The sequence below is a fragment of the Mangifera indica genome, chromosome 9 (assembly GCF_011075055.1).
Source record: "Mangifera indica cultivar Alphonso chromosome 9, CATAS_Mindica_2.1, whole genome shotgun sequence".
Classification (NCBI taxonomy): Eukaryota; Viridiplantae; Streptophyta; class Magnoliopsida; order Sapindales; family Anacardiaceae; genus Mangifera; species Mangifera indica.
Window position 1 is genome coordinate 17,404,490 of NC_058145.1, and position 119,459 is coordinate 17,523,948.

Here is a 119,459-nt window from a genome sequence, read left to right on the forward strand (position 1 = left end):
TTCTTTTTGTATATAAAACATTGATTATATTTTTCAAAACTTTGAAAAATATATTTCTAAATTATCTAGAAAAAGGTTTTTTTTTTTTTTAAATCTTTATACTAGTTTTATTTATATGGAGTAAGAAATTACCAAATAAAATTAAAAACTATTTCAATTGCTAAATCAGATTCACTAAATGATGAATTGGATGAATAGTATCTAGCCATGATCTAATTATCATATAAATCAATCTAATTATTATATTGACATTACATTATTAAATTTATTTTAAAATTTTAATTACATCAATTTAAAGAATTCGAGCGTGATTGAGTTTAAAGGCATTAAATTATATAATAATAAAAATATTTTTGCTTTTTTTTCCTTATATTAATTTTATATCTACACTTTCTTCTATAAACAGAAACCCCCTAAATTATTTAATAATTTGAAAAATATATTTATAAATTATTTATTGTTTTGGAAGGAGAGTTCATTTATCTTTTTACAAGTTTTATATAGAAATAAAAATCTCAAATGTATATAAAAAAAAGTAAAAAAATCCAGCTGAAATGGAAACAAATTAAAACAGAAACAAAAAAAAAATTAATCCCCATTAAAAAAGGTAATTTAAATTTTAAAGTGTGCACGATGGCCACGCGAAACGAAAAGCGCGTGGAGTCAGCATGTGCTCATCTACTTTTGTTTTGTCACCAAGCAAAGATAACAAACAACTCACGTGTACGTCCTCCTCAAATCTCGACCATCCACTTTGACCATACTTACTGTGCATTATAAAATCCAAAAATATTTTCGTAAATATAATCCTAATAAATAAAAATAGAAAAATTTCATAAAAAATATTTCCAAAAAAATAATAAAATTTAACTAAAATATCTATAATACGCTTTTAATGGATATTATAAATACAAATCCACGGTTCCACCTTCTACAGTGCGGCATACCGACGCCCCAGAAGCAGTATAACACTCGCCACTTACCGAACCAAAACCCGAAGCTAAATTCGAGCCTGAGGCCTGGTACTAGTACTTTATAGATATTATATTTATTTTATAATTCTAAAAAAAAAAAAAAAACCCGGCTGAAATATATATATATATATATATATATATATATATATATATGTATATATATATATTGTGTGTGTATATATGCCTTTCATGACAGTGTATATCGTTCCCTTTATCTTCGGTTCTTGTCTGAAAATCTCATTTTGTTCACTTCAGAGGGAAACCAAAACCATTATTGGTATTTTATTTTTTATTTATTATTTTTTTGGTTTTTTTAATGTATTTTAATTAGTTTTCTCATTGAACAAAAACAAGAACTCTAATGTAATACGGTTTTTAATTGTTGTTCTTTTTTATTTTTGATCAAAAGGCCATTAAAACGACACGCCTATGTTAAGTGGTGGTAGTTTGTGCTCTTGCTCTTGAACAGAGACCGTAAAATTCTGTGTCTTCGGATCACACTCTGACCACTTTGTTGCTCGTGTGCTTGCTTTGGTGGAGCTTCTGTTTTTCTGGTAAATTTCAAGTCTTGAGCTTGTTCTTGAGGTTAATTACCTTGAAATGAGTGGTGGGAGTGTTAATTGTGCGTGCTTTGTTTTCAATTCTGCTTAAATTAAGCTTTTGAGGTTTTTGTGAGGTGGGTTTGTTTTTTTGTTCTAAAGTTGAGGTCTTGATGGGTGGGTGAGTTAAATTTTGGTGCTTGTTTTAGGGTTTTGAACGTAAGGATTTGAGCTTGGTTTAGTGTGGAAATGTTTGTTATTTATGCACTGAATTGTTGGTTTGATGGGTTTCTTCTTTTTCTTTTTCTTCTTCTCTTTCTCTTTTTTTTAATTGCTTCTTTTGTTCTCTTAAGCTTTGTAGCTCAGATGAGTGTTGGATGACCTCTTTTGTTTCTTTGTTTTTTTTCATTTTTTTGTTTGGCGGATAATTTTGTCTCATATTGTGACAGGTTTTATTTTTGTTATGTGGGTATACCTTGAACTTTTGATTTTTTTTTTCTTCAGATATTTTGGAAGTGTTGATTAATTTTGCATTGACTTGGTAGGTTGTGATAAGTGATTAAAGAAAAATGAAATTTCTGAACTTGTAAATTTCTTGTTTCAGATGCTGCTGCCTAAATTTTTACAATGCATTACATTTCTATTTTGAAGAAACCAACTTTAATTTGGCATTTCATTTTATGTTAAAATGCACAATATTTTGAATGAATTCCTGTTGGTTGCGAACCATACTTCAGGCATTTGCTATTTTCTGCATGTTTCTATGCTTCTACTTTTGTATGACATCTTGTGTTTGTTAAGTTATATGAAAAATTTACATACTTATTGTAGCATTTTTAAGACACTGTTTATAGTCTTGTTCATCATTAAACCATTCTTGTGTGGGATGATATCTTGAGGAGTGGTACACTGAAGTAAACCTATGTATTTAAAAATAAATAAATTTGGCATATAAAGCTCTTTCTAGAGTTATGGGAAGGCAGTGGTTTGACCCCATTTGATCTTATACATGAATAGACCTGCTTTCCAAAAAACAAGTAGCCAAAATAACATTAGCGGGTGGTTATTTAATGCCTGGTGAAGAAGTTGAAGACGGGATCCACAATTTATTCGAACTAGATAACTCTTCCCAGGGACAGCACCTTTCCTACGCTGTCAATGCAAGTAGGTCAGTGCTTAATGATAATCTGTGGGTTGGAAAACAAAGGCATAGTGTGACGCCTCTGAACTTCAATCTGAAGAATCACGGAGTACAAAATTTAGGTATCAAGGATTTTCACTTCATATTCTATTTTACATTTCTATATGTATGCTCTGTCGGCCTACTGATAATTGCTCAGGATTTTGTGCTAGTGAAGAGTGGGAATGTTCTCTCTTCTTTGTGAAAAATGGGCAGAGAATTACCTGTGTTTATCATGAAACAGTATTTGTTCACTGTATTTTGAAAGAAACTTTTCAGGCTTTTGAAACTAATAGGAGACTTATACTCTTTGTGTTATGATATTTACAGACTCTGTGAGAGGATGCAGTGGCAAGTCAGTAAGTGTTCCGTATAAGCCAGATTATACAAAATTGACCTCAATACCTGAGAATAACCGAAATCACTCCAGAAACTACCTGTTGGATACAAATGAATCCTTTCTTGGAAATCAGGGTTTCCAGATAGTGCAGAATCAACCAGTTTGAATGATCAGCATAATTTAATATTGAGAGGCTTGTCTATCCTTAAATCACAACAAGAATATGAGTCTGGGACTGACAGTCCCACCCTGACTGCAAATTCTGATAGGTCAGAGATCACTGAAGTTTCCACTGATTTTAACGTTCTTAGAGGGCAACAAAAACTTGGAAGGGAATATCAACCAGGAACTGTACATCCTGTTCCAATGCAGCAACCTGGTTTTGGTGACATGCAGTTGTTGCAGCAGCACATGCTGTTCAAGCAATTGCAAGAACTTCAAAGGCAGCCACAACTTCAGCAGTTAGGAGATGTACAACAACAGAATCCATTAACCCAGCTCCAGCAATTTCTAAACAGGTTGCTGGGGGTCAGTTCTCACCACTTAATGGAACACCAATTAATGATGCATCTCAAATGTTTATCAACCGGGTACAGAGTGGTGTATCCTCTGTTATGCAAGGAGTAGTTAATAGGCCCATGCTTTCAACTGAGCAAGGCCAATCTCTGTGTTCAATGGGCCTTGTCTCTCAGCCAGTTGAGGGATCTTTATATGGTGCTCCTGTTGCTACCGTGAAGGGCAATATGGGTCAATATTCTCACGCCCATGGAATACCTCAAGCACAGAAGAACATGGTGCAGTCATCAGGTTTCAGTAACTCTTTTTTGAGAGATCGGTTTACTGTTTCTCCAGACCAGGCTTCCATGCCTCAAGGGGCTTTCATGTCTAGCCAGGGGTTTTCAGGGAAAAACATCTTTGGACAAGTTCCCAATTCAGGTTCAAATACTGGAATTTTGTCAGGAAACCTCCAGGAAGCTAATTCACCACAGACAAATTCATCAATGGAAGAACTTAATGGGAGGCAAGAGCAAACTGCTTGGTCTGCAATGCAGCAAAAAGCAACGCAAAATGGTCCTAATCAGGGTTTGGTACCCCTAGACCCAATGGAAGAGAAGATATTGTTCAATATGGATGAAGATATATGGGATGCTTCTTTTGGAAGGCGCAGTAACATGGGTACTACTAGTTTTGGCAATATGACGGAGAACCTAGATTTATCAAATTCATTCCCATCACTTCAGAGTGGGAGCTGGAGTGCTCTTATGCAGTCTGCAGTGGCAGAAGCTTCAAGCAGTGATACTGGGATGCAGGAGTGGAGTGGCTTGACTTTCCAGAATACAGAACAGTCAACTGATAATCAGCTTTTGAATTTAATGAAAAGTGACAACCAACAGACAGGTTGGGTTGATAACAACTTGCCCACTGCCTCTTTTACTTCAAAACCATTGAATATGTTTAATGATTCCAATATGAACTCTAGCTTCCCTGGGTTTCGGCATCAAGGCTTCCAATTTTCAGGTGAACAGAGAGAGGGCTTGTGCCATAATGGTGAATCCATGGAGAAGTCTCCTAAGGTCACCGGCGAATGGGTGGACTATAATCCTCAACAGAAGCCATCTATTGAGGATAGTCAACAGGTCCAATCATTTATGCAGTTGAATAATGCATGGGCTGGCCAAATTAATGAGCGCTCAGAAGGTGACATGCAGCAACAGGGAATGGCTTCACATGTCAACTTATCTGCTTTACCAAATACTGTCAAGTCCCATCAGACGACCAGTCAATACATCTTGCAGAATAATCAATCTGATTACGTGCGACATGCTGATATCTCTATTGTCAAAAGGGGAAAAGAGAGCATGGGAAAGGGCCCTCAACAAACAAGCAATGGCCCCCATGCCTATAGTAACTCCTACAATGGAGAAGTTGAGACTTATGAGAAGCAGAAGAGCTACCACCCAAGGGAGAATTCTAATGGTGGCTACCACTCCAAAGGAATGAGTGGTAGTGAGCAAGGACATGCGTCACAATTTCAGTTTCTTGGTAATGTTTCCAGCAACACCATGGTCTTGGAGCAGGTAATGTTTCTCTAGTCTCTAGTGGACAGATCTGTTAACTGTTTTCTTTTGGAGTATTGACTAGTAATTTAACTTGTATGTATTTACAGGCACACTTAGCTCATGTGCAAGGGAAATCAAGAGCATCAGAGGAGGTGCCTTCTGAAGGTGACCTTAGATCAGTCATCTCTGACTGTTCAAATATTGTTGCTCAGGCAAGGTAGTCAATTATTAAATTATGACAAATTGAAACATAACATCTGCTGTTAGTAATTGTTAAGCCTACTGTCTGTCATCTCACGTTTTGTGTGAAAACCTTTGCTGTTTAGATCAATCATTGGTTAAAAATTACTAGGCCTTAGCATTATTGTTTTCTTGTTTGTCAGCAGAACTTGTTAAATGAGCTTTTCAGTGTTTGTAGATGATACTGTTCATATGTAACATTTATTTAACCATTTTTTAACTATGTAAACTTTCTTGTAATATTTGGTAGACTTAACCATGAGAGGCAAAATATGCTTGAGCTTCTGAACAAGGTTGACCAATCAAGAGAAGATGGCACTAAAACACATTTTGGTTCTGCTGATGGCAATCCAATGAACAGGGTGCCTGAAACTGAAGTGCATACATCTGGTGCTCAACTGTATAATCCATCCTCTACTTCTCAGGGTTTTGGTTTGAGGTTGGGCCGTCCTTCTCAAAGGCTGCCAAACTCAAGCCATCTCCTTTCTGCTCATGGTTCATCTCAGGCCATAAGTTACCTAAAATCAAGCCAAGCCGATTCTGAGTTAAAAGAGAAAAGCCAGACCTGGGTAGCTTCCTCATCTTCCTTTCAGACGTTTCCTCCTACTCATGATTTGTCACAAAGGGCAAATTGGGAGGATAAAGCTAGTGCTGCAGGACAATCACAAACCTCCTCATATTTGAATATGCAAGGAAACTCTAATGCAGCATATGCACCCAGTCCTTCATATATGAGAAATCAGCCTCAGATGCAATTTATGTCTAGTGCAGCTGTATCATCCCAGGCTTCACAAGCAACAGTGGCAAACACCACTAGCAGACACCAACTTCTTAATCGTGCTGCCTCGCATGATACCCCTCAACAGATTTTCACCAATCTCTTGGGCCAGCAATTTCCAGTTCTGGAAGCTGTGCCTGTATCTCAGCCATCAGTTATGACTGGCATGCCTCAGCAGGGCAAGGGTTCAGCAAGGCCGCACAATTTATGGACAAATGTAACAATTCAGAGACAACCTCCTTCTCCTTCCTCCAGGGATCCATCAAATAATAGCATGATTAACTCCCCAAAAGGAGGATATGGATCACCTGAATTTGGCGCATCTGAGCAGCTGATATCATCTGAAAGAGATGATACTTTGCAGCCAGCTGGCTCACTGTATGGGCTGAAGCAGCCTTCACCAAAGCATGTCTCTGACACAAATGCTCTTCTGTCTGGCTCTCAATTGGCTCGTGCTTACCAGCAGGCTTTGAACACAGAAAAGAAGGAAGACAGTCAGGCCCTTACTGCTTCTGAAGGAAATTTGCTATCTGTTGGTCAGTCTTTGGAATCATCCCCCCAAATTCATCAAAACTATTCCCAAATGGGTAAAGTGCAGGCAGTGAAAAACATAAAGAATGAGCCAAGTAGTATGGTGGGACAATATGAACATAATTCGAAATTTGGAAATATTGTGGATAGCGGACAGAGTGGAGGGGTACAACCAAATTCCTTTCTGTCTAGAGATACCAATATGATGAGCCTGCAAGATCGACCTTATACTGAGATATCAAAGCTTGGTCAAACTGATTCTCAGAATCAACCTGGAAGTAATATGGCATCTAATCTTTCTGAACGTGGCCAGGTCAATCTGCGAATGGTGCCCTCATGGTTTAATAAATATGGAACTTTGCAGAATGGGCAGATACCTCAGTATGATGCCAGATTTGCGAAAATGGCTGCAGGGCAGCTCTCCCTTGAAAAGCTTCCCCAGAATTTGCACATGCAAGCCTCTCTGCAGCAAGTAGATACAACTGATGCTAGTCAAGGTGGTACTTTAATGCCAAGTGCACTTACCACCTTGGTAGGAACGGAACACTCCTTGGGTCCTTCTGTGTTGCCTTCAGACATCACCAATCAAAGTATGGCTATTACAAGGTCAAAGAAGCGCAAAATAGTGACACCTGAGGTTCTTCCATGGCACAAAGAAGTGACAAAAGGTTTTCAGTGGCTTCAAAATATGAGGTATCTTCAATTTAATTGAAGTTTTACCATTTAGTCTTCAGCTGTATATGATGGATAAATAGGAAAGAAATTTTTAAGATTTGAAGTATATTTGTTTTGCAGCATGGCAGAGGAACAGTGGGCGCTAGCCACAAATCGGTTGATTGAGAAGGTGTGTCTCTAGCATAGAGCAGCCTACCAACAAAATTATTGTTCAATACTTTGCCCTAGATATTTGAGAAAGGGATTCTAATTTGTCTTTTCTACTGGCAGGTGCAAGATGAGGTTGATATTCTTGAAGATGTGCCGCCAGTGTTTCGATCAAAGAGAAGGCTTGTCTTGACAACACAGCTTATGCAACAATTGCTTTCTCCTGCTCCAGAATCCATTCTCTCCGCAGATCTGACTTCACACTATGATAGTGCAATATATTCTGTTTCAAGATTAGTCCTTGGGGATGCATGCAGCCTCACCCACTATCCAAGAAATGACTTGCTTGAGTTCATGGACAACTGTAGCATGTGAGTGTGGCTTTCCTGGAGCTGTTTTATCTTAAGATTTGATTCTTATGTAATAGGAAGATAATGTACATTGTGGAGAATAGAATTCTATCACTTAATCTCGTATATTTTATGTAGAGACAAATATCTTGTTTCATAGATAAACTTTATGAAAATGATTTCTACTTGGGATTAGGTTATGGTTTCACTTAAGAAAAATTTTGACTTTCTGAAAACTAATTCATCTCCTAAAAGTTTGCTCAGGAATTCTGCAAAGCTTGATACATCTGAGGGAACTTGTGAGCAGCAATTTTCAGAAGTTGTTGAAAAGTTAACTGCTAGAGCGAAGAAGATTGAAAATGAATTCCAAAGGTATGAAACAAATTTTGGATTTCGTTAAAAGATTTAATTATTATTATTATTTTTTTGTTAGTCTTCATTGTTGCTCTACATTTTTTATTCTCAACCAAAAAGGAAAAAACAATAAAATATTAAATTGATTGTGAAATTATTATCAATTGTCTAGTGTTTTTGTGATGACCAGAATTATGACTCTTTATTATCTTCAATTGTATATCAATTTGTGTGGCTATGATCAAGTAAACGATCACATGATGTAGACTTGCATAAATCTGTTTTGTTTTTCTATGGATAAATATTTATATTTGCGTGTGATAAAATACGCATCCAAATGATCTTTCTGCCTGCTCTCCCTTTCCCTAAAAGATATTTAAGTAATTAGTTGGTGAAAATCTTACTAAGGATGTTACAAAACCTTTGTCATACCTGTGCTATACTGACAGATGCAATAAGTCAATGAAGTATTTACCCGATGATGTTCACTAAATTTATCCACTTGATGATGATGCAGAGTGGAAAAGACAGCATCTATGGTGGACATAGCAGTGGAATGTCAGGAGTTGGAGAGGTTTGCTGTCATCAACCGTTTTGCCAAGCTTCATATAGGAGGACAAGCTGATATCTCTGGCACTTCATTATCTTCTGTCACGCCAAAACCATTTCTCCAGAGATATGTCACTGCTCTTCCAATGCCCAGAAAACTTCCTGAAGGCTTACAATGTGTTTCGCTGTGATTATCAATTGCTTGATCTCCTTATATCAGCATTCCGTATCCTCATCCACACATCTATGATCTCTCGCACTAACCTACATATATACTGGCATCCAAGAAAGAAGAGGAATGCAAGATGGAAACTAGATGGGTCAACTGTATTAGTGAGGCACTCAATCATTTTGATTGAGGCCAATTGTGATCATTTTTGGGAAAGTATATATTCTTTCTTGTATATTTTCATGAATTTTCAAGGAGAACAGGAGTTTTGTGGTATCTTTTGTCAAATGAAGAGGGTCATTAGCATGGATGTGTTATTAGCTCTTTTAATTTGTTACATAAAATAGTAAAAAATTTAGCTCAAGTAATTAATGGCTATTTTTCATGGACCTTTGACTACCTTGCTTTCTACCTTTTCTTCTTTTTGTGCAAACTCCTTTTCAGGTTTGAGCCATATAAAACTGGAAACAGGAGAAATGACTTCTTGCAGAATAATGAAAGGTACATCTTTATTGTAAATTTTATGGTGGGAAATGTTCAACAGGAGATTCCACTGAGAGAACTACAGATTCTAAATGCTTCTCTGACTGAGCATTTACATTAAAAAGGTCTGTTTCTCCTCTCACGTGCATTTGTCATTGTCTTGACTTGGATTTTATTGGGGGATGCAAAAGATATCTTTGAAAAGGATGTGGAAGCTTCTATTTATTGACAGAAAATCAATTTTTGTCTGAAAAGTACGAGGGGATTGCGACATTGATTCTGTCACCCCTCATTGTCACAAAAAGTGTAACGGGTATTTATTATTACATTGCGATTGAGTACAGGACAAGAGAACACACGTCATACCAAACCAAACCTGTTTCTGTTCTATGCTGTGCCCACTCTTGTCAGTATCAGTATCAGTATTTGTTCCATTATGATTGAGAAAGTGATGTCAGAGCCAAAAGAAAGCTGAAAAATCCCTGAGAGGGGAATAAAGAAAGAAACAAAATCAGTCAATTTATTATAAATAAATAAAATATTTTGTGTGGTTGGTTTGGCTATCTACAGGAGGTATCTCACTGGTGGGGTGTGTTTGTTTTCATTATCTAGAGTTCCCCGAGAAATGTTTATACAAATTCCACCTGACAAACTTTAACTTTCTTGTTTAATTCCAGCATCTTTCTCACGTGGCGTTGCACTTTATTGGGTTTTGCTCACAAAAAATGGGTCCAAAAGATCTTGAAAATCCACCTGGTTGTTCCCGAAGAGCAAGGCAGCCTAGCTGTAGCTGGTGTTTGACTTTGATATTATTTTCTGGCTGTGTGGTCCTATGATGACTACAATTTTTGTTGCCATGTAGCAATAAGAAGACTCTCCATGTTCCCAAAAGCTGTACAGGAGAGATTATTACCTGTTTTGAATTGGATTAAAATTGAAACCAAATCAGGGAAAAGGGACATTCTTCCATTAGAGGAGGAAAAATACAAGTGAAATTTATAGCCATACATACTTGCATTGTCCATTGTGTCTTGTTGAATTTCATAAACACATGAGACAAGACGCAGTCTCTATAAATATCCGTCACACTTTTAATTTTAAGTTTTACAACACAAACATATCATAACAACTTAGCAGTTTACGAATTATTTAACCAACATTTCTCGACATGGGGTTTGTTTAAGGGGTGTTGTATAAATTGCTTGAAAAATGGAGGAAACTAGAATGGGAAATGCTCATGTTCTAGTTACTCCTTAGCCTGCACAAGGCCTTGTAATTCCTCTGGGAGCTTTCACAATGTCTAGCCAAGCATGGCTTCAGAGTTCCATCTGTGAACCCACAATATAATCACAAGCTTGACAAGAATGCTTTGTCAACGAAGGAAGAAATGTGGAGTCAAATTAGATTCATCTTGTTTCTCTGCCTGATGGGTTAGATTCATTGAAGTAGAGGAATAAGCTTGGAAAGATTTCTGAGGCAATATTGAGAGTAATGCCAACGAACGTAGAGACGCTTACTGAGAAGATTCATGGGTCAGCTGATATTAAAATCAGTTGTGTAGTTGCAGATGGGAATCAAGAGTGCTGCTTTCTGTCCTGCCGCAGCAGCACTTTTGGTCTTGAGTTTGACAATAGCAAAGCTCTTGAGTTTGAGCACTTATGGTGTTAACGGCTTAAGCCCAAACTGCTTTTGGGCTTGGAGGTGCTGTCGCCAACACTTCCGTTGCTCTCCGAGGAGCAGAGTCACTGTCCATTGACCGAACGGCAGAACGTCAATGCAGTGTCTTATAGACAAAATGGTTGCCAATTCCAGCATTACCAACCAGACTTTGTATGGGCCTGCATTGGCAGCAAGAATACACAGAAGAACTTCGTTTGATTAACAAGTCTCTGAAATTAACAGATTGGCTGTTTTGCAACACAACTTAGGAAATTGAGGTTGCCGCATTTACCTGGGCTCCGGAGATGCTGCATATGGGCCCCCTTCTGGCGAGTACCCAGCTTGGGGACTCTGCAGCTTCTGGCCTGAAGATTCCAGTTGTTTAAAATGGCTGGACCAACAACCTCCAAAATCAGTGATATACATTGCATTTGGTAGCATGACAGTTTTTGATCCAATTCAATTTCAGGAATTTGCAATGGGGCCTGAAATCTGCGACAGGTTATTCCTGTGGGCTGTGAGGCCTGATATTATAGAAAAAATGAATGATGCCTTGACAAAATCATTTCAGGAAAGAGTTGCCATTACCAAGCTCTGAAAGTTGCTGAAGGTATGTTCGGCTAGCCAATTATTACTAATGCAATACGATTTAATACAACTTTTATATACAAGCCTTAGCTTACAAATACTTGACACTTACTCGCAAGTTGTATTTCCACAAGTTGTGTCTCTAGTCCATAGGTTGTACTTAGTAGTTCGATTAGAGTAACAAATGAACAGAATCCTAAGCGTTGAATATACTTAAATGTATTTGAATAACCTTTCATACAATTCGAATCACCTCCAATTTCTTGAAATTTCACCTTTTAAAATTTGCACTTCCTAAATTTAGGTGACTCTTTACAAAATTTGGGTCATATAATGATATAGTCAAATACGAAATAAGATTTATCTTTGTGAATAAAGAGTATGCTCACCATCACAAGTGGATCGGTGAAGTCTAGGCAATGAGAGATGGTCTAGTGAATCATATTCATCTTGTTTCAATTCAAGTGATTTTGTCACTATTTGATAAATAAGGTAGAGAGTTATATTCAACTTGTCTCCTGATTTTCGCCCCCCAAAAAAAAGTCCAAGAGTTCATTGAAAATCAATTCATCAATAGTGATTAAGCTATGGTAGCTAGGTATATCATACTAAGATAGTCAAGTATCATGTACAAAGAGAGAAAAGATACTTTAGAATATTGAAAAATTGTTGAAGGTTTCGGAATCTTAACTTTCTCGACATAGAAATCATGTTGTTATATGGTAAACTCAAAACCGCGGTGTAATTCCAAAGAAGCAATTAGTTACATAAGTATCAACTCATACCTTGACATGCGGATAGATATCCCCCACTTAGAGAATACAGTTTATCAATTGGCATTCTTTCTGAATCACAAAGTCATAATAGAAAATAATAACTTCTTACATCATCAAGACTTTATTGTAAGAAATGAGAGGAAAAAACTAAATAGCGAAACAACTTCATATAACTAACATCTTATACTTTTAATAAGCACCATCTTGAGTTAGGTGAGAAGACTCATAGAAACTGAGCTACTCTCCATATGTTAGATGACTATCCTAGGGTTACTAATAATACAACTATGAATTCTCTCCGCATTTAACTTATTCTGCATTGTATTAAATAATATGATTAGTTAACCGATTCTCACGCTTGCTAACATAGTATATCTTGTATAAACTCAATCGGTATTAGATTATTTTCTGCACAAAGAATCTGACATAAACTAGCCTCTAATGTCAACAAGACAAAATACTTCTCTCCACACAAAAACCAACATAAGAGTTAAGTGAAGCTTCCTTTTCGGTTAAAATATTCAAGGTCTCTATCAGAGAATAGTGTCTTCATATAGGCAACTTGTCAGGAGCAGGTAAGGTTACTATAGTTTCAACTTGAAGCCTCTCAAAAAACTAAGATGCTGTTAGCAAATTGAACTACAAAACAAAGAAAAAAGAAATTCCTAGATTTTCATTGGAACACAATGGTCCGCTAGGCATATTTTCTGTATTTTATTGCTTCTGTAATGTTCTTCCCTGACCTCCCTATAAACTTGGCAATGTCTCAAGAACATAATGTGCATAGCAAAGAGAGATTCAAATGGGGAATCCACATGTTTTGGTCATACCTTATCCAGTTCAAGGCCATATAATTCCTTTAATGGAATTTGCACAATCCTTAGCCAAACATGGCATCAGAATCACATTTGTAAACACTGAGTACACTCATAAGCAAGTCATGGAAGCACTGGAAAAGAAGGAAGGTGTCAGGAATCAAGTTCATCTTGTTTCAATCAGAGATGGACTTGAATCTCCGGAGGACAGGAATCAATTAGAGAAGCATGTTGAATCAGTCCTCCGGTTCATGCCAAAGAAAGTCCTGGAGCTCATGGAGCAAATTGACTCATCATGGAGTGAAAAGATCACTTGTGTTGTTGCGGATCAGAACTTTGGATGGGCCATGGAAATTGCAGCAGAGAAGGGCATAAAGCGAGCTTTCTTCTGTTCTACTGCAGCCACACACATGGCCTTAAGATTTAGCATAGAAAAGTTGATCGAAGAAGGAATAATTGATAATGATGGTAAGATCATCCATTACCTCACTCCTGGAAAACTAGGCAACTTTACAAAATATGTGCAAACATTGATAGCTATGAATGAGCTGCACATATAACATCCAAGTCAATAACCCGGTTCGAACACAGTTTTGCTTTTGCCTGTACAACCAAAATGCAGTTATATTTTGTCTTATCATCCAATGATGTAAGATATCCATACATAATCTCTCATGTGTTTTGTTAATGTGAGATTTGACGATCAAATAATTTGCTTAAAAATTAGAAGAGTTCATAGTGATGATTTATATTTTCTGTCAACATCTAGCTTAATGATAATTATAATCAGTCAAACTCAAAATCATAGAGCTTAAGTTAGAAAGTAGTTAGAGTTGGAAAATCTTATTCCTAGATTTGTTCCTCCATTCTACCAGATTTCTATATATAGATATCCATGTTTGTGTTTTCTCCTACAAGTTACTAAAATCAACAAGAATTAGAATCTAGTTTGAAGAACGAGTATTTCAGCAGCAGAATAGACATTCTAGTGCTGTAAAGGGGTGTTTCACCTGAATCTCTTGTTTTGAGGAGTCTGTTAAACGACTAGGGGAACTGTCTCTTTCCTGGTTTGAATCACCATGACTTGGAGTTCTGAAGCTGACTTTCCATTGAATGGCACAACAAATCCTTTGTAGACGTAAATTTGTTATGACTAGGGTTTTGGAATTCTGCACTTGATAGTCAATAAAGCTTTCAATCTCTTGTGTTCTCTTTATAATTAAAGCTTTATATTAGTGATTTTTACCTCCTCGGTTTTTCCACTGTGTTGTGGTATGTTGCTTTCGTTATTTGATTCCATGTAACACTATAAAAATCCTTTTGAATAAATTATACCAAAACTTGGTTGTTCATGCCATGCGTACTGTTGATTGAAACTTTGTTTGCAGGAACTCCAAAGAAGAAACAGATGTATCAATTTTCACCAAGCATGCCTGCCATGAACACAGCACACTTTGGATGGGCCTGCATTGGTGACAAGAAAGTACAGAAATTGTTTTTTGAAAATGTGATTAGAAACAAGAGAGCAATAAACTTATCAGATTGGGTCCTTTGCAATTCAACTTATGACCTTGAGCCTGGAGCCTTTAACTTCGATCCAAAATTCATACCAATAGGCCCACTTTTGGCAAGCAACCAATGTGGCATCTCCGCAGGAAGCTTCAGGCAAGAAGACTTGACTTGTTTGAAATGGCTTGATCAACAACAACCCAAATCAGTCATATATGTTGCGTTTGGCGGCACAACTGTTTTCGATCGAACCCAGTTCCAGGAATTGGCCATGGGGCTTGAGCTCTCCAACAGACCATTCCTCTGGGTTGTGCCTCCTGATTGTACAGATGACATGAATGTTGCCTATCCAGAAGGATTTCAACAGAGGATCTCCACTCATGGGTACATAGTCAGTTGGGCACCTCAACAAAAGGTGCTGGCACATCCTTCCGTTGCTTGTTTTGTAAGCCATTGTGGCTGGAACTCCACCATGGAAGGCTTGAGCAATGGCATCCCTTCCTTGTGTTGGCCTATATACGGAGACCAGATGCACAATGAGAATTACATCTGCAATGTTTGGAAGATTGGCCTGGGGCTCAACAGAGATGAAAATGGGATAATTACAAGGGAAGAAATAAAAAATAAGGTGGAGGAACTGCTGAACAAGGACATGTATAAGGCAAATGCCTTAGGATTCAAGGAAAAGATGATGAATAGCATCAAAGAGGGTGGAGGTTCCTACAATAATTTTAGGCATTTTGTTGATTGGCTCAAGTCATAAGTCACAAATTGTTTAAACTTCAATATGATTGTAACTTTGAGTCACTTCCTTTCTATCAATAAGAGCTCCAAAGACCATCTGCTTGTGAGGTGTCTTGTGAAGTAAACAATTAGTGCTTATGTTTGAAGTAAGATTTTTGACATCAATGCAACCCTTAGTTGAGAGGGTTGGTAGCACCATTGTAAGTGTTGCTTCAATCTATACATAGCAGGCCACTTGAAGCTTTTGGACTTCATTAGTTTTAAACAATGAATTTGTATTGAACCAAGACTATAGACTCGAATTCAAAATCACTTAAAAAATACACTAACAAACATCATAAATTAATAAAAATTACATTTCTTAGAAAAGCAGGAAACAAATAGTTAAATCATACATATTATGACATTAACCTTGGCCAAAGCAGCAAGTGATTTGAATCACATTATTAATACAAATAGTTAATTGCCCTCTTCAATCTTCATGAAGCCATGCAACCAATTCCATACCTAGTATTGGGAAACACAAGAAACAGGCCACAGCAAACAATCCCCACCATCAATGGAAAACTCTCCATAACTTGATCCATCTCCTTCTCATGTCCCGGAAACAGACACCTCGTAACTCTACGATCCGAAAACGCTATGGCCACAAACACCATCACCGACATCACCGCATGAACAAAATCATTCAACCCCAATTTGAATCTCTCCTCTTTCGGAACTTCAACTTCCAGGCCGGGCTTGAACACCGCCAGCCCCTTCGGTGTCACGAATCCATAGTATACTTTCCCGTTCGGGCCCCGGAAACTGTCGGTGAAGTGAAAGAAGAAGCAAGAAAGAGCGCAGAGGCCGAGAAGGACGTGAAGCATGAGAGTGCTGACCGGAGAACAGTCACCGTTGCTGTAAACTGAAGGGAGGACCATTTCAAAGGTTAAAAGGGTGCCTGTGGGGAGAAAGTTTACGAGCATGGAGGTTTTGGAAATGGTTTTTTGCACTCCTTTCGCCACTGCTCGTCTCTTATTTCCATATACAGGGAGAGTGGTCGGATTGTTATTGGATTTCGGAGTGGAGCCTTCTGGTGGGGTTGCTGTATAGACTTTGATCCCGGGTGCTTCTTCAGATTGCTCCATTTTTTTTTTTTCAACAGATAAGAGAGAGAGTTTAGAAATTGTGAAGAATATTTAAAGGGTTTGCCTGCGAGTTTGAATTTGAAAGAAAGAGAAGTTATTGATGGTTAAGAAACGGTAACTCACGAACAGTTGTAGAAATATAAATTAGATGGATGGACAAATTTCGACTTGGCATTCCAGGGAAGGAAACATTTCATAAAATCAAAGGATGTCATAATCAGGCGGCCGGATCTATATAAACCATGGCTTTCATATCGGACCCAGATGTTGACTCGATGAAGGGCCGATCAGAGTCAACTGGAGATTGGATGGTTAACCAATGGATAGACAAATGAACTCTTCTGGGGTGATTTTGTCTCTTTGTATTGCTCATAGGTTAAACCGATAACCCCTTTTCAGCAGCGCCTCCGTATGTATAAAGTAGTATAAATCAAAAGATGATGCATACCAAAACACATTAATTCTCACAACTGGGTACATTCACAAAAGATTTGCCTTTGAAATTTAACGCAAATAAGAAAAAAATTACAACCCAACTTTACTTATAGTAATGTAAGGTTCACATTTTTTTTCTTCATGTCATTTTCTTATCTTGACCATATTAAAGGAGCTACCACTTTAAACACTTGACTTGAACCCTTATCCCTTCCTTTATCTTATCTAATATTACACTATATTTTTTTAACAAAGGTTCATATACACTTTTTGAGTATATAAAATGAGTATTATCATATGATTGAGTCTTATTTTATTTTTAATTTAAAATTATTTAATTATATAATAATAAGTGTACATATTTCGTGTACTCAAGATATATAAGCATATTTTTATTGATATTTTTTAATTTATTCATTTAATTATAGATAGATGAATCTTTGAAATATCTTAAAGAGATTTTGATAGTTTGGTTAGGAGTATAATCTGCATTAATTTGTAAATAATTATCCAAAATTTTGATGTTAAACCTGATTTAAATCCTGACATACTACCCTATGCATGCCTTGTACTCTTCTCTTTCTCCTTAATTACTACCAATTTGCTCATCTGTATCTATACTCAATAGTTCATCTTTCCTTCTCGTTGTTCAGCATTTTTCAACAGAGCAAACAAATCTTGGAATTCCAATCCCTCAAGCAACTTTCCAACAACTTCCTTCTAACAATTTCTCCAAGCTCAACTTGCTAATTAATTAATTGAAATGTGTGTGTGAATTTGACCTTTTATTTAATGGCATCTTGCCCCATCAAGAAATTCAGTACCAGGACCGTTGAAATCAGTAATTGGTTTATATATGTATATGCTTTTGTCTAATCTCCTCAGTTTTAGATAAGATCCAAGTAAGCAAATCAACTTATATAATTGTTAAAAGATGATCGAAAGGCAAGCTTTAGATTTTTGTATAATAACTCCACCAAGACAGATTTACTAATATTAATATAAATTGTTGTGCGATGAGACTTTCCCTAAATTGCACTAAAGCGAAAAACAATATTTTTGTTTTCCAAAATTTCTTCGGAAAACTTAATAGTAAAAAACAAAAGTCAAATCAAAGAAAACTACTAAGAACTAGCTTTTAGTTCGCACATCATGACTAACAGCAAACACAGTATAAATTCTAAGCTAAGTGAAAGTCATAATTCGTGTCCACGACTTTCCAACCACTAAATTGTCTATGTCATTAGCATAAGAATTTTCCAATTTTGGCACTTTCCTGGCGGTTTCAGTATTCATCACTACAAATCCAAGTTTATGGAGATACAATTTTTCGGTCTTGGAAAATATGGCTTTATTATCATCCTGTTGGCTTTTCATTGAATCGTTTATCATTCCGGATGGATTTGTGAAGTGGGTTTTTTTGAGCTTCTATATCCATCCAATTTTTCTGTTTTTTTGCCAAATTTTTCTCTGGCTAAAGTTCCTGAACAGATGGATTACAGTTGTGTTTTTTAATCCTTTCAGAATGATCATCAGGTTTCTCAGAGATTTTACACTCATCTTTGTCTTCGGGAATTCGAGATCAACGAGTGGTACTAACTATGTTGAAGTTATGGAAGAGGCTACAGAAATCTGTAACCAAAACCAAGTTATGCAAGCTTATTGCGAGGTGAAATTATGCAGAGTTGAGAAAATTGAGCTTGTAGAGCAGGAGGATGATTTTCAGGAATTTCCTGTTCTTGATCATGAAGAAGAGAGTGTGGAAGAGCCAAGCTCTTCCAGCAATAATTCACCTGCCAGAAGCTCAGACTTGAATCATCAGTATCCACAATCAGTAACTCAGGGAGATGAAGATCAGGATTCTGCAGATGCATTCTATAAGAAGTACACCGAAAGAATGCGATGGTTCGACATACTGAATTATGACAGAACATGTGGAATAAGTATGGATTATAAAGTAAAAGTCAATGTTCATATCTATTACACTAATTTGATCAAGTTCTTGCTGATTTTCATCTTTCTTTGTTATTTTCCAGGTGCAGTCCTGAACAGGCAGGTGGGAGCTCCTAGTCCTATTGAGAGCAACATTAATTCTGATCAGGATTTCGCAATCCCGAGCATTTCCTGGGCCAAAATGACTAAAAAGAGACTGTTAAAAAGCTTGGAGAGTGACTTTGAAATGGTGTATGTTGCTCAATCATGTTTGTCCTGGGAGGCCCTCCATTATCAATACACAAAGGTCAAGTCTCTTGCAGACTCCACCTCTCAGAATAATGGTGTATTTCCTGGAAATCTTCATGGAGAGTTTCAGAAATTTCAAGTACTCTTGGAGAGGTTCCTGGAGGATGAAAGTTGTGGAGGCAAGAGAATATGGAATTATGTCAGAGGAAGATTTGGCCTTAATAGCCTTCTCCAAGTTCCTCAGATTTCTGGTAATTAGTTATTAATCTTTTTCATTGGAAACATATAGTATAAATATACTGTGAAAGGTCAAGCTGAGGATAAGATATTGAATGTTAATTAGTGGATATATTTATTCTGAAAAAAACCCATTTGATTTTGCCTCCTGGGTCAGGACAGAAAATTTCTTTTTCAAGAAATTTTATATTGGAATTCTTCCAAATAGCCTGTTGGATCAAAACGACTCGTTTTGGGCTGTTTTGATTCAATAGGTTCTAAAAAAAATAAGTTGGGTCAGGTACCCAGCCACGCATCCGAAACTAAATTTGGAATAGATTCAAGATCAACTCCAATTTTTGTTGAGTGTAAAATCTGACTTGAAACTGGAATTTATTAGGGATAGGTCGGTTTTAAGTAGAAACCAAAACCAAAAGTTGGGTATCTGGTGGTTTAATTCCGATTCGGATATTTTGCTCTCCCTACCAGTAGAAATTACTTTTGTATAAATGTTATTTTATTTGTCATTTTCAAGAAGCTGAGTCTCACCTTCATGTTATTTTAATTTGGTCCAACAAGGTTTCATGGAAGAGATAAGGGAAGACAGGAAGAGAGAAACAGTGAGTGTAAATGAAGTTTTGAAGGCCATAGAGAGAGGCATACAAGCTTTTAGTGTATTTGTAACGGCAGACAATTTTAACAAGAAGCCTTGGTGGAAGCTCAGAACTTCATTGATATGGACTTATCCACCTGTAGAAGATGCCAAAGATTTACCGCTCCTGCGTGGTCTTATTCAAAAACTTCGAAAGGTAAAACCAATGAGTATTAATTTGTGTACAAAAAATGATGTGTAATTGTTATTTGATTTGTTTCTTTTATAGAAAGAATTATGCTTGAAAGATTTACAAGCAAAACAAAGGTGTTGGTTGAAAAAAGTTGTGAACCCCTTGGAAGAATCTCAAAGAAAAGAGACGTTATTTACAATGATAGAAATGAAGCTTATATCAAGAGTGATTCAGATGTCTACGGTGTCCAATTCCCAACTCAAATGGTGCCAAGAAAAACTAGACAACATTGAATTCAAAGCAGGAAAAGTCTCCAGGGCATCTACAGCTCCATCGTTATTTCCGCCTTCTTGAATCTCTCCTGAAAATGAAACCCATTTGGCACAAAGGGAAGACTTGTAATATAACTTTGTGTACATTTAATTAGTTGAAGCACATATTGTATGGTTTTTATTAGAATGGATGTGATATCAGAGTAACACTATAATATTAGGGATGATGTTATTTTATTAATAATAACTTTAGCAATATGGTAATGTTGCCCAAGGATTCAGGTACAAAATCTCAAATTTAAGTCAAAAGACCTAGATTTAACTTACACTTCTACTAATAGATATGAGTTCATACAGTGGTACCTTCTGATGTATTGAATTATGAGGCTCTGAGGGTAAGTTGCTCCCTGCTAGGCCAATTTTCCCAAGGTCAAGTAGAGTTTCTCATCATCAAAACAAAAAGTGAGATTTTTTTTTTTTTTAATTTTTTGCAAAGTTATCAAAATGTTTTATAATATCTAATCAAGTTTGCTTCGTTGCTTTTTGGAAACAACAATCTCATCCTTAAGGGCAAGGAGTGGATTCAAATTGAATCTATCCCAAATAAACACTACTTTGAATTCAATTTAAATTTGAAACAATGTGTTTGAGTTCAAGTTTAAACTCAAGTTACCTCAAATAGTGAATAGTGAATAGTGAATAGTGATATTGGATAAAATGATAAACTATTAAAAAAAAAATTGTCAAAGAAAAGATTAAAGAAAAAAAGAAAGAGTCATCAAAGAAGGACTCCAACAAAGAATAACTAGTGAACCCTTAAACTTGCAAAGAGTTGGAGATTCAATTCGAGTTTGACATGTACAAGCAAAAATAGGGGCAATTGATACTAGAGATTACAGTATGATATTTAGAAATATTTGGAGCAAAAATGGACACTAACCAAAATTAAAAGGCCAAAGGACTATTTCCCACCCAAGGTTTAGTAAACTGATAAATTTTCACTAGTTAACTTTAAAAAACTCAAATATCTATCGATTTATTAAAATTCACTGTTAGGATTGGGGGTAAAAATGTCATTTAAAATATATATTAAAAACTAAAAATTTATCACATTTTCCCTCAATGTTTAAAAACTAACAATTTTCCTCTAACCCAAGGCTTAAAAAGTAACTGAATCTCCTATAAGGTTTTTTTTCTCTTCTTTGATGACCATCTCTAACAGTCGGTTTTCTTAGACTCTTTTTCTCTAACCAAAGCATACTAATCTTTGACAAAATTTGTCTTCATCCGATGAAAATGCATGTTGTTGTCTGATCTCCAATAGAAGAGGAAGATATAGTGAAGGTCAATTGTCAGCCAGGATCGAGATAGTCACTAAAGAAGGGAAAAAAAAAACTCTATGAGGGATTCAGTCACTTTTCAAACTTTGGGTTAAAAAAATTATTAATTTTTAAAACTTGAGAGAAAATATGATTAATTTTTAGTTTTTTAAATAGTTTTACGAAATAATTTTTTACCTCTAACTCTATCAGTAAATTTTAACAGATAAGGAAGTATTTGAGTTTTTTAAAATTAATGGAGGGGAATCTGTCACTTCACTAAACCTTGGGTGGAAAATAGTGCTTTGGCCAAATAAAAACGACCATATCCCGAACTACGAGAGTGGAGCTATCTACAGGTGGCCTGATAAACACCAGCTTGAAACTTCTGTTTTTGTACTCAAAATTTCAAATTCAATTTCAACTTAAGAAATAATTTCAACTTAAGAAATCTCTCTATGATTTATTTTTCGTTAAGACCTATCACAACACGCTTTCTGTCCATGGTTTATCTTATCTTTTCAACACTACTGCTAGACTGGAACCTCCAATCATTGATCACTCACTTGTGTCTTCTTCAAATCTCTTAATTTCCTCAATTGGGTTTCTTAATCTTCTAGTTTCCTCAACTGGGTCGATCCCATTTTTCACTAGAATCGCTTCTACATCTTGAAAAATATTAGTCAAGTCATATCGAACACTTCTATGGCCTCTGTTGTGTCTCTTCCTTTCGTTATAGAAACAGGAGCAGAAAGTTCTGTGCTTGTTCAAAGTAAAAGGCAACATCGACCCAGTTCTGTTTTTGCCTCATTTAGGCAGAGAAAGCCCCCAGTTTTCGGGGTATTTAATAACTCAATATGCCGTTTTTCATTGTGTTTTGATAAAAGAGGACATTTATCGAGGATTAAGCATGTGAAAGCAATGGGAAGAGACTCTATGGGAGGTGAAGGTGGTAATGATTCTGAGGATGCACTTGAGGCCGCCATTGAAAAAAGCAAGAAGATTCTGTCTAGTCAAAGACACATTCTTCAACAGGTCTTTTTTTTAATAGTTGTTTGTTGAGTGATTGATTTGTATAGAAATTTATGTCTGTATTTTCTTTTTTTATCTATTTATTTATTTATTTTGTTGACTGTAAGTTTTCACTTTTTTGAGTTCTGGGATTGCATTCATTCATCTCAGAAATGGACATATTTGTACTTTGATTTGCAAATGATGTAGGAAATCAAAACTTCATGCTGTAAAATTTCTGTGGATGCTTAATTATTAGTTGCATAATTGCTACTCTAACATGAGTGCTAAACTGTTTTCATATTAAATTGTTCATCGCGCATGATTTCTTTGTCTTTGCTGTCAGAGAATCAAATTTTGACCTCGTCCTGACATGTTTAGTATCTGTTTAGTGAGAATATATACATATATAAATGCTGTAGTTATTGTGTCTTTCTCAGATTGCTGAAAGAAGGAAATTGATATCATCCATAAAAGGTACCGTTGCTGATCAAGAAGAAGGCAAAGTTTCTAGCGAACAAAGGGAGAACTCTTTTCCGGATTTGGATCTTACTTCAACCAGTGATAGCAATGTAATTGAAGAACAAAATGTTAGCCTTCTTCCAAGCAAATATGCTAACACAACTGCCAATGAGGTACCAGATTTTGCCTCTTCAGCTGCTACCAGAGGTTTTGACGTGGGTGGGAAGGCATCTTTGTCTCCTAAAGACACTTCCTTTAATATAGATTCCCCCAATCAGTTGGAAGACACTAGTACAGGGTCCACCAGGTCTGATGACCTGCCATCTTTTCTTGCACATACCTCTGAAACCTCTGGTCAGAAGAAGGAAGAATTCCTCTCTTCAGTTGTTACCAGAGGTTCTGATGTAGGTGGGAAGGTGTCTGGAAAAAGTTTGTCTCATAAAGAGGCATCCCTTAATATAGATTCCCCCAAACAATTGAAAGGCACTGATACACGGTGGTCCAATGAACAGCCAGCTTTTCTTGCTCATTCCTATGAAACTTCTAGTCAGAAGGATGAAGAGTATGAAGATCTGAAGGTTCCAAGTTTACAAGGGCTTACCAGTGAGACAAATGATCATGTCACTAAAGATGTGAAATCTCCTTCATTGGCTGGAGAAAAAGCCATGCCTGACAAGTTGAAGGACACTAAGTCAGGGGTAGCTCAGTCTGGTGAACTGCCATCTTTTCTTCAGCTTAGCCCGGAAACTTCCCTTTCAATGGATGAAGAGCATAGAGATTCAAGGGGTTCAAGTACACAAGCCAGTGAGGCCACTGATTCTGCCATTGAAGATGCAAAACCCCCTCCATTGGCTGGAGCAAATGTAATGAACATTATATTGGTAGCTACAGAATGTGCTCCATGGTCTAAGACAGGTGTATTACCTTTTACATCAGAAGGAATTATCGTTTACATGAAATTTTTTTTATGTGTCTTTGTCCAAGTATTTTTTCAACGAAGAAAAAAAATGACAGAAAATTGTAGGAATTATCTTATTCCAGTCAAATAGTCTGCAACTCTTGAATATATATGTTATTAATTTCTCTACCACAGCCACTTGGTAAATGTGGAGGGAAGCAAGGTAAATGGTTGATGCTACCCTTCTAAACAAAGTTGTAGAGTTATTTATATGCTTGTGTAAGGAAATATGTATTTCCTTTTATTTGGTAAAAGAAACAAAATTATTATTTTTGGAACTCTCTTATTTAAGAGAAGTTATTGGATTGATGTCATAGCCTTGAAGTTGATGATAACTGAATTTTCCATAACCATAAAGCTGAAATATAAATCATTTCCAGTTTCAAGTTTTTGCTAGTGAATAAGTGCTTTAGTGACTGGAACTCTGCAATGGATTGATCTCTTGGCTGTTTTGGATATCCAGGCATTTATTGTTGATGCTAATGCCTCACATGTTGGGTATCATACAGTATGTATCAAGTTTAGTGAAAGATAGCTCTAGCTTGCTGCACTACAAAGTGTTTGATGTATCTTTTTCTTTTGTTATTAATGAGGTTAAACTAGTTATTCTTTCATATTTTCAAACATTCAAAGACAAGATAATGATCTCTGCCTGTGTTTGCATGTTGACCAGTGCATTCATTCAGCTTAGGTCTGCTTATACATGATCGAGTTTATAGCATCATGTATGTTTTCCAAAGACTGATATATGGAGTGTTCTGATAGGTGGGCTTGGAGATGTTGTTGGGGCTTTACCGAAGGCATTGGCCCGGCGTGGACACAGGGTCATGGTAATGTTATACTTATTTTAATGTGATCAAATTAATATTAAAGTTATACAACAAGTGTGAGAGATTTTTCTGACATGTTTTCTTTGTTACATAAAGAAAACAAATTAACTAGAAAAATTTTGGAAATTGTAGAGTTGCGATTATGCTGTACTTACATTTAAGATGTCTGTAATGCATCTAGTCGATCTGGCTGTGTGCATTAATATTTTGTTCTATTTTTAGTCAACTCAGTACATCTAAGTGTTGCTATATTTTCTCTAATCAACATGAAAATATAGATATTTAAGGATTTTCTGGCAGCTCGTATTGGCTTTGTAATTTATATGAATTGCTAAGGCTGCTAATAATTCATGAATTTTGTTTGTCTTTGCTGTGCCTCTTTTTGACTTTGGATTAAGAATGAACAAAGTTGCATTTTTTCTTGCTTTTTCACTTCATCTTGTCTCCTTTTTTCTTAGGTTGTGGCTCCACGTTATGGCAACTATGCTGAAGGTCAAGATTCTGGAGTCCGAAAAAGGTATAAGGTGGATGGCCAGGTAGGCAATTGATTCAGATTGAACTCTTTTACTTAATTGCTATCTGACACTGATCATGGTAACTTAATTCCACAGCAATTGCTTGACAATGTGATATATTATAGGATATGGAAGTAGCATATTACCAGGCCTATATTGAGGGTGTGGATTTTGTTTTCATCGACGGTCCTTTGTTTCGCCACAAAGAGAATGATATCTATGGAGGAAAGCGGGAGGTAAGATATCTCTCTTACAGAATTACTCTACCCTACTAAAGTAGGTTGAACAATTCCTTACTGATGAATAATCACTCTCAATTTGGGTTTTGATTGGGCTACCATGTGGAAATTTATTGGGATAGATCAACTATTGTGGGATAAATTTGGGCATCTTATCAAAGAGGCTAGAATTCAGTCTCATCAAAGAATAACTGCAAATCTTAACCTAATGCTTCCTTTTCTAAAAGCCATCGCTCTCCTGTTGAATCTCAATTAGAGTGAGCTGTCTATACCTGTCTCCTTTCTTGCCGTTGTAGATGAGTACTCTTTTGTCTACTTGTTATCCTCATGGTTAACTTAGATTAGTTGATGTTATTAGAATGTCAGTGCTTTCCTTCTGTTATAATCTGCAAGCATTTTGACTCTTTCACATCTTTAGTTTTATGGTGCAGGATATTCTAAAATGCATGGTATTGCTTTGCAAGGCAGCTGTTGAGGTACAATTCTAGACCATGCCTTAAAAGTATGATTTGAAAATTTGAATGAATGCCCATCAAGTTGAGTTAACCTTTGAAACTTTTATTTTGGTAAATATTTGGGATACCTTGAAGAACATTTTCCATAACAAATGTTAAAATCAGATGTGCTGTCTAAAGCAATACATCAAGGGCAGTGGCTATTATGTTGGCCATGTTCTTTAATGCAAATTGCATCTGGAAGGGGATTGAGGGAAAATCATTGGAATCCAATTATTGTAGGTTTATAATAAGTCATCAAAAATTTGAATGAACGGCCAATTGTTGTTGGGTGATAAGACTTTCCTCTTGGTGACAATGCTGGAGATACCTGCTATGGTTCTGACTCTTCTTAGGAACTTGTAAAAGACATACAGAAATCATTTCATGTGGTCCACTTGCTAGAACTGTTTCTATATAAACTAATTGCTATGTTGGTTTGTTTGAGGCCATTAACATTGGTTACAAAAAAAAAAATGAAGTGTTGTACAAAGTACTGAGGAAAAGTATGATTATCCCAAGTTTTTCCTGTTGTTATTTTATAATAGCTTACCCCCTGTATGATAATTACCACATCACTCTCATGAACTAGAATTGTGTTAGACAAACTTGTGGTCTTTAGCTATCAGCACAGTTTGAGGCAACTTTCTTTTTCTTTTTCCGCTTCCTCTCTCCTATGTTTCTGTTTGAATAATAATATTTGCTCATCATCTTATGTGCTCGAGTTTTGAATAAAGAGACTGATGATCTTTAGGTACCTTGGTATGTTCCATGCGGTGGTGTCTGCTATGGGGATGGAAATTTGGTTTTTATTGCAAATGATTGGCATACTGCACTGCTTCCTGTGTATTTGAAGGCATACTATCGAGACAATGGTTTAATGATGTATACAAGATCCGTGCTTGTTATTCATAACATAGCTCACCAGGTATTTTCTCTATACAATTTTAATTCATTTTTTAGTTTTATATTGACTACCATTCTTTACTGCCGACACATTATTGGTTGAAAATTTGACTGTTATGTTTGAAATTTAGTATAACTCGAGGGCACGATGCCTCTGCATACAGATATCCTTCATTGCTGCTATGTTGCATTTACAAAGTGAATTCATTCCTCTAGACTGGGAAGTTGCTCATTGTTTTTCCAGAAGCAATAATTGATCTAAAGATCATCATCAGTTGTGGCTTTTGAGTTGATTATGATTACAATATCTGCTTGTTAATTTCTAGTATTCTAAGTCCAAATTTTCAGTAGTCCTTTCAACAAAAAGATATTTATTATGATCCTCTAGTACCCTGATTCACTTGTGGTTAGTGTTAACAAATATGTTTTATCCAGGGTCGGGGGCCTGTGACAGATTTTTCCTATACAGATCTTCCAGGACATTACTTGGACCTTTTTAAACTGTATGACCCCGTTGGCGGTGAGCACTTCAATATCTTTGCAGCTGGTTTAAAGACCGCAGATCGTGTGGTTGCTGTTAGTCATGGATATGCTTGGGAGGTTAAAACTGTTGAAGGTGGTTGGGGTTTGCACAATATCATGAACGAGGTAGACTGGAAATTGAGTGGCATAGTGAATGGGATTGATACAAAAGATTGGAACCCAAGGTACGACGTCCACCTTAGGTCAGATGGTTACACTAACTACTCAATGGAGACGCTGCAAACTGGCAAGCTGCAGTGCAAGGCAGCCTTACAGAAAGAGCTTGGTTTACCTGTACGTGAGGATGTCCCACTAATAGGTTTCGTTGGGAGGCTTGATCACCAAAAGGGTGTTGATCTTATAGCTGGGGCAATTCCATGGATGATGGAGCAGAATGTGCAACTAGTCATGTTGGGTACTGGCAGAGAAGACTTAGAACAGATGCTGAGGAACTTTGAAAACCAGCACAAAGACAAAGTCAAGGGATGGGTTGGTTTTTCTGTGAAGACAGCTCACAGGATAACTGCAGGTTCAGACATCTTGTTAATGCCATCTAGATTTGAGCCTTGTGGATTGAACCAGCTCTATGCTATGAGTTATGGGACGATTCCAGTTGTTCATTCTGTAGGAGGATTGAGAGACACTGTGCTGCCTTTTGATCCATTCAATGAATCAGGGCTCGGTTGGACATTTGATAGTGCTGATGCAAGTAAGCTGATACACGCGTTAGGAAACTGTTTCTGCACTTATCGAGACTACAAAGAGAGTTGGGAAGGACTCCAGAGAAGAGGGATGATGCAGGATCTTAGTTGGGACAATGCTGCCCGGAAGTATGAGGAGGTCCTCGTCGCTGCCAAATACCAATGGTGAGGCATCAGAGTTTGAGGCGTCAGAGTAATCTGACAAAATTTTGAGCCCCCCAACTTGAAGCCAGCAGTTCTTTAGTCTTTTAAGCTTTTCTAGTCAAGGAGGCCTAGTTATTCCGATACAAGCTCTGCAACCCTTTTTACCTTTCGAAACTTTTCAGTGTAATTAGCTTCATAACATGCAACAGTTTTTATCATTTCAGGTTGTGATATAAATTGTATGCAGTGTAAAATGCTGTTGACTAGTGACAGACTGCATGGCTGGACTGGAATGCAGCTTTGTTCATTCTCCTTTTTTTATCGCATGATGTTGTTGGAAGTTATTGTCTAGACTAAACATATACAAGAAGAGCAAAATCCAGGGATGGATTTGATCCAAACCTAGCCAAGTTTGGGGCTGGCTCGAGCTCAGATCGAAGGTCTATTGCTTGGTTCGAGCTCATTCAAACTCTTAAATCAAACAAGATATATAAGGCAAAGGACATCAATTTGGGTTACAGACTTACAGTACTGATTAAAAGCAGAGAAGTAAAATTCAAGATGAATATAACTCAATTAATATGAACATGCATGCTGCTCAACAATGTTCTTCAGATGATGATATATAACAACAAATGTATTAACAAGCTAAATCTAGTTTGAGAATGGCCATGGAGATTGCCTCTTAGACATTGGCAAAGCTTCATGCGACGGTGTTGTTACTGCATAACCAGCCACGCATTTCCAATGATTCAAAACATTATTAGTATTCCCAATATTTTCACTTCCAACCCTCCACAAGTGATTTTAATAACAATTACCCACATAATTGCCATCACAATTTTCTCCCCGAAGAAAAAAAAATCACTGTTACACCCCCCACGAAGCTTCATGCAACTGTGTTGTTACTGTATAACCAGCCATGGATTCACAAGGATTCAAAATATTATTAGTATTCCTAATTTTTTCAGTTCCATCCCCCAACAAGAGATCGTCATAACAATTACCCACATAATTGCCATCGCAATTTTCTCCTGGAAGGAAAAAAATCTCACTGTTACCCCCCCACAAGGCATCACTGCGACTGCAAAATTCACTTGGTGATGCTAAAACTTCTTGTTGACTCTCCAAATTACAGTCTCCATTGTTGTTATAAATTTGAATTGCCTTCCCCTTCTCCTTCTCCTTCATTCTCACTTGCTTAATCTGCTCTCTTGAGTCACGTAACTTCAACTCCAAGCAATTACACAGAGCCACCAGTTCCTTTTCTTGCAACATATTCAACTTCGTTTCCCACTTTAAAAACAAATTCTCAATGTCCTTCTTCTTCTTCTTCTTCTGGGGATTTCGCTTCTTGGATTTCTGGAGTTTTCGTTTCTTGCTGGCCAAGAAACCTAGGAGATTCAAATTGCACTTGGGGTTATTGAGTTTCTCCTTTGATCTGTCTCTGAATCGAGCTAATTTGTACTTGATGATCGTTTGATGAACCTGGGGTTTGTCTTCTGGCCATGTGGTGACCTCGCCGTCGTTCCCAAAGCACACCATGCAAACCATAACATCACTCAGTGTCTGCAGCTGCTGAGCTTTGTTCTTCAAAGTTGACTTTCGCCTGTTGAATTTTTGTGACGTTGAAGGAGCCATTGAAATCAATAATATTGAACAGGAATAAGAGAGAATTAAAGTGAGAAACATTGGCTTACCAACGTTGATTTATAGGAAAAATATTAATGGTTTTTCCTAATTTCTTTCTGTTTTCCTTATTTTGGAAATTAATCCTTCTGCCTTTTAGGAAAGCTCCTGTAATTATTCTTTTAATCTCTTTCAAATATTTCTGATTCCTTGATGATTACTAAAAAGCTGGCTTATTTATTAGATTTTTTTATCATTTTACAAAAATTATACCATTTTCCATTCTATTTCCATAGTTTTTTGCAGATTAAAATTGGTAACTCAATAAAATAATACATGTACATCAATTTTGAATATATAAATAGATACAGACTTGATTTAATATTATTTTATCATAAATTTAAACTCACAGAATCACATATCTATTTGTATATATAAAGTGGATACACATAATTTTATCAAATTCAATATACCCAACTGTGGATCCTGCAAACCACTTAGTTATGGTCACATTCTGAATTGCAATCTTCCAGGTGAAGTAACTGAGATGAAAAATTTAAGAAACAACCACAGCTAGTAATTCTTTTACTGATTTTATCAATCAGAAAAGATCATGGACATCAATAACAGATGCCCACAAATGTCACAAAGCAAAAATAGATGTGAAACCATCCCAGGGAACAAGAAAGAAATGTGGGTATATGCAAACACAACAAGACACCAACACGTATGAATATGATGAGGTGAATCACTAAAATACTGACTTGCGTGGAGCTCTACCCGTTCGAAAGTCTCCTTCCTTTCCCCATCAAATTACAGAAAGGAAAGTTGAATTAACTGTTGCCTACAAAGATAACGAAGAGCAAATTGGCATGCTTTACATGCATTTCTTAACACAGGAATCACCATGCCCTTATAACACACTTTGTTCCTTGAGGATCAAAGAGAGGCACTCAAATACTATGTGCATTGGTGTGTTTTGATTAATTAATTATTAATTTGCTGGAATTTCGTTGCCATGCTTTGTGCATGCTGACAGATACAAGACTAACATACTATGATTGAAAAGTGCAACATCCCGTAAAATTTAGTATAACTCAGGGGCACGATGCCTCTGAATACAGATATCCTTCATTGCTGCTATGTTGCATTTAAAAAGTGAATTCTTTCCGTTAGATTGAGAAGTTGTTGATTGTAATTCCAGAAGCAATAATTGATCAGTTGTGGCATTTGAGTTGATTATGATGACAGTATCTGCTTCTTAATTTCTAGTATTCTAAGTCCAAATTTTCAGTAGTCATTTCACCAAAAAGATTATATAATAATCCTCTGGTACCTGATTCACATGGATTTCAGATGGACTTTTCACTGGTTTGTATTAACAAATATGTTTTATCCAGGGTCGGGGGCCTGTGACAGATTTTTCCTATACAGATCTGCCAGGACATTACTTGGATCTTTATAAACTGTATGACCCCATTGGCGGTGAGCATTTCAAAATCTTTGCAGCTGGTTTAAAGACAGCAGATCGTGTAGTTGCTGTTAGTCATGGATATGCTTGGGAGGTTAAAACTGTTGAAGGTGGTTGGGTTTTGCACATATAATGAACAAGGTGGACGGAAAATTGAATGGCATAGTGAATGGGATTTATACAATAGATTGGAACCCAAGGTGCGACGTCCACCTTTGGTCAGATGGTTGCACTAGCTACTCAATGGAGACGCAGAAAACTGGCAAGCCGCAGTGCAAGGAAGCCTTACAGAAAGAGCTTGGTTTGCCTGTACGTGACGATGTCCCACTGATAGGTTTCGTTGGGAGGCTTGATCACCAAAAGGGTGTCGATCTAATAGCCAAGGCAATTCCATGGATGATGGAGCAGAATATGCAACTAGTCATGTTGGGTACTGGAAGAGCATACTTAGAACAGATGTTGAGGAACTTTGAAAACCAGCACAAAGACAAAGAAAGGGGATGGATTGGTTTTTCTATGAAGAATGCTCACAGGATAACTGCAGGTTCAGACATCTTGTTAATGCCATCTAGATTCGAGCCTTGTGGATTGAACCAGCTCTATGCTATGAGTTATGGGACGAATCCAGTTCATTCTGTAGGCGGATTGAGAGACACTGGGCTGCCTTTCGATCCATTCAATGAGTCAGGCCACGGTTGGACATTCGATAGTGCTGATGCAAGAAAGTTGTACACGCACTAGGAAACTGTTTTTGGACTTATCGAGACTACAAAGAGAGTTGGGAAGGACTCCAGAGAATAGAGATGACGCAGGATCTCAGTTGGGACAATGTTACCGGGAAGTATGAGGAGGTCCTTCTCGCCGCCAAATACCAATGGTGAGGCGTTGGAGTAGTCTGATAAAATTTTGAGCCCCCAACTTGAAGCCAGCAGCTTTTTCATTCTTTTTAAGCTTTTCGAGGCTAGTTAAGGAGGCCTAGTTATTTCAATACAAGCCCTGAGCCCTTTTACCTTTTGAAACTTGCAGTGTAATGAGCTTCATAACATGCAACAATTTTTTTCATTTCAGGTTGTGGTAAAAATTGCATGCAGTGTAAAATGCTATTGACTAGTGACAGACTGGATGGCTGGACTGGAATGAAGCTTTGTTCATTCTCCTTCTTTTAAAGCACAATGTTGTCAAAAGTTATTGTCTACGCTCAACATTTACAACAAGAGCAAAAGCTAGGGTGGATTTGATCCAAACTGAGACAACAAGATATATAAGGTGGAGGAGGACACTGATTTGGGTTACAGTACTGATTAAAAGCAGATGTAAAATTCAAGATGAATCAGGTCGACCAAGATCATTAACTATCTAATATGAACATGCATGCTGTTCCAGAGAATACGAACGCTAATTTGTGGTTGATGATGTCTTGATGAACCTGGGATTTGTCTCCTGGCCAGGTGGTGACCTCGCTGTCGTCCCCAAAACACACCATGCAAACCATAACATCGTTCAGTGTCTGCAGCTGCTGAGCTTTGTTCTTCAACTTTAATTTCCGGTTGTTGTAGTTTTTCGGCTTTGCAGAAGCCATTGAAATCAATAAGGAGTTCAGTGAGAAACATTGGCTTACCAATGTTAAATTATAGGAAAAATATTTATGGTTTTTCCTAATTTATTTTTGTTTTCCCTATTTTTGAAATTAATCCTTCTGATTTTTAGGAAAGTTATTATTAAACGAGAAAATTATACCATTTTCTATTCTATTTCCATAGCTTTTTGCAAATTGAAATTGTTGAGCCAATATATCCAACTGTGGATCCTGCAAGCCGCTTAATTATGGTCACATTCTGGATTGCAATCTTTCAGGTGAAGTAATTGAGATGAAATATTTAAGAAACAACCACAGCTAGTAATTCTTTTATTGATTTTACCAATCACCATAGATCATGGACATCAATAACAGACACCCACAAATGTCAAAAGAAAAAAACAAAAAGGATGTGAAACCATCCCAGGGAACAAGTGAAAAAATGTGGGTATATGCAAACACAACACGAATATGAAGGGAAGATTTACTGAAATACTTTGCGTGGAGCTCTAAGCGTTTGACAGTCTCCTTCCTTTCCCAATCAAATTGCAGAAAGGAAAGTTGAAAACAGCCCTGCGAAGCCCTTGGATAGGCAGCCTTCAACGGCACAAGGAGACTTGGAGGAACCAAATGGACTACTATGTTTAATTATTTCCATGCTGTCATCGCCAGCACTTTCTGGAGGATTACCTTCCTCGTCCAGAGGTCTCTGAGCAACCAACCTGCTTCTCTTGGGAGTTAACATGTGATTTAGGTCTGTCAAGTCAGGGAAGTGATCCTCTGATGAGTCCATTTCATCTTTTTGAAGGCCAGAAGACTTCCTCTTCAAACCAGGACAATTCTTCAAGCCTGTGGAAAGATAACAGCACTTTCTCTACTCTGATTTGTAGAAGGTTGAAATTCTGAATAATAAGACTCAGCTGAATTTTCTTAAATAATTTACATACCAGGAAGAGGGTCCTCATATGCATATGACTGGGACTCCGAAACACCACAGCTACAGAACAAGTTTGGACTTTCATTAGATCCCGATACTCTGCAAGATAAAGATGCTTCACATGTAATCTGATCACACCGGTAAGTGTTACAAAGGCAATGATGGTGATAGCCAACAGAGTTTAATACTAAAATTTCCTCACAAAGTCATCCACGGCCAGGATGATACATTTTCTACAACTTCATGAAATTACAGCAACTTCAAACTAGCTCAACCATGTAAGGAGAGATATCTAGGAATCTTTCAAGATTGAATTTACATCTAAATACGTTCCTACATTTGAATTAACTTTAGAAACTGCATTTGCATAAAATGATGACTCTCATTTCCACTTGCATTGTATTATGATTAAGAGATATTTGAAATACAATGGAAGAAATAAGAATAGAGTTTCTTAATTAAAGACTAAAATAAAATAAACAACAGCGACAGAAAAGGAATGTCCTGAGAACTCCACAAAATCTAACCTGTACATATGCTCCACAAAGTCATCTATTAGAACAGGCCAAGCACCTGCATAAAAGTACAAGTAATTGGCAAAATATAAGCATAACCTCAGAGAATGATAAGCAGCGGAGCTCCAGGTCACATGTATTTCACTCAGAAACACATTAGATTACATTAAAGCAAAAGTGTATGAAGACTGACATTAGTATTGATGTGACATTCAACATTTTCCAAGCCACCTCTGACATCAACTAAGAATACAAGAAGCTAATCATATTATACATTTAACATGCCAGGTTTTCCTGAAACTCATGGTATGGGTTATGATATACAAATAAAACATGAATTCATATTTGAGAAGGTAAATTCACCCACCAAGACCTACATAACATGGCTCAATTCACTGATATAAATGTGGAGAAATTAATACCTTCAGGATCATAACCTTCCAGATTTTCATGTACACAATGACTGAATGCTAAAACTTGCTGCCACGTATCCTCAGAAATGTTGTGTCGCTGATTTTTCTACAAGTAGTGCAGCAGGTTTGATGCTTTAAGCAATGCATAAATATTCTGAAGTTAAATCATTAAAGTTGAGGTAGTGGTGCGCTAACATCTAACTTATGCCCAACAAGTGAGAAAACTATTGTCTAGGGTATGGACTCGGAGAAACACACAAAATGACATGCAACACAGAAGCATATTTTCTATCAAAAAAACATATACAAGAACATTTTAAGCACTCAACCCAACAATACCTATAGAACAATAGATAAAGGAAACCCCAAGAACTACAAGTTTTACAAATAAGTATAACTGATTCATATAATAATATGTTTAATGGAACGATCAAATAAGGCAATTGAAGAATTATTCCAGTTGGGAAGCAAAGGATTTGAGCCTAACTCAAGAAGACAATCCAGTCACTTTTTGGCATGAAATTCATAACTGAATTACATAAACCAACAACTCTAATTCTAGTTGCCTTCTGCATTTTTAACTAAACCGATGAATCTACAATAATCTCGTTCTGAATTACATAAACCAACAACTCTAATTCTAGTCGCCTTCCGCATTTTTAACTAAGCCAATGAATCTACAATAATCTCAACCATAAAAAAAATTCATGACAAATATCAAGACTTATTTAGGTTAAATTAAGTGACATACCTCAACAAAGTCACACCATTGATTAAGCAAGCGAAACCTGCCAGCTAAAACTAACCTCCAGGCGGTAACTGCTCTACTTACAGCTGTAAATAAATGATCAACAAGAACCCACAACAAAATTCATTATAATTTTTTAACAGTAGCCCATATATCATAAATTCATATTCTATGGGGAAACTGCTAGAAACCATTATGTTATCACAAAATATAAGACAAAACTTACTGATATTCTTTTGACCGTTCTCACGGCACATGAAGAAAACAAAATCATAAAAACGTGTGAATTCAGAAAAATCTGCCTGCAAAAGAAGAATGCAAAAGTTAGAACCAGAATATGCCAATATAATTGAGGATACATGCAATATACACCATGAAAATAATTTAAGAATATTTTCACAAATGAGTAATACTATTTTATTTATATTATGACTAAGCAAAGGGTAATTGTAGATTCAGTTTAAGGGTCCAAGAGATGGAAAGTTACCATCAAGTTCAACTGTGACATGAGCTTGTAAAGCTCTTCAAAAACCGAAATCCTGTCATCGAAACACCATAAAAGATTACAAAAAGTTTAATGATGCAAAACTTGATAAAAAGTTAGCATATATTTGGAATTTGGATACAACAATCAATAAAGGATATCAATCCAATGTGTATATAACATGTCTAAATGGACAAGCAGAGAAATATGGAACAGAAGCAGGTCAGGACTACTGCATAACTTGACCATGTAGCAACTGGACTGTAGAAAATCAAGGTAATTAATTCCAGAAGTTGCAGGATGGCTGAGCATCTGTTGAGGCATCTTGACAAACCAAACCTCATTAGAGCCTTACAGTAATTCAACCAGGAATTCTTCAAACAGATTTAATAGGGAAGAAACGTGTGGGGCCAGAAAGTAACTATCAAAGCCAAACTACTAACTACAGAAAGTGCAAAGATCCAAGTCACTAATTCTGAATTTTAACATTCAAGCTATTTTTTCAAAATAGAGGAAAAAAGTATCCAATTCACTTTTTCATTCCCATGCTTCATACCATCCATAATGGTCATATTCTCAAGCAAAAACGGTCAAATTGCATTAGCATATTATATGTATACCCCGTATGTACAGCTGACTCAACCAAGTTCAAAAGTTCAGACAATGCCTCCCTCGAAAAATTAGCTTTTAGAAACTCTTCATCTTGTCTATAACCTTTGTCTCCATAAACATTCACAGTTTGGGATTTAATGTCTGCACGAAATTTTAACAATCAGCTAAATGAAAGCATTCTTTTCTTAAGCATGTGCATAACTACAAAACACTTGTTATTTCTTCTTCAATCTGTAAGTCAAATTCAATCATATAAAACAATCCTGCAATATTCTTCTTCCAAAGCAACCGTGAACCATCAATTTTGCTGGTTTTTGCAAAGCAACACAAGATAATTTAGAATAAGTCTCATGCATTCCATTGCTAGAACAAAGAACAGCAAGAATCCAAACCCTAAGCCACATCACTCATATGCCTATATATCAACCCCAAAATACAAATAAATTTACTACCATCCTATTAAATTTCAATAATTTCCTCATCAATACTAAATTCGTGCAATTACTAAACAACCCAATTGAGAAAACCACAAACCCATCAAAAGAATGGACCAATATCAAATCTTGACCATTAAAACATGCACAAAGACACACGAAATCATAATTAAAGCCAAATAACACAAATCATAAACAAGAATTAAAAAAAAATGAAAACCTTACTATAATTAACCAAAATAAAAACTAAAAATTAAGCACCCAAATGACATTCAGAAAACAGACGTACTAAAAAGTACCAAATCCAATGAACCAAACTAAAAAGAGTGAAAATTCATTAATTTACCACAATATCGTCGGTAAATCTCCAAGATATTGAACCCGCTACCGACCGAAATTGAATCCATGGATTCTAAAAAAGAGCTCCACCAAGAAAGGGTCACTTCAACTCTTTCTGTTAACCAACTTTATCATAAACAATTAATCGAACTTGAGATTTTTGTAATTTGTACTCACAAAGAGTTGAAATGAAATAGAGAGATCAAGGGACACAGCACTTCCGTGGTACTTTACTTGGGGCGAAACCGGTTTAATTGGACTGGATTTTTTTGGTATTTTTTATCTTTTAAATTTGGACTTTCAATCTACTTACCGTAATATCATTTTGTATGATTTTTTTTCAAAAATAAAATAATAAAAAAAATTTAATTAATATATTTTTATTTTAAAAAATATCACAAACATCATTAATATTTTAAATTCCTCGTATACATTCATATTATATCATTATTTTTCTTTAAAATAATATATCGATCTGTATTAATAACATGTATTATATAAAATATGTATTGTATTATATGATATATCTATTGTATTATATTAAATCGATACATCTTATTATACATATCATTTTTTTATCAATATCATATAACATTATATAATACATATTGTATATTATAAAATATTAATGACTATTATAAGAAAACAATTGTAAACTATTTGTGGTTAAGTAATACTTATGTATTAATGGATACTAGGAGGTTGATATGTTTGTGACTTTGAATTAAAAATAAAAAAATACAATTGCCTAGACAACAAGTAAGAGAACAAATTTTTTATTTAGCTAGTGATTATAGAATTAATCACTAAATTCAAAATTTTCATCTACTTAGTATAATTAATACATATTCAAAAAGATGATCTGACTTAAATAAAGATTTTTAACTTAAAAAATAAAATAATTTAAATAATACATTTACTTTTTGAAAATTTATATTTGTCAATACATTTACTTTTTTTTTAAAAAAACTCAAAATTTTAAAAACTTTAATTTGCATTACAATTTTGCATACCGACACTTTTGATGTTATTTGATATACAATAATTTTTATATGCTTACTATGAATCTGCACCCTTTGAGATCGATAAGCTTTTTGGATCTTATTAACCAAAGATATACGACTTTGCATTATAATTAGTCCAACACTAATCAAATCTTGTGGTTCTTCTTGTTGAGATTATGAAGTAAACCATTTACTAGAAAAGTACTTCCCTACAATGGCACTTTTCAACTTCATAAATTCAAATTAATAGCAATGAAAAAAATTATGTACACTACTGACCATAAGTATTAATTTGTTAATAACAATTATGTATAAATATATTAGATGAGTTTAAATTAAAAATAAAATAATATTTAATTATAGAATAAGACATTATCATTAATATATATTATTAATAATGTACATAGTTTTTACTCGTTACAATTTCATAATGTATTATAGCGTTATTTTAGCTCCTTCAAATTTGAGGTTAAACAGGAGAAATAACAATACTTGAATATATCAAACTATTACTTTTTTTTATTAAAGAGATTAGACATTTTTTTTTTTTAAATTGAAGAGAAAAAACTCTTAGATTTTCTTATTAGATAAATCAAATTTTTATATTTTCATATAGAATAGAACAAACTTTCACTATTTACCAATCGAAGATACCCAACAAATATAATAACGATAGTTTTGTTTTGAAGATACAATGATTAATTTGATACTTTTAAAAGAAAATAGTACAAATTTTAGTTCCTTAAATAAAATATAAATTTGGTTATTTCAATAAGAAAATTTGAAAATTTACCCACTTTAATACAAAAAAAAAAGAAAAAAAAAAAGGGATATTTGGTGCCGTAGATATTGTTATCCCTATATATAGACTTTGTAAGGGTCATGCCAAAGCCCACTTTTAAAGTCTGATTGTGCTAGGGCTTGGGGGGAAGGCCTGCAGGCCGCCCTGACATATCTCAGAAAATTTTTAAAATAAATTAAAATACATAGAAATTCAATTTTTGATAGATAGACCCATAAAAAAACCTAAGGAGGCACAGACTAAGGGCCTATGGGTTGTGCCGTGGCCTTAGTGTGTTGAGAAAAGTTGGCACGGCATGGCCAACCTGCCACCACTGAGAAATAAACGGAGGGCCTAAGTGGCATAATTATGGCTGATTCAATAACCCCAAATCAGTCTCTTTCTGTTTTTACTTAAAAAGGAAGCATGATGATGAAGATGGTCCATTGTCTTTGCAAATTTTGCGGCCACCACTAAGAGAGGCCATGAATTGAGAATATACATTATACACATTCATATATAAATACTAAGGTAAAGAGAATATCTTTCATATGTATGTCTCATGAAAATGTGAATCTATGCATACAACAGGAATATACTCTAATTACAAACAGCATCCCATTAAATCAGAAAAATTTATAAGCTAATCACTAACCACCATCCAAATCCAAAAAAACAGTGCAAATATTAAATCCAGCACGGTTTCAAGCATAATCCTAGATCGTAAATCTGCTCTAGTTTTGATTGAAATATGAGACAGTCAAAGTAAGATTAGGCATACAATTTTTTTTTGCCGATATGCTACAGTTTTTTTTATTCATCCTAAAATTATGGCTCACAGTGGATTAAGAAGAGGATCAGAAGGGTATATGTACTAACCTGAACATGAAGGATGTAGATGCAGAAAGCTGAATAGAAAGCATGTGAGTTAGATCTAGCATGTGTAGCAACATTTAATAAGTAAAGTGATGAACGTCAGAGTTGTTTTCCAAAAGCCAGTAACAAACAACAAATCTGCCCTCATTACCAGATTTAGTTTATAATATCTTCGTATATGAATGTACTTTAAAATGCTAGTGTGAGGAAAGAGGGCTGTAGATGATGCGAAAACCTCAACGTTTACAGAGAGAAGATTATTGCAACAGGTTATGGGAATCACTCAAATAAATCAGTTTTGCATTCTAACAACGAAGAATGATGTAGTAACAATCATTTAGCAGGAAAAATTAATTCTACAGCATCACATTAAAGCATATACATTGTAAACACTCATCATATCAGCAGTTCAGTTTTGTTTAACACTTGATTACATATTGTTCTCCATCATTCAATTAATAGGACTAACTTTATTCTCTTTCATTAACAGCATAAAGTCAAGAAACAACACTAATTTCAAGCAGTAAACAAGAGCTCCAAACTTTTCATGTCATACGATGACACTAAAGAGTGCCAAATTTTTTCATCAAAAAGATAATTATATATATAACTATTATACCATGCAAAAAGATAATTATATATATAAGCGCCAATTTTTTCATCACATAAATTCCACTGAAAAAGAATAGACAAAACTTCTCACTTTTCTCCTACTCCGGATTATTGTCTATGTATTTAACCTATTTTTACATGTACTTAACACCAATCAAGAAGATCAAGAATAAATTATGCAAAAAAGTTTAACCATATCCTATAAATGAATATGATGGACCAAAACTACAAACAATAAAACCAGAAATTCAGTATCCAATTCAAATCAGAAACTAAAAAGAAGTACATTATCATAAAATACCAGATAAAATAAATGCCAGGTAAAGATATTTATACTAACCAAGTGTACATAATCCCTTAGAACTTATTGCATGAGAGCTTATTTAACAACAGAGAAGCAAAAGCTACACCTCTCATCCTTATTACTACTCCTGTAGCATTGGATTACCCTCCCTATCCAATTCCAATTCCTTATATAATTCCTACTTCTTGATCTTTTTGTGCTTCTTCGATCCCGGAACCTCAAATCTCCCAACAGGACATCCACACCTAGCACGAAAAATAAGCACAGCTCTACCATTCGGTGGCGCCATCTTCTTAAGCTCGGCCTCTAATTCTCTATGATGATCGCGATGCAATTCAAACAACCATTTTTTAACACCACTGCCACCACCACTTTCCTTAACCAACTCCTCGGTCTCCAACTGAATATCAAATTCAGCAGCATTCCTCAAGCCCTTACAATTGGGGTTCCCGCATTTCCTTGTTGTACACAAAATTATAATCCAAACAACCATAGCAATACAACAAAAGCTAAGCCCTATTGATGCATAAATGATTGGGTTCCTAATCACCTCCTCTTTAACAAGATAAAACACGGGGACAAATATTTCGATTGATGTAAATATTACGACCTTAACATAAGGAAACAACAAGAAGCCACAGGCAGTCATAACAGCTAGCAAAATTACCAAATCAATGACAGCTGATCTAAACCTTGATCCTTCACAAGGAATTTTTGAACAATTTGGCGAACTGGGTATCTTTTTTTGCCCTGATTTTGGATTAAAATCACTTGAATTCACACAATTCGCCATCTTTAAGATTTGGTCAATGGAGTTGCAGACCGAGATTGAGTTCTGCATATAGACCATCGCAAGTCAAGATCCTGTTTTAATCAAAACCCAATACAATCCCCCAGAATAAAGAACAACCCAGTTGATTAAATCCCGAAAACATATAAAAATCAATTCAAATCGGATTATCACAAACGGTATCAATCTGGGCCACAAACGGATCAAGAAAATTCAAACTAAATCAAAATAAAAACTTTTTAGGCTAATATTAGGCGCCAGCTTCAGAGAAGATGAATAAACAGTAACGACAACGAAAGCACCTTTAAACATATAACTTATAAGAGAGAGTCAAATAATACACGCCAAGAAATGAAGAAGACGCTTGAGTTGCACTGCATGTAGAATTTTGTATGGGCTGATTCATGGGCTTTTGGTTATGTTGATGATGTAATCATTTGATTTGAAAATGATTTGGTGGTGGATCTTTTCTATGGGCTTTATAGGCCCACAAGTTCTTTCATGTTAGGATATATTTATTGGACCTAAGGCCCAATTGTAACGTCGATTAAAGATAATTAAAAGTTTGTCAACCATTAATAATAATAATTAATAATTAAAATAATAATAATGTTCCATCACAAGTGACAAGTCACAACCTTTTCGAGTGTGCAAAAGTCCAAAAAGGAAAATATTTAAATATTGAAAAAGAAAAAAGTGGCTTTTTACACGTGTCAGTGTTTCATCACCCTTGATTAAAATATAGATTTTTATTTGATTACGTGTTAATCTCTAATCATTTCATTTAATGCAGCCAATGAGAATTCTACAAGCGTACATACCAACTTTTTGTTGGGCCACGTGTTGACACCAGAGCGAATATCCATCTACAGAGGAAAAAACTCAGCCACTAGAAGCAGATTCTCGGGTTTAGCGGGGAGATGCTTAACACGTGTACTTAAAGGGACACGCGGGACAACGCCATTGGTTTTCGGTTTAAGATTAGGGTTGTTGGCTCTTTTTCACTTTACTTTTTGGTGGTGGGGCCAACCTAGAATTTTCTATGACGTGGAAGCTGCGTGGGCTCCACCTCACGTGTTACCCTTGACATTAGATGCTGATGTGGACATCAAGTTGGCTCAATTTTACTTTATCGTAATGAAATCGGTATCTCCGCCGTGGAAATGTGAACCCTAAAAAAACTCGGCAAAGCATCGGCAAAATGGGTGACAATTTTTTTTTCTATATTAATTCGTAAAAAATGTTTATTTTTTTCAAAATGATGACAAAAAAGAAAATGATTGAAATGAAAAATTAGATATAATGTAGCTCCATCTCCATGCATGTGATTTTTTTTCTTTATGATACAATTTTTTTAATTTTAGTATTTAAATTGATTTTTTTAAATATAATATAATAGAGATCTATATATATGATAAATAGAGTTACATTTGATTCGAGCTATTTAAACACTAAGTCGAGTTTAAATCAATGATTAAATTATTTTCATAAATAAAATAATGTTTAAATCGATTAAAAACATTATATTTTGAGTTAAATCGGTTAAAATATAAAGTTAAATTATTTTTAAATTGAATTCAAATCCCGATTAATTGATTTCAAACTAGTTTTTTCATATTTGAATATATCCTAAATTGGATTTTGTTCGTGCTCACCTCGAAGCAAATATAATCATAGTGATAGGTGGATTATTTACTTGTATAATTTATAAGATATGTTTCTAATACACATTATGGATGATAAATAATTTAAACTAAATCACCAATAATTTAACTATATAACCAATAATTATTTGATCCTTTTAATGACGACAAAATCTAATTGTAATTGTTAAAACGACGCTATCATCGAACGAACACACCTATTGTATTGCCCTTATCCCTTATACCAAATCAATTTAAAAAGAAACATGTATTTATGGACTAAAATTGACATACAAATTGCAAATTGGACTTTTGGAAAAGAGTCATTTTAACAACATCCATAGATAGAGATATAAAAAATTGACAAGAGAAGAAGAGTCAAGCAATGGGCCAATTCTGATTTTCCAAAAAAAAAAAGGAACAAAAATAAAGTCACAAATAGATAAAATTAAGTTTGAAGTGTTATAATAAAAATTGAAAAATAATTATTAGAGATGACAACATGATCTTAAATGTCAAGTCTCCACCCTACCTTGCATTATACAAGAAGAGAATTTTCCGACATTAACAGAAACAAAAATAAAAACAATCTTCATAAAAAAAAAATGAAAATAAAATAAATTTTAATGTTTATTAATTGATAATAAACTAAATTCTAATGGCTTATTGATAACAAAATACAATAAAATTATATGTACCTTATTTGAATATACAAATAAGTATACACTTATATATTATTATGTGATTGAACGATTATGAATTAAAAATAAAGTAATATTTAATTATGTAATGACATAATAAGTGTGTACTTATTATATATTCGAAATAAATACACATAATATTATTCAATAAAATATTAAATTTAAAAGAGTTTGTTTACGATTAATTCAAGATCGATAAGTTAAAAATTGAATTCGATTTGAAAATAATTTAACTTTGTATTCAAATTAAGTTGACTTGAACTTAAATATTCGTATCGATTTGAATTAATTAGTTTATGAAAACAGATTTAATCCTTGAACTTGAACTCGACTTATTAGATCTAAACTATAATTCGAATTAAGGTTGAATCCACCTTTAAATATAAGTCTTATTATTATTTTTTTTTGTAATCTACACATGATTGAAGTGTATGCTTTGTATAATAAACAATATTATATATATTTAATTTTAAATATTTAATTAAATTATATAATAATATATTATTTTAATATTTAATTAAATCCTCAAAACAAAGTTATCTGATTTGTTGTGGTGTAATATAAGGCAAAGTGTAGATATTCCTGCTAACGATTTACCAACACTAAAAGATTTTTTAAATTAAAAAATTGTGGAGGGACAAGAGCAAAAAAAAGGCTGGCGATGAATTGAGTGATTATTCCAGGCGAGGAGTTGAATTGAAAATTGGAAAAGAAAAGTAAAATTAAAAAAAAATATGACGTGGAAACGAAGAAAAGAAAGGGAAGAGAATCAAAAAGAGGAAAGAAGAGAAAGATATCTTTTAAGGCCACAAAGGAAACTTGTGGCTGAGAACGCTTGAAAAGCGATGACGTGTCAGTCACGTGACCAACAACACCCCAACACAAAAACAAATCATAAAAACACAACACACCACAATGCAACGCAATACAACATACCGTGTCTCAGATCTCTTCGTCTCTCTTCTGCTTTCTTACAGCAACAACCAACAAACAAAGCAATAAAATCACTTTCTCTTCTTCCAACACTATCCAAAACTCACCGTTTTATCTGTTTTCGTTTTTGGTTTTTGTTTTTCCTTTTTTTTGGGGTTTTAGTTTATCTTCTGGGGAGAAAGAGAATGGTGGAGCCGAAAGACCAGGGGATCAAGCTCTTTGGGAGGACGATTCCTCTGCCTGAGGTGTCCTCGGCTGCTCCTGCCGGTGGTTCTTTTGACGAGAGTATCGAACGGGATCCGTCCTGTTCGGTGGGTTCTTCGCTGGAGGAGGATAAGAACAGAGATTATATGGAAGAAGAAGAAAGAGTGTGTGAAAAGGTACGAGATTTGAACTGTGAAATTTTCGGTTTTGAAAGTGACCCTTTGTTGGTGAGGTGAAAATAGGAAGTGGGCCGGTCTTCTTTTGGTTTGGTTTTTTGAGTTGGACTGAAATTAGAGATTTACTTGTTTTGGTTTGGGTGTTTTTTGGTTCGTTTAGGTTATAATTCAAGTTAGGAACTTGCTAATTTTCTGCTCTATCATGGTTGATTTTGGCCATTTGATATTTTTTCTGCTTTTACTTTTCTGGTTTGTAGGGCAAATAATTTAATTTTTCATCAGAAAGTTTGGTAATTTCTGACTGATTGCTTTCTTTATTTTTGGCTCAATGATTAAATGCAAGACATGGAATTTTCTTAGTCCATAAGTTCTATTGAGTGGTAGCTGATGAGAATTTGGTGTTATAGCTACTTTATATTTGGTTTGAGTGTTAGTTATTGATAAGATGATCAGTATTTTATAGATCCTCACTGAAATTTCCATCTGATTTATTGCTATTTCATCCTCTTCGCGTCCTATCCGATTTCTATTATATGCTTTTAGCTAAGCTGTTAGTGCTCTGACATCATTTTGAAATTTGTCATGGGGACTGCTTGTTAACTCCAAAGAGTTGATGTAAGCCTTTTCTTGGGATGAATTAGAATGACAACACGGTTTCCTGGTTTCAATATTGTATGTCAGTTTTTTTGTACGCGTTAGAGGTTTGGGTTGAACTAATCCACTCTCTGCCACATGAAAGTTGTAAGCCCAATGGAGTCAGTCCAAAAATTTCTGATATTTGTTGTTTTGATTTTGATGGTTATTGTGACCATGGAAGTTCTAATAATTTCAGGATCTACCGGGGGAAAAGCCTACTGAGACTAAACAGGAGGATGGATCCCCGCCAGTGTATTCTGAAGAGTCTTCAAATCCAGATGCAACTGCGGAGATGATTGAGAACCATAAAACACCATCTGATGAGAAGGAGAACACTACTTCAGAAACTTCAAAGATAGAAGAAGACCATAGTGAGCCTAGTACTTCACAAGAGAAGACTTTGAAGAAACCTGACAAGATTGTTCCATGCCCACGTTGTAATAGTATGGACACTAAGTTCTGCTACTACAACAATTACAATGTTAATCAACCACGACACTTCTGCAAGAACTGCCAGAGATACTGGACAGCAGGTGGGACAATGAGAAATGTACCTGTAGGTGCTGGACGTAGAAAGAGCAAGAACTCAGCTACACACTACCGTCACATAACTGTGTCTGAAGCACTGCAAAATGGTCGAACTGATGTTCCTAATGGAGTCCACCATCCTGCATTAAAAACTAATGGTACTGTACTCACCTTTGGCTCAGACACACCTCTTTGTGAATCAATGGCTTCTGTTTTAAACATTGCTGATAAAACAATGAGAAATTGCTCTCAAAATGGCTTTCATAAACCGGAGGAGTCACAAATTCAACTTACTTATGGAAGTGGAGAGAATGGAGATGCTCATTCGAATGGATCTTCAATGACAGTTTCAAATTCAAAGGATGAGGCAAGCAAAATTGCACCACAAGAGGCGGCTATGCTGAATGGTCAAGGCTTCCCACCTCAAGTGCTATGTTATCCTGTGCCTCCATGGCCTTACCCATGGACTTCAGCTCAGTGGACCTCTCCAGCTCCCCCGCCTGCATTCTGTCCTCCAGGTTTTCCAATGCCATTCTACCCTGCAGCAGCTTACTGGGGTACCATACCTGGTCCTTGTTGGATTCCTCAACCATCTTCTCCCAAAACTCCCAGTTCAGGTCCTAACTCTCCAACTTTGGGGAAGCATTCAAGGGATGAGAACATGGTAAAACAAAGCAACTCTGGAGAAGAGGAACCACATAAAGAAAATAATGCTGAGAAATGTCTTTGGATTCCAAAAACATTGAGGATTGATGATCCGGGAGAAGCTGCAAAGAGCTCTATTTGGAGAACGCTGGGGATTAAGAATGATAAGACTGATTCCATTGGTGGGGGAGGACTCTTTAAGGCATTCCAACCAAAGGGCAAAGGAAAGAATCATGTAGCAGAAACCTCTCTGGTCTTAAAAGCCAATCCAGCTGCATTATCTAGGTCACTAAATTTCCAAGAGCTCTCATAATTAGGTAGGTGATCAACTTGTAATTGTTTGAAGTGGTGCAAGCATCTTGGTGGTGTTTAACTGATCCCTACAAATCCACTCAAATTTACACACAACTGAGGTCATACACATTCACTATCCTCTTATAAAAAATCAACTGTCAAAGCAATTGCACGGAGAGGAACACTGTTATGTATTCTCTCAACCTGTCATATCTCCAATAGAAAATGAGAGCTTAGCTGAAGTGGCAACTGATTTTTCTCTTGTTTCTGTTTGATGGCAGTACAACCGGATGCTTTTTGTTTCCCAGTAGATGGTTTGTGAGTTTATGTACATATTTATATATGAACTAGTGAGAGCTAGATCAGCGTGAGTTTGTGTACCATAAATCCCAGGTGTACTCAAATAAATTTGGGAATGAAAATTAACTTCTTATTGATATTTCAGTCTTCTGAAAGAATTTTAACTCCATCATATCAAGTTTCCTGATGTGTTACCCAGCAGCTGTAACAAAATTGAATCTTTCTGCAGAATATGCATATCAGAAGCTTGGATTGAAGATTGTTCTTTGTCCATGTATATAAAAGGAAAAAAAAATTCAAGCGAGCAATTAAATCGGGTTCAATGAAGCCAAAACAGTGAATATTGGGGCAACTGAAGGTGGAGAGAAGAGGATATGGTAAGTGCCAGTTGACAAGACCAAAAAAAAAAAATTATCAGACCCTACACGTTGTAGATAGACATGAATTCTCATCACAAAAGGCCAAGTGCCTTTCTTTTGCACCCCATACAGCAAAACAACTAGCACCAAAAGGTGAAAAGCTGATCATAAAAGGTTATACTTTTCATCTTTTTTGGCTTTCTTTTCTTGGTTTTTCCTTTTTGTTTTCCTTTATGTTTTCCTCTAACCAAGCAATATTTAATGAAAGCAAAACCGATCATATCAGGAGGAATATAGCATAACCACATACTATAATGCCTTGAATTTTCCGTACAGAAGTTGTAAACTTCTATGTAATGTAGAACTGTATAAATCAAATATATAATAAAATTCTGGTAGATAAATACATAGATAATGTGATATGTGGACTCTCAAAAATGGTCTAGATATTTTGTGATATTGTTGATGAATGTTTGGTGGGCATTTTTGTGAGCCATGAGCTGGTTAGGGGACCCAAAGGCCAAAGCATGTGATGCTATTAACTCTCTTTGCTTGGACTGCTCACTGGCTTACCCTACTCTCCTGGTGTCATTTTGCTCTTCATGGAAGGGCAAACTCTTTTTCTTTCTTTCCTTCTTTTTTCATCATATTTGGGGCCAAATAAACCCACACAAGAATGCTATGCTTTTTGATATAGGATTAAAGTCTCACACCTTGTAGTAAGAATCCTAACATGCCATCATATTCCATAATCTTAGATTGATTGTACTTTAACTCCTTGTTAATCTCAAGTGAACACTACAGTGCTTACTTTATCTCCAACACTGACGTAATTGCAATTGAAAAATATAATGATGATTCCGACATTAAATTATACAAATTTTAAAGAAACACACTCTAAAAGTTAATTATTGATATTAAATAGTTTAAAATAATATAAATTTCATACTAAAAACCATATTTTTTTATATAGTATCTACGTCTATTACCTTACACTTGAATTCTCACACAATTTTAGTCCTACGATTTAAATATCGAGTCAATTTTGTTCAAGGTAGGCCCTATTAAATTTCAGCCACTAAAATTGATCTCCCAATAAATTTTTGATTATGACATTCATCATGTGTACTTGTTAGTTCAAGTCTTTACTTTGCAAGGGAAAGGTGATTCCATCATAAATTGAAAACAGAATTTAATCAGTAAGCTCCCAAGTAATAGGAGGAGACCAAGACTCTCACTGCATGCCTGTTGAAAACTGTTGGGGTCAAAAAAAATCCGTAAACTAAACCAAATTGATATCTTAACTGAAAATTTGATCGAAAAACAAGGTATCAAAAAATCTAGTTTGGTTACCAATTAAAATATTGGTCAAACCGGTGTTTTTGTTTCGATTACCAGTTTAACTGTATTTGTAAATTGGTTAAACGAGTGAGTATCATGGACCGGGCTTAGAGTAATTGGGCCTAAGAATCCACAAAGCCTTTTCCATGTTTTTCATGATCACATCCTTGCTTTACAAAAATGAAAATTATTTTAGGTTTCCAAGAAATTTCTCCATTGTGATGAATCACACACTTTGATCATCTTCCACCATGACTTTGCACTGACCAAAATCTTCCACAATATGACTCTATCCCTCCCTCCCTCAATGACGTATTCATCATTATGTCATTTTTAATTTAAAATTGAATTTAGTTTACATCAATTACTTCAAACTTTTCCACTAATAATGCAAAATATTACGGGGAAAATGACTAAAAATGAGTATTTTTCACTGTAATTTCCTTTGGAGTGTCACTCATTTTATCTGAAGTCTTCAGATTTGGATTAAATATTGACTTGATCAAAGCATCAATACAAACTCATTTTCCAGGTTTAATTTAAATAAAAATTAGAATAATATATAATTAAACAAAATTTATTTTTTGGTAATATAATTGTTGGGACTGGCCAAAATTTTATAAAACAATATAATGGTTGACATAAGCATGCCACTGTGTTGAGCCTGATCGAACCAATTCAACCAAATGGTTTCGTCCAGGTTTTAAAACATGCATTTTACCAACTTCCCTTCATTCACGTCCGAAATTGAGACAACGTGTGGGAAAAGAAATAAAGAATGCAAAGATTTCCAAGCACTAAAAATTCCACCCTGCTTGTCCAAAGTTTCCGAGCATTTACAGAAGTAAACATAAGAAATTATAACAAATATGCCACAATTGACTCTTGGCTGAAGGCTTTAAGTCAGATTCGAAAAACGGCAGCCCTCAACCTTATTTCCAAGAAATTTCAATAGTTTTTTTTTTTTTAAACTCCAATTGTAGGGATTCTTACATGTAGGCCCTGATGTGTAGATCCATTTGGTTCACTAAAATAAGAAAGTAACAATTTGGTCCATATAAAATCAGAAAATATTTACTTTTGGTCCCTTGGATAAGGATTGCAGTGTTGAATTCTATCCGTATCAAACTTAAGTAAGAGTTGTTTGAGATTAACTTGAATCCAAAAGATATTGTTTAAGATCAATTCGAGATTAACTAATTAAAGCTTAAACTTGCCTCGTAAATTATTTCTTTAACTTTATATTAGATTTGAATCAAACTCAAATTCGAATGTTCAAATTAACTTAATTTTGGTTCATTTTCAATTTTTAACTTGAACTCGATTTGTTCAATATGAGTTTGAATAAACTGGAATGAATATAATATAATGGATAAACAAGATTACTAAATGAAACAAACATATTTGATTTGTTGTTTAAAAAATAAATCATATTTTTATATTCATCTCATTTAATTTTGTTTTAACTAATACTTTCAGAGTCAAACCAAACATAGACTTGACAAGAGAAAGTGGTCTGATCTAACTGATAATCCAAATGGTAAATAATTTATAAAGATACTAAAAAAATTTAAGAGAATTTTATAATTAATCATTAAATATATAATCACTCTTACTAAAACAGAGATTTAAGACTTTTTTTACTTTTTATTTTAGAGGGTCACAATGATACTTGAACAAAATATTAGGACCTAAAAGAAATCATGCCTCATCTCGTAAAGGTCAACTTAAGGATAGCGTGAAAGGCAGAAGCGGCAGACTCTTGGAAAATCCAAGAAAGAGGCAGGCCAGCCTGAAACACCTTTTTTAACCATTGAGCCACCTAATACGCAGCACCACAGAAACTTCCAACCTGGCCGTTTCTTTCTTGTACTTTCCAGGTTTTTTTTCCGTAGACTCATGGCAATTTCCTCTCACCAAACAATACTCCGTATAAATATTTATAGCCTTTCCCTCTCTTTCCTCCACAATCAAATCAATGTGAAATATTCCTCTAGCTCTAGCAATCTGTTGATGGAATTGAACCATTTATAATATCTTATTCCAATGGAGAAATCATCATCATCATCTTCAGCTGACAAAAATACCCACCAGTCTTTCTTTTCCTTTGTCTTTGTTCCTTGCGTTATTGTTTCATTATTTGAAAGATTTTTCACTTTGGTCCACGGGGTCCATAATTTATTGTCAGGATTCTTGTTTTCTTTGTTCAAGCTTCATTCTTGCCATGCAGAAACTTGCAACGATCTCAAGAGCCGAGATTCTGCCGATTCCCGTAGTTATTGCTTCCAGGAGAAGCAAGATGACGGTGAAGGTGATGATGATGGAAGCCTGTTAAGAGAAGAAGTTGAGATGGTGATGAAAAACCTGACACTTTTTTGCGGCCCTGGAGGGGAGGAGCTGCCAGGAAAAATGGGTTCCAGGGAGTTTTCCGGCTTGTTTGAGGAGAAGGAACCGAGCTTCGAGGAAGTTAAGGAGGCGTTTGATGTTTATGATCAAAACAAAGATGGGTTCATTGATGAGAGGGAATTGCAGAGAGTTTTTCGATTGTTGGGAATGAAAGAAGGATTTGAGCTGGAAAATTGCAGAAAAATGATTGGAAAATTTGATGAAAATGGAGATGGAATGATTGATTTCAAAGAATTTGTAAAGTTTATGGAGAAAAGCTTTGTTGAATTGTAATTTTTTTTGCTCAGAAATTAATTACAATCAAAACTTGGCATTAAAAAATTCCGTGTTTTGAGTTTTCAGCTTTTTCCTGGTCAAGTTTTTGGTCCATAATTTTTTACCATATCATTCGAGAATTTTGAGAAAATAGTATTTGGGTTGCTTTGTCAATCTCTTACATTTTTCCAAAGTAAAATTAATTATATTTTAATCAGGATATCATTCGACTTGAGATTGTGTCTAAATAAAATCCTATTTCGAATTAATTCGAATAAAAAAGATTTAATTCAAAATGAATAAATTTTTGCTTGATTTCAGTGAAAATAATTTAATTTTGGATTTAATCTAATTGACTAAAACTCAAATATTGAACTCAATTCAAACTTTTCAGTAGTTTGGATCAATAGTATTGGATGTTGCTATGATACTTCATGATTAAACGAACTCTCGCAAGCAAAGACAAATTTTTATATGTTAACAAGACATTTTTGATTGAGTTTGACTGTCACTCCGTATTAAACTGACTACAACTACTATGATCATGGTATATTATCAATGAGTTTCAAACCTATGCTCTTGTACTTGAATACCTCTACCATTGCTGTTCAAGTTGGCTAAACACTTGTGCAAAGTGCTAATGACATATTGTTAGTATACCTATAAAATCATAGGATAGCTGGATTTAGAGGTATAGATGGGTCGGGCCGGGTTGGCTCAGGCTCGGCCCATCGGGCTAACGGGCCGGGCCTAAAGCCCAAACAGTGATGGGTTTTCGGGCTGGGTTGGCCCATTAATATATGAAGGCCCAAGGCCCGGCCCATATATAAATGGGCCTTAAATGGGCCGGGCAGGGCCGGGTTTTGAATATTTTTTAAAATTTTTAAACAAATTATTTTTCAAATTATAAAACATAAATAAATATATATTATAATAATATTCAAATAGATTGAATTCATTTAATACTTAATCTATTTGTAATATTTTGTAATGATAAAATTAAAATAAAATTATAAACACAAAGAATTATTATTTACGAATTTAGATATATTTTGAAAGATAATTAATAAGAAAAAATGAGATTGAAAATATAATAAAATAATTGAGATTAGAGATTTGTAAATGGAAGTGAAAATGAAGAAAAATTAAATAGGTTTATATAAAAAAAATAAATTAATTAAAAAATTAAAAAAAAATAAAGGCCAAAGCTTCTGCTACAAGGCAGAAGCTAGCAGCACAAGGCAGAAAATCTGCCAATTAAAATTAAAAAAAATATATAAAAACAGTACCAGGCCGGGGCCGGGCTAACCCACGGGCTTAATATCAAAGCCCGAGGCCCGGCCCAGTAGACCCATGGGCCTAGCCCGACATGCTACAGTACCAGACCGGGTTTTCTCGTGCCGTGCTTTTTTTTCGTGCTTCGTGCCGTGCCTCCGTTCAATCCGGCCCAATTGATGTGTCTAGCTGGATTCAGAGAGATAATGTAATCTCTGTTCTTGATTCTGAGTATAATAACCACTTAAGAGTGTAGGCAGACTTAAGAAGGTAAAGGAGTCGTTAGATAAATTAAGTTTTGAGTGATGTAAAAGTACTCAATAACACTCAATTTCCTGAAAAACTGTAGTGAACCCAACATCTGTTTAATATAAGTTATCGATAAGTTCCATTTCAATCTCTTTCTTTACATGTGCTTTTATATTTTTTAACATCTTGGTTCTTTTAGGAATGATTGATAATTCATATTCTTTCTTGGAAAATTATAGAGGGGTTGAATGACAATACAACAATGTGCAAGAAAGCTGGGGCTTCCATTGATGAATCTTGTGAGATTAAATGGAACTCCCATTTAAAATAAACTATATTTGGGGGAAAAGCTGCTTCGTACATCATCTGGCTACTGGTGTATCATAAATGATGGAGCAGATATGCCTGCCATTGTCATGGGGTTCTCTGGGCACGTTGATTCATTTAGTTTTCCTTAACAGTGCACTAATCTATTGACTAAAAATCCTGTTCCTTTTTGGCTAATGTACGCTTTTTGAAACAGATTTAATTTGAGTAGGAAGCCTTTCCTTCTTGAAGTTGGGTTCTGGTGATTAGAAGGTTTACTGGGGGGAGGTACTGTTGTTGACAATGGGGCTATTTTTGTCACCTTAATATGCGACAAGGATGCTGTTCCTGGTGTGCAACCATGTCCCCGTTCCGTGATGTCTTGGAGGGACTAGTGATTTTCAACCATGTGAGAATGGTAAAAGATTCTTTTTTCTTTCTTTCTTTTTTTAATTTACTTGTAATCTGATAGAAGATTTTCATTCAACGTACGAATCTTCATCTGTTATTAAAATTTTATGTGTTTCATGCTTGAAAAATGACACTTTGATACCCAAACTTATTTGGACAATTAAGTATTTACTTAATTTGTTCTTAAAATTTGAAGGAAAAGATGAATAAATCCTATCCTATGTGAAATGTTATTCTTTCTCCCTGCAAAATCTGGAAGTGCAAGAAGCAGATTTGGAAACATGTATGCTAGTCTGCAGATCATATACTCTGTTGTCGTATCCATATTCCTGGGTACTCTTTATTAAGAATTGTTGCTGTGGTCCAATCACAAAAGTGCTTTAGTTTTAGGCCAAAGGACTTATTCCCACCCTGCAATTTTTAAAAACTCGAACTTAAGTACAACTAAATTTTCGTTAAAAATTTCAGTTAAGGTTAGGGGTAAAACTGTTATTTAGTAAAAAATTAAAATTTCATCACATTTTTCTCTCTCATTTTTAAAAACTTATATTTTCCCCTAACCCAAAGTTTAAAAAGTGACAAAAACCCCCCTAGGGTTTGTTCCTCTTCCTCCGACGCTTACTTCTCCTTCCTCGGTTGTCGACCGTTCTCCCGTCCCCCCTCATCTCTCCTCTGGTTTCTTAGACCGAAGGCTGAGGAAGGAGAAATTAGCGTTAAAGGATGAGAAATAAACCCTAAGGGTTTGTTGTCATTTTTCAGACCTTGGGTTGGGGGAAAAATGTAAGTTTTTAAATATGGGGGAGGAAAATGTGACAAAACTTTAATTTTTTTGATAAATGATGGTTTTATCCATAACCTTAATTGAAATTTTTAACCAAAATTTGGTTGTGGATAGGTGTTTGGGTTTTTGAAAGTTAGAGGGTGGAAGTGGGGGATTTCACTATACCTTGGGTGGGAATAAGTCCTTTGGCCTTAGTTTTAATGCATTGTCATTTCCTTTCTAGGTTTGCAGGCCTCGTTTAGTTTTGCCTTAGAGCAGATTGTTTTGCAAAATTCTAGACAAAATCTACTCTGCATTAAATAGTAGTAATTTTCTTTTAATACTTTGTGGTTAAAAGATTCTGCCTTCTTTATAATTTGTCCAAATATGCTTTTATATTACGTCTTTGGTGATCACAAGTTTTGTGGAGATGCTCAGTCTATACCAAAAAATGATGGATACACAGCACCTCTTTTCTGTGGGATTATAAAGTGGGGAACATGGCTTACCTGATAAAACCTGCCAGGGCTCCCGACTACAGATTTGGTAAATTTCTTGTTTGCAATATTTTTGTGAGTTCACCTAAATTGCCTGCAATATCATGAAACCCCGAACATACTGCTTCAATTAGTTGGTTACTGCCTTGAAGAAGTTTTTAATCCTGCTTTATTGCTGATCTGATGGCTTGAAATGGTCAGAACTAAGTGAAAAAACCTTTGACATGTGACCCTTAAAATACTGCTCCACTTTTCTGTGCATATCTATATGTTGGTATGCTTGTTTTGTGAAGTGCATTAGTTTTGCTCACTGTGTGATGGGGTGTATTGCAATAATAGGAAATTGTATTTGCTTTCTTTTCACTATCCTTTAATTTGGATGGAAAATGAACTGTTTTAAGTGTGGATAATGTTATATGTACTTATAATGAGTATCAATTTAGATACTAGTTATGGTGTATTATTATGTGTTACTTTATTTATAATTTTAAATCACTCAATCAAACATTGACATAACATTATTGATATTTGTTATAAGTGTTTATAGTATATTGATCAAACATTGATTAGTTATCAACTCTCTACTTCCCAACTGCACTGCAGCCACTGAAGGATTACATGTCTAGATCACTTTTCATCGAGAAAACTATTCAGGCAATCGGAACCCATTTCTCAGTGCAACCAGTAAACTCGGAAGCATTCGGTACATCTTCCAAAGCAAACTACTTGTTCATTCCACCAGACTTCTCACCAAGGAAGAACTTGAGGTAGCTTGTGAAACTCAGCCAGAGAACATCTGTGTAAATGTCCATGAATGAAAGGAAGAAATTTTTAGTTGGGATTGAACCAGGATGTCTTCACACTTGATTTGTCATTGTTCTGAGATAATTGTATTTGCTTAATTCTTGATATCTACTTAGTTGTGCCATTGAATGGAAAAATGATTTTTAATATTCATTGAGAAAAGATGTAAAATTTTCAACGTACCAAATACAATTTTATTTACATTTTTCTAGGTTTAAATACAAGTTCAGCCTCAACATAGATTGACTCAAGTTCTGGTTAAATAAATAATAAGATGATTAGAATTCACCAACTTGGAATGGAGGGAAGCTCAAACTTGGCTCGAAGTGGAGTTTAAAGCTTGTAGATCAGCTTATATCTATAGCTTGAATTTTTCACTTGAGTTTATAGGAAAACTATTGAAAAAAATGACACCATTTTAATTGTTATAAAATAACATCGTTTTATAATAGTTAAAATAACGTTATCTTATCAATCAAACAATTTGACTTGATTTAAACTATGAGTCAAGTTTGAATTGATTTAAATTGTTTAATTAATTTGTAAGTTAGACCAAACCAAACATACTTTAGTTTGAGTTCGACTTAATCTTAATTATATCTACAACCTTGGATTGAGACTCAAACTTGAGCCATACAAGCCCATTTGGTGTTTGAGCTCAGGTCTACCCCTACATATTTCCTGGATTCTTCCTGAGTGGGAATTTTCGGGAAACTGTGGGGGGCCAAACAATAAGTTAGCTTTTAGCCTCAAAACAAACAGAAAAGCACAAAAAGTATGAGGCCGGCCAAGATAGAAATAGAAACAGAGTCCTCGTGACAGAAGAAAGAGGATGTGAAAAATCCAAGTAAATCTGTGTGCGCACGTGAGTTGCAGAAAATTTGAGCTCATGGTGAAGTGAAGAAAAGTAGTTGGTCACAAGTAAAATCTTTAGCCTGAAATTCTGCAGGTCCATGAGAGAACTGAGAAGTATGTTTTGAATAGTCCCTTTATTTTGTCACTCACACAAGTAACACTCTCTCTCTCTCTCTCTCTCTCTCTTCTTCCTCTTCTCCATAAACACACACATTCTTTACCTTCTTTCCCACTTGGGAGATCACCTGAAATCTCAGATTAAGAGTCCAATCATGTTATATATTTAGATTGGAAAAAATCTGCATTTTGACTCAAAAAAAAATTCTAAACAAAGTTTGAAATAGATTTAAGATTGACAAACTAAGACTTAAAAATAATTTTATTTTGGATTCAATTTGAGTCTATATAAACTGCAATGTCCACATAGGCTTTAACACAACTTGTTTGACTTATTCAAACTGGATTTCAATAATTCAAATTGAATCAAGCCCTATGTCGGGATGGATTTGATTAGAGTTGACTCAAATTGAATTCATGACTTGACTCAATTTGAGATAAACTCATTTATTCATTTGCTAGTGTTTATCTTTTTAATAATATTGTTCATTCTATTGATAACCCTCTGATAATAATGCGCATTAAATTTAGTAATCTCAAACTCGTGCTAAACATTATGGTTTCGATCCAAGCTTAAGACTATTCTAAACCCTACTCAGATTGTATTAAATATACCCCTAGCCCTAGGGACAGCATAGTTGCAAAGAGCATTCTTATAACTGCATCGAAAATGAATAGAATTAATGTAGTGTTAGGAAATTATAGCTAGAAACATAAAGGATTTAGAAGATAGAATTATTATGAGGTGTTAAATGTATAGAGTGGGTAAGCAAGCAAACAAGTTCATTGATTCAAATTTGGAAAATATATTCTGTGAGAACATTAAATATGCTGATCCCTTAAGAAAAGCTGTTTTGCTGACTTGACATGATGAGTGATGATATAGTGTTTGCACCTCAATATTTGGTTCAAATCCCTGCTCGTGAAAAATTGTGCTCTTCATGAAGCGGCTCCAATGCCAAGAAAATCTATAAATGGTGGTGAAATGTTAGTCTCAAAATGGCTGGTTGCTGTGGTATCTGCAAGTGACAGTGATGAAGATGATGGCTCAGTGATTGAGACTGGAGATGCCGCCGATGCCGATGCCATAGTCTCTGAGAAAGCTGCAGAATGGTGCTGGTAGTTTGATTGTTGCATTGGAAAATTATTGTCTACGGTATAAGGCTTGAAAATATTGAAGCTTGAGCTGTCTTGTTCCAGGCCTAAACTCATGTAATCTCCATTGTAACCTGCAAAAAAAAAAATAAAAAAATGAAGTGATATTAAGAGAGGAAAAAAAAAGTGTTGCACTGAGAAAACCAGACATGGCAGATAAGCCAATGAAAGGAAGCACAAAAACCCAGATGAGAATCAACAAATTAAGTAACAAAAAGGTAAAGAATGACAAGAGGAAAAGACAAACCAAAAGGAGGTTTCTGATTTCCACAAGCTGCAAAATTAGGTCTTTGATTTTGATCATCATGAAGAGGGAGAAAGTTAAAGTTATTGCAGCTGCTTGTAGATCCAAGAAACAAATCTCCACCACCAGCAGCAATGGGAGGTGCAAATGAGTCGAGACTTTTTGCTGGATTTATGAAGCTGACATTGCTCATATTTTGAGCACAGTTTTGGTCAGTATTATGAACAGCAGCTTGGCTCAGTTTTCTCCTCCTATAAGCGCTGGATTGTTCTCTAAACTTCCTCGCCATTACAACATGCCAGTGATTTTTAACTGCATTATCAGTTCTACCAGGGAAAAGCCTCGAAATCATAGCCCATTTGTTGCCATAAACTCTATGAGCCGCCATTAGTCTCTCTTCCTCATCTTCACTGAAAGCTCTTTTGTCGATCTTCGGATCCAACTGATTAAACCACCTCAATCTGCAACTTTTACCTTAAAAAGAAACACATAACATTAATCTCAAGTGAAAAAGGTTTAACCTTTTATAGAGAAAAGCCAAGAAATCTAATCACCAGATCTCCCTTGCAACTTCTTAGCTATAAGGTTCCAGTTTTGAGGACCATAAAATGCAACAAGCTCCTTGAGTTTAGTGTCCTCTGCAGGTCTCCAATGCCCTCTGGAACTACTCTTTGACTGCCCACCACTATGCATTTCTTTCACAACATGATGATCCTCACTCAAGTTATAAGTGTTTTCTTCAAACCCATCAGAATCTTCTAGGTTACTAAGACTATTTTTCTCAGAATTTGTAGTAGTTGGAGCAGCATGGAGAGAACCCATGTGGGAAAACACCTCCATTGATGAGTTATTGAGGCAAGTAGTAGTAGTGGAATAAATATCGGAGCTGGCTGTCATTTTCTTAGTGACAGATGTAGCTGTTGTGGAACTGTTGCAAACTCATGTTCTAAAAGCCATAAATGGTAAAAGCAGGTGGCAGAAAAAAGCGATAAGAGAGAGAGAAAGAGTTAAAAGTGGTTAATTAGACGGCAGAAAAAACGTGGTTGGCTTTGTTGTAACAGAAATCCACACGGCCACTCATCATCATCTTCTTTGTTTAAGGACCTGAGCTGAGAGTTCTGAGTTCCTGACTACACTTCGACTCACCATCACCTGGATTTTGACTGTTTCTGTGGACTCATCTCTTTCACTTGTCACACACGCTACATCCTTTGTGTGATCAAGAAACAAAATCAATCCGAATGGAAACAAAGAAACTTAGGTTAGCTCCATTAAAATCAAATTTTTTATTTATTTGATATAGTATTATAAATTTGATAATTAAATCTAAAGCTTTTTTTATTCAACTAAAAAAAATAATTCCGGATTAAACCAAAAAAAGTGGCCTAACTTCTTCTACGAGTTTAAATTGGTAAACAATATATTTAATCTAGATAATTTTGTTATCAAATGAATTATGATTCACTCTGAATTTCTTATCTTTTTAACTAAACTGTTGTTAGGATTTATATGATAACAAACTCGTTCAATTAACTGATTTTTTTTTATTTTTCACTTATAAGATATATGATAGAGAAGTAATACTACATGTAATAATAGTAATAAATTTATATGATAAATAATTTGATTATTTATTTTAATATATATTTTAAAATTATTTAATTATATGATGATATATTAATTTATTTATACTCATTAATAAATATCTATTATTTATACGTAAAATATTATTGCTAGGGGGAATTGATCCAAGTGGAGCTAAATTTGGATCAGTTTTAGCTCAAATTAATGTCCAACTTAAGCTTGATTGAGTTAATATACAATGTCAATAGAGGATTGATGATAAGATAAACATGTCGATAAAGGGTAAACAATATCACTAATAAAATAACTAATGTTATTGAATAAATAAATAAATTAGTTTAAATCAAACTATCAAATTACAACGTTAATTTGAGATTAACTTATTTGAGTTAAATTATGTGAGATCGTACTCACCCTCAATTATTGCAAGTTAAAATCACTCTGCAAAACCTGGACGAGTGAAGTGTGCGGTTTACACTCCAAGACTATGGAGTACAACCGGTGTCCCTTTTTTTTCTGCCTTTTCGACATTGAATGTTTGTTTTTTTCAATGATAAACTTTTATTAGGGTTGAATCACCCCTTTGCGTTCTTCTCTTCTTGCATTTCTCTGGGCAAGCAGTGTCATTCATGAAGAGTATGTCCAAGAGATTCAAACAAAAGAAAACTCTCGATAGAACACTCAAACTCTCTCTCTTTAAATATGATGGGGTGTCTCACTATCAATTCACAAAAAAGGCTAACTGTTTGCCTGAGTCCAAGCCTTGGTCCCCTGCAAAAAGCTCACCATTCACACATCAATAAACAAGGACTTAAATTCAAAATAAAATTTTATCAAATGTTTTCTTATTTTTTAATACTAAATGACAAATAATACCATGTGGCTTTCCCGGAGGTCTTATATACCGTAGTGTTTTATGTATGACTGATCGAATATTAATGAATATAAATAAATTGATGTGTCAATTAAATAATTTGAAAATAAAGATGATATGTCAATTTATTTATATTCGTTAATACTTACTGTTTATATAAATAACATTATTTTTTTTATATATAAAGTAAAGGGAGAAGGACTATTTCCCATCCAACTTTTGATGTGTTTTCAAAATACCACCCACAGCAGATGAAAATCCACTTTTTCCACCTATGAGCAAACTGCCGTCCAATTTTTCAGTTAGGGACAGGGGTAAAATCATCATTTACTATTTAAAACCTTAAAACTTTAAAATTTTACCGTTTTCCCCCTCCAGGTTTTAAAAAATAATGACTAACCCATCTTTAAAGTTTGAAAAGTTTACATTTTACCTCTGGGGTTTGCTTTCTTCTCCGGCCACCACCGACGGCCGACGCATTCGATCGATCTCCCATCTCTGACTACAAAGGATGATGAAGGACGACCCTTCGTCGCCTAGATCTGGATGACGAAGCGTCATCCAAATCTGGAAGAACAGACGAAGGATGATGCTTCGTCGTCGTGTTTGGACGACTCGATGAGCAACGAAGGACGGCGAAGCGTCGTCCTTCGTCGTCTGGGTGGAGCGACAAAGAGAGACCTCTTCGTCGCACGGTGGTGCGACGAAGAGATCTCCGTCTCTTCGTCGCACTGTGCGATGAGGAGATGAAGATCTTTTCATTGCACCACCACCGTCGCACTAGGAGAAGGAGGAGGCCGGTGACGACGCCAGAGATGACGTCGGGAGATGAAGTTGAAGAATGGGAGTGAAATGCTAGTTTTGAAAGTTATGAGGGGCAGTTGTATTTTGAAAAATATGGAAACCCTAGGTTTGGGGGTGAAAATGTTAGTTTTCAAAGTTTAAAAACTTTAGGTAAGGTGAAAATGTTAGTTTCTAAAACCTAAGGGGGGTGAATGGTAAGACCCTCACATCAATATTGGGAGATTAAATTAAAGGGTATTTTTGTCATTTTATCTAATAAGGGTAAAATGGACATTTCACCCTTATACAAACAGAAATCATCCATATTAACTGCTCATGAGTGGAAAAAGTGGATTTTCATCTGCTATGGGTAGCACTTTAAGAACACATCAAAAGTTGGGGGTGAAATAGTCCTTCTCCCTAAAGTAAATTACATTTTTCAAGCCAAGGTTTGTGTTAAAAACACTTTTTCACCTCTAGATGAAACAATGAATACTTTTCTATTCAAAATCAAATTCTATTAAAAAAATTAAATGTGTATGGGTAAAACTATATAACTATCCATAAAATTAAAAAAAAACTAAGGTTTTTATGACCCAAATGTATTAAATATGATAATTTAACTTGAACTCTTTGTCAAATCATTTCTAAAGAGCTTAAAAACTTATAAATAAATCTTTGTAATTCTTTCGATACTCTAGCTGCTAGCATCATTCCTTTACCACTACCATGATCTTATCGTTATCAACCTTCACTATTGTCATCGTTGTGATATCAGTGGTTATTGACGATAACATTTACTCAAGTTTTCAATCGAGTAAAGGCTATAAGATTTAAGGAGAGTAAATTGTAAAGACTAATAATTTTGGATGGATTAAAGCCAAAGTGATCTAGAACAAGATTAGCATGAGTTTTGCTAAAATACGGAATAACCAGTTTGAGTTCAAGTTAGGCGGACTTGAATGGTGAATAGTGATACTGGGAAAAAGAAGAAGAAAAGTTGTTAAAGAAGAAAGAGAAAAGTGGCTAAATAAAAAGAGTTGTAGTGCGATGACACAAGTGAACTCTCAAACTCAAACTGAATTATCAAATTAGAGTTTCAACTCATCTTTAGATTGCTCAAGCTAAACATGAATTTAAAACTTGAATTGGTTGGATTTGAATCCCTCCTAACAAGTGTTGGATAACTTGAAATTTCCAATATTCAATGCAATTATTTGTTTCAATTAGTTTGTTCAGTATCTATTGTTTGAAATCTCAATATCACTGACACATGCTATTTTTATTATTATTATTGTAATTATTATTATTATTATTTTTGTAACGAGGAATCTCACCTGAACCATTACATTAGATTGAAACCAACCACATCGAATAGGACAAACTTTAGGTCTTGAATCAGGTAAATCAAAAATTTGATATTGATATATCGTCAGAGAAAACTTGAACTTACACTCTTTTATATATGAAATGTCCTTTTTTGCTATTCAAATTAACCTTTGGAAGTTACATATACCTCTCTCTTGTTTCCGTCCAAGGCGTCTATCATATTAATTACAGTGCATGGCTTTTAAATAAGCAGCTACTGTGAGTTACAGCCAGGCCAGATTACTGCAGGGTAAGGGAATGAAAAACTAATCAGAAGGGAACGATAAATATATACAAGCTTACTTTCAAACTTGCATGGTAAGTCTAGTTTCACTTCAGGGTCAAATATCATTGCAACTCTGGAAAACTGAGGTTAAACAGTACTCTAGAGAGTGTGAAATTAACCCAAAAAAAATTGTAAAGAGAAAGCATATCAAAATAGGGTCACCAAACAATCGTGACGGTCCTCATTCAAGAGAATAATATCCATATTTTTACATTATGATTGTTATTCATAAGAAAAATCAAACTAAAATTCTAATTTTTAAATGAATTTACAAACTTGGGGACTCCATATATATCAGCATATCATATTATAGACGAATTGGTCATTAATTCCAACATTAGCTTAATTGGAATTACGGGGAGAAATTTTAGAAGATAGATTGTTGTTAGTTTCCTGTAAAAGTCAGGATTAAATCATATATCTATATTTCTGTTTTAGGTTGTGGCTTAATTATTCACACTTGCAGATTTGCCTCTTTGTTTGTAGCAATGTAAATCTTGCCAAGTAAATATATGTCATAAAATACTCAAAATAATGATAACAAAGCCCGAGGCCAGGCCTTAAAGTTTTGGGCTTACATTAGAGTGCGTCTCTTCAATTATCAGTAGAATGAATCTCTACGCTCAACCCAAAAACAAAAAAGAAGCTCATATGAGAGCACGAGGCTTAAAAATTAGTAACTTCTGTCTTATTTTACGTCGTTAACAAATGTATGTTCTAAGGTTCAGTTTGTGAAGATAAACATATGTCCATTTGAATCTAAGTTCATGGTAAAAGAATTGTGCGGCGGATCCGAGCCAAGTGTGAACAAGTTTTAGCTCAAACTTGCTTCGAATTCAAAAAGTTATACTCAATTAAGTTGGCCATGATGTTTGTTTAGGGTGGATACGAATTGAGTTAAGTTTCAACATTCTTAAATTGAGTTTAGCTTGAATGAAAAATGGGGTGGCTCAAGTTCAACTCAATCCCTAATTTGAAGCTTCGATCGGATTTATAACTCAAATTTGTAGTTTAAATAACTCGAACTTGTAGTTAATTGATAAAATGACATCATTTTACCCAATAATAAGAAAAATAATATTATTTTGATAAATTGTTTGATAAGATTCAAATCAAATCCAGAGTTAAGTTGAACCGAATCAAACCATCCGTTCAGCTCAAAAGTCAAACTGAGTCAAACTTCCCCTAACTCAAGTTTAACTTGGTTTAGAAACAAGTTGATCCTATCAACTTGAGTTTGATTCAGGTTCAACCTAAATGAATTTAATTTAAACTGAGTTGGCTTTTATGACAAAACTGATCCAATTTGAGTCTAGTCTTAAGATTAATGGAGAAGTTATCAAAAAATGAATCTACTGAAAATTTATTTGATTTAAGTTGAATTGATTCAAACTCAAATCGAGACTATCTATACTCTAATTTGATTCATTCAAACTAAATATTGAATTGGCTTAATTCAGACCTAACCTAACCGTAATTGTGCAACTACACTTTCCAACAGTTATGTCTGTGTGGCATCACGGCAATACATGGCCATTAATTAAAAAACTCGACTAAAGAAACAACTTCAAATAACTCATGCAATGCAAGATTGTAAGTTTCTAACAACAAAATGCTGATCAAATCAAATCTTGAAGGCCTAACAAGTAAAAAAATCTGAATCACTCATCAACAACAGCATACAACAGAAGAAGCATTTTCTAACTAGTAATGCATGGCAGTGCATCGCTCCATCTGTATCTATCAATCTCACACTCTTTCTTCTTGGGGGCATCTAAAATTAATGAAGATACATAAATATGTGGACCCATCAAAACTCGCATGTCGGTATATTGATTAGACACCTTAGATATTCCAATGTCCTCTAAGGTCGGGTTTGAATTAAACTGAACATAAATTATTTTAAATTTAAATTTATTTAAATTAATTAAAAATATTTTTTTAAATATTTATATAAAATAAAAAATATTACTGATAAAATAAATAATATTATTAATAAAATAAATAATATAACCAAAGAGGAAACTGAGTCAAACTCAAATAGAGTTATAGAGTTAAAGCTCTAATTTGAATTTGATTTGATTCGAATCAAATATCAAATTGAATTGAATTGATTTAGATTCAATCTTAATTAAAGTTAGATTTGAGTCAAGTCAAACTCAAATATGAGTTGACTTGAATTTAATTCGAATTTATTATGATTAATTAAAAAAAAATTTAATCTAAATTTAAATTAATCAAAATTATTATCAAAAAATTATTAATAAAATAAATAATAAGACTAGTGGAATCAATAACTATAACCTACAGGATGAATATTTCACTAGATGAAAATTTGTACTGAACTCAAATTAAAATATTTAACTGAAAACCTTAATTCGAATTTGTTTCACATCAAATTGAACTAACTTCGTTGGAATCCACCCCTGCCCCTAATGTCGCTTAGCGTACCAGCTGGCTCACACACACACAGAAAAAATTAATTTGAAGCAAGAAATTTGTCGGGCACGTTATAAATTTTCTCCATTACCATTAAGGCAGAAGGACCTACTTACCCTGCACTGGTGTTTTGAGAGTTGGGGTGGGGCTCAATGCCTGCAGAAGAAAGGGAAAGCTTGTTGACGGTGCAAGTTCAGCCACATGTGTATTTTCAGTTTTATTATCAAGTTAAGAGTTTGAAATGATTTTAAATCTTGCATCTTTGCTGCCCATGTGGTTAACAGTTTTGATTTGATGAATGAAATCTTGAGATAATGGCATTAATGTTAAGGGTGAATTCAATCTGAGCTTAAGTTTCGGTAAACTTTGGTTGAAATCAATTTCATATATTTAATTTGAACTTATATACAATATTATTAGAGGTTTGTTATCAAGATAAACAGTATTATTATAAGAGTTAATAATATTTATCGGAGAAATAAATAATATTATCAAATAGATAAATAAATCGTTATATAACTAAAACTTCAACTAAATATCAATTTGTTTAATTTGAATGATGAATTAAAACAAAACTAATTTGAATTGAATTTATCCTTAATCATTACCAATAATAACAACTTAGAAAATGACGTTTAAAATTAGGGTTATGTTACAATATCAAGGGTAATGTTATCCTTAATATTGACTATGATTCAATTGTTACAAAGACATGAATAGTTAAGTACCTCAACAATGATATAATAATATGAATTAACAATGAGTAAATTTATGTGTTAGTTGAAAAAAGAAATAGGGAAAATTTAAAATTTTACATTTAATGGTAAAAACTCAGATACAAACATGATGGTATTCAGCAGTTGCAATAGCTTATTACAGTGCTACCTTACCAAAGCACTCTTTTGATGAATTGGCAACAAAAGGGCAGTAAAAGCACTTACAGCTTCTCTCCCTAGGCCTGCCATGAACGGCAGAATCTCAGAATCATATTAGAACAACAAAGGGCCATTTCTGAATCAGTCTTTTGGCCCCATGCAAAAATATCTACGATCTGATGACTAATACCGATACTGCCCTCCTGTATATGTCTGGCCAAAGGACCAGCCAGCAGGGGCAACATTGTAAGACACCACACTGCGACCGTCACTGGTGGTTACAACAAAAGAGAGGCTTTGCCCATTAAGGTAGGAGTTGCTTTGCCAATTTTGGCCCCAATTTCTTGACATTGGCTGCCATCTTGTCTTTGAGCCTTTGATTGACACTGCATGCACATCACCAGCTCCTCCGACATTTGTTATAAGGACCAAGTTGAAATATGAATGACCATTTATAGTGAACCTAATCCCTCCGCTTCTCTTGCATCTCACCCTGCAAAAATTGCCAATCCATTCCCCAGAATTAGCCTTACTTGCTGTAATGTTGGGTATATATAGATATCCTATATGGTTAAATAGATTTTATGTTTAAATTACACAATATCTTAATAATAAATGAAGTTTTTGTTACCTTCTGTAGAGTACAGGAACAATACCAGCTTGATATTGAGCAATGTGTTGGAAGATGGGCTGAGAGAGATCAAAGTGGTGGTTTGGAGGGTCACACCAGCCACCAGGAGGGCAGAAGTTAGTAGCAGTGACAGTAATGGAGCCGGGAAGGCACCAATGAGGGTCATTAACACACATGAGCTGATAGCAAGCTCCGCAGCTTAAACCATTGTTGAACAGTGCAGTGCTGAGGGCTGCAGTGTTTGTTCCATAGCCTTGACTGTACAAATTCGCATATCCACAAGCTCCTCCTTCAAAAAACACCAAAAAAAGAAAAAAGTCAAAAATATGTTATATTATTACGGATTTACAGCTCTGGTAACTTCACATACCCATTGTCCCAGAAGCATCACCTCCTCCATAGAAAGTGGCATGAGCATTAATCCAACCACCGCCATAATAAGCCTGAACAGAAGAGACCATTGAGAGAAACCCCACCAGAAGAGTCCCCAGAAGAGCCATTTTTGTTTCCTTCCTGCACAAGAATTTGAGTACCCAGTTCAGCATTGTGCAAAATAGTAGTAAGTACCATAAATAATGACTACAAAGCATATAGTTTTCATGATTTTGAAAGCAGTTTTATGAAAGAAAGAGAAAATTGTTGCAGGAAAATGAACCTGGAAAGTAGTTGTTTGAGGAAATGAAGAAGAAGGGCAAGGTTGAGGAGAATTAATAGAGGTTAGTCAACATCAAACCTGACAATCTTTGTGGTGTTGGTGGCATGCAACTGTTAAGTGGTTTTGGAACTGTGTTTTTTACAGAAACAACGTGGTTTTAAGAGCTTTTACAAGCGGTTTAGGGCCACAAACCGCGTGATTCTGAAGTTGTCCGGTAGGAAAATGCCAGGAGAACAAGTCCATTCAAACAGTAACAACATTTTTTTTCATTATTCAAAGATTTACAGATGCAGAGTGAATACTCAGCCGAACTTCAACTTATTTGAATTAGTGTATAAAATCATCAGAAGTTTAACGACAGATTAAACAGTCTTGTTGATGAGATAATCAATATTATCAGATGGATAAAAAATACGGTTAGAGAGTTAAACATGTCAAACTTGATTTGAGCTACTGACTATAAATCCAACTCAAGTTTAGCTTGTTCAAGTGGAACAATTGATCGAATCCACCCTTAACTCTAAGTGTAGCAATTTTAGAATGAAGATATTTTGATGAATCAAAAGATGATGGAGAAGTGAGTTTGCAAAAGACCGTCTATGCAGTGTAGTGGTTTTGCTATTAAATGCTTTTAAATGAAGTGGACTTGATGGTGGGATATCACCACATGTATAATGTTCTTGTGTTTTGTGAGTTGCGTGATCAAGATTGTGCAACTGACCTGTCTCATTTATCATGCCATGGATGGTGAATGGTTGCCTGCAACGTGGCTTTCCTTTAATGGATAAATTGATTCATTTCTGAAACATGAATACATGGTTTACATGGAACTTCAATACAAGAAAAACTACGGGTAGAAACCAGAGAAATTTTCACTATAAATGATGAAAATACGAGACAGAAAAGAGATTGTTATGTTCTTTCTCTAGTTTTTACGGCACATTTACTCATGTACTCTAATATATATCACTTACTCGACATATATAATCGCAGGTGGCATATCTACAAGAAGTTTACACCTGTTCTGTTTATAGATCATACCCACTTTACCATAGATTACTGTTATTCCATCAATTATCTGTTGTATTTACTTGAGTGTAAAGTTTATGGGTCTAATTTTTCCACCAACATTATAAATCTCCTTAAAAATCCACTTTCACGAATCCCTATTCCTTGAATTTGTATAACCCTCCTTCAGAATTCGAGTCAAGTCAGCTCTAAATCTTTAATGATTGTATTATGATTCAAGTTACACAAAAATTAAGAATAAAATCATAAGAAGAAGCAAAAAGTTGATAAAGGGCAGTCAGAATCTAAGGCTTGCTGTACTTCTGGTATGAGGTGAGAAAGAAGAGACTATGATTGAAAACTCAAAATATGACCTCCTTCTTTACTTCATTTTGACAGATGATTTCCTGAGTACAAAGTTGATTTTGGGTTGTCTTTTGTCACTGTTAGTAAGGATTCACCGTTGATACAAGTCAGAATGAAAGTTAATTTTCCTTCGACACTGCATCAACTAAAGCAGCTTTTTGCATGGAAGCAAGTACATTTTTTGTCATGGAGAGAGGGTTTCACTTTCATGGCTAATGCAGACGATATATTACATATAGGGGTGTGCTCTAGCTCTAATAAGACATCTCCAATTAACTCAAACTTATTTGAGTTAGTTTATGTTCAGGTTAGACTTAATTCGAATCTAACTCTAAGTACATATACAAACAATAAATATTAATAAATACAAGCAAAATTGACGTGTCATCATATAATTAAGTACTTTATTATAATTCAAAATTATTTAATCAGATAATGACACATCAGTTTGTTTGAGTATATTATTATTTAATCGCTTGTACATGAAATATTATTGTTAAATTTAATATTGGAGATTAGTTAACATATAGAAGAGCTTGAATGCTCAAGATTAAGATCTCTTTCAGGATTTATAGTTTTCAAGGACCATCTAATTCAATTTTCTTTTCTGATATGAAACTGGCCATGGCCCCAAGACTTTTTGTACATACAGCGGATCAGATTTGAAAGGAAAAAGTCTAATTCAATTAACCAAGAGAAAATGGACCTGCAATGAAAAGTCTGGAATGCATAATTGCTGGAACTCCATAATCCATGGAAAGTTTGCCAGGAAAAAAAAAAGAGGCAAATCTTTTTCACTAGATTGGGTGGGCCTTTAACTTGTTTTCTCTGATAACTGACTTCACAGATTTCATTGATTTGAAAGAGCTAAGCCCTATAAACTATTAAAGTTTCAAGTACCCTTCAAACTTCAATTTGGGCTCTGAACCACCCGAGGCACTCACAAGTTGCTTGCAGTTTGGTGAATATCAAATTGGGTTTGATTTGGTTATTAAGCTAAATTCAAGTTAATTGTTATTCGGATTGGGCATAATACCCTTAAAAATTTAAAATTTTGCATTAGTAAAATTTTACTCCTTCATTTTGAATATATTTAATAAATATGGAAGTTATGAGTTTTAATTGTATCTTTTTAAACTAAGTCAAATTATCGAATTAAACTGAGCTCAAACCCAACATTTATCTGTTCTTCTAGTGCTTTGTGAAAGTAAAGCTTTTTTCAGGATACAGGGAATCAACTAACTTATGTTTGTAGAAATATTTAGAAGGGGCTGACTGACAAGAAATTTAGTGGCAAATTAGGATTCTGGTTGTGGACATATATGTGTTCATGCATGAGCTTGGATTGTCGAAAAATGTGGAGTAATCATCTCCGCTAAATATGTCAGCATTCAGGCTTCTTTTGGGGAAATGAGTGTGAACTTTCATGGTAATCAGAATGCAGCCATTTGGTTATCAACATCATGAAGCTCAAGGAAAGAGGAAGCTTCCTCCTTCAAATGGTTGTGATGTAAGTTTTACAGCCAGTTTCCTCCTGATGGTGATTTAAAAGGGATGAAGATATGTATTAGAATATGCCTTACACCATTGCTAATACTCCTAGTAGAGTTAGTTCAATCCTATCTAGATTTTATCTCATAATTGAACTGACTTTGACACTGTGAATGCTAGGCCTAATGTGTGAAATGGCCAATTTATCTTGTTAGTTGATGGCCAGAGGACTTATTCCCACCCAAGTTCTGATAAGTTTCCAAAATCACATCCAAGGGGTTCGAAAAACTCAAAATCTCTCTTGTAGGCCAATTGACATTAGAATTTTTTATTAGAAATAGGGTAAAATTGTTATTTTACTAATAACATTAAAAAATATTAAATTCATTATTTTCTTCCTAAATCTTAAAAACTAACAACTTTATCCTTGTCTAAAGTTTTATAACTTTGAAAAGTCACATTTTTCCCTCCAAATCTAGGGTTTCTAGTCTCCAGATCTCTTCTTGTGTACCGGTCAACTGTTTATGATAGAGAGGAAAGGTCGTCGGCATCGGAGATGATGATCGGAGGGATGAACGAAAAAACCTAAGGTTTGAAGAAAAAATGTGACTTCTTAAAGTTATAAAACTTAAGTAAGAGTAAAGTTATTAGTTTTTAAAACATAGGGAGGAAAATATAAATAATTTTATAATAAATTTTAAAATTCTAACAGCAATTGACCCATAGATAAAACTTTGGGTTATTCAAACCCTATAAGTATGATTTTGGGAATGCATCAAAACTTGGGTGGGAAATAGTCCTTTGGCCTTAGTTGATTTTTCTTTTTTCTAGTGAGTTTTCTTCTTCTTCGGCTTCTGCTGGAACTTTTTTTTTTTCTTCACCTCTAATAACCTTTTTTCTCCGAAGTTTTTCAGCTCTTCAATGGCCTCATCACCAATTTGAGTGAGCTTGAACTCAAATTAAACTTTATTAAATTCAAATTAAATCGAATCCACCTTATCTGAAAGTATGTACAAGGGTTGGTAAGTTACCAGTGCTATTTCATCTATAGCATTGTTACTTTCTTGTATCAAATTTTAATTTACCTCTAATACGGTTGATGATTATCTCTTAATCCCGATAATTAAAATTGATCAACAATTAACAAATGAGTATATTATTGAAGTAGCTGTCTCTGTCCAAAACCAGTATAAGTTGCTCTCGATCAGATTGTAGTCAATGGATATTTTCACCAGCAAGAAGCAGGTTGATGTTTACAGGCCAAAACTTTACTGGGAATAACAATTCCTGTAAAAATGGCAAGTACATTTCAGGATTGAAAGGAACCCACAGTCACATGAAATCACATGGCTTACAGAGAAAATTGACCCTCTCGACAAACATCTTTGGCCTACCGGGGAACTGAGTTATCAATTCAAAGGTTTGAGGGATACCGGTGTTGGGGAACAAGGCCTCCGAGAGATAAAATCCAATTGGGAATTTTCTTAATGTCTTTACATGACCAAAACAAATTCACGTCCTGGTGTTGGGGAACATGACCGAAACCAATTCATGTTAAAACAATGAATACTAATGGATATAAACAAACATGATGCACATGTTATCAAAAAAATAAAGCATAAATATCTGTATATGACTTTTTAAGTCCTCTGTCAATCCTGGGACAATAGAAACTACCAAGCCAGAGTATAACAAAGGTAAATGAAATTTCCGATGAAACAGTGAAATACATAGAGATAGAAAAATAAACACCGATGGAAGCACTTTACTAGGGCGATACTAGAGCAGTGAATGAGATTAAATTTTGAAACTAAAGATAATAGATCACCGATTCACTATCTAGTATTTGTGTATTGAATATTACTCTTATTAGGAAAATTAGCTACCATAGAAATTGTTACCATAAAAAAGGCCCTATGCGTGTCAAACTTATCAAATCTAGAGTTTTCAATACACTTTCAGACATTAGAACGATTAAGAGAAAATCTTTGAAAAATTATAGAAAACACCAATACCTTTTTATAAGTAAAACTATATATGCTAACAATAAATATTAATTTGTATAGTAATAATAATGTTTCGTAGTGTTATTTATAACTTAAAATCATTTAATTACATAATAAAATGTTATGGAGGATACACAAATTAATACTCATTATTTCATATATCTGCCATTGCTGAAATGCTTTAACAATCGAGGAATATGCAGTGTTGTTTCATTGGCTGAGGAACAATCACTTATAATGCCATTGATGGCCATAAAGCACACACAAATTCTTCATTTATTTTTCTCTCTCCCTTTCTATTAATTTGGTGGATAGGCAGTAGGATCAATTTTGAAGCAAGCCGACAAAAAGTTCTTGCAAAAAATTGCAATACAATCAGATGATCGTAAGATGGTTTGGAATCTAGATGCAGTCTTCTAATGGTGTCCCGAAGGAAATAACAAGAAAGAAGAAAATGATTTCCAATCATCAACATAAGATCAAATGAGAATTTTTTTTCCAGACTCAACAGCAACATAAAGAAATGCTGATAAAGGCACAAGTTTTAGGTGGAGGAAGAGATACGACATCATCGAACATAATGAGGGTGACCCGGTGTTGACACAACACCAGGATGTACATTAGGCTGAACACCTGCCTGAGTCATCGCCATACCAGGTTGTGACAGGGGTGAGGAACCAGGAGGTGTTGGTGCACCGGCAAAGGCAGGAACTGTTGGTGGGTGTGTTTGACCAGGATAAGCACCAGCAAACGATACATATTGTGCGCCCGCCTGTGCAGATGGATTCCATAATGGCACTTGTCCGCCAGGAACCTGAGGTTGCATGGCAGCTGTGGCAGCATACTCACTGCCAGGATACATGGACACGGCTTGAGGATTCTGCCATGCAGGTTGCGCAGCAGAGACAGCAGGGATCTGCTGTGCAGCAAGCAAAGTGGGGTCCTGGACAGTGTAATCTCTACTTTTATCACTGTAAGCCTACAAGTAGCAATTTGAAGAAGTCAATATGGTTTATTAGGCAAATCCCATGAACTATTTAATGTAATTAGAAATGACAGAACAAAAAAGAAACAAAGCAGAGGGGCAATCAAGTGTCAAGAAGCATACTTTTTAGGTGCCAATTGTTTTTTCGACCATGAATGAATCCACTTTTTCTTCTAGGGATGTCTATATTTTTTCCTCTTTTATTTTCTCATGAACATTAACTTAAAGCATATATTTATACCTTAACATTGAGATCAGTATGACGAGAGTATGATAGATGAAGCTTACAATAGCCACCATCATATATGCAATGTCCCTCTAAAGATTCTTTTGCAAGTGCAGCTGTCGTGACATCTGGAAATTAGAAATCTAACATTAGTACAGCCTAACAAAAGCCTCAAAACAGAAGGTAAGAACACAAAATAATACATAATATAGCATATTAATGCCTTGAAAGACTAAAATAAGAAAACCAAGTATCATAAATTGAAGAACATCCAAATGAAGATAAAAGATTGTCGGTTCCCAAAATAAATTCCAGTCTGTACAAAGAAAGTGTTCAACTATCAAATATGTTCGGGGACAGGCACGGACACAGAAAACATAAGCGAGATGATGGAAGCTGAATTAAGAGGAATGGTTGATAAATCCTGAACTTCAAGAAAAGGATATGATAACATTGCTCTCTTAGACAAATATGATGATTTGATTTAAATGAAGAGAGTTTTAAAAGCTCCAATATCCAAAATCCATAACACAGACTCCTGTACCTAACTTATTAGAGTAAGCAGCTGACAATGTCACACTAAGATTGAAATATCGCAACAGATCAGCAGTTACCTTTTACTGCATTGGACAAATTTTTTTCTTTGCTATTCAAATTCCTAATCTTTCTAATGAATCCACCAAGCTTAAAACTGCAAAGTATAACCTGACCCTAAAACTTGGTCGTTAGTGCCCCCGAGGATTTGAACACTTGACCTCTTAGTTAAAACCATGGTCCAATAGTCAATCCCATAAACTAATTATGTTCAATGAAATGTACCATAGACTACTTTAAGACTCTTAAAAGTAATGATTCAAACTAAGACTTCAGTCAGACATTACTTAGTCTAGGCTTAAGGCACTTGAAATCTTGTCCCCCACTAAAATCATATTTGCCCGAGCATTGACTTTCTGTTACCATAACTAAAAAGTCTACAAAAATACATCAGTTAAAAACATTTTCATTCTCCAATTTCTTGCATATAGGAGAAGTGAAGAAAAAAGTCAAAAGAGGAAAGAGGAAAAGAACACAAAGACGCGTTCACCTTTTAGGTTTAAACTATATATTAACATGCCAAAAATATGATCCAAATCCCAGAAAGATTCTTGAATGAAGAGTCAACAAAAAAATGAAGAAATTGTAGTGAAGTAGCAACTTACATGCTAGAATTATAAAATAAAGATGCTTCCAAGACATGAGGCTTGTGTTAAAAAAAGGAGTTAACATAGGTATAAGCAAGAAAATAACACTCAGGAAGGCAACTAACCAGGATATTGAACAAGAGCCTGCGTTCCGCCATTTTTCTCAAACATAGCAATTTTCTGGACAGTGCCAAATGCAGAAAATACCTGTAGCAGGTAAATAAACAACATTGTATAAGATAAAATCGAACTAATAAATCAGTAATACATGTGAATGAAACATATATACAATTACTCACTGTATGGAGGACATCTACTGTAACAGCATACTGCATATTCTCAATTGAAGCAAGAAGCACATTACTCTCAGGTTCTTTCTTCTTTCCATCAGGACCAACAATAGGCTGGAGATGACACTTGTCAGAACAATCATTACAACAGAATATGACAGATATAATATCAAAAAGGTACCTGCATAAGACCCTCAATTGCTGTAGGATTCACAGGAAGGTAGGGATTCGTATAGTCCCTGCAGTATTTATCAAACAAGATCAATCTCTATCATTCACGTATTATACATCACTGCTTATTCATGAGCTTCAGAAATTGTAATAGGAATAGAAATACAACCAAACAAAATCATAAAATGCAAAAATATGAATATGAATACAAACATAAAAAGTCCAGTCACTGTATAAACAAATTTGGTAAAATACATCCATGCAACATATATACACACATGAAAAGCCAGGTTGTCACTATGCATCCAGAAAATTTATGCAAGGTAGAGAAGATTCAACGGATTAATGACAAAGGCCTCATTTAATACAGTTCACAACAAATATACAAGTAACATACTGACAAAGAAGTTTGAAAAAACATTAAACTAATTTCAAAAGATTAAGGAAATTACTACTCTTACATGACAACAGATCTGTGATCCGTTTATCAAGCTTCACTAAGATACGAGAGAACAAAAACACACACATAAGTCAGAAAGACCTCAGATATGAAAAGCAGACAATAAAGAGTAGTGTAAAAGACTGAACATGATCACACTGAAGAATAACAAAACATCAGATTGTCAACCTCTTGGCTCCTCCATTACCTGCTCCGATGAGATTGAAACTTTATATTCAAATCAGTGTGCGCAGAATATGAAATACGCAAGTGGCAGGAGCCAACATGTTGTGGAAGCAGATACCTGAATTGAAAATCCATGACACAACTTAAATATCTTATTCCAACTAAGTAAATTTCAAAAGTGAATTTGGAAAAATTCTTTGGGGAGAGGCAGAGTCAGGGCATGCCTGGGAATACTTCTTCCATCCAATGCATTCCTTGCTGCAGATGCAGTTTCAGCATCAGTGAACTGAATCAATGCCTGCCAAGATATCCAAATTCGATAATGAAAACAAAAGATACATGAAAATTCAAAACTAACAAAATCCAATTCTGATTTCTCACCTGGAAACCAGCAGCCTTCTCAAAAGTGGCTATCTTGTGCACAAAACCAAAGGCAGAAAAAACCTGAAACAAGTTTCAGATAGATATTATCAGATGGTAAAAAAAATGAAAAGATAACAATGAATAGGCCACAAGGTACCACTCCAAACATTGATTCAGGAGAAGGAGAAAAATCCAAATGGATAAGATATAGGTGCAGAATGACACCTGTACATATATGCGTCAAGATAGACCTTAGAAAGGAGTATGAAGGGCATGATAAAATTTCCAAACTGTCTCCAACAAAAAAATCTAAATAAGAGACAGAACCATCTGTGATTCAATTGATCTTAATCAAAATTGATATAATTTAATTTAGGTGACAATTATGAGAAGGCAGAAAGATTATTTACTGATTAAAGGGGGAAAGCTATTAACACAAAGATTTCCTATCAAAATTGGGAATAATAAAATGCAAAATAAGAATGAAGAATACCAACTATGAAGGACATAAGATTTTTTATATAAGCAACATAACACTGCTCTCAAACGAGTCACATAATATTACACATCAGGCATCACTCCATCAGTCATCACATGTGACATGCCAAGTTTAATCACAGTATATTCAATCAGAGCAATGCCAACATTTCCAATGTTCCATATGAAGATGCATTAGAAAGATAAAAAGAACTGACAGACAGAGAAGGGAAAGTGGAACAATCGGTATGTATGATATCTTTCCTGCTGCAGTGCACAATATATTGTTAAGTGGGAAAAAACTAAGAATATAAGCATTGCATAGGATTGCACAAGATTTAAGCTTTGAAAGCTATTTCCAAGACCCCAACTTATGTTGTTGGTTCATGAAACATCTTGATAACCAAAAGTTAAAATTACAATAGAAAAAAGCATAAACTGCGTTACATTCCAGACAAAACACAAGAAACAAGCTACTTTCATGCTCTATAAGTCGTAGATAATGGAAACAATAAATGAACATGTGAATGTGATATTTTTGAGCCCAAATGGGATACTTTTAAACAAAAAACACTTACCAGGTGAATGACATCAATGCTCACGTCACCAGCTTCTACACCTTCGATAGTTACCAGTAGAACATTTCCAGGAACATCTCCTAGACTCTTGTTGTTGACAATTTCATGTCTATTAGAATACTGAATATACACAGTTTTACCTCGAATCTGTGCAGGTTCTGAAGAAGAAGCATAATACGATACCATTGAAATGGCTTGATTTAAGTCTGCCTGCAAAAATTCAATACTTCAATCAACTTATAGAAAAAAAAAAATTAATTGTAATTTGCCAACATTGACTACTCAAGAAATAGTAGTCATTTGATTAAGGCTTTGCTAAAACTAGATGTACTGGCACTAGTCCAATTTAATTTGCACTCTCATGCAAGTAGAACTCAACTCAACTAAGCATTGATCCCAAACCGTTGGTTCCACTACATAAATACCATAGCATCTCATATTGGGCACTAATTTCAACAAGTTGTTTAAAATTCAGATCACTTTATCACTACTTTTTCAACCAAAACATTTGTAATGGAGCACCAAATGTCAACATTGGATATGACTCAACCATCCCAGTCAACCTCATGGAGCACCGAATGTCTAAATCGGGTATGAGTCCACCATCTCAGCCAATTTCCCATTTACCCATAGTCAACCACCCCCACCTCTACATTCTCACTTTTATCTAGTCATTCTATTCACCTCATACTTCCAACTTATCTCCTCATTTCAATGACGTGCATTTTAGAAACTGGTCGTTCTTGACTGCCCTCGGTTTGAAGTTACAATCTTAAAATTGTCACCCCATAATGCAAGTATTATCAATAAATTGCATCAAAAACCAAACCATACAAAATTAATTAACTCAAACTAATTTTACTATAACAGAAAAAACCAATTCATCACATTCAAATTACATCGTAAATATCTAAATTTTCTTTTTTCCCAAGTAAAGCTAATAAAAAGAAATCAATCTTCAACGAATTTGAAACAAAGTAATCTAAGTACTTACGAATTCAACGAAGGCCTGGTTACGATTAGGGCCAACATTGATCTTGGTGTTAACGATCTTACCAAAGGGTTTACCTAGCTCGACAAGCTCCTCTTCCATACACTCCCAGGGGAGGTTACGGAGATGGAGGACCTTCGACGGAGTCTGAGTGTATCGGAACTGTGGCTGGCTGGAGGTTGACATCTAGATTTTAACGAGTTTTAGGGTTTGAACCACGTTTGGTTGCCTAGAAATTTCCTGGGGAGAATTTTTGTTTTCGGGAAGATGAGATAGTTTCTGTTGCGTGTGCTGTGAGGATTTTGTAGCAATTAGAAGATATATTTGTCGAAATTCCTATTTTGGGCTTTTAATGAAAGAATCTCTGGCACTAGTTGATGAGGGCATTATTGGTATTAAATGTCTATTTTATTTTTTATATTCATAAGTGCAAAATCCATTTTTATTAAAACTCGAATGAATTCGAATGTATAAAGAATATGTAACACATTCTATTTGATTAAATATAGTTCTAATGTTTATAATCTGTCACAAATTTAATAACCAATTATGCTGATCAAGATCCAGATCGTTTTTCAGATTAGGGTTATACTTAATCCAAGTTTGAAAATATTTATGTAGCATCTTTTTTATATTTTCAGTAAAAGAAGTTTTCTCTTCTGTAAGAGGGAAAAAGTAAAGTTAGGACAAAAACAATAAAAACATTAATATTCAAAACTTTTGGGGAATTATGTAATTATCAAGAATCAAACGGCCTGTGTTGCACGTGTAACAGGTTCCAATAAAAGAGCGGAAACCAAATGCAAGGCTAGGTCTAGGTCAAAATCAAAACCCTAGAAATCAAGCAAGCACAAAAACAAACACAACTCAGAAGCAAGAACAACTTTTTGCCCAAATCTTGCACTCTCTCTCTTCCATACATCGACTTCCATCGAGCTCGAAGTTGTTCTCTATCAATACGGTACCGTATCTGTTCTCGAACTGGGGTTTGAGTTGTCCTTTATCGTTCGGGATTCGGATCTAGTTAATGTGAATTATGGATTGACTTTGTTTTTATTTATTTTTGGAATTTTTATTTTCAATTCTAATTTTTATGTTAAATTTCGTCGAGGGGTTTTGTTTTCATATGTTTCATGAAGAATTTAGACGATGATTTTTGGGTAAGGTTATGATTTGATTGTATTTGTGATACGGGTGGGAAGTGTTAAAGAAAATAACGTACTCTTGGTTCTCTCTAATTTCTCTCTTCTTTCTTGATTGTGGATTTCTTCCTTCTGGTTTTGCCTTCTTTCTTCATCATCTCTTCTTCAATTAGTTCAGTCCACATCAATTTGGATGGTTCATTGTATTGGTTTTTTATTTGTTTTATGATTTATCAGATATATATTTGCTTAGCTAATGGCGGGTCAGAGGAATAATTATGGGAAGCGGTCACATTCGCATTCTGACCATCCAGACAATGGTTCTAATAAGAGGAGATATTCAGGCGATGATAGAGATCAATTCGTGATCGGTTCTGATGATACTGTGTACCGGTACTTGTGCCCGGTAAGAAAGATTGGGAGCATCATTGGAAGGGGTGGGGAGATTGTCAAGCAGTTAAGAGTAGACACTAAATCAAAGATCAGGATTGGGGAGACAGTTCCGGGGTCCGAGGAACGAGTGGTTACTATTTATAGTGCTAGTGAGGAGACTAATTCCCTTGAAGATGATGGCAAATTAGTATCTCCCGCCCAAGATGCGCTCTTCAAAGTGCATGACAAAGTTGTTGCGGATGAATTGAATGGTGATGAGGACTCAGAAGGAGGTCACCAAGTTACTGCTAAGCTTCTTGTTCCATCTGATCAGATTGGATGTGTTATTGGGAAAGGTGGACAGATAGTTCAGAATATCCGTAGTGAAACCGGTGCTCAGATTCGCATTCTTAAGGATGATCATTTGCCTACTTGTGCCTTGAGCTCAGATGAGCTTGTGCAGGTATTCTTAACAAAATATTATAGCTTTTCTTGTTCTGCTAGCATAACTGTATAACAGATGCCTGTGCTTTTTGTCCATGGTTTTTGAGACTTTTTTATATGATCTCATGCAACCGTGCAGAATATAATATTGCTTCTATTATTCAAAAAATATGAAAAGCATTATGTGGTTTCTGAGTAGCTTCTTTCTAGAAGCTATCTTATTATCTACCACTAGATAGTAATGGGAAAAGATAGGTCATGTTTTAATATTATTTTCCTGTTGATATTGTGTTAGTATTACTTCATGGCGTGGTAGAGTTGCTTGTGTTTCTGCCATCTATCGAGCTTTCATGTCTTGGATTTTGATCTGTATTCATGAAGTGGTTTTTATACACTATAACATTTTGGCCTCTGCTAATTAAAGTCTTTGACTACCTGTATCTATGTAGCAAATTTACTCATATCCACGAAAACAAATAAAAATGAAGGAGCTATCACTTTTTCCATACCTTCTTGGCTTAGGCTTCCAACTGATCTTACTTAATGCCTTTTCTGTTGGTGTACAGATATCTGGGGAAGCTGCAGTTGTGAAAAAAGCTCTTTACCAAATTGCTTCTCGCTTGCATGAAAATCCATCACGGACTCAACACTTTCTTGCTTCTGCTATTTCCAATGTGCATTCTTCTAGCACTTCACTTATGGGTTCAACTGCTGCTGGCCCAATTGTGGGAATAGCTCCATTGATGGGTCATTATGGAGGATATAAAGGTGACACCTCTGGTGACTGGTCACGCTCCTTATACTCTGCTCCAAGGGATGAGATGTCTTCAAAAGAATTTTCCCTTAGGTTGGTTTGCCCTACTGCTAATATTGGAGGTGTGATTGGCAAGGGTGGAGCCATAATCAATCAGATTAGACAGGAATCGGGGGCATCCATCAAAGTTGATAGTTCAGCAACTGAAGGAGATGATTGCTTAATATCTATTTCGTCTAAGGAGGTTGAATTTTAACATTTTTCTGTACTGTATTTAGAATTAATAAATGGGAAGGATCTTTCTGTGTATTGCTGATCATATTGTAATTTTACACCATTCCAGTATTTTGAGGACACATACTCTCCAAGCATAGAAGCAGTTGTGCGGCTGCAACCCAGATGCAGTGAGAAGATTGAGAGAGATTCTGGACTAATCTCATTCACTACCCGCCTATTAGTTCCAACCTCACGAATTGGCTGCCTTATTGGTAAAGGAGGAGCTATTATAACTGAGATGAGGAGACTGACTAAAGCTAACATTCGCATTCTTCCTAAAGATAGCCTTCCAAAAATAGCATCTGAAGATGATGAGATGGTGCAGGTAGATATTTAGGCCTTTTCTTATACATGTATTCTTATTTTTTTTTCTTTTTTATTTTTAGTTGCTCTGTATCTAATATTTAATGGTAACCATTCATTGCTAACTGTTGATCAGATATCTGGAGACCTTGATCTTGCCAAGGATGCTCTCATACAAGTAACTAAGCGGTTAAGAGCTAATCTTTTTGATAGGGAAGGTGCAGTTTCTGCATTTGTGCCAGTTCTGCCATATCTTCCTATGCCTGAAAATGGATCAGACAGCTTTAACTATGAAAGTAGAGAAAGCAAGAGGCATGTGCGTGGGCATCCTTATTCTGCTGGCTATAGCTCAAGTGATTTGGGGGCTACTGATAGATATGGAAGTTATGGTGGTTCACAGGTATTTTAGTGACTACTATGAATTTTACTTGCTCTGTCATTCATTTCAAATTTACTTCAGCACAAATATATATGTGTGTATGTGTATGCATGCATGCATGTATGTATGTATGTATTTAAAGTTTTGCTATGTTATATTAATCTCTTCCTGAATTAAATTTATATCTTTGCATACATTTGCCCTGCTATACGGGCTTTTTACATTTTCCTTGCTATGTAAAAAAAAAAACATTTTCTGCAAAACCCATTAATTATTTGCTGTATAATAATTTTATGAATTTATGTAGATTGGTGGTAGTGGCAGTTCTTATGGAGCTTATGGAAGTTATTCTTCGGAACGCAGTGGTGTTTCTGGGTAAGAATTACTTTTTTTTGGTCGTTCTTACTACTGCCCTATGTCTTGGGTATTTTTTATCAGTTAATTTTTTCTTATCCTGGAATGCAGTCTAGTTATGCTCTCTGGTTACAGATGGTGTAACTCCTTGAGTTGAGGACGAATTATAGGAGTTTTTCTTTGCATGCCTTGGATTTTGTCCTAGTGTCTCTAATTAGATTCCCTCATTTGTGCGCTTTAAGTTTCTAGTTTTTGTTTTGTTTTGTTTTGTATGGTTATTTTATCGTTTTGCTGCTTTATAACCTGAGAGTCCTTATTATTAGCTTCTGTTACCAGGTTATCCAGCCATACCACTGTTTCTCGGCGCAAAAGCTATTACTAGAATCCAGTGATGTCCATGCAGGTAGTTTGTGGTTTCACCTTTTACCCTCTTAATTGATATAACTAACAAAATCCTTTTGTCTAGGCCAGTCACTTACTAGTATATGACAGTTTGATATATACCTATCCAACTCCCTATATGTAGGATTCTGATGTTCTTGTTTTCCCACTGTTGCCTCTCCCTTCCCAATTGAACAGCTGAGATCCATGAAGCCTGAAGCCAGCCCACTGCCTCTTTTGATGAAGCCTGCCTAAATTGGAAGACCAGATGAACCAGGGTTGACATACTCATGGCCCACCCTCATGCATGTACTTAATACAGACTAAAAAAATGTGGAAGACTTTTTTGTTCTCTATTGAGATTTGCCATGTCCATGACACCAAATTCACTAAGCTCTACATACTGTGCTCCCAAGAACCTGTATATCTAGCATGCCTATATTGTGGCGTTATTTGCTTTTATCTTTCCCTAGTTGAAGTTTTTTTCTTAGTACAAAACTATGTTGCCTCCATCTTTTGCCGTTTATATTAAGTGTGTCAATTTTTGTTTACCTAGCTTTTGTCAGCTCCATTGTTCCATTTTTATGGTTGTTTTAATCTATATGAAATCAGTCCCTGGAATCTTAAACTAGTATGGCCAAGTTGTGAATTTTACATGGTTAATTTGGTTGCATTGATATTTTATGCTTTCTTTATTTCAATTCAACGGTAGGCATCGATACTTTGTCTTTACAATCTAGTGCTCCTTGGTTGTGAAGTAGAGCTGTCTACAATATTGCCCTTTCATTTCTAGCCTGCTGGAAAAAAGAGGAAAAAAACATGCATGACACAGCAGAGTGAATAATGGAGCCTTTATACTGATTTGTGCACAGCTTGGCTATATGACTCTTAATATTAGTGGAGTAGAGTGACTTTGGTTAGAAAACTAACAGAAGTGTGTTATGATCCCGTCTTTTCTGCCCAAATTGTCTGGATGTGGTATTTCTTTATGGTTTTTCAGATAATCTCATTTGTATTTTTAATTTTGCCTATCAGGTTATTCCCTTTCAATTTCAATTTTTTGCATATTCTTTTGTGCTTATTTTTTCAGCCTTTTTATCTGTTTAGTTAATTCATGTTCTCTGAAGTAATAATTGCTAGTTTATGCAGCTTACATATGCATTGTTGGAATCTGAAATTTAGGGTATGTTCAGTCATGCTTCCGATTTCTGGTTGTTCAGTTTTCTGTGGAATTTGTATCATATATGCATTGTTATGTTTTCAATTTGAGTTTTTAGAAAATAGGAAAATGATAACAGAAAGCAGTCACTGACTACCTTTTCTCTTCAATCTTTTCCATTTCTTTCTCATCTTCAACCTATAACAATATTCATCTAAAGTTGTAGATCTCTCAAACCAGAAAAAAACATTGTCATAATCCTTTCAGCTTCCAGAGAATTTCCGGTTCATTAAGATAACATTTGTTTTAAGGTTTACCAAACTTGAAATTCAATTAATTTCTCTCAGTTTTGTGGCTTATAATTAGAGCAGAGAATAAATACCTTTTGTTTTCAGTTTTTTCCTTTTTTACCAAAAATCTTCCTCGTGTAATATTACCAAAAATCTTCCTCATGTGTAATATGAGTACACAAGATTGTCTTCCCTTTCTTTCATCTTCAACCATAACCATCTCATCTTGATGTCCCAAAGAAGAAAAAATTCATTATGATCCTCCTATTTGTCTCTACTTTCGGTTACTTTGACAGACAAAGCAAACTCTCTTTTTCCTAGTTATTGTACAAATTCCAAGACTAATACTAAAAAAAGAGAATTCAAAAGCATAGTCATGGTTTCTTGGCAATTTCATATGGGTAAAGGTTTGAAGCTTGTCTTAGGAAAGAAATGTCTGCAGTTCTAGAGCCCTCATCTGAATGGTACGTTGCATGTTATTTTTTCATGGAATACTATCTACCAAACGGCACGTTGGCTTCTTCAATCATAAATGTTTTTCTGTGATTGAGAATGTTTCCAACTTTGGCTAATTTATTTCAATGTATCTCTCTCGGGTTTTGGCATATCATCTTGCAGGTAATTTAGTGATTGGAAGCAAATTCAATTGTTTCCCATTGTTCACCTACCTGATATTGTTTCTACCTTGTATCTCTATATGATTGTACAAAAATAGAAAGTGTATAAAAGATTGACTTCATATTAGCCATATTGTACTGAACTATGCATAATATGAGTGGATTGGAATGATGTATAGATGCAGATCAAGTTACCATCAACTTACCATCAACAACCTTATGCATGAAGGTTATCGGGTCCTGACTGGTCAAAGGGTTGATTTGGGTTATGTTGGTCTTATCAGTTTGACTGACGATCACATCGATAAACTGTTTAAAGTGACATTAGAATAACATTTAATTAAAACAAAATTATAATTTGATGATATGTAGTATATTTTTCTAGCCAATGGACTCGGATTGAGTCTCAACTTGACTAAGTTGAAAATAGAGGCTAAGCCCATCCATGCAATTGGAGGGATTTGGACAGCTGCACGATTCTGCAATCCTAAAGGTTGATGTACATTTAAACCTTGATGGATGGGTCTAATCCAGGTTTCAAATCAATAATTGTTTTCATAAAAATTCAAAGAGCATGGTTGCTGGTGAATTCCAGTAACCATGATATTATTTTGAAAAATCAATAATCCAGGTGTACTCTATTTTGAAAAATCATTCCAACTTCGTTGTCATTGCTTATGTGAATAAATTTGACCATAAAAGGTGACGGATCCTAAAGTCATTGAATATTATTTTAAATTATTTAATTATATGATGTTATTTTATTTTTTTTATTTAAATATATGTAATTTAATTACATGATATTATTTTATTTATGTATATAATTTTATTATTTATAAATTATCTTCTCTTATTCAAAATATAATAAAATTATTTATATAAATAACGTGTATAATTTTATTTATAAATAATAATATGTTTCGATGTAACTAAGTGTTGTTTTATCTTTTATTTAAAGTATCAAATCACATAATGATACGTTGTTGTTTATGTACAATAATAAAGTAAGATCTTATGGGTATAATTTAATATTTGAAACTTTTAAACATATATTGATATTGAGTAGTGTTATGTGTAAAAATAATATACATAATTTTGTATATAATAATAATATATTATTATACGGTTGGATAGTTTTAAATTAGAAATAAAAGAATATCTAATTATATAATAATATATTATTATTTGTATATATAATTTTATTAATTGATATTTTTCAGAAATTGAGTTATAAGCTCATGAGCTAACTTGGCTCACCACCACCAATAAGTCAAATTCAACTCAAGAGCCGAACCGCAAACTAGTCATGTGCAGCTCTACTCAATTTACACCCCTAGACAGACCCTCACGTCGTTTTATGATTAAATGGAGTAAATTTGATCCCACCTAACTCAACTCACTCAGGAGCAAAGACCCAAGAAGTAGTACTGCCAGAAACCAGTCAAAAAAACAGTTACAGAGACTTAAATGAGGCAGAAGCTTTTGGCATCCAACTTTAATTTGGTGACGAGTAGATCTTTAGGGTTAACGCATCAACTTAGACGATGGAGACTTGTCTGTCCATATTGCTTCTTAATATAAATCTTGGTTTCTGTACCCATGCAAAGTCACATCCTTCACCAATGAACCCCTCAAGCAACTCAACTTTCTTTCACTCATTGAATCACCCACAAAATTGACACTTCTATACCTGCCCTCTTTCAGCAAAACCCTGCACCATTTAATACTTGAATTCAATAGCTCTGAAAAAACTGAAAAAAAAAAAGACTTAAAAATTATTTATAAGCAACAACTACTGCTAGGGCTTCACTGCCATGTGGGTTTTCCATCCAATCTCCTTCTTGTTCTCTTCTTGTTTCCGCAGTTTTTGTTAGGTTCTTTCTTTGTTCATGCAACTGAAGAATGATGGGTTCTCCATTGGGAAATCAACTTCTTGATTATCTGCCACTTTTCTGATTTTTTTCATCATCTAAGGTCTTGCATGTGGGAATGAGGCTATGTGGTGCAGCCAAGGATGACTTGCCGATGAAACTTTCATTGTTACCCGTGGATATCGTATCCGCAAGTTTGATTAAAGAGGAGTTTTGATTTGCATAACATTATGTCATGCTTAAATTTGTGACACTAATTAAAACATAATGTGTGTCATCGGCGAGTCATTGTTGGCTATATGACTGTCTCATTCTTTCATGCTAGATTTACGATGATAAATTTGTTAACTTCTATGAGGGTTTCTGTCTTCAGGTCAGTTTCTTTTTGCCGAATCCTCCACAGACTTTCTGGAGGTTTGCATTTCTGTTCTTTTACTAGCTTAAACATGAACATGGCTTAGTTTATGTTGCTAGCTACTTTAATGGCGGTTCATTTTTCAGCTACTGAATCGGAGTTGCCATGTTAATTCTATCAGAATTACATTGTAGGGTCTGCATATGTAAGCTCCCTGCAGTTTGTGGTAATTATTTGCAGACTTGATTCTGGAAATTTTGAAGATTGGTTCTACCTCAGTTTCATGCATCAAGCACCGAAGAATCAAGAACATAATGGTCAGGAAAATTAGAACATAATATTATTCATTTCCCTCAAATCAAATGAAATACGTAGGCCCTGTTCTTAGGAAGAAAGTTTTGAAAGATTTCATAGCTATAAGGTTAAGATTTCATTAGGGGTAAATTTGATCCGAACTAAGCTAAGCTTAAAATCAATTTGAGTTTGAAATAATATTTCATATATTAACAATAAATACAAAAAAAAGGGTATAGAGAGTAATATGTTATTATATAATTAAATAATTTTAAATTTAAGATAAAATAAATAATAAAACTATGTGTACATACTTTAGGTATATAAATATATACACATTTATATGTGCCATTATATGATTGGGTGTTGATGACACATAAGTATGTATAAAATTATGTATGCAAAGTGAATATACATAGTATTATTCTAAAATAAAATCTAATCGCATATAATATATCTGGGTTTGTTCTCATATTTATACTCAAATTATTATAAAGTGAACTTTATAAATTAAAATCAAGCCGAACCCACAAAGAGTTAATGCCAAAACTCATCAATAATGTTTCTTTTTTAATCAAATCTTACGTCAACAAAATCTAGAAAAGATGTTGAGTATGTATGAATATTTTACATCATTTAAGGATAACAACATATAATTGATTAAATAGTATGTCAGCTAATACAATAATAATATTTTACAAGATTCATATTCTTATATTCTTAGTTTAGATTTTTTTCAGGCTTATCAGAACCTTTTTTTAATACATATACTACAAGTATACCCTTTGCTTATCTCTCTCATATAATACTCTATAAATTAGAAAATTGATAACATATCGATCCAGATAAAAAGATTTTTGTCTCCGGACGATAAGAGCTAAAATAGGGCAATTTGAAGCATTATCACCATAAAATACTATAGTACAAGAAAAAAATCCTATAATCTTGATATCATTATTTAATAAAACTATGTGCACTAAAAATTATTGTTAATTTTTGTTTCAATGATTTAGAGAATAAGTTCATGAATGTTTTAGTTCTTAATAGCGAGAGTTAAATTGGAGTATTCCTGGCTAATTGTGCATCTAAAGTATGATTAAGAGTCATTTAATTGCCTCTAATCAGGCAATATTTTCAAGTCAATCAAATTGGATTAATTACAAAATTCCAACAATTAATTGATAATTGGGTAGCGTAACTCTTTAATACTAATCAAATTCAAACATTATTATTTAGTATTATTAGTTTTCAGCCAATTGTTTTTCGTCACGTTGTTTCTCCCTGCGGTGGTATCGTGTCGGAACAGAGGAAGCAGGGCCCACTTGAAAGATTTTTAAGTTCGGTATTTTACTTTTCATCTCATTCAGTCACAACTCTCCACGTGGATTAGTTTGGTCGTGAATCCTTCGGCAGCAACGGCGGCACTGTCTATTCCTTCTTTTCGACTTACGTGGCGGAAATCGACCGCTGACTGAGTAATGGAATCCTGGCCATCGGATGAAGAAGGTTGCCGAGACGGTTTAAATTCTTCTAAAACAGTTGATGCTGCCACGCGTCCCTAATGACAATTTAATGTAATTTTTTATTTTGTGAATATGAAATGACTTATTTGGCATTTCTACAATTTTCCTACTAATTTTAATATGCCTTCACATTGATTTTTCCATATATTTGATCTCAATATATAAAGATAGATGCAAAATTTGCATTATTATTTTTCCTCTCTCAAACTTATTTCATAACAATAATACTTTATGTATTAACAAAATTGATACTAACGGGTACTAATCATATGTCATTATTTAATTTAATAATTTTAAATTATAAATAAAATAAACAATTAAATCACCTAATAATACTTGTTAATATGTATTTTGTTAATACATATACTATTACTCATTTTATAAAATTGAGTTCAACACTATAATCTTCACAAACCCTAAATCTTTGATAATTTTTTCATTCGAACATTTTATATAAAAATAGGAAAAAAGAAAAAGAAAAATTAGGTAAACTTTCGGACATTCTGTTTGATGCCAATTACAAAGACTTGGGTTGCCCACAAAATTGTGGCTAGGATTCTCACTAAATAGAATTTCCTAAAATTTTCTGTGGTCTTAATTGGTAAAAAAGAAACAATATTTTCATATGTTTGGCTCATTCAAGTTTAAAAACAGTGTACAAATTGTGACAACCACAATAAACCCAAACCTAAATTCTTTGAATGAGAACAATCCCATATGCATTCATGTATTTGTGCTTATTTTTTGGCATTGTTTGTTGTCCACTTGGAATCTTATCATCAAAATAGAATTAAAATTCAAAATTTTGGATTCTGGATTGTCATATTTGTCATTTTGTCAAAAAAACACTACAAAAAAACCTAACAAATGAGTTCGATTTTATATTTATATATATATATATATATATATAGATGTCCCTAGAAATAAATATTGTTTGGTTTCACCAACCCGAATTGATTATTTTTGCCCAATTAAATAGTAGTTAACTTTGGTTGACAACTTGACATGGAGAATTTTGAGTCTTCTTTCTGGAACTATATAATATCTCTTGTTCTCCGATTATTTCACATTTCGTAACATTCATTACTTGAATAATTTGTCTTTTATTATTATTTTCACATTTTGACATTAGTAGTGAACAAAATAGAGAATATTTATAATCAATATAACAAATAATTACACTTAAATCAAAATAAAACTGTAAATCTATCAAGTTGCACCCAAAATTTGGGTTATAAGTCAAAATCTATTCACTTTTTTTTTTTTTAACAATAAATGCATTTGCTAATAAATTATTGTCACTTTATAAACTTATTATAATTCTTAGAAGAAATCGTAAAATAGCTTTTCATAAACGAAGTTTAAATTCTTCCTTTCCTCCTACCTTCGCTCACTTATTAAAAGGCCAAGTGTGTGAGTATAGATAAAGTGGATGTCAATTCATCAATTAAAATGCTATTACTCAGGTCATTTTCTCCTTTAATAACTTCTTTGAATTGATATTGTCATTGTCATATGTTTTTCACATTTGATAACTATGTCCTGTTATTAGTCAAAATTTAATAACAATTAAATGAGGTTTAAACAGAGAGCTGAAAGCTTGAAACCACCCATCAAACAGTTTCTTTTTTTTGGTTTTACCTAAGTTGAATGATTCGATTACATTAAATAAGTAAAATCTTAAATTTGATGATCAATATTATAATTATTACATCATTAAATCAAAAGTTTTATTTTGATATCTTCCGAACAAATTTTAAACCCGTAAGCTTTTTGTTATTTGGATGCCCACTTTTGATACTAATGCTATGCCCAAGCCACCCACCAAAGTTGCCTATAAACCACGTTTCCTTTTCTCTCTCTCTGAAAACCAGTTTTTATTTTGGTTGCCGTAAAAACCAGTATTTAGGGAGCCTTGTTCCACATAACACACACTTTTTCCTCTTGACACAAAATAACATTTCTTCAGAGTTCTCACTTTCATCTAAACCTTTTCTTCTTCTCTTTGATATTTTTTTAACAACAACCAATTTGAGATATGGAAAGTTATGATGAACAGATGGAATTGCCTCCAGGGTTCAGATTTCATCCCACTGATGAAGAACTCATATCTCACTACTTGACACCAAAAGTTCTTGACACTTGTTTTATTGCAAGAGCCATTGGTGAGGCTGATTTAAACAAGTGCGAGCCTTGGGATTTGCCCAGTAAGTGAAAAATGTTTTTGTTTTGGAAATTATGTTTCTGTTTTTGTTGTTTCAACGTTTGTGTTTTGTGAATTGAAGGGAGGGCTAAAATGGGTGAAAAAGAATGGTATTTTTTCTGTGTAAAAGACAGAAAATACCCAACTGGATTGAGAACAAATAGAGCAACTAAAGCTGGTTATTGGAAAGCCACAGGCAAAGATAAAGAGATTTACAGAAACAAATCTCTTGTTGGAATGAAGAAAACTTTGGTTTTTTACAAAGGAAGAGCCCCAAAAGGTGAAAAAACCAACTGGGTTATGCATGAATTTAGATTAGAAGGAAAACATTCTGCTTATAATCTTCCCAAAATTGCCAAGGTAACAATAATTCCTGTGTTTAATTTTTTTTTTCCCTCAGTTTTTCTTCCCTTTTTTGTGCTTTATTTTGGCTTGCTTTTGGGCAGAACGAATGGGTGATTTCCAGGGTGCTTCAGAAGAGGCATGGAGGGAAGAAAATGAATATTCAAGGCATGGTGAAATTGGGTTCAATTTTTGGGAACAATTCATGTTCTTCTTCTGCGTTGCCTCTATTGATGGATTCTTCTCACGTGACCTGCTTCTCCGAGCCCATAGAGGAAGAGGAGGACCATAAGATTAAAACTTACAAGGAAGAAGAAGAAGACATGATGGATCCTTACAACACTTCACTTTTAGCTCCTTCTTCTTCCTCCAACCCACACTCCGATATCAACTTCCCAGTTTCAGGCTCGATTTCCGTTGCCCAAACGATGCCAAACTTTCCGAATTTGCAGCACCCGGATTCGATTTTCATGCAAGATCAGTCCATTCTGAAGATGTTGCTTGAAAATCATGAACCAAGCATGAAGACAACAGTTTCAAAAGCAAAGTTTTCTCAGGATTCAGTGGTGTCTAACCATGAAGTTGTTCAGAAATCGTTTCAGGATCATCATCATCCATCAAGTTCTGGTGGACCAGTAGACCTCGATTATCTCTGGAATTATTTAAACTAATCACGCTATCAGAACTCGGAGAGATTTAGAATCTTCTGTGATTATTTGTTGAAAAGTTGTGGTGTTGTGTATAATAGGAATAGTGAATCGAATGCATGTATACAAATTGTTGCTTTGAATCAAAGCATTGGACTATGAAAACATTATTGTGTGGTGTGAGTATAAATTTAAATAAAAACTTTAATGTGTCATTATGTGATTGTATAATTTTGTATTAGATATAAACAGAAATGGAGTTAGCTCAAACTCGAATCCATATTCAGTGAACTCGAGTTGGAGTTCCTGTTTAGGTCGAGTTTGAGGAATACTAATGATTTATCTCTCCAACGTTACTGTTAAAGGTGGATTCAATCCAAATCGAATTGAGGCTAAGGTAGATTCAAGGTTAGATTGACTCTATAATGTCTAGTTTTAGTTTAAATTTGTTTGAGTTGATATACAATATCATTGAAAAATTGCCAACGAGGTGAATAATATTATCGAAATGATGAACAATATTGTTAATGTGATAAATAATCAATAAAACTGAGTGCATAAATAACGATGTGTTATCATATAATTAGTGTTATTTTATCTTTAATTTTTAACTATTAACTCATATGATAACACGGTGTTATTTATGCATAAAATTATGTATATAACAATATTCACATATAATATCTCCAAATGGACAAACAAATTGATCTAAATGCAAGTTGTCAAAGCTAGAGCTCCAGATCGAGATAAACTTGTTTGAATTGAGTAATAGATGTGATTCAAGCCAACTTGGATAAGATCCACTTTATATTTTTGCTCATCTCTTTGATGTTAGTGTTTACTTATTTGGTATTATTGTTCATCCCAATGATGTTACTATTAGTTAGCTTAAGCTCAATGCTCCGAATTCAATCTAAGCTCAAATTGATTCTTGTTCAATTCAATTAGATTTGAATTGATCATTATTTTAAATAAAAAATAAAATATTATTCAATTATATAATAAGATATCAACATTTCTTTTTGCATCCTTAATCAATGATAAGATATACATCAACAGATAGATGGAATTCTCATGCCTTTGATCTCTTCTTGGCATTCAAGTTCTTGGATTGTGATGGCAACTAATATGAGTATTTTTGTGTTGGTGTTAGGCCTGCAAAAGAGCTTAGCCACTCACAAGTACCTCATAACTCTACTTCATTAAAGTCGAACTGAGTTGGAACCTAATATTGGTTAGCTCAGTGAATTTGTGAACTCATAATTTGGTTCGAATACAATATCTATAAGCTCATAAAAGTTTTAAATATTAAATTACACATGTCATTTGTTTAATTTTAAATACAAAAATAGTTTTAAATATATAAATGATAGGGTTAAAAAGTAAATTTTTTTATAAATTAAAGGATTAAAATATATATTCTTTTTAAATCGAGCTTTAATCATTTGTTTTTATTTTGATTTGAATCAACATTTTATCAATTTGATGAGTTTGAACTTAACATATATATATATATATATATATATATATATATATATATAATCGAATCAAAATTAAATCAAACATTACTCAATTCGACTCAACACATTTGCATCCCCCCTATGGCGTCACAACAATTATAAGAAAATAACATGCAAAGAACTCAAATTGATGTGATATTGACTTGTAAACATGCGTATTTGACTATATGCATAAAACGTTACTGATAGTTAGAGGAAGTAAAATTGTCCAAGGACTTTAACTACACCTCCTATTGGATAAGGAACATACTTCGATCTCATCTTTACTTTCTTCTCATTAAAAGTCCTCTTGTTTGGTTGCAGGACCAAAAGCTCTTTCGTTTAGAAAAAGGTAGATGGAGGCTCTCATGTCTTTCTTCTCTATCTATAGATATTTTTTCACGCAAAATTCAATGAAAATATTGTTGGATACGGTGATCCAAATTTAGGAAAAGGTATTGCAAGTGAAGGATGGGGGGTTTCAGTTGCAAATCAAAACAAGCGTTCCAAGTGAAAACGGGTGTCCCAGTAATAGGAACTGGTAGAGGAACAAATGTTCCAGTGATAGAAACGAGTGTTCTATGTAATCTCTAAATTTGGGTATTGTCAAACCATTAAATGAACGACCTCATTTCTGAATTGAATGAGTAAATAATATTGAACCGCAGTTCAACTTTTAGGTCAGGCCAATCCAACTATCATATTGATGTCAGCATAACTCAAGCTAATGTCATGGTGACCTCTTACTGATTTTGTGGGAACTTGAACCAACATTTGGAAAGCCTGTTCAGCTTATTTAAGAATTGGGTATGCCCCTTATACCTGAATTCGCTGAGGTTATATCGGCCCCCATCTATGGGCTTTCAGCCTGAATTTGTTCAGTTATGTATGTGAACTAAAAGCCCAATATATAATCTTGACTCATTATCCATACAAAAATTGAGTTCTATTTTGGGTTGAATTCAAATAAAACCCAATTTAAGATTAATTTAAATTCAAATTAATCATCTTTTTGTCGAGTTTAAATTTGAGCTTCAGAGATTTTTAGCTCTCCAACTAGACTTAAAACAAAATAACATTGTTACCCTTAAGTTTGGTTCAACGAACTCTAAAATATATAATTTTTATTCAAGTTACAGTCGAGCTAAAAAAATATTTAGAATTGACTTAGTTTGTATCTGCGCATACGAATAATTAAATTACAATATTAACGAGTCGTTATACTTGTGGATCCTGTAACATTATAGACGAATAAATATACTCAAAAAATCATCAAGCATTTACGGAATTTTAATAATAAGCACTTGTTTCCTTGGCTGAAAGAGAAGGATATAATTTTAACAGCTCTGGATAAATTAAAATCTTATGCAACTTCAGTGATGCATATACAATTTTTGGGTGCGTTTGGTTAGTGTATTCTTTTATTATTAAAAATGAATTTAAAAATTTATATAAAGATAGGTCCTCTGAAAGGTTATTGATAATAAATTTATTATTATATTTAATAAAATTAATATATATAAATAATTAATATATTTAATTTAGAGTAATAAAAATATATTAATATATTATTCTAACTATTATATGGAAGATTAATGGGTGTGAAATTATTTTTTATATTATTCTTATTTTAAATAAAAAATAGAAGCAATTTTGTTTTAAAAATTTAATAAATAAAGATAAAATAATAACAAAATTAAAATTATTTTAATAATTAAAGTAAAAGGAAGAATTAAATTATGTAATCACAAAAAAAAAAGCATGATAATTCGTTGGATATATTTTCGTCGGTGCTATTGTAATCACCAACAGTAAGCATGACAATTATAGAGTGTTTAGTCAAATCAGAAAGAAATAACTTTCTTTCTTGTCAATTGATCGGGATATAACACGATTAGTCATTGATTTGATGGGATTGAACTATCATATAATCTAATGTTTTCATACACATTTATAGATTAACATCAAACGGCATGGCAACTAGCACCAAAAGTTTCACAGAAAGGGAACTCCACCAACATCTGTTTTATTATGACATAATTGGGCTATACACCAATTCTACTGTAACTCGTTTGGACGAAGGCTCCTAAACATATAGTAAGTTAAACTTGTATTGACAAATAACCAATCCATAATGAATTGGAAAGATATAGTAATGCTATGAATAACCTACTATCGAATGTTAGTAATAACATCGGCAAAAGAACATTCTCTTGGTAAGCTCAACATTGAATTTAGTTTATTTAAATAGTCAAAGAAAAAATTATTATAATCGGAGAAAGAAGAAGAATTGTCGACGAATTAATTTTTCGGTATGACAATCCCAATTTGGTGAGAAGATTCAAACTGAACCAAATTTAAATTCAAATAGTTTGAATTGGATCAATCCATTGCTAATTCCAATAACTTCTTCACATGTAAGTAAGTGTTGGATATGCCAATGTGAATTTAGGAACAAGGGTTTCAAGTTCCAAAACAAGTATTTTAGTATTAAAATAACCGTTTCATCTAAGATATCAAAGTTAAATAATTTTAAATTAAAGATAAAATAATGTTTAATCATATAATGATATGTCGTTTATGTATATAAAAATATATACATATAATATTTCCCATATTTCTTGTTCGGTATCACATATTTTAGTGACCAAATAATTACCACTCATTATTTAGTTCATTTCCTAATTTCTCATGTAAACGCTGGAGTCTTCTTGCTTCAATAGAGTGCAGTTGCTCTATAGAATTCCTCCGTTTTAGGTCTATCCCAACAACTAAATGTCTCATTATAATATTTTATGGTTTTATTTAAGTTATCTACGGTGGATTCAGTATGAGCCAATCCTAACCTAAGGCCGGTTCAAGTTCAAATTAAAGTTATAATATTTGTTTTGAGTTTAAATTTATTCTAACTGTTACATAATCATTATACAGTTATCAACGATATAAATAATATCATTAAATATTATTAATGAGATAAACAGTATTATAAACGAACAAATAAACAGATTTTAAATCAAATTATTAAATTAAAGCTTTAATCTGAAATAGATTCATTCAAACTGAATCATGCCACTCTATAGTGACATTGCATGTTATTTGAATTCAAATTGGATTTCTCCAATTATTTATGATGATTATGTGGACGAATAAACGATCGACAAACGCGATAGAAAGTCATTAAATAGCGCATTAAGACAATGTTGGACCATGCACAACGGTGGAGCTTTCAAGTGACGAAGAAGAATTAAAGGAGGACGTCCCCATTGTCCTCGCCAATTACACCCACTAGCTGTTTGAGTTCTCCTATTAAAATCCTTGCTTTGCTCGTCACTGAAGAAAAAACAAACAATAAATTTTATCTATTTTTTGGGACTTCATTTATTTTATTTGTTTATTTATTTAATAACAATCAGGACCCTTTTCCTTGTCTTTCGATGCTAGAAAGAAATCAATGAAGAGTGAAGAAGCCATAACGAATAGCTAAGAGCCCACCTCAATTAATCTCTGTTGTTCTTGAACCCTTGCTTATTAATTGACCAATTTGCCCGTCTTTAATTGCATAAATTTTAACAACATATTTTCGATATTTAGTTTATATTATAAGGTCACAATCACCGCCATAAAGTGTCACCCTTTCTAGGCAGGGTAAGTTTGATGAACCCCACAACTTGATGATCAATTTTTTTTTCCCAATTTTATTGATGAATTTATTTGAACCCACGAAAAGAAAAAAAATGATAAAAGTAAGGGTAAATTCAATTTAAATCAGGTCTAGGTCAATTCGAGCTTAGATTAAAGATATAATGTAACTTAAGCTCATTTAAGTTCATGCATAGTTTTATCGACAATTACAAATCTAAAAATAATACTTAAAAGGGTTAATGTTGAATAAAAATAATATATAAAAGGATTAATAAGAAATAATGAAATTTAAAAAGGTTACTATAAAAATTTATGAGAACCGATAATTTTTTAAATCCAAAAGTACACTACTAGTTATTGGATAGTTGTCAATAAGATAAATAATATTATTAGATAAATGAACGATATCACTAGTTAAATAAACAATGTTATTAATTGGATGAACAAATAAGTTGATTTCTAGCTACGTTAGAGTCGAGTCATGTTTGGATAGTTAGAAGAAACAATTATGCATCATCAAGATCGACTTATTTGAGTCGAGCTAGTTATGTTTGGATAATTCAATCACCTAATGATACATCATTCTTAGTACCTATTAGTACTATTTTTGTTAATACATATAGTATTATATAAAGGAAGTGAAAGACTATGAAAAATATAATTAATTAGGAAATAAAATTAGCTTCCAATAATTAATATTTAGATTATCAACACAAAACTTTTTTAGTTATAAATAGGGTTAGATAGATTCGAGTTGAATCAAGTTCAACTTAATTTAAATAAAATCAAGCTTGAACTTATCAAACTTGCTTTAAAAATGTTTGAGGTCAAGCTTGAATAGAGTTTTAAGTTCAACTGGGTATTAAAATAATGTTATTTTAATATATTTTATTTAAAATGACGTCATTTTGTATTGAATTTTGTAGATTTATCTATTTGATGAGATGAATGCCTCAAAAGCTTGAGTTTGAGCTCAAAAATATTAAATTTTCAGAGTAAAAATCATTTAAACTAAATTTGTTTTGAATTCATTTAAGCGTGATTTGAATCTAATTTTAGTTTTAGGCTTTACAGTAAGTTATTACAATTCTAGACTTTGTATTATTTTACCAGCTAATTGACTAGCTGGCTGGCTCGATTCAATTTAATGGGATATTTTTAAATTGGGACCAATATATATTTATGCATATGCATGAGACATTTATTAAAATTTAATTATGAAATTAATTATAGAGAGTAATTAAGAGGACCCTTTCTTTACCACAATCATAAAGCTACACGTGTTCATTTCATTTCATATTATATAATTTTATTTACTTGTAAATCTTTATAACTATTAGATAGACATCTTTATTTACTTTTGATAATTTCAAAAGAAAATTTTAAAAGCTTAGTTGCATTAATAAAAATATTTTGATAATTTAATACCTGGAAATATTGTTATCTGTTCAACATATATCACTAAATATAGTCGAGCCCACGGGGATTTTTCTCTTTGATCCTTCCTACTAAGTGGAAACTCTGTAAAAATAATTATATATAACATGTGAAAAAGGGCGAATAAATTAATTGCTTGTCCGGTAATTTTAATATTTATTTATTTATTTATTTATATATCAGTAAGTAATTCGCCGAAAGGGAAATCTTAATTAATTACTATTTATGAGAATTTAATTTACTTTTAGTAGATTACCACAAGTCAAAATCCAGCTGATCCAAAAACATGCTTAAAAAATATTAGGTCTGCCTAGATTTATAATTCATTCAATTTAAATTTTTCTTTGAGTCAACAATTGAGAGCTTTTAGGTCAAGCAAATTAATTATTCTACATATTTAAATTACTTCTGAGATGTTTATATATGAAACGAAAATTTTTTATCATCTGAAATGGACTAAGATACCCTTATTGGGTCAAGTTGCTGGTAAGCAACTGTCGACTTGTTGCTTAGGTTCATAATTTGATTTTTTATTATCTTAAACGGACTAAAATACCCTTATAGAGTCAAGTTACTGGTAAGCAAGCAATGACTTGTAGGTCAAGTTCATGACTCACATTTGTTGAAGACCAAATTGTAAAGATTTTTTTCTCATGAATTCCATAGTCTTGGTGGAGATCCTTTTAACTTGATTGGAGAATGAATTTAATTATTAGTCTTGTAAAAAACGTTCATACTAAATAATTTTCTTTGGGATTATGTATATGTTAAAGAAAATTTTCATTTTCATAAATATATATATATTTATTTATTTATATGAGAACAATGATTTATTTAGTCAAACCTTCATACTTTTAACATAGTTAAGTTGTTTTATAAAATTTTATAATTGTTAAGACTTAAATTATAATTTTATTTAGTTAAATATTATTTTATTATTTATTTAATCTATCGTCTTATAAAATTGATCAAGTTGGAAGGGCTTAATCAGAATTGGGCTACTAACATATATACTGCACATACTACTACTATACAAAAATTTTGTTTAATTAAATATTATTTTAATGTTTGTTTAATCTGTCACTGATTTGACAAGTCAAGTCTTGAAGTGGTTTCCTGATTAGATTAATGTCTTGTTTAGTTCTGAAAACATTGCAATACATAGAAATTGATTTTCCTCCAAAATCAAATCACTTAATCCATTTTTAGTAATAAATATTTTTAGGGATTTCACATTTGATTGACAATTTTCTTGAACTACTTTATTTCTGGTCTAGGATGAAGAAAAATTAAAATTACAAAGTACTTGCATATTAATGTAAATTGGCTAAAAGACTTGTTTCCAACTTATTAAAAGTATAGTAAAATTTTAAAGTTTTATTCTTTAATTTTTAAAAATTTAAATATTTATCTATAAGACAATTTTTTTTTTAATTTTAGTTAGGATTAGAAATAAAATTATTATTTAATAAAAAATTTTAAAAACAAAACTTTTATCACGTTTCTTCTCTCAATTTAAAAATTTTACAATTCCTCCTCCCCAAATTTTCCTTCAAAGTTTAAAAAGTGGCATTTTCCTCCTAAGAGTTTTTCTTTTTTTCTCTAGCGATAATCCACTGTCTCCGACTATCAACCGTTCCCTCTCTTGCCTTATCTCTTCCTCTTAGTCTCTCTCCCTTTCCTTTCCAACCACAAATCAATGAAAATCGTTTGAAAATCTAGATAAAAATCATCTGGAAATCCAAACTATTCATTTGGACATCGTCATCCAAACGAAGAGATCTCTCCGTATGGATTTCCAGACAACTTTTGTCAATATGTGGCTAGAGAAGAAAGGAAGAGAGACCGGGAGGGAGAGATAAGATGAGAGGGAGGACGACCAACGACCGAAGACTATGGATCGTCGCTAGAGAAAAGAGGTAAAAAAACCTTAGAGGCAAATTGTCATTTTTCAAACTTTGGGTGAGAGGAATTGTGAGTTTTTAAAATCAAGGTGAAAAATGTGATAAAACTTTAATTTTTTTAGTAAATAATGGTTTTAATCTTAACTCTAATTGAAAATTTTAATCAAAATTGTCTTATAGGTGAGTATTTGAGATTTTGAAAGTTGAAGGGTGGGACTTTAGATTTCATTATAGCTAGGGTGAGAACAAGTTTGGCTAGGCTGATTTAACTTATACTCTGATCAAATAATTGAATTCCATTTTATTTTTGGCCTCTATCCTCTCAGCCCATCTCCTTATTTATGAGCACAACCCTTCTCCTTCGCCTTCTTTCTCCATAGCCACTGCCACTTTCATCAGGAAGAAGCTAAGAAGATATCAACAACAAACACTTCTGTTTTCCCCTCTTCAACTTCCTCTTCCTGGTTCTTATATGGGTCGGTCACCCTGCTGTGACAAAGTCGGCTTAAAGAAAGGTCCATGGACTCCTGAAGAAGACCAAAAACTCTTAGCTTATATTGAAGAGCACGGCCATGGCAGTTGGCGTGCCTTGCCTGCTAAAGCAGGTGATGATAGATTGTCGTCAACTAATGAATCAATAATCAGCTCCAAATCTTCATTTCCTTTAGCTCCGTAAATGTTATCGTTTTTGCTCAATCGTTTTACAGGTCTTCAAAGATGTGGGAAAAGTTGCAGGCTTCGATGGACTAATTATCTTCGACCTGATATCAAGCGAGGAAAATTCAGTTTACAAGAAGAACAGACCATCATTCAACTCCATGCCCTACTAGGGAACAGGCAAAAAAACAAAATTTCTTTCATTTGTGAATTGTTTTCCTCATGATTTTGATCCTTGCATTGAAAATTTCTAGGGTTTTTCAGGTGGTCGGCTATAGCGACTCACTTGCCGAAGAGAACAGATAACGAGATCAAGAATTACTGGAACACCCATCTCAAGAAACGGCTGACGAAAATGGGGATTGATCCTGTCACCCACAAGCCAAAAAACGACGCTCTTCTTTCGAGCGACGGTCAATCGAAGAATGCTGCCAATTTGAACCACATGGCGCAGTGGGAAAGCGCCCGACTGGAAGCTGAAGCGAGGCTGGTTCGAGAGTCAAAACTCCGTTCACATTCTTTTTACCCTTCTGCTGCTTCCACTTCAGCTTCAGCTTTGAACAAAACCGCGGCTTATGCTGCTGGTTCGACTTCAATCGGTCATGGCGGCGGCGTTGATTTAGAGTCTCCGACTTCAACGCTCAGTTTCTCTGAGAATAATAATAACAATAAAGTAGCCGCGGCTAGTGGGATTGGAATCAATTCGTTGAACATGATCGAGTTCGTTGGCTCTTCTGGATCATCCCCCCATCATCATCAGAATCAGAGTGGAGGATTGATTAAAGAAGAAGATGATCAAGTACAAGATTGGAAATACAAAGAGGGAATTGAAAATTCTTTGTCTTTTACTTCAAGTATTCATCCTGACATGACACTTCCAATGGAGAATCCATGGACTCCTGAGTCTTCGAGGACAAATAATGGCACTGCCAATATGGAGGAAAATTTCACCAATCTTCTGCTTAATGACTCTATCGACGATGGCGGCCGGAGTCTGTCGGATAGTTGCAAAGATTCCGAGAATAGTGGCGGCGCTTGCGGCGGTGGAAGTGATAGTGGTAGTGACTATTATCAAGACAATAATAACTATTGGAACAACATTCTGAATTTGGTGAATTCTTCTCCATCTGACTCCCCTATGTTCTGATGATAATAATAAAAATAATAATTTCATCAAGACTCCTCAGTAATTAATTTGTTTCCTCCATTGTTGAACATTATTATTATTATTTTTAGATCACAGCAATTGGGAATTTCAATTTCATTAATGTTTTGTGTCAAGAACATCATGAATATCAAGTTTTAATATGTTGCTATTTCTCCCTTAATAGTTTAGACAATATGTTACATTTTAGTGATCAATTGCGTGGTATTGCATACATGAAATCAATAGCTGATTTTATTTTCTATAATTTTGTCTTTGGTATGATGGCTGCGAACATAGTCAACTTGGACTCGTATCCATATTTAGATACAACAAGCCAAACTTAAGTTGAAACTTTGGCTCAACTGGAGTTTAGAGATTTGTCAATGATTCTTTATTCAAACTCTTTTTATCTGATAATTCTTTTCTTTCTTGTGATTCATGTTTAGTGATTTTTCTTCATTTTTGTCTTTGTTAATTCTTTTTTTATAACTTGTCGTATCATTTGATATTACTATTCATCATACGAATCAATTCAAACTCAAACTCGAACGTGTTATTCCAAATTCAAATCAAGCTTAACCTTATCTTTATTAAAGCTTAGTTTGAATCCACCGTTTCATCTCATTTAATTCAAAATGGTCAAATATTGAATGATATACATTTTATTTTATATGAGAGTATTTTTCTTTAATATTCAATAAGGCTTTAATTATATATAATATTATAAGTGTGTGTGTGTGAAGTGAAGATGCCCCAGTAGGAGATGTATTTATGACAGACTTTATTGTTGTTGGTTTCATGTCACATTCTGCTCACATTTAATAATTGATAAAAATTTTTAAATTTCGTGAATTACGACTTTACATTATCCATATCTTGTCTGTAATACTAGAGAAATTTTTAAATTGAATTTTTTTTGAGACACTTTTGATTTTGAATTTATGTTTGACCCAAACAAGCCATTTTTCACATTGGCGCTTTAATTTGATGATTAAGATTGAGTTTGAGAGTTCATAATATCACTATTTTAGTGCTCTTTTATATCATTCTTTCTTTTTTCAATATATTTTTTTTAGACAATTCTTATTTTCTTATTTTCAATTACTTCTCTTATGATTCTTATTTCTCCTTTTTATGTCATTTTAAACTCAAACTTTAATTGATTAATCTAAATTCAAATCGAATATGATCTTAAACTTATTTGAGTTAGAAACACCTTATAGCACCAAGGAATGGAGTTAAGTTGTACAAAATAAACACATAAATAAACGAAGGTTGGATTGCCCATGTCGATTCTTCATTCTTCTCTTACACGGATATATTATAAAATAAACAAAGGTTGTATGGATTGTTAGAGAGTGATAAAGATGAATCATCTTCGTCAGAGACCAAAACATCAGAGAAAGGGAAAAAGGGTAAGACAGTTATTGGAGGGAGAAAGAGTCAAAGAAAAATGGTCGAGAAATGAAAAACTTAAGAGGGAAAAAATGTAATTTTTTAAAATTTAATTTTGAGGGAGACTAATTGTTAATTTTCTAAACCTATGAGAGAAATTAATAATATTTTATTATTTTAAATATATTTTTAATTAAATAATAATTTTACCCTTAGAACTAATTATTTATATTAATTTTAACACCCTATAGGTGGAAATTTGGAGTTTGAATATTTAACAGGTATCAATTTGAGTTTACAATAAACCTTGAGTGGGAATATTCTTTTAGGCTTAGGGGGCGTTTGGTTTGGGTAATGTTTGATTACTAAAATAGAAAGATTACCTTGAAGATAGATTACTTAGAAGATTACTGGGTATAAATGATTACTATGTTTGATAAAATTTGATAGGTATAAATAATTATTGTGTTTGGTTAAAGGTAATAAAAGATTACTAGTAAATTATTTTACTTAAATGCCCTTGAATATAATTATTTTTAAATATTTTTTATATTATTTGTCATATTAATTAAAAATAAATTTATTTTTATCTCAAAAAATAAATAAATAATAATTTTTCTATAATAAACTCAAGATTACCTCAGTAATCTTTAAATACCTAAGGTGAAGGAGGTAATTAGATTACCACCTATATTACCTGTCACGTCAGCATTGGTAATAGAAGATTACTGTAATCTTTTATTACTGACAAACCAAACAAAAGAATAAAAGATAGATTACCAAGGTAATCATAAAATCTCCTAACCAAACGCACCCTTAATGTTATGATAATATTTTGTTCAATTGACTTTGAAATAAAAGGAATTTGTTTATATAATAAAGTCGGTAGATAATTATAAATTCAATTAGTACTCTTATTATGGACCAAAGAGAGATTGTGACCAAGTAAGATTATTTGGCCACTGCATAATTCTATTCTCTTGTATTTGTACATGCCTTGCTCAGTAGAGATTCCCCCACCATTTTTATTACAAGTGCTTTGATTCTGAGTTTTATATTAACTAATCTAACAATTTATCGTAAAGGGTTACTTTCTTCAACATAAACATATTAGAAAACGTTAGTTTATATATTCAAGTCTATTTATGAGATTTCACATCTTAACCAATTATTATATTTATAGCGGATAATTTAATATGAAATATTAAACACCATTTGATCCTAATTTATGTGAAATTACTATCCGAAAAGGTCTTATATTCAATGTTTAAACTCTTTGGTATTTATACATACCAAAATGAAGCCTAAAGTGTGTCCTATAGGCAACCGTCCAAAATAAATTCATTGAAATAATCTTTTTTTTTTTAAAAAAAAAAAAGCATATTCTCCTTATCTCTTAGTCGGTTTCTTTCTATAGCTTAATTTGACAGATATATTAATAAATTATGATCATAGCGACATTGTTGAGTGGTCTATATTGCAATAAACATGACCCTTCGAATGCTAATAAATTCATGTGTTGGACTGTGAAATGTGCTTAGATATCTTTGGTAGATTAAGATACATTTGATTTTGGATCTTATAAATTATTGCATGTGCCTATCCTAAAACCTAATTGTGTCAACAAATTTCATATGAGGCAATCTTTTATACATACACACATACATACATACATACACACACAAGTATATACACTCAATTTTCATATACGTACATGCACCTTGCTTCTTAATAAATTAATTTTCTTGACCACCGAAACATGACAACATGACATTTTGAGGCAAAGGGTTTTCATTAAATACATTTTTCAATATTTTTTATGACAAAGAAATTCTACTTAGATCGGACTATTCTTTTGGGATTAAACCGATGATATTAAACATATAAAAATCTTGAGTTCAATGACTAGTCTGATAACCATTATATTAGATAAGACAAAAGTTTAATTTTAATATATTATCGATAGAATATTCAATGAAATAAAACTGCTCTTACATAGATAAAACAATTGGTTAAAATGTAGAATCTAAAGTGTCAATTTAGAGAATATATGTTTGACTCTACACTCTTGTAAATAGATTTGAATACTTGTTAATGTCTTCTAATATACTTATATTGATGTGAAAGACTCTGATGATGAGTTGTTAAGTTGTTCTCTCCGAAGTTTACTAGTTTGGGTGGTCGGGTCTTTCCAAAAAACTATAAAAAAAATTATAATATTTTTTGTAATGAACATACTCAAATGCTTAAGATTATGCTAATTAAAATAAAAATAAAACGTGTATAAGTCAGGACCATTGAAGATTTACTTTTGGGTCCAACAAAAAGATAGCTTTAATTTTTGCCTGTAGCACATCAGCCATCTCATGCAGAAGAAGCAAACTAGTAATTTTCTGACACTCACAATGACCATTTAATTTCATACTTTTGATCCATTGAGATCTGTTGCATTCAATTTCCAGTGACAAAAACAAAGAATATTTTTTAAATTTATAAATAATATGGAATATAAATATACCAAATTAAATGAACAGCTTGCAGATCCTCCATGTATCCAGTTCAAAATAAAATCCATAAATATTTTCCACATGGTATAGTATAGAAATAGAAGCACAGGCAATGGATCGTTCAATAAAAAAATAAAATAATTATCGGTAGATATTCAACTAATTTATTTACAATTTTGTTTTGAGATGAAATATTCTGTATGAGATGAATAATTAATTCAGTTTATAAATATACTTATATAAGAAATTTATTATTTTTCAATAGGTTGGTATACGTAATTAAAATATCATTTAGTAATATTTTATGTATCAACAATAAATATAAATATGGATATAACACTAATGTATCATTATATTATGAAATGTTTTTAAATAAAAGATAAAATAATATCTTATCCGTGACACATCAATGTTTATATTTGTATTTATATTCATTATTAATGTATATAATATTACTTGACTCCATTGCTTAGACATAAGGGTGTATATGAATCAAATCGAGCCAGATATCCCCTAACTCAAATTTGATTCGAATGAAAAATATGTTAATTGGAGTTCAACGAGTCAAAATTAAGAGTAGCATAAATTCGATTCGAATTAAAAATTATTTGACTATATTCATGTTTAGCTTAAGTTCATAGTTCGAATTTGTGACTTGAGTTTACAACTCAGACAAATTTATATTGTTTTACCCATAATGAATAAAATAACGTTATTTTAATAATTGTTTGACATAATTCAAATTGAGCCACTAATCTAATTCCAACTAAATTGAACCACTCTTTAGCTCACAAACTAGATCGAGTTGAACTCTCTTGATCTTGAATTTTGTTCTATTTTAAAAAAATGAGCTAACCCTTTCCACTTGAATTCAACTTGAATCTAAGCTAAATGAATTTGAATTAAACAAAGTAAAATCAACTTTTGAGATCGAACCAACTTGGTTTGAGTCCGATCTTAAGACAATATAATTAAAGTTTTTAAGTTTAAGGTAATATTACTTTATTTTGTTAAATAATACAAGATTTCAATAATATATTATTATTAATGGTGATGTAACAAGTAATATAAAGAATAATATAGTTATCAACTCCACATTAAGTATTAAAAGATTATAAATATAATATTGATCTTATTACAATTATATTTTTACTTATTAATTATTTATATAAAAAATACCAACATTTTAATTAATATAACAAGTAATATGAAAAATATTTTAAAATAATTATACCCAAAAACATATTTAAATAAAATAATATTTTTTTTATTTTTTTATTACATCTAATCTTATTTATATTTATAAAAATTTTTTAAATATAATAATAATTTATACCTATTAATTTTTTTAAATAATTTATTTTTATAATATTTTTTAATTTTTGGTAATATTACACCAGCAAAAAGCACCTTAAATGTCCAAGATTGATAATAACCTAATAATTAATGTAATTGGGGAACAGCTGCCTATTTTTGGCTCGTTTTGTTAAATGTTATGAAATTGAAGGATAGAGACAGTCTCTTATGTAGGAGAATAGTAAGTGGTTGAGAAAAATATTAATTATTTCTTGAAATATCGAGTCTTAACTTAATTAATATAATTGTTCATGGCAAGGTTGGTACAAAGTTTCTACTTTGATGAAATAAAATAGCAAAATATTTCAAATATACGATGCATATAGATATTAATTACGTCCATAAATTGGTTAGCTGCCTCAAAATTATAATTATTATGGGCCCAAACAGACTATTTCTCATATAAGTTTTAGCCAAATCTCAAAAACATATATATAATATTTTAAAAACTGAAATACTCATTTATATACTAATTTTTATTAAAATTTTCACTTATAAGTAGGAGTAAAATTTATTTTACCTTTTACATTAAAAATATATAATTTAAATTATTTCCCCTCCAAGATTTTGAAAAATGATATTTTAACTCAGCCTCTTAACTTTTAAAAAATAACATTTTACCCTCATAAACCTTTAGGTTTTCTTCTCTCCAACAACAATGATGGCAACGATAATGACTATCATTCTCCTCATTTCTCTATCTACCATTGTTGACGATATCTCACGACGGACGAAGAAGCACCAACGTGACGAATCAAAGATGAAGAAGTTATCATCACGTTTTTCTCCCTTCTCCCTCGGATCTGTCACATTTTTCATTGAATTAACTATAGACGAAAGCTTCTGTTGTACTATTCATCTTCGTCTAAAACTAAATCAACTAAAAATGAAGCTAATGCTGCTTCGTCGCTCTAGTGCTAGAGAAGTCGAATTCTTTCATCTTAAATTCGTCAAGTCGATGCTTCTTCATCTGTTGTGGGACGTCATCAATGGTGGTTGAGAGAGAATGGTGGTAGTTGTTTTCTCCACTGTCGTTGCTATTGTTGGAGAGAAGAAAATCTATAAATTTGTGGGGGTGAAATATGACTTTTTCAAAGTTGAGAGGCTGGGTTGAAATGTAACATTTCAAAAACTAGGGGGAAAATGATATAAATTATATATTTTTAATATAAAAGGTAAAATAACAATTTTATCCTTACTTATAACTGAAAATTTTAACAAAAGTTAATATATAAGTGAGTGTTTTTTGTTTTAAACTATCGTAAGTATGTTTTTTAAATTGGGCTAAAACTTGGGTGAAAAATAATTCTTTGCCCCTTATTATTGGACATATATATTCTAAGGTGACAACACACAATTATTGAAATGTCACTTTTATTATAATTAATCGAGTAAATTATTATTTTCCATCCAAAAATTTGGAAAATTCACAAATTATCATGAGTTAAATAAATAAATTGTCAGATTGAAACGTAGGTTGATGTGATTCAAGTTGAATCTAATTAGATTACAACTTCACAAATGTAATTCAGGTTGAATAACTACTGAAAAGATGTCTTCAAATAGCCTAAATCACAATCAAAGTGCAATTTTGTTGGGTGCACCTTTCTTGGTGTGACTCCAACCAAATCAACATTTTTCGAATGTGATTGACTTGAATCACACCTAAAGGTGTTATTACAACTATTAGATTTGTACCATACAATCGGCAATCCGGCCAAATTACACCTCTCTTGATGTGATCTTTTATAAATCATCACACCTGATTTGATATGATCTAATATTAGTTAATCTTTTTTAAAATTTTGAAATAATAAGAAACTACCATGAGTTTTTTTCTTTTAATGGAATGGATGAGCACATGGATACCTTCTAATTTTGTTAAATCCATTGATGCCGAGCCGTTGTTTCTCAATGAAAGCAATTGAGAAATTTCCATGAAGAAACAGCTAGCTAGATTTGAAGGGAAATCCAAAATTAGAAATTGTTTGCTACCAAATAAGGTGAAAGTTTAACTAAAGAGCATTATTTTTCCACGTAAATATAAATTGAGCCTCAACAATGTCTACCTCTATAATTGTCCCTCTATAATGAAAGCTGCAATCAAGGGCATCGCATTCTTATAACGATGATTTACCGACGAGATTATGGGTTTTCATGCAACTGAAAACACTTCAGACTTGTCGAGAAACGATTATCGTTGAGACGATATGCCGACACAATAAGAGGCTGTTGGCTTGCATCATTCGTCTTATAGAGACATGCACACCAAAACTATGTTCAGGAAACCGGTGGAAGTCTTATTATTATATTTTTTTGAAACTGAAAACTGTTTAAATTAGTTATACAGATAAATTTAAAGGTATAATAAATGAAACTATAATTATTATTTCGAATAAGTTATAATTTCGTAAATATAATAAAAACTCAAATAAAAGTCTCTTTGATACATAACAATTTTTCTTGTAATCATATTGTTGGTGTTGAAGTTTACATTTTTTATTTGTGGTTTATATAAGAAATCGTACCTTATCACTGCTCGTTAATCACCCTGCGAATTTTGATTATGCCTGCATAACAGATGTCATACAAGCTAATTATGTGATATTTATCTAAATAAATATAAGACTGTGTTCGTCTTAATAAAAAGATAAAAATAGAAAGTAAACTATTAAAGTTCGCGTAAAATGACCTAAAAGGAAGAAAGCTAGGATATCTATATAGTCTAATAGGGTAGAGAAAAATGTGAGAATACGCTGAAACAGTTGCAATTCTGTTGACGATTTGATAGTTTGATGGGAAAGAAAATGAGAACAAAATTAATAACCCACAAGGAAAATGTATATAAATTTGAAGTCAATCCATCTGAGTGAGAAAACAAAAGGGTTTAATTAAACTGTAATTTTCCTATTAAATGAGAGGGATAATGGAGCCAGCTGTGTTGAAAATGGTGGATCTACGGCAGAAGAAATATTGAAATTTTCGTCCACTGGAACAACACGACACAACGAACAAGACAACACATCCATGTATAATCTATTATCTTCTATCTCTTTTTCTTTCTCTTCTCGTTTTTGCGTACAATATGAACATTTATTTCTCAAGATAACGCTCACATGGGTCATAAATTACCTCGACTGCAGCCAACTGCCCTTATTTAATGACCTCCTCCTCTCTATCTCTCTTCCCAGTTAAACATCCATGTTCATTTGATCCATATTTCTCATTCATTTTATAATACTAGTAAATCCTAAAGGACGTGCTTCCTTCCTCAATGTTTAAATCCTAAATAAACTGTTAGATGTTGTAACCCAAATTCTAGAACAGACGTTCCAGGTTGAAAACCGGGTGTTCTTGAACAAATGTTCCAGTGCAGTGAACGAGCCTTTAACCAAAAAAATTTCAATTTTTTTTCTAAGAAATCTCTAGAGGAACAGTCTCATTTCTAGTTTGAACGCTTTGACTTAAAGTTCTTGAAAGGGTGTCCCGTTGAATGAGACGTTTGTTCCTTCACAGGTGTAAATTTATTCTTTTCGCAGATTGCATTAAGGTTTTAAGAAAGGCTCAAGTAAGTGATTAGGGGTTTCAGTCCTTTGTATTCTCCTTGTAATTAGACTCTAATATTACTAATTTCTCTATACTCAGCAGTGGTTTTGTCGCATTTTGGATTTTCACGTAAATTCTTTGTAATCCTTTACTTTCGTATTGTTTGTAGTTTGTTTGCTTCCATTATTTGTTTCTTTAGTTTCCGTATAGTAATAATAATAATATAATAGCTGTAGTGTATGGGGAGCTAGGGATATAGTATACGTTCCTTCGTGTCCATAAAACTGGATGAATAATAATGGAGTTAGGGTTTATTGCAAAGTCTGCAACTGCAACTTTTGTACGAGTTTGTTCATCAATGGTGGACTGGTATCTTATCTGAAATTTAATATCTATGTATTGTAATAAATGTTAATTCCATAAGGGTCTTTTTTGGCTGGGAGATTTAAAAAATATTTTAACCATCTATATTTTATTATTTTTATTACTTTACTTAGTTTACAAAGTAATAAAACATCCTAGTAATTTTTTATTACCAGTAGTGATATGCTGGATAATATATGAGGTAAGTGATAATTTTAATTATTATTATTTTTTATCCTTCCTTAATTTTTAATTAAAATAATAAATAATATAAAAAATATTTTTTATTCCCATTAATCTTTTATATAATAAAAAAAATAATATATTAGTATTTCTTATTACTTCTAACTAAACATAATAATTATTTATATATACTAATTTTATCAAATATAATAATAAATTTATACCCAGTAATTTTCAAAATAATTTATTTTCAAGATAATCTTTCAATTTTGATAATAATATATTCCTCAAACTGAACTCCCCCTAAATATCAAAGTAAAACGTTCAGTACGCATAGGTACAGAGCTCACCATCTCCAATATAAAATAGGCCAAACGACTACTTTCCACCCAAGGTTTGATGTGCACCTAACTTTTCACTCGTTAATTATCGAAAATCCAAATACTCATTTATCTATTAAATTTTACTGAATTATCAAAGACAAAATTGTTGTTTACTAAAATATTTTTAAAAAAAACTAAACAATTATCATATTTCCTTTCCCAAAGTTTGAAAAACTTACATTTCCCCTCGAGATTTTTTCTAGCACACTGTTGACGGCTGGAGACAATAGCAACAATGACATTTTCTCTCCCTTCCAACTTCTCTGCCAATCTTGTTTCATTCTCGGCTAACCACGATCGACAAAAGCTGGAGACAAAGATGAAATAGCTTTGTCTTAGACGAAGATGACAAATCATCGTCATTTGAGAGACGATGACACGTCTTTTCTTTTAAGAGAAAGACAAAGTACACCTTCATTTGGAGATAAAAACAATCTTTGTCGACCAATTTCCTCAATCGATGACAACTATAAATGAAGAGGAACTGAAAGATAAGTCGAGAGATGGAGAACATTGTTTCTGGTTATCGATAGTGGTGACTAGAAAAACTTTAGAGAGAAATGTTGATTTTTCAAACTTAGGTAGGGGAAACTTTATTAGATTTTTAAACTTTGAGAGGAAAATATAACAAATTTTTAGTTTTTTCAATATTTTAATAAATAACAATTTTACCCCTAACACTAATAATGAAATTCAACAGACTGATAGATATTTAAATTTTCCATAGTTAACAAATAAAAAGTTAGGTTTGCATCAAACTTTGGGTAGGAAATAGCATTTGGCCTATAAAATATTATCTCTAACTGTTTCAAATATTGTGATATCAAGTTATTTTGTATTATCAGATAGCTTTAATAGTTTGTGTATCATTATGTGAATAATAATATAATTGTTTATATAATCTTTAATTTCAAATTATCAATCACATAAAAAGGTAGATTCAAATCAAATTAAGCTCAAATACAAGCAAACTTGAGTTCAATTCAGTTTGAACTAAATCAATATAAACTCAGCGTAATTTGAAGAAAATTAAGCAATAATTAACTAAAATAACATTACCTTGATATGTATTGAATCGAATTAATTTCTAAATTTACGAATTTAATGAATTAAACACTCAGTAAATTTAAATTCAAATTTGACAATATAAAACCTTTAAATTTGAATTTATATGAAGTGACGTAATTTTTGACCATTCAAACCAGTTTGTAAGAAGAAATGGTCAATCTCATAATTGGCCAGCTGTTTATTTTAATTAATCATATAAACAATATTAATGGTTTATGACTTTATGGACAAAGCAATGTCCCCTTGTAGAAAAAAAATTCAATGCATTTATTAATGAGCTCTTTATCCAAATTATGGTATACATTTGGACAGATGACATCACTACAACCATCAAATTTTGTGGAGATTTTTTAGTGACTTATTATTATTAGATTTAAACATTTATTTCTTTGATAAAATGATTGTCTACTTGTAAAAGTATCTATTTATTTCATGTATTTATATAATTTGATTATTTTAAATTAAACATAAAAAAATAACTTAATTTTGGACTGTAATCGATAATGCATATGAAATGGTCCATGGGCCTGCTTGAAGACTCTCTTGAGAAGCAAAAACTAGTAATTTCTAGCCACGACCCACAGACAAATACCCACCTGAAAAAGACAATTTCAAATGAAAAAAAATTAAGCTATTCCTATTTAAGAAAAATAATCTCAATATCTAAACGGAATAATGTTTCCATATAATGACATATTTATAAGCCATATACCCTTTCTCTAGGACACCCCCCATTTACTTTGTATCTTTGGCGGTTGAGAGATTTGCATCCACTCATATGCATAAACAATAAACGCCTTGCATCTCATAACAAATCAAATTTGGTGTGATAGTATCAATCCCTATTAATAATTTTATTGATATAACCCTAAATATTTTTTTTAAAGAGATAATGACATGATAATTTTATTGATGTACCTTTTAAGAAATTTCAAAAATTCAAAAGTTTCTGTGATAATTAAATTTTTTTTAATTATTATTATTATTTAAAAATATATCTTATAATATAATACAACAAGTAATATTCAAATCAAAAATTAGATTTTCAATACACAATACAATATAATATCAACTAATATGACCATCATGATCATGCATAAATGAGTTTTGCTTATTCAATCAAAACTGCCTGGAGATCTGATAGACAAAGAAGTAGCCCAGAAAACAGACCTGACAATACAACATGGCTCTGGAGATTGACGTATTAAAACATGATTGAGTCATTTGAATTAAAATAAAATAAATAATTCAATCATTCAATCATATAATAATACATTAATAGTTGATGCCCGTTAACACCTGCCCATTAGCACATATTATATACATGTAGTATAGGAAGCAAAGAGGTCAAAATCTAATATAAGTATTTCACTTCAGCACTCAATGGAAAACTCAGGAAAAGAACCAAGAACAATACCTGGAGGAATCTAACAGGAAGAAAGAAAGTAAAGGGAAAAAATTCATTGTTGCTAGAACAGCCACAATCCATAAAGAAAGTATCAAAGCTACTTCAGTTTGATGTACAATATCAAGCCGATTGCAACCACAAGGACTGCAACAATGATGCCAATGATCCATTTGTTCTTGCTCATTCTCCTTGACATGGCTGTCAAAATTCTCTTACTTTTGCCTATGTTATCATCCACTCCATGAAGCTACAGCGGATCAGCAACCAGAAGTGAGTATGATGGTGTGTAACCGAGTAAGTGTCAATACAGCTTGAACCAGAAAAAAATATATATATCCATATAACAATGTTTTCAAACCAAGATTGGGCATTGACCGCCAGTCCAGTCAGTTGATGTTTGGATCAGGTTACTGTTTAAACCAAAATTAGAAATAATATTCAAAATATTTTGCCCATTTAATCATTTAATATAAAAGCCGAATTACATTAAATCAAAATCTAATTAGACCTATGGCACAAACAAATGCACATTGGCAAGGTGTTGTTTTGAAGCCCAACAATAGCAAAAAATTTTTGAAAAAATATTTTGCCCAGATCAGACCGGGCACTGGGCCATGGTCAGATTGTTTGAACCTTCAAAAACATATATTTGATTAAATGTCCATATTAGAGCTTCATTGTATTACTTGGTTTAGAACAGATCAAAGCAGGTAACTTGAAAGAAAAAGAAATAGTAATTGGAACCCAAGAGGTGGATTCTGATACTTCATTATTTCTGGTTTAGAAAAACAAGAATCAATATCGATAGGTAATGTTGATACTTAAGAAGAAAACACTTTACACAGAGATCACAAGCCATTAAATTAATATCAAAAGGCGCAGACTGCTCATGTCACAAATAATAAGGGCATAATGAGTTCAATAAATGACCTACCATGTTGTCGGCATGTAAAAGCGCTTGTCTCTGTGAACTCAAATCTTGGAGAATTGAAACACCGAGCTCCTCAGTTTCCAGCATGGTTTTTCTACTTTCCTTAATTCTACCACTAGAATGATACAATCTCTCTGTTGTCGACATTAATCTTGATCTTTGATCAGCTGATGCCTATTAAATGGGCATCGTCAAAGTGGGAAAAAATTGACCAACAACTTTTATAACAAGGATGAGCGGAGACTAATTGTTGAATAAACCAATAAGGTAAAATGAATTTGTATAAGATTTAATAAATAGCTCCCTATTCCTTTTTAACACAAAACAATTAGGACACCAAGATGAATATATTTGATACTAGTATGTAGGTCAGCAAATAAAAAAATCCTCCATAATTTTATAACTAAGAATTGAAGAAAGGTTTAAGAAAAATAAAATCACGTGTACTACATTTTTTTAATTCTTCAATTACTCAGCATATACAAGGGTGAAAAAATAACTAAAGCAAACTGTATATCACCCTTGAAGCACCCAAAAAGAAATTAAGTTCAGGCAAATAAAGTCAAACTAGAGCTCAGCTAATTATCTTTAACTGTTTCCTCTAAATTATGGACATTAAATCTCTTATCAAGATGATACCATAGAACTGCAATGAAAACTATTAAATATCTTAAAAACAAAGTAGACAGATCATATATACCATCAACGCATCAGCCATTCCTGATTCCAACAACTCATCACGAGCAGCTGCATTCAAATTCCCAGATACAAGTCGCTTCAGTTCAGTTTTAAGATTGTTTAAATCTGACTTATACTCCCTCAACTTGGCAAGAAGCACAGCCTTAACATTTGGCGGTAAACTTCTCGCTTCAACGTCCATTTTCCGAATCTGCCAAAATATAACCCATCATCCATTATTAAACACAACCAATAAAATCCAAACTACAATTTAACAAAATGTATTATGACCATTAAACATTAAAACCCATTTTACATTTTCTAAATTCTTCTAAAAATACATAATTTAGAAACTAAGCAAGCAAGAGATGCAAGAAGTTTTATAAACTAGTTTGGTTAGAATGATTAGGGTTTTTTTTTTTTAGCCGAGCCAGTTCAGCCATGAACCTATGTTCATTTTGAATGAACCAAACTTGAGTTAAAACTCCAGCTTGACAGTTTAGTACAAGTTTGAGAGCTCGTCAACAAAGAAACTGGAGATTTTCTTCTCCATCAATTCTTCTTGAGCCGAACCAATTTTAAAACTCCAGCTCAGCAACTTGACTCGAGTTTGGGAGCTTGTTGGCAATTCTACATTGGAGCTTTTCTTCTTCAGTAATTCTTCTTCTTTTTCAACAATTCTACTTCTTCTCCCTTTTCGACGACTTTTTATTTTTTTATATCACTGTTTACCATTTGAACTAGCTCAAACTCAAACTCAAGATTTCCAGTCCGGATGACCCTTAATCCAGCCTTAATTCTGAATGATTTCAAAAATATTGTTCACATACACTCCTAATCCTAAAAACGAGTGCAAAATTAGATAAAATTCTTAAACTATTATATTCAAATTTTTAGATTTGAAAAAATAAAATAAAATGCAACTAGATTACATATTAATATGTAAAAAAAAATAATAATAATAACAACAATCAAACACTACATCAATCAATTACTATACCAACGATTCGGCTTCATCAACTCCACTTTTTATTTCAGAAACTTTTTGCTTCTTCTGCTCTACATATAATTACACAAAATCATCAACACCAAATGAAGAAAAAAGTAAAATCTAAAAAAAAAAAAATTTAAATCATCGTAAATTATCACTAACTTCTTTTTCTACAGTACCTCCTTGAAGAGCGGCAGCTGCAGTGCACTTCTTCGAAAGATTCGCCGAAATCTCGCAGTACTGCCGCTCGTATCCTTCGAATACCTCACTCATCGTCACTTAAATCACAAATTATCTGTTCACAAATTGATCAAAAAAAAAAAATACAATCTTGATTCCGAAAAGCAGTCACAAGCAAATCGTGATTCTGTAAACGTTCTGGAACCTGAATGATTCGGAGAAATAGACTTCCCTTACGATCGTTCAGAAGGAGAAAAAAAAGTTTTGCGATTGCGAAGGTTCTCGAAAGGGACTAGAGGTTAATTGGCTTCAGGAAGATCGAAACGACAGTGATTGGTTTTGTGGGAGATACTGGGAGGTTAATGATACTCTTGCTAGCTGATTCGTGACCGGTTAGTGTAAAGTTGGCGCGTGGCAGAAAATGATTGGTTGTTGGAGGGAGAATAGGGATGAGACTATTTTTGCACGAGACTCTATGGGAGTGGGAGTATATGGCTCAGGATATGTCAGTATTCGAAGCTAATGTCAAGCTGTGTGTGTTAATGAAGCCAAACTAAGGTTCCTCCCAAGTTGAATTCAAACTCATTATTGTCAAGTTTGATGAGCTCCCACAATTTATGACTCAATTGAAATATTGTATAAATAAATCTTACACAGGGGCATTTAGTTAAGACGTATTGAAAATTATTTTAGTTAATTATTTTTTATTATTTATATTATTTTATTTTATTTATAAATAATTAAAAATTTTAATAATATTTTATTATCAATAATAATGTGATAGATAATATAAAAAATAATTTAATTATCATTTCAATATTAAAAATTAAAATATTATTAAGTTAATATTCATTTTATTATAATTATATATTTATTTATTAATTTTTTTAAAGTAAAAATAATCTCATTTTCAATTAATATAACAAATAACATAAAAAACATTTTAGAATAATTGTACCCAAAGTTATTTAAATAAAATAATATATTAGTATTCTTTTATTATCTTTAATTAAACATAATAATTAT

At 33.5% G+C, this 119,459-nt stretch overlaps 18 protein-coding genes across 25 annotated transcripts; 10 read left to right on the top strand and 8 right to left on the bottom strand.

The window, feature by feature from the left end:
- Positions 1-1,115: 1,115 nt before the first annotated feature.
- Positions 1,116-9,275, top strand: LOC123225547. 4 transcript variants are annotated; one of them, XM_044649559.1, is made up of 10 exons: positions 1,116-1,251; positions 1,384-1,528; positions 2,531-2,776; positions 3,024-5,111; positions 5,201-5,310; positions 5,584-7,335; positions 7,438-7,486; positions 7,588-7,835; positions 8,070-8,186; positions 8,686-9,275. In XM_044649559.1, the coding sequence occupies exons 4-10, from the start codon at positions 3,609-3,611 to the stop codon at positions 8,906-8,908; spliced, it is 4,002 nt and encodes a 1,333-aa protein (XP_044505494.1). In that variant the 5' UTR covers positions 1,116-1,251; positions 1,384-1,528; positions 2,531-2,776; positions 3,024-3,608; the 3' UTR covers positions 8,909-9,275. The 4 variants fall into 4 exon arrangements, with proteins under 4 accessions (XP_044505494.1, XP_044505497.1, XP_044505495.1 ...); XM_044649562.1 differs by having other exon boundaries at positions 8,079-8,186; XM_044649560.1 differs by lacking the exon at positions 2,531-2,776.
- Positions 9,276-13,163: 3,888 nt separating this feature from the next.
- Positions 13,164-15,565, top strand: LOC123226522 (UDP-glycosyltransferase 83A1-like). The gene is made up of 2 exons (XM_044651046.1): positions 13,164-13,675; positions 14,596-15,565. The coding sequence occupies exons 1-2, from the start codon at positions 13,195-13,197 to the stop codon at positions 15,477-15,479; spliced, it is 1,365 nt and encodes a 454-aa protein (XP_044506981.1). The 5' UTR covers positions 13,164-13,194; the 3' UTR covers positions 15,480-15,565.
- Positions 15,566-15,795: 230 nt separating this feature from the next.
- On the bottom strand, positions 15,796-16,775 carry LOC123226581 (protein DMP8-like). The gene has a single exon (XM_044651126.1). It carries the CDS (start codon positions 16,588-16,590, stop codon positions 15,940-15,942), a length of 651 nt encoding a protein of 216 aa, XP_044507061.1. The 5' UTR covers positions 16,591-16,775; the 3' UTR covers positions 15,796-15,939.
- A 1,549-nt stretch (positions 16,776-18,324) lies between these two features.
- LOC123226451 lies at positions 18,325-20,699 on the top strand. The gene is made up of 4 exons (XM_044650970.1): positions 18,325-18,968; positions 19,062-19,457; positions 20,002-20,231; positions 20,304-20,699. The coding sequence occupies exons 1-4, from the start codon at positions 18,371-18,373 to the stop codon at positions 20,559-20,561; spliced, it is 1,482 nt and encodes a 493-aa protein (XP_044506905.1). The 5' UTR covers positions 18,325-18,370; the 3' UTR covers positions 20,562-20,699.
- A 1,451-nt stretch (positions 20,700-22,150) lies between these two features.
- LOC123225598 (starch synthase 2, chloroplastic/amyloplastic-like) lies at positions 22,151-28,920 on the top strand. Its single transcript, XM_044649691.1, has 8 exons — positions 22,151-22,833; positions 23,250-24,186; positions 24,995-25,059; positions 25,518-25,595; positions 25,700-25,810; positions 26,245-26,289; positions 27,062-27,235; positions 27,649-28,920. Exons 1-8 carry the CDS (start codon positions 22,504-22,506, stop codon positions 28,603-28,605), a joined length of 2,697 nt encoding a protein of 898 aa, XP_044505626.1. The 5' UTR covers positions 22,151-22,503; the 3' UTR covers positions 28,606-28,920.
- Positions 28,921-29,450: 530 nt separating this feature from the next.
- LOC123226362 (agamous-like MADS-box protein AGL75) lies at positions 29,451-30,288 on the bottom strand. Its single transcript, XM_044650864.1, has one exon. It carries the CDS (start codon positions 30,270-30,272, stop codon positions 29,451-29,453), a length of 822 nt encoding a protein of 273 aa, XP_044506799.1. The 5' UTR covers positions 30,273-30,288.
- A 534-nt stretch (positions 30,289-30,822) lies between these two features.
- LOC123226363 (granule-bound starch synthase 2, chloroplastic/amyloplastic-like) lies at positions 30,823-32,561 on the top strand. Its single transcript, XM_044650865.1, is given in 4 exon segments — positions 30,823-30,906; positions 31,610-31,805; positions 31,808-32,395; positions 32,398-32,561. Coding segments are annotated over 4 exon segments (1,032 nt in total).
- Positions 32,562-33,556: 995 nt separating this feature from the next.
- Positions 33,557-38,006, bottom strand: LOC123224719 (defective in cullin neddylation protein AAR3-like). Its single transcript, XM_044648416.1, has 9 exons — positions 37,746-38,006; positions 36,974-37,106; positions 36,357-36,408; positions 36,096-36,171; positions 35,873-35,955; positions 35,131-35,227; positions 34,721-34,766; positions 34,204-34,292; positions 33,557-34,105 (listed from the first exon to the last, which is right to left on the bottom strand). The coding sequence occupies exons 1-9, from the start codon at positions 37,804-37,806 to the stop codon at positions 33,798-33,800; spliced, it is 945 nt and encodes a 314-aa protein (XP_044504351.1). The 5' UTR covers positions 37,807-38,006; the 3' UTR covers positions 33,557-33,797.
- Positions 38,007-41,248: 3,242 nt separating this feature from the next.
- LOC123225140 (uncharacterized protein At5g19025-like) lies at positions 41,249-42,463 on the bottom strand. The gene has a single exon (XM_044649009.1). The coding sequence runs from the start codon at positions 42,163-42,165 to the stop codon at positions 41,494-41,496; it is 672 nt and encodes a 223-aa protein (XP_044504944.1). The 5' UTR covers positions 42,166-42,463; the 3' UTR covers positions 41,249-41,493.
- Positions 42,464-45,361: 2,898 nt separating this feature from the next.
- On the top strand, positions 45,362-48,304 carry LOC123226124 (cyclic dof factor 2-like). The gene is made up of 2 exons (XM_044650610.1): positions 45,362-45,762; positions 46,595-48,304. Exons 1-2 carry the CDS (start codon positions 45,568-45,570, stop codon positions 47,882-47,884), a joined length of 1,485 nt encoding a protein of 494 aa, XP_044506545.1. The 5' UTR covers positions 45,362-45,567; the 3' UTR covers positions 47,885-48,304.
- Positions 48,305-51,815: 3,511 nt separating this feature from the next.
- LOC123226181 (probable calcium-binding protein CML45) lies at positions 51,816-52,612 on the top strand. Its single transcript, XM_044650695.1, has one exon. The coding sequence runs from the start codon at positions 51,912-51,914 to the stop codon at positions 52,542-52,544; it is 633 nt and encodes a 210-aa protein (XP_044506630.1). The 5' UTR covers positions 51,816-51,911; the 3' UTR covers positions 52,545-52,612.
- Positions 52,613-58,506: 5,894 nt separating this feature from the next.
- LOC123226165 (myb-like protein AA) lies at positions 58,507-60,184 on the bottom strand. The gene is made up of 3 exons (XM_044650671.1): positions 59,754-60,184; positions 59,203-59,673; positions 58,507-59,029 (listed from the first exon to the last, which is right to left on the bottom strand). Exons 1-3 carry the CDS (start codon positions 60,094-60,096, stop codon positions 58,740-58,742), a joined length of 1,104 nt encoding a protein of 367 aa, XP_044506606.1. The 5' UTR covers positions 60,097-60,184; the 3' UTR covers positions 58,507-58,739.
- Positions 60,185-67,326: 7,142 nt separating this feature from the next.
- Positions 67,327-68,827, bottom strand: LOC123225007 (expansin-A5-like). The gene is made up of 4 exons (XM_044648832.1): positions 68,695-68,827; positions 68,410-68,552; positions 68,040-68,328; positions 67,327-67,901 (listed from the first exon to the last, which is right to left on the bottom strand). Exons 2-4 carry the CDS (start codon positions 68,537-68,539, stop codon positions 67,592-67,594), a joined length of 729 nt encoding a protein of 242 aa, XP_044504767.1. The 5' UTR covers positions 68,540-68,552; positions 68,695-68,827; the 3' UTR covers positions 67,327-67,591.
- A 5,185-nt stretch (positions 68,828-74,012) lies between these two features.
- Positions 74,013-79,727, bottom strand: LOC123225005 (polypyrimidine tract-binding protein homolog 1-like). Of its 3 annotated transcripts, none has more exons than XM_044648829.1 (10): positions 79,456-79,725; positions 78,462-78,671; positions 77,425-77,487; positions 77,268-77,341; positions 77,066-77,161; positions 76,429-76,486; positions 76,257-76,361; positions 76,083-76,164; positions 74,792-74,904; positions 74,013-74,544 (listed from the first exon to the last, which is right to left on the bottom strand). In XM_044648829.1, exons 1-10 carry the CDS (start codon positions 79,636-79,638, stop codon positions 74,134-74,136), a joined length of 1,395 nt encoding a protein of 464 aa, XP_044504764.1. In that variant the 5' UTR covers positions 79,639-79,725; the 3' UTR covers positions 74,013-74,133. The 3 variants fall into 3 exon arrangements, with proteins under 3 accessions (XP_044504764.1, XP_044504765.1, XP_044504766.1); XM_044648831.1 differs by having other exon boundaries at positions 74,117-74,544; positions 74,839-74,904; positions 79,456-79,727; XM_044648830.1 differs by lacking the exon at positions 79,456-79,725 and having other exon boundaries at positions 77,425-77,486; positions 78,460-78,626.
- A 519-nt stretch (positions 79,728-80,246) lies between these two features.
- Positions 80,247-84,891, top strand: LOC123225004 (RNA-binding KH domain-containing protein RCF3-like). Of its 3 annotated transcripts, none has more exons than XM_044648828.1 (8): positions 80,247-80,413; positions 80,832-81,429; positions 81,977-82,408; positions 82,508-82,765; positions 82,880-83,143; positions 83,430-83,497; positions 83,813-83,879; positions 84,621-84,891. In XM_044648828.1, the coding sequence occupies exons 2-7, from the start codon at positions 80,851-80,853 to the stop codon at positions 83,856-83,858; spliced, it is 1,647 nt and encodes a 548-aa protein (XP_044504763.1). In that variant the 5' UTR covers positions 80,247-80,413; positions 80,832-80,850; the 3' UTR covers positions 83,859-83,879; positions 84,621-84,891. The 3 variants fall into 3 exon arrangements, with proteins under 3 accessions (XP_044504763.1, XP_044504762.1, XP_044504761.1); XM_044648827.1 differs by lacking the exon at positions 84,621-84,891 and adding an exon at positions 84,003-84,408 and having other exon boundaries at positions 80,248-80,413; XM_044648826.1 differs by lacking the exon at positions 84,621-84,891 and adding an exon at positions 84,056-84,408 and having other exon boundaries at positions 80,248-80,413.
- Positions 84,892-91,832: 6,941 nt separating this feature from the next.
- On the top strand, positions 91,833-93,386 carry LOC123225447 (NAC domain-containing protein 100-like). The gene is made up of 3 exons (XM_044649391.1): positions 91,833-92,173; positions 92,252-92,529; positions 92,616-93,386. Exons 1-3 carry the CDS (start codon positions 92,005-92,007, stop codon positions 93,180-93,182), a joined length of 1,014 nt encoding a protein of 337 aa, XP_044505326.1. The 5' UTR covers positions 91,833-92,004; the 3' UTR covers positions 93,183-93,386.
- An 8,559-nt stretch (positions 93,387-101,945) lies between these two features.
- Positions 101,946-103,613, top strand: LOC123225074 (transcription factor MYB106-like). The gene is made up of 3 exons (XM_044648926.1): positions 101,946-102,245; positions 102,348-102,477; positions 102,562-103,613. Exons 1-3 carry the CDS (start codon positions 102,113-102,115, stop codon positions 103,442-103,444), a joined length of 1,146 nt encoding a protein of 381 aa, XP_044504861.1. The 5' UTR covers positions 101,946-102,112; the 3' UTR covers positions 103,445-103,613.
- Positions 103,614-115,577: 11,964 nt separating this feature from the next.
- LOC123224977 (vesicle transport v-SNARE 13-like) lies at positions 115,578-118,933 on the bottom strand. Its single transcript, XM_044648784.1, has 6 exons — positions 118,639-118,933; positions 118,433-118,548; positions 118,263-118,321; positions 117,285-117,473; positions 116,588-116,758; positions 115,578-115,900 (listed from the first exon to the last, which is right to left on the bottom strand). The coding sequence occupies exons 2-6, from the start codon at positions 118,524-118,526 to the stop codon at positions 115,751-115,753; spliced, it is 663 nt and encodes a 220-aa protein (XP_044504719.1). The 5' UTR covers positions 118,527-118,548; positions 118,639-118,933; the 3' UTR covers positions 115,578-115,750.
- Between the last annotated feature and the right edge of the window lie 526 nt (positions 118,934-119,459).

Coding starts and splice junctions, on each gene's coding strand:
- LOC123226362 (XM_044650864.1), bottom strand. CDS start 30,272: ATGTTTCTCACTTTAATTCTCTCTTATTCCTGTTCAATATTATTGATT.
- LOC123225004 (XM_044648828.1), top strand. CDS start 80,851: ATGGCGGGTCAGAGGAATAATTATGGGAAGCGGTCACATTCGCATTCT. Junction 83,144..83,429: donor GAAGTTATGGTGGTTCACAG/GTATTTTAGTGA, acceptor GAATTTATGTAG/ATTGGTGGTAGTGGCAGTTC. Junction 83,498..83,812: donor GAACGCAGTGGTGTTTCTGG/GTAAGAATTACT, acceptor TTCTGTTACCAG/GTTATCCAGCCATACCACTG.
- LOC123226522 (XM_044651046.1), top strand. CDS start 13,195: ATGGGGAATCCACATGTTTTGGTCATACCTTATCCAGTTCAAGGCCAT. Junction 13,676..14,595: donor AGGAATAATTGATAATGATG/GTAAGATCATCC, acceptor CTTTGTTTGCAG/GAACTCCAAAGAAGAAACAG.
- LOC123226124 (XM_044650610.1), top strand. CDS start 45,568: ATGGTGGAGCCGAAAGACCAGGGGATCAAGCTCTTTGGGAGGACGATT. Junction 45,763..46,594: donor AAGAAAGAGTGTGTGAAAAG/GTACGAGATTTG, acceptor TAATAATTTCAG/GATCTACCGGGGGAAAAGCC.
- LOC123226181 (XM_044650695.1), top strand. CDS start 51,912: ATGGAGAAATCATCATCATCATCTTCAGCTGACAAAAATACCCACCAG.
- LOC123225447 (XM_044649391.1), top strand. CDS start 92,005: ATGGAAAGTTATGATGAACAGATGGAATTGCCTCCAGGGTTCAGATTT. Junction 92,174..92,251: donor CGAGCCTTGGGATTTGCCCA/GTAAGTGAAAAA, acceptor TGTGAATTGAAG/GGAGGGCTAAAATGGGTGAA. Junction 92,530..92,615: donor ATCTTCCCAAAATTGCCAAG/GTAACAATAATT, acceptor GCTTTTGGGCAG/AACGAATGGGTGATTTCCAG.
- LOC123226581 (XM_044651126.1), bottom strand. CDS start 16,590: ATGGAGCAATCTGAAGAAGCACCCGGGATCAAAGTCTATACAGCAACC.
- LOC123225005 (XM_044648829.1), bottom strand. CDS start 79,638: ATGTCAACCTCCAGCCAGCCACAGTTCCGATACACTCAGACTCCGTCG. Junction 76,362..76,428: donor CAATTGAGGGTCTTATGCAG/GTACCTTTTTGA, acceptor TGTCATCTCCAG/CCTATTGTTGGTCCTGATGG. Junction 74,545..74,791: donor ATACTGATCTCAATGTTAAG/GTATAAATATAT, acceptor TGCTACTTGTAG/GCTTACAGTGATAAAAGTAG.
- LOC123225074 (XM_044648926.1), top strand. CDS start 102,113: ATGGGTCGGTCACCCTGCTGTGACAAAGTCGGCTTAAAGAAAGGTCCA. Junction 102,246..102,347: donor TGCCTTGCCTGCTAAAGCAG/GTGATGATAGAT, acceptor ATCGTTTTACAG/GTCTTCAAAGATGTGGGAAA. Junction 102,478..102,561: donor CATGCCCTACTAGGGAACAG/GCAAAAAAACAA, acceptor AGGGTTTTTCAG/GTGGTCGGCTATAGCGACTC.
- LOC123225547 (XM_044649559.1), top strand. CDS start 3,609: ATGTTTATCAACCGGGTACAGAGTGGTGTATCCTCTGTTATGCAAGGA. Junction 5,112..5,200: donor ACACCATGGTCTTGGAGCAG/GTAATGTTTCTC, acceptor ATGTATTTACAG/GCACACTTAGCTCATGTGCA. Junction 7,336..7,437: donor CAGTGGCTTCAAAATATGAG/GTATCTTCAATT, acceptor TTTGTTTTGCAG/CATGGCAGAGGAACAGTGGG.
- LOC123225598 (XM_044649691.1), top strand. CDS start 22,504: ATGGCCTCTGTTGTGTCTCTTCCTTTCGTTATAGAAACAGGAGCAGAA. Junction 25,811..26,244: donor TCTATGGAGGAAAGCGGGAG/GTAAGATATCTC, acceptor TTTATGGTGCAG/GATATTCTAAAATGCATGGT. Junction 26,290..27,061: donor TTTGCAAGGCAGCTGTTGAG/GTACAATTCTAG, acceptor GATGATCTTTAG/GTACCTTGGTATGTTCCATG.
- LOC123225007 (XM_044648832.1), bottom strand. CDS start 68,539: ATGGCTCTTCTGGGGACTCTTCTGGTGGGGTTTCTCTCAATGGTCTCT. Junction 68,329..68,409: donor TGATGCTTCTGGGACAATGG/GTATGTGAAGTT, acceptor TGTTTTTTGAAG/GAGGAGCTTGTGGATATGCG. Junction 67,902..68,039: donor GTTCCTGTACTCTACAGAAG/GTAACAAAAACT, acceptor CAATTTTTGCAG/GGTGAGATGCAAGAGAAGCG.
- LOC123226165 (XM_044650671.1), bottom strand. CDS start 60,096: ATGACAGCCAGCTCCGATATTTATTCCACTACTACTACTTGCCTCAAT. Junction 59,674..59,753: donor GAAGTTGCAAGGGAGATCTG/GTGATTAGATTT, acceptor TTTCTTTTTAAG/GTAAAAGTTGCAGATTGAGG. Junction 59,030..59,202: donor AAATCAGAAACCTCCTTTTG/GTTTGTCTTTTC, acceptor TTTTTTTTGCAG/GTTACAATGGAGATTACATG.
- LOC123224977 (XM_044648784.1), bottom strand. CDS start 118,526: ATGAGTGAGGTATTCGAAGGATACGAGCGGCAGTACTGCGAGATTTCG. Junction 117,474..118,262: donor TTGATGAAGCCGAATCGTTG/GTATAGTAATTG, acceptor ATATTTTGGCAG/ATTCGGAAAATGGACGTTGA. Junction 115,901..116,587: donor TTTTACATGCCGACAACATG/GTAGGTCATTTA, acceptor GATCCGCTGTAG/CTTCATGGAGTGGATGATAA.
- LOC123226451 (XM_044650970.1), top strand. CDS start 18,371: ATGGCTTTATTATCATCCTGTTGGCTTTTCATTGAATCGTTTATCATT. Junction 19,458..20,001: donor CCAAGTTCCTCAGATTTCTG/GTAATTAGTTAT, acceptor TGGTCCAACAAG/GTTTCATGGAAGAGATAAGG. Junction 20,232..20,303: donor TTATTCAAAAACTTCGAAAG/GTAAAACCAATG, acceptor TTTCTTTTATAG/AAAGAATTATGCTTGAAAGA.
- LOC123225140 (XM_044649009.1), bottom strand. CDS start 42,165: ATGGTCTATATGCAGAACTCAATCTCGGTCTGCAACTCCATTGACCAA.
- LOC123224719 (XM_044648416.1), bottom strand. CDS start 37,806: ATGGATTCAATTTCGGTCGGTAGCGGGTTCAATATCTTGGAGATTTAC. Junction 35,228..35,872: donor AATGGTGTGACTTTGTTGAG/GTATGTCACTTA, acceptor CACTACTTGTAG/AAAAATCAGCGACACAACAT. Junction 34,293..34,720: donor TTTGTGGAGCATATGTACAG/GTTAGATTTTGT, acceptor TTTATCTTGCAG/AGTATCGGGATCTAATGAAA.